The sequence below is a fragment of the Pituophis catenifer genome, unplaced genomic scaffold (genome assembly GCF_029215685.1).
Source record: "Pituophis catenifer annectens isolate HBS135680 unplaced genomic scaffold, rPitCat1.0.hap2 SCAF_2, whole genome shotgun sequence".
Taxonomy (NCBI): domain Eukaryota; kingdom Metazoa; phylum Chordata; class Lepidosauria; order Squamata; family Colubridae; genus Pituophis; species Pituophis catenifer.
Genome location: NW_027256882.1, coordinates 251197882 through 251342060, shown reverse-complemented (window position 1 = coordinate 251342060; position 144179 = coordinate 251197882). Strand labels below are relative to the sequence as shown.

Below are 144179 nucleotides of genomic sequence, written 5' to 3'. Positions count from 1 at the left end.
GGCTGAAAGCAAAATGGCCACAGTAGCAGCACTTTCCAGTTTGGCCACTTGGCAACCATTTTGTGTTTCTTAACTATATGCTAGCCTCAATGTATTCTTGTGGCACTGTGATAGAAAAATGAACTGTCATTCATCTGTGACTATTAATAACAATATTGATATATCTGGGCACATGGGTATGTGTACATATGCATTAAATACACACATATACATACATTATTTAAAATACTTTTTCTTAATGAATGCTAGATGCTTTTAAAAGTTTTGTTTTAACTTTCAATTCTAGAAGGGAGAAAAAGCAAAATATGATGTTTAAGCAATTAAGAAATGATGTTGGTTACTTTTTATTTATTTCCTAAATAGCTGCAAATTCTCCAGATTAGTTTAGTTTCATGCCCATTCTCTTCATCATATCTACCAAGGTTCTTATTTAATGTAACGTGACCCAATACAATAAGTTTGCTTAGGACTGATACATTGTCATTGTCAACCCCTATCAATGGGTTGTTCAACAAAAACATCACTATTTTTAATTTAAAGATCATGATTCATGAATGTTGTAAATTAGAAACAAAATGTATATATTTCAATTGAAGGGTTCAAATATTTTGGCAAGCAGTCATTCTAACAGAGGACTATATAAACTCCAATTAATTGCACAGATTTAATTGTCTCTCTGGGAAAAATGTTATTGAAGAATGTTAAATGGAGAGCTATAGCATGCCTAGAGGGAATTGGGTCTTGAAAGCTAAATACTACATAAAACAAGACAGGGAATGCTAGGGACTACAAGCTAGTCAGCTCACTCCAGAGAATATAGAAATAATGGTTTGGAAGAGCTGTTAATTAGTTAATGTATTGGAAATGTGAAACACATAAGAAACTAATTAAGTGGAATTGATGTACATAATCTTGGACTCTTCTGACCTTAATTTTGAATAGAACTGTTATTCTATGTCTTGAATCTTCCTCAAACAGAAGCAGATACAATTCTGTGGAGTCTAATATAGCTGAGAATCAATTCTTCTGGCTGTTCTTTCACTTTTTTGTTTTCTAACATTTTCGCTAGAACTGGTCTTTCAGCTACACTTCAATTTGTACCATCAATCTTATCAGGGAATTAGGCATATCAGGGCTACCCATCTGTACACAACAAGGTAGTTTAGATTAGAAAAAATTAAGCAGGATCTTCAGTTCCTGCCAACGTTGTGTACGTCTGGGATGATACAACAACTATTCAGTTCTTAAAGATCCCAGTGTGTACATAGAAATAAAAATAGAACACATCTTCCAAATTTCTGATGTTTTGCTTCCAAATATCTAAGTACTGTATTTCTGTGACAGTTATTCAAAAGTCAAACATAGAAAAATATTCTTAGAAATGCAGAGCTGTCTGTGTGGGAGTCTTGTTTACCTAAAATAGACATTATAAGCATGGAAACTGATGGGGGACATATACTGTGGTTCCTCACACTTATGTCCCCATGTCCATGTGATCAAAATGTGGGTACTTGGCAACCAGCATGTATTTATGGCAGTTGCAATATCCCAGGGTCATGTGATTTCCATTTGTGACCTTTTTTAACAACCTCAAGAGTCACTTAACAACTGTAGTACTTTGCTTAACAACCACATTGAAAAAAAGGTGATAAAATTGGGCATGACTCACTTAACAATTGCTTTGCTTAGAAATGAAAATTCTGGTACCAATTGAAAAAACAAGTCAAGAACTACCTGTGCTTATAAACAGAACATGTATTTCTTTTGGTATGAGTCCACTTCAGATCTTCAAAGTCTCCATATTTCTATGAGGAAAACATAGAGAAAAATGTAACTGTCCCAAACATTTTTTTTTTAGAATTGGACTGCTAACTTCTTCTATTAAAATATTGCAACTACAAACTACAATAACCCACAGCCAAGTCTTGCAATTGTACCCTGTAAGATTTGAGCAGGACTGTTCAAATGTTCTTATCACTTGCACTTGTGGCCTTGGTTGATGGCCAGGCTATCCTGGATTTTCTGGGATATGACTGTCATATCCTGAGGCACCAAATCACAGTACAACAGTGTGCTTGGGAATCACAGCCAATATTTTATTGAAAATTGCTGGTTTTTTGGTCAGAATTTATTTGTTTATCTCATCTACTAAATTACGATATGGATGTTATTAATGAACATTTGAAAAAGAATGTAACCAGCTAAATGATATCCATAAATATTCCACAAGTATGGGATTACAAAAGAGAGAGCTATCTGAACATCTGGTTTACATAGGAGTAATGAAGCTTTCAACTGTCCAATTTTATTTATTTTGACAAATTCTTTAGATCCGTGGTACTAGATTTCTAGACATCTGAAGACATAATTCTACCTTATGATAGTGGAATGTTAACTTGCCTGTTCTTGAGTTCTAGCCAACCAATTCATCAATGCCTTTTAAAATGGGGATAACAAGGTTCTTTTAATAGTCCCAAGGTTGTCTACTGAAAAAGACGTATAAGCCCAACTGAGAGAAAATGGAGAGCAGTATGTGAAATGAAATATAGCTACTCTGTCAGGTTTCATCGTGTACTAACCTTTAAAACTCAAACCAAGCAACAGCATATAAAATGCTATGCAGAAATGGCAGAGAGAGAAAAAAATCTCTGTCCCATATTACCATAATTACAGTCTTTCTTCATGAATCTCTGTATGTGTTTATGAAAATGTGTCATTAGTGCGCCTCAAATTCACAGGATCATCTTTTAAGTAAAAACCAGAAGCCAGAAGACTAGGCCAGTTTGTAAAGCTCATTACGTCTTCTGAAACCAAGCTTCTCCACAGTTCCAACTCTGAAGAACAAACCTAATAAAAGAGAACAAGCTTTCCTCTTTTATTTTGTTGAAAATAACTGTCTTTTATTTCTATTAGTTTCCTGCCTTCATAAATCCATTTCAGAGCAGCCAGCAACAATGTTAAAACAGTCTACAATAACACAAAGAAGCCAACAGGAATATCAAGAGCAGAGAGAGAAAAAGGGTGTTTGTGGAAAAGGATACATATGAAAAAAAAATCAAGATGGCAAACATTACTATACAAATAAAGATTAATGTGCTTCAATCACATGATTGTATGCATCTTGATTTTTTTTTAACTACCTGCCTTTCCCTTTCCCTAAATTAACTATTCAAGCTGTTAGGCATTCAGATGTGGCCAGTAAAAGAAAGAAATCTTTGCGAGATGATTAAGTGTTATTGAAATCACCATCAAATGGAGGAAAGGGTTCCATTTTCAGAATGTTACAGTAGAAAATATATTCTTTTATGCCAGAAATTTACTTAAATTTAATACTGTATGTAGATTTACATACATCTCTAATGGCGGAAGAGGGCAAAAAGATAGGATTGCTACATGTGTATATTTAAGAGCAGGGGCATGTTGGTCCTGAAATAATGATTTCTGTAGACCTTTGATAGTTAAGAGAATGTTATGATATGAGTAAGTTTTTGATTGATAAGCCCTTCAAGCAGTGGTGGGATTCAGCCAGTTCGCACCACTTTGGGAGAACCGGTTGTTAACTTTCTGAGCAGTTTGGTGAATGGTTGTTGGAAGAAATCATTAGGGCGGTTATTAAATTATTTGAATCCCACCGCTGCCTTCTAGCCAAAACTGCCCTATTCAGCTCACTACTTATCTGAAATGCAGATAAGAGCCTTGGTAGTACAGCGGTCTAAGGCACCCTGTTATTAAGCTGGTTATTAAGACCAGCTGCCTTCAATTACTGCAGGTTCAAATCTCGCCAAGGCTCAAGGTTGACTCAGCCTTCCATCCTTTCTAAGGTAGGTAAATTGAGGACCCAGTTGTGGGGGCAATAAGCTGACTTTGTATAAATATACAAAAGAATGAAGGCTATTGCTTAGCACATTGTATGCCACCCTGAGTCTCCGGAGAAGGGCGGCATATAAATCAAATTAAATAATAATAATAATAATTAATGTTAAATTATTGCTGGGAGTTTCTTTTAGATTCAAAGCTTTAAAAAAAACAAGTATATTGTCCCACAAGTTAGCCCTCATGAAAAGGCAAATTCTCCTCTCTCAGAGTGGTCCATTACCCTTCACCCCAAATGGGAGAAAACAGGTCAGAGATGACTTATGATGACTTTTTTCACACTGAAAAAAGCAAATCTTATCTGGGTTTGGAAGCTAATCTGGATTGAGAAAGGGGAATCTTTGGATGGGAAACTATCAAGGATTACCAAGAATATATGTTAGAAGCTGCAATTGAAACGATAATCCAGCAAGGCCATAATAGTGATTACTTTTTTATCGTTGCCAAGAAAATTACATGAATATGTTTATGAAACTTGATCTTTACACTGAAAAAGTGCACATAGAAAAAAAAATGTACAGATACTCCTTGACTTACAACCAGAGGTGAGTTTCAGCAGGTTCTGACCAGTTCTGGAAAACTGGTAGCGGAAATTTTGAGTAGTTCACAGAACCGGTAGTAAAAATTCTGACAGGCCCCGCCCCCATCTATTCTCTTCCTCCCAAGTCCCAGCTGAATGGGAGGCAATGGGGATTTTGCAGGGGAGGGAATGGAGATTTTACAGTATCCTTCCTCTGCCACGCCCACTGAGCCACGCCCACAGAATCGGTAGTAAAAAATTCTGAAACCCACCACTGCTTACAACCAGTAACTGAGCCCCCAATTTTGGTCCTAAATTATGATAGTTATAAAGCAGGACATCATCTGACTTCTTCCCATGTTGTAACAGTGGCTGTTAAGTGAAGTTGTAAAAGAAACACCATGGTTGTTAAGCGAATGTCACAGTCACTAAGCATACCCATTGTTTGCTGTGGGGCAGTTTTGGCTGGAAATAAAAGCACCAAAAATGTTGTAGGTCACAGTCACATGACCGTGGGGCACTGCACATGGACATAAATATTGCTGGGCTTCCAACCTGACCATGGTGGGTGGGTGGGTGTATAGTGGAATTTCAAATCCAGATCATAAGTCCCTTTTTCAGAGTCTGTCCAAATAAAAGTGAAGGACTATCTGTAATTTGAACTATGCAAAATCTCATCACAGCATGGAAGACATAGTGATTGGTGGGCATTGTTAAATCTGCTATCCCAGTGCTAAGTTTAAGAAGCAGGATGTAATCTTTGCATGGTCCTTCCAGCTGTGGCTGCCTTTCTAACAGATGTTTAGAGTATAAAGTAAAGCAATCTCCTTGCTTCCCACGGATCCATGAATACTAGAAACAGTGCCTGCTATTAGAAACTTAGAAGGGATTCTTTCAACGGATTCCCTAAGAAAGGAGTTGGGTTTCGTGCAGGAGTCCAATTGGAACAGCAGAGAAACAGTCCTTGCTGAACATATCTAATACATTTGTTAGCGATCCAGTCCCAGGGAAGTTCCTTGCTGCACTGTTTATCATTTTAATTCTCTAAGGGCAGTAAATATCACACAGCTAACAATGTTGGATGACATTTTGTTTTGTTTTGTTTCTTTCTTAGCAGCAGGCTAAAACTTCTGGCCAATGGTGCAAACAATTTCCTTGGCAGTCATGCCACTGTCCCGTGGCTAGGCTGCCGCTAATGGGGTGTTTCAATGATCAGGACCTCTTTGTTTCTATTGTTCTGTGATATGGGCTTTCCATTTTCATGATCTATTGTGTTTACAGAGCATGTGAAGTCTTGCTCTTTTCTTTCTGCATTTACCAAGGTATGAGAAAGGATTAGAATAGTGTGGCCACCTAGCATCATACAATGGCACTCGTCTCCCCCACTGTGTTTTCATTTAATTTACTTTTGGATAGCCCATATTATTTTAGCTCAAACAGTTTCCTTTAAAAAAAAAAAAAGTCTTGTATCTATGGAACATTCTGCCCTTTTGCACATACGTTTTGTAAGTGCTAAAGATTAATCCTGCAGCTTTGTACAATTAATATAAAGGGATCAAAAGACATAGATAGCAGTACTCTCCGAACAAGAAATAGCAATTGATATCCTGATAATTTTTCTGCATTTTGAAAATGTGTATAAATCAGTTGTGGTTCTCCATTGCGAAAAGTTGCTAGATCTGTGGTGATAAGCACTTATCACTATATGATTATGATCATTATTTGAAAATATGGTCATTTTCTTTCTATACTTTAGTAGCTGTAATTTGAACCTCTCCCTATATAAACATCTTTTAAAGTGCTTCCAGTTTAAGTAGTATAAATCTACTTATTTTAACTAATTAAATGAGTCATACGGCTTTAGTTAAATTCAAAGTAATACATTAATGTTGAATCACAGAGGTCTTTTGCCATTTGGTACTATAAAATCAGTACTTTTCTTCACTTCTGTTAGAAAGATTAAATAGGCAAATCATACTCCAGTATGACAGTATGAGAAGAAACATAAAGAAGAAGAGGGAGTCTCAGAAGAAGAAAAAGTCCAGGACAAATCAGTGGTGGGTTGCTACCAGTTTGCCTCAGATTGGGCAAACTGGTAGCGGCAGTGGTGGAAGGCTCCGCCCACCCACCCGGACACTTCTGTGCATGCGCAGGAGCGCATGCATGAGCGAACTGGTAGCAAACTAAATTGAAACCTACTACTGGGACAAATGTATGGCGATATCTCATTATGGCCCCCACAAAGGACTTTAGAATCAACCTTCAGTTACATGAAACTGTATGTGTGTAATGCATCCATATTTTATCCACTATGTCCTATGAATATTAAATATATAATGTACATTTAATTTTCATGTGCACTGCCTACTGTGTACATGTGCAGAATATAGAGTAATATAGATGGTTTACAAGAGGAGGGACTTCTCAGCCAGAAACTCTATCTTTCTGAAAGCCAGTTTATAACTTTCTCTGTTTGTTCTTTGCTGACTGGCGTAGAGGTTCCTAATTTGGAAATACTCCACAGGCAAAACAAAATGTAGTTGTTTAGTTGTTTCTTTATTTTCTTTACTTCTGAGGCTTTTCAACTCCTTCAGCTGTAGGACTCTATGGTTTTGCCCTGCTTTGCTTACTTTATTTAAGTAATATCTATCCTGAGTAAAGGGGTGCAGTGGCTTAGTGGCTAAGATGCTGAGTTTGTCCATCGAAAGGTTGGCAGTTCAACTGTTTGAATCTCTAGTGCCACATAACAGGGTGAGCTCCCGTTACTTGTCCCAGCTTCTGCCAATTGGCAGTTCGAAAGCATGTAAAATGCAAGTAGAAAAATAGGGACCACCTTTGGTAGGAATGTAACAGCATTTTGAGTGCCTTTGGCATTTAGTCATGCCAGCCACGTGACCACAGAGACGTCTTCAGACAGCACTGGTTCTTCCGCTTTGAAACGGAGATGAGCACTGCCCCCTAGAGTCAGGAATAACTAGCACATATGTGCAAGGGGAACCTTTACCTTATCCTGAGTAAGCTGTATGCCTTAGGAATATATATTTTAATTACATGAATAAATGGTATTTACTGTTTTGGATAGTTAATTTGGAGGAGGAGGAGGATGAGGAGGAGGAGGAGGAGGAGGAGGAGGAGGAGGAGGAGGAGGAGGAGGAGGAGGAGGAGGAGGAGGAGAAGGAAGGGAAACAGGGACCAATTATGAAGCAAACTGTATAATGTATGTACTTGGATCATATTTTCTGTCACTTGTCACTAACTACATATGGATATTTTCTTTAAAGTTTCAAGTAGGATAAGTGTGAAATAAATTTTCTGCATATACGATTGCTTGAGATTACTAAAATCCTCTTTGAATTGAACGTAATTCTCTGAGACATTATAATATCCAGCCATTTTTCTTGATAATAGTATCAAATAGCTTTCTCGTAGGGTTTTATTTTATTTTTAAATCCCAGTCAAGTTTAGACAACTGAAATATTCTGGCAATCTCTTATCACTTATTAGGCAGGTCTGACGTGGTTTAGTTTCTGAGATAAAGTCAACCAGGCATGAGTGGCCATTGGACAAGGTAAAAACAATTACAACAACAATAAAAATTAGGATGGCACCTGCAACTGCATCATCTTTTATACATGGATTGAGCACGACACATATAAAAAAATGTGGTGGGGCTTTGAATGTGCAGGCACAGCAGTGGTGAAATGTAAAATTTGTTACTACCAGTTCTGTGGGCATGGCTTGGTGGTGGTGGGGAGGTAATGTGACTGGGTGTGCATGGCCAATTTTTTTTTTTTACTTTTAAAAACATTTTTTCTACAACCTTAAGAGGTTGCAGAAAAAAATGCTTTTAGAAGCCTCTGATGATCAGGCAACTCATCTGGGATCGCCAGAGGCTTTTAAAGGCATTTTTTTTCCTACAACCTCTTCGGCCGAAAGCATTTTTTCGGCTGAAGAGGTTGTAGAAAAATGCTTTTAAAAGTTAAAAAAAAAAAAGCCTCTGATGATCGCTCAGCTCAGCTGGGCATGGGGGGGGGCAGGGATGTTTGCTACCAGTTCTCCGAACCCCCCGCCGCCATCGCTACTGGATTGGGCGATCCGGTCCGAAACGGGAGCATTTCACCCCTGAGTCACAGATCAAATTTGAATGCCAACCCACCTGAAGCATGCCGCTGCAGTCAGATCTATAGCCTACTGAGCCATTATTTTACTGATTGTAAATACTATCCCTGAAGAAGGCCCCAGTGATGCTGATACCCAGGAATTTTGTCCTTTGAATAAACAATATTTTTATTATTATTCCTCTTCACATTTGTACATAGCTCTTTCTTTTCTTCATTTCTCATGTGTTTTATATCCATTCCAATGGATTTCATTGGACTCTCTGAATGCAAAGATGAGAGACATTTGCCCATAGTGAAGCTTTGAAAAGCACAAATATCCTGCCAGGAAGGAAGGAAGGAAGGGAGGGAGGGAGGGAGGGAGGAAGGAAGGAAGGAAGGAAGGAAGGAAGGAAGGAAGGAAGGAAGGAAGGAAGGAAGGAGATATACAAACATGCATCCGTTTATAATTGACTATAATCATGAAATGAGATAATGCCTTGCTTACAATAATCGTAAACGATCATTTAAATTTTTTAAAGCAATTTCACAGAATATGCTGTCATCCAGAAGCAGGGCTGCTTTTCACAATGAGCACTGATAAGCCCTCCAGAAAGATCCCTGCCGTGGGTAAAAAGCAAACCAAGAGACACAGAAACTTTTTAAAAAGGTTGTTTTTCTTTGGCAATGCTGGTGTTTAGTACTAAATGTTTTATGCAGTAGTAATCAACCCTACTTCTTGCTGTGATATGGAGATGCAAAGATGTCATGGGATCAAAGTGAAAGTGTTTATGGAGTCTTCTGGCCAATTCTCGGAGAGACGCTAAGCACCTGCAACTCTCATTAAATTCAGCCTGCTCTAAAAGCATTCAGCAGGTATTCATTTTATCCTTTACGTGTGCACTTTTTTGAAAAATAATAATAATACTACCTTTGACGAGGAGAGAAAAGAACATTAGTGTCTTCCCTGACTGTCAAGAAAAACACATTTCATCCCCTGATTATTGTTATAATTGCTGATATTTAAGTACTTCAGCCACCTTAGATTCTTTCTGCAAAAACCTCATTTGATGCTTCTGAACCTCTTACTTGTCATTTAACCACTTATCCATAGAAAGAAATGACAAAGTGAGAGCTCTCAGGATCTGACTGATAAGCTATAATGCCAGGGTAAGTGTGCTTAGACACGGAGAACTTTAAAAAAAAAAGCAGCAGTGAGATAGATACACTTATTTAGAGTCTTGGCAGGCTCTTGAGATACTGGGCAATATTTTTATGGCTGGGTGCTAAACTTACCAGTATGGATGGAAGGTGTTTTGGAGGGTAGGGGTAAATGCGAAGTTGACAGCTAGGACCGTATGGTCAAAGACTCTATTAAACTACATAGTAATCCTCTCCAACCTATTTTTCATATTGACAATAAAAATGGGGGATTTGAAGATGAGGCTTCTGAACTCATGACTAATTTCATAAAGTCACTTTAGATGTTGTCTTTGTCATTTCTATCTTCTTCCTAATGTATTCGTGCAAGTGCAGGGTCCATTTTTCGTATCATTGAACACCACTTTGCATGGTCAGCTGCGTCTCCTGGGTGCAGGCCCGTGGTTTGCATATCTTTGTTGATGGTATCTTGCCATCTCTGTTTTGGATGCCTGCAAGGTCAGCGGCCATTGACTTCTAGTTGGTAGGCAGTCTTGGCAATGGCAATGATGGAAGGTGCTGCTCTCGGGCCATTCTCTCATCTTCTCTATAATTGGTGCCACACCGAAATGTTGTCGAATAATGTCATTTGTGATGTGGTCAAGAAGGGAGATGCCCAATATCCAATGGATCATTCACATTTCCATGGATGGACATGTTAAAAGTAAGTCTTTCTATATACAGTATTGTCTCACTGAATAAATAAAAAAGAGGAAAATTATATATTTTAACCTTTGTTCTTTCCACTAGAAGTGAGTGGATTGAAATTAATCTCTAAATGACCTGTAGAAGTACCCTGAAAGTCTTTGATTCTTGTTTAACACAGAGGAAAAACACAGGAATAATATTTAATGTGACTACTGCACCTTCATGTTCTGTATGAACATCAGTTATGGTCCTCAGCATGTGACCAGATCCTTATTTCAAAGTTGTCTGCCTGTAATCCAAAATTTGACTGGATGTTTAACATGGGTGCCACGCTCAACATAAAAAATCCCTAATTTTATTTTATTTTTATTGAATTTAAATATAACTAGAATTGAATAAAATGAATTAAATACAATTTATATAATTACTCTATATATCTTGGGCATAAAATGAATATTTTTCCTCTTTGGTCACATTTAAAATATTAATTAGTAGCAACTTCTGGAGCAGCCCAAGGCTTTCATATGTACTTTAGGATCAAAAGTTGCACGCTGCTCTAGTTGGTTTGCCATAGGGACCCATTAAGAAGAAATTGGCTTCAGGAAGCTGGGAGAACATTATTCTTCAAAAGAAGAGTCAGCATTCATATATGTTGCAGAAAAAGATTATATAATCAAAAGAGGAGATCTTTCTAATACGATAGAATGATGGTACTTTTCTTATATCCCCAAGTCTGTTTTTTGATCTGGAACTTCAATTTTCCCAAATTCTCTCAATAATGAAAAAAAAATCTCTCACAGTTATACGTTTCTAAGTTTGACAAATTAATAATTTTCATCATTCTAGGCTGCAATTAACTTACTGGAGTAAATTGAATTACCACAGTCCCAAAAGTGCTTTTCTAAAAGGAACCTGGACTTTTTGTTTTTTTTCTTTTGAAAATGTTTCACTTCTCATCTAAGAAGCTTCTTCAGCTAATTCTAAGTTAGAACTGAAGAAGCTTCCCTTCTCCCAGATTCAACTCCTGGTCTTCAAATAACATTTGGGAATCTGAAGTTTTTCTTCTGAACTTAATTATAACCAGTTCTATAGGTAGGCAGAGAACCCTGTAGCCTTCCAGATGGTCTTGAAGTACAATCCTCCATATTTCAGAAAAGTTGCCATTGGCAAGGACACTGGAGGGTTACACCAAGATCTGGAGGACTACAGGCTCCTTATCTCTACATTAGGCAGACAGTCTCCTCAGGCAGCAGGTATTCATGGGTCTGGAAAATAGAACAATAGGAACAGCAGATCTGGCCCGTTTTCTGCTCCACATTTAATAGAGTCTGTCATCAAGATTATACCACAGAAATTTGATGACAAACCATCAAAATTCAGTAATACAATTTTCTAGGGCTTTTCATTTTTTATCCAATAAATAGTAAAGTATTAAGCCTCCACTGAAACTAACTGTCATTTTACTGAAACCTCTTCTAGTACTGCCTCAGATTCAAAATTTGGCTATTGCAGTGAAGTCTCTGCACACGCGCACACACGCACACACGGTGATGATGATGATGATGATAGTGTTTAAAGTATGGTCCCATCATCAAACAGTTTGCCCATTGATGCTGCTGGAAAACAGAGGGTTTTTTTGTTCCAGGCAACTTGTTTCAGATTCCCTTGCCTGCTATTCTCAAGCGCAGGGTTGATGGACTAGCTGCTAAATGGAAAGGCAGGTCAGAAAACAATTTTTCTTGGGCTATTTAGGGGCTTTGCTGATTCTATAGATTCCAGTCTTTGGGGACTGAAATACATATTGTAGATAAAGATAGTGTGTATTCAGAATTTATCAACTGAGCAGTGGGGTAAAAAGCTGTTCCATTGCAAACACATATTTCTGCTTCCTATATACTTGCACTCTATTCAGTGCAAAGGAGTTATGGAGAGAAAGAATCTGAACACTGGATTTTTAAAAAGAAAATATGAGAAGAAATCTAGATAATTTCCTTGATCTTGCTGTTGAAAAAACAGATATTCACTCTTTTTCAGATGCCGCCTATTAAATATTCTATTAAGAATGCATGCAGATGTTAAAGTGATTAAAATAAATGACGTCATTTATTATGGAGAAGGAGTGTTATTAATCCCATTATTGTGAATGGGATGAAAATTACAAGTTCAAATGAGACACACACAAAAATGGAATGGTTGGAAATTTTGTAGCTGATAATGTTTTTGGCTCTGCCAACATAAACTAATCATGAGGGTGTTGCAATAAATAATAACTTTTTGCTGAGAGAAAGAAATAAAGATTACAGGCTGGCATTGCTGCATATTTAAAAAGCATTTGAAGATGGCAGTACAAAGAGTTCGCTCTTAGTTGATGAATTTTATAGAAATGTAGGATAGGGTGAAAAAGAAAATTAGGATAGTGATATCATCAGTCAAGGATATGGAAGATGCAATAAACAAACTGGCATTATGAGACCAATTGCTTAAAAGAAACAAAGTTAAGTCCTTAATGTACAGTGTGTATGCGTGTATCTATGAGAGAAGAAGAGTGAAGAAATATATTTCTATTTCCAAAGAGTCAGATATTGAGAAATGAAAGCAATAAATAAATCTCCAATAAAGGAGACATTCACCAAAGGTTGCATGAAGAGAAAGAAGAGGCTTATGGCAGTCTCAAATTCTCCATTTTATCCCATCACACTGATCAGTAAAGTCCAGAGAGATATTTTTTTTAACAAAGTTGGAAGGGACCTTGGTGGTCTTTTAGTCTAACCCCCTGCTTAGGCAGGAAACCCTACACCACTTCAGACAAATGATTATCTAATCTCTTCTTAAAAACTTCCAGTGTTGGAGCATTTACAACTTCTGGAGGCAAGTTGTTCCACTGATTAATTGTTCTAACTGTAAGGAAATTTCTCCTTAGCTCTAGGTTGCTTCTCTCCTTGATTAGTTTCCACCCATTGCTTCTTGTCCTTCCCTCAAGTGCTTTGGAGAATAGTTTGACTCCCTCTTCTTTGTGGCAACCCCTGAGATATCGGAACACTGCTATCACATCACACCTAGTGCTTCTTTTCATAAGACTAGACATATCCACTTCCAAGAGTCCCATCGAAGAGTCCCACTGAGGCAACATAAAAACCAGTGCAAACACTAAATGAGCATTCTTGGCATTTCTTACTCGCCAGGGTTGTTTAAATGACACTCAAGACACCAACTGAACATACGATATGCCGATCACCACATAAACTATCACCACATAAACTCTGATTTGAACAGAGGTATTATTATAAAATCCTACTTAACCCAAGATACAGCTGGGCCACAGCTGGGTCAGCACAGAGAGACTTTACTGACCCTGTGAACACATATTTTAATTTAATTTAATTTAATTTCCAATTTATATACCGCCCTTCTCCCTGAGGACTCAGGGCGGTGTACAGCCAAAATAAGAACATAGAATACAAATATTAAAAAATAGTTAAAAATATATATAAATTTGGCCCATAATTTAAGAAATCACAAACCGATTAAAAGAATTTAAAAAATTTCTTCTTAAGCCAGCCCAGCTTGCTGGAAAAGATGGGTTTTAAGGGCATGACGGAAGGCACTGAGGTCATGGATTCTCCTTATCTCAGGGGGCAACTGATTCCAGAGGGTAGGAGCCCCCACAGAGAAGGCCCTCCCCCTGGGGGTCACCAGCCTACATTGTTTGGCTGATGGCACCCTGAGGAGGCCCTCTCTGTGGGAGCGCACTGGTCGATGGGAGGTCGTCGGTTGCAGCAGGCAGTCTTGCAGATAGCTAGGCCCTATGCCATGGAGTGCTTTAAAGGTGATGACCAACACCTTGAAGTGCACCCGGAAGACCACTGGGAGCCATTTTATATAAGCTTGCAAAATGTGATGCCATAATACTTTTATTAGTAGGATAGGGGGTTAGTTTTTTCTGGAAAAAAATCTAAAGATTTGAAAGAAGAAGAAGCAAGAGCTACCATAAGGAGAGTGAATAAAAAGTCTGATATTAGACCATTAGTTTAGGGTGAAGGTGGGTGAAACCATAGAAAAGCAGAACCAGTGTTCATAATAAGCAAATTAAATATATATATATATATATCACAATGGCTGTCCCCTTTAGAAACTGAACATTGGCTATATGAAAATGACCTGGAAGCTATTTCTCAATAAAAAAAAAACTATAATGCTTAACTAGTTTATCAGAGTGGTGATATCTCCTTCTGTACCTCCACAACACAGACATTTCCCACTATTTTACCCACCATTTTCAAGTCCAGGACAAAAAAAATATAATTGATTTCTTTTAAAAACACATAAGACTTATATAATTCATATTTTTGGAAGCCTCCTCGGCTTTACTCCTCCATATTATTGTATCAGCAAAGTCATGTTCTTTTTTAATGAAAGGTAATTGATGAAATGTCTACCATTGTTTTGATAAAGCAGGTCAGAAATGGGAGAGAAGATACAAATCAACCTGGAGATCAAATTGTAGAGTTTCCCCCAATGCTGGGTTAATGTGCCATCCACTCGTTCTTGAGTGAGCAGACAACTAGGTTCTCCTGGCTTCATTCACTTCTTCAGCTGGGAAGATTTTGGCAGGATTTTGATTGAAAAGGTACAAGAGGTGACAGAAAGCAAAGTTTGGGAAGTGCAGATGACTTGATGTTGGGAAATAGCTAGACATCAGTAAGTCATTGAGAAATAGATGGATATTGCAAAAACGTATAGCTTGATTTAGAGAAAGCATGTGATAAAATGAATAGGTTCTATAATATATATGTAGTCTCTGCTATAACATAGATGCTGAGGGACTTTCCCTAACGAATGCAATCATTGTCTTCTTCAACTCTTACAAAATTTATTTTCATCACTTCTGCTACCAAACCTTCCACCATCAGGGGGAGATCTAAGGAAAAACTTTTCTCCTGAGATGTTCAGTAAGTTTCACTTCCAGCCTTGTAATTCACCTTGTAATTAAAATTTCAATCTCTCATATTCCCATAGGCTAAGCTGCCAGGAGCTGTGGGTGGGTTCTGGATTTCTTGGTATAAAACTTTCTGGTTTCTCTCTTCTATCTCATATTCAGGGTAGTCTTTCTGCCAGCAAGGAGTACTCTCACTCTGCTGGTTTCCAACACCATTCCTTCTTTTGCACTCTTCCCTTTCTATCTCTGCTACATGCAGAGCTGCTGGAGGTTTCTGAGCTACTTCTTTCTCTTCCTTTTCCCAAATTAGCTTCTTTCCCTTCATATTATCCTCTCTCTAATTGTCTGAACTTTAGAACTGTGGCTAATTAAGCTATAACCTGCAGGCAGGAAGAGACTACCTGCTTCTTCCATAATCTGTCCTTTTGTTTACCTCCCCACCCATCTTATATAATTCAGTGTTTTGCACCTTGCACCTTTAAACTGTGTTTATTTGTATATATTTTTGGATCTATGCAGTATGTGTCACTCCCATATACCATTACACATTATGTCCCAAGTGTGCTTTTTCAAGAGGCAACTGGGCTTTCTTGTTTTTCTTTGAGGACGTGTCACTTCTCATCCAAGAAGCTTCTTGAATGACAAGTGAAACATCTTCAAAGAAAAACTAGAAAGTCCAGTTGCCTCTTGAAAAAGCACCTTTGGGACAACCATGACCTGGATGACTGAGAATCTGCATAAACATTACACATTATGCCAAAAATGAAGCAGCTTGAGACATGTTGAAGTTCTCCATGGACTATTACAACTACTGGCTAAAATAATTTGGATTGCTGTTAGAGAACACGGAAAAATTGGAATCTTTGTTGCCATCTAGTGTTCATATGTATTTTAACAGCTCAGCTACGTACAATTATTTTTTTTCATATCAGATCTTTCAGTTTAGCTCAAATAAGATTGCCCATCAAAGAATTAGAGATTTCAATCTAATAAAGGTCAACTTTTCATCCATTTATTCTGTGAACTTCTTTTTAATCATCTTTTGCACTTTGCATTATATTACTTATTCCAAACGGTGATAGATATATTTGCTTATATACATGTGTATATATATCTGAATGGCTAAAATAGCTTAGTTTTTGCCTTTTGAAATGTTTATAATGGCATCATGTTGTATTTTACTTATTGTATGGATGCTGAAGCATTTTGATTGTTATATTTGCCATGTTGCATACTTTTTATATCTCTGAAATTAAATATTCAGATGATTTATTTATTTATTTATTTATTTATTTCATGTATTTATATGCCACCCTTCTCCAGAAGGACTCAGGGCGGTGAACACAAGTTAAAAACATGTACAACAAAATTCCATTTTAAACCAAATTAACTAATAAATAATAAATAATAAAACCCAGAATTAGAATCAGCCTATTTGCTTGAACAGCCAAGTCTTCAGGTCCTGATGGAAGGAGTGGAGATCAGGAGCTATTCAGAGCTCGGTAGGCAACTCATTCCAGAGGGTGGGAGCACCCACAGAGAACGCCCTACTCCTGGGTGCCGCCAGATGACATTGGCTCGCTGTCGGAACCCTGAGGAGAGCAGCCCTATGTGAGCAAACAGGACGATGGTAGGCAGGCAGAAGAAGGTCCTGCAAATATCACGGACCTAAGTCATGTAGGGCCTTATAGGTGAGAACCAGCACCTTGAAGCGGACCCGGAGAACCACTGGTAACCAATGCAGCTCAGGCAGGAGAGGTGTTATTTGGGAGTAACGAGGGGCTCCCGTAACAACCTGTGTGGCTGCATTCTGGATCAGCTGGAGTCTCCGGGTGCATCTCAGGGGCAGGCCCATGTAGAGGGAATTGCAGTAATCCAAGCGGGAAGTAACCAGGGCATGAGTGACAATGCGAAGGTCATCTCGGTCCAGGAAAGGGTGCAACTGGCGCACCAGGTGAACCTGTGCGAAGGCCCCCCTGGCCACGGCCGTCAGGTGGTCTTCTAGGGACAGCCGAGCATCCAGGAGGACACCCAAGTCGCGAGCCCTATTAACCGGGGCAAGTTTTTCCCCACCCATCAAAAGTGATGGAGCCTCTGAAACCCGAGATGCCGGCATCCACAGCCGCTTAGTCTTAGAGGGGTTGAGTCTGAGTCTGTTTCTACCCATCCAGGCCCGCACCACCTCCAGGCAATGGGACATCATGTCTCTGGGGTGGTCTGGAGTAGTAAAGGTTTCTTTTTTCAAGTATTATTTATACTGAAAATTGTCCATTTCACTTTAAATCAAATTTTACTGCTGAATTTTTGCCATTTCTTAATGTTAGCAACAAAAGATAATGATAATTCCATCCTTCCAGCCATCCCATAGAACAGAACAGAACAGAACAGAACAGAACAGAACAGAACAGAACAGGATTACTTTATTTGGCCAAGTGTGATTATACACACAAGGAATTTGTGTCTGGCACATAAACTGTCTATGTACATGCAAAAAACCAGAGTAATAATAATCAATAATAAATATATATATATTACTCCCATTTTATTAAAATAGTCTTGGTTCATTCTACTAGATTTACATTCTGATTCTATCAGAATATGAACTGCAAAACATCAGCTAGCCACTGGAAGTAGCATTTTATGTATCCCTCTACTGCCATTTAGTGTTAATCCAGGTTTTTACCATTCAGGTCTAACAAATCGAAAGATATTCTGAAATATATTGCATAGTAATGGATGGAATTTGCTGATAAGAATGTGGGAGACCATATTTCTATTTCCACCAGTGGCCAGAGATTTCTCATTGCCACTTTCTTACTGCCTTCTGATCTAATATTATGTTTACATCCAGAATGGATTCACACAAGAAGAGAGGCTTTTATTTCCTACAGATTATGATAGTGCAGCAAGGATGTCACTTCTCTTTTCTTGGAAGTGGCTTTAATCATCCTGTCTGTTCCTTGCTGAGCAGCTTGCATCGATTTCTTTTTGACACATCTTTTTCTACTCTTGTGTCTTTCTAGCATGCACATATTTTCTGTGCTGCTCCTGGCATGGATCTCATTCTTCATTTCTTCTCTTGCTGTGACAATCACAACAACCAAAACAACAAATAATCATCAAGGTTATCAGTAGACAACACTGCCTACAGAAGGGTTTATATGGCATTGATGAGATTAAGGTGAGAGTTTAAAAAGCGTAATTCAATCTATGAATTTGTGGGCAGATGTGATGGACACCGTGGTAGCAAAGGTAGTTTGCAAGGATAGAAAAAAGTGGAGCATTCTGTGAGTGTAAAGTAGATTTATTTAGATTTTTTTTCTTTTTCTTCCAATCTCATGATTTTATTCTTTTTAAACTTACTACTACTTACTGTTTTTCCATGCTTTGTAAGACATCATTTAACCTGGCGGGAAGAAGCACTATACACTATATGTATCAGGGGTGCTATTCAGCAGGTTCTGACAGGTTCTTGAGAACCGGTAGCAGAAATTTTGAGTAGTTCAAAGAACCGGAAGATACCACCTCTGGCTGGCCCCAGGAGTGGGTTGGGAATGGAGATTTTGCAGTATCTTCCCCTGCCACGCCCACCAAGCCATGCCCACCAAGCCATACCAAGCCACCACTACCAAATCATGCCCAGAGAACCAGTAGTAAAAAAAAATTGAATTCCACCACTGATATGTATGTTTTCATGTTACAGCTGATTCATATTGTTCTCTTAAACAGAGGACAGAGAAAAAGCCTAGATGACCTATTGATACAGCATTTTTGACACACAAACATTCCCAGGGTCAATCCTTGCCTTCTGTATTTAGAAAGATCACTAATAGAACTCATTGGGAACAGTGCATTCTGCCTGTCTCTGCTGGCTCCTTTGCCAAATGGTAATAGTTTCAAATCCCCTTGTTCTCCTTTTATCTAGCTTTCCCTAGCAGCAAAGACAAGATGTTTGTCCATAGCAGAACTAATTTCACATAATTTCCTCTGATTTGGTGATTCATAAGAGTTGCAATTCACTCATTTTTTCAGGAACTCAAGCAGATACCTGGTTCTTCCCCTTCCATTTTCTCCTGCAGTGGTGATGCTGTGAGGTCAAGATTATTGGAAAAAGGTCTTCCTTTCATGATCTCCGATGGCTGAAGGAGGATTTCAATACTTCTGTCTCCAATCCTAGCAAAATACCTTGTCTTCTCCACTGTTTTGAACTGGCACTCATTAATAAGATGTGGCTATTCTCTTAGTAACTCTTTAGTCTGCACAAATAATAGCAGCTACTACAACTCCAAATTAAATCCTCATTATTGGTTTTTGTGGCCCTTGGGGTAGAAAATTGGTAAGAGCCTTGGTAGTACAGTGGTCTAAAGCACCCTGTTATTAAGATCAGCTGCCTGCAATTACTGCAGGTTCGAATCTTGCCAGGCTCAAGGTTGACTCAGCCTTCCATCCTTTCTAAGGTAGATAAATTGAGGACCCAGTTGTGGGGGCAATAAGCTGACTTTGTATAAATATACAAAAAGGATGAAGGGTATTGCTTAACACATTGTAAGCTGACCTGAGTCTCTGGAGAAGGGTGGCATATAAATCAAATTAAAAAAAAATTTCATCTTTTTTTCACTCTTGCCATGGTCCTGGAGATGGCTTCTACTTTGAAACTGTTATTTTTTTATTGGACAAAAAATCTACCAATAATTAAAATCTTTTCCTCATCTCCTATTATAAATTTGGTCTGTTTTCTGTTTCTTTGTCAATTCTGCTATTTGCATTTTTTTAAAATAAGTACTTTAAATGTAGACATATGTTATGTTATTACTTTAGCCTTTAGATACTCCATACACACTCAGAAATGCTTTATTTTTATAAAATAAATGTACCAGTTTGGTATCTTGCAAATTTTGCCAATCTCTTATTGAACAGCCAGGCTTACCCCCCTCCCCCCCCAAAGACAATGTTCTTTTTTTTCTCCCTATCTTTCATTTATTTCTAAAATAATTATTGGTCTCTTAGATTGCTAAATCTCTGGGGGCTCCAAAATTGCTTTACTTCATTAAGTAATATATTTTATCCATGAATGAGTTTCACACAGTTTATTTTTTTATTAGTTACATACTGAATATGCTATTTTATGTAGAGGAAAAGAATGTTAGATTTGATCACTGCGGTCTGATGCTGTCTTCTTCTTGAGGTGGGAATGAAATCTTTATGGGATCAGTAAACTATGAACTATATTAAAATAACATTAGGAAGACAAAACTTTTTTTCTTGTTCTTGCTGTTAATTAAGCTCTGCATGTTTTCTTAAAAAGAGGGATACCTTGAAAGAAACATTATTGTGGGTTTTTTTTAAGAGCCCATGATTTCTGCAGTCCTAATGTGACTATTGGTGACAGAGCATTGATATGTACTTTTCTGTATTTCTGTCAGAAAAGTTAAACATGCATTATTATGATTTGCTGCTTAAAATATTCTGAAGAAAGCATTAGACACACATCAGCTACTTCTAATTACTACTTAGAAAGCTCCACTAACTCTTTTGTGTTTGTGTTTAATAAACTCTACTAATAGTTTTGTATAATCTTCAAATTCAGATAGTTCTCCCTTTTAATAAGAAAGACCCCACTGTAAATAGCTGAAATGTGTGATACAGAGGTTTAAATTTCACTTGCTTTTCTGCATTAATTTGCTTTGTAATTTGAAGATCACTTATAAGCCTAAACCTCCTCTTTTGCTAGCATAAATTCTGTTTCCTAGTGATTTTTTGTTTGTATTCATACATGTATGTGTGTATATATTCATACATGTGTGTATGTTCATACACATACACACATACATACAATATATATATATGTATGTATGTATGTATGTATGTATGTATGTATGTATGTATGTATAAATTACAGCACAATGCCAAGAATTCTGGATGTCTGCTAAATCCTTATGTTGTCCTGCTGAAGATGTATCTGCATCAGTGGTGGGATTCAGCCAGTTTGCACCACTTCGGGAGAACCGGTTGTTAACTTTCTGAGCGGTTTGGTGAAAGAAGAAATCATTAGGGCAGAGAACCGGTTGTTAAAGTACTTGAATCCCACCATTGATCTGCATGTATATATGAGTGGCACGTCTAGTTTCCTCAACTATTTTAAAGCTTTTATACTCTGTTCTGTGCATTTTTAAAAAAGTAAACTAACTGACTTGGTCATCACTGATGCTTTGTTCAGTCAGATGGGTCCATAGAACAATTTCACTATTAGAAACTTTATAGATAAAACAAGTGCTTCTAGAGAAAATCTATCCATGTGGTCACTGAGAGTCAACACCAAATTCATGACATCTAATCAATTTCTCAGATTGTAAAGGGGCCACAGTATCTAAGTAACAGAATGCCCCAAGCCTGGCTAATTAGTAGATGCAACAGATATGTCTATCAAGATCAAGTTAGGTTTAAATGCTTTGATCTATAATGCTTACTATGGTTTAGGCTTTAATTATTTGATAGAATCACTGTTCCCAGGTATATCTAAAGTCATCTCTTAAAATCCTTCTTTCAATTCTTTACTCTAAGGTTTGGAGAATGGCAACAGGTGAAAAGAAATAGTGTGGGCATTTAAATTGAACAGCTCTTTTATCTGTTTTTGACCAATTATATTACCTATTTAGATTCACTGACTGAATCCTAACAGTTTAGTGTTTTGTGGTGTTTTTAGTTTGGTATTATTTTTATAGTTTTACTGTATATTATGAATCTCTTTTCATTAGGGATTTACTGCATTTACTATACTGTAACTCCTAGAGAATTATGTGGCTAAGATTTTATATTGAAAGGTTAAAAAAATCAATCAATTATTATAAAAGTATAAATAAATGTAATATACTATAAAACAACAGAACCCAAAATTAATACATGATAACAAAGGAAAGAATGAATATACAGTGTATTGTTACTGAGTGGTTTTCAGCACATTTCCAAACTCAAAAATTAATAGTACTATCTGACAGTCTTTTATATACATATATTGTAAAGATTAAAGAGATGTTAAATTCTGATTGATAAAGATACAATCAAGTCATAGCAATGGATTAATTCAAATTAACTACAGAAGAATTGGCTATAACCATTTTTTCCAACTGCAGAGAATGTGGCATGGCCTAATCCAATCCAAAACATTTTCCAAAGATTTTTGAAATTTAAAAAAAAAAATCCAGCATAGCATAATACTTAAAAATGTGAATGAATGAAATAGGAAATAGGAGAGAAGGAATGAGAAAGAAAAAGGAAGATATCTTGTAAGGAATGGAATGAAAACTTTCTATTTCTTTAACTTATTTCTCATATATTTTTACAACTCCTGTTTTTATTCACGTCATGTTCTAAACCGCATAAAAATATCATTCAGTGCTTCAGGTTTTTTTCAAACAGCATGTGTCTACCGGTAGTTGTACATTAACTTAAACAAAAAAAAATCAGGTCTACAGTTCCATGGATTAGCTTCTTCAGGTCTTCATGCAATTCTTTTTGGCTTTGAAGCATGTACTTTTATTTAAGCTACAAGCTTTTCCCATCAGGACCAGTCCAACATGCTGTCTTAACATCTCCCATTTCACCTACATAAATTGACTGAGCTGGCAACTGAATCTTAGTACAACACTGATTTAATGCATCTTTCTTTCAATCCAAAAGCAACAGGCTAGGTTAGAAAGTTCAAAGCAGGTGGCAAAAGATATATAGCTTTTTCCCCACAAACCCACCCTCCACTTTCTGCGTTTAATAGCTATTATATAAGAAAATATGTTTGGGTCCTCATATACCTTATGTTATAGGTAAGGTTTTCTCTACCATACAACATGTAGTCTTCGAATTCATTTCTACTGTATGATTAAACAGTAGTAGTGGAGCTAGTTATGTTAATCCATTTTTGGTAAAGAAACCACATTGTAGCTAGTATGTTTGAGTGGTTTCAGTGCTTTCTGGAGCCAATGTGAAATTGAAATAAAATGAACATGGCAAAGCAAATGTATTGTAAATGCAGTCTTTCAATTGCTTACCTATCAGACTATATGTAATATTAATTGTTTTGAATATATATTAGCTTCGGTATAGCTTCTGCATGGTTATTTCAGGAAACAAATATTTTACAGACCTAATTGATAATTTGACATAGTGCCACCACATTTTCTTGATTTGATCAGTGTTCCAGATATTCTTCCGATTCTACCATTGTTCAATTAAATTTCAAGCTGTGGATTGTGGCAGTCCCACTTGTGATCAGATGAGATCATAAATATTACATCTCTTCATTTCTTATAATTTTTCAGCCTGCAGACAACAGTTTCAGGTTTGGGAGATAAAACCAAGGACTTCATACTAATTATATCTCTGCAGGTAAAATGGAATTATCTCCTGATAAGTGAGCAAATTTGGAGCAGTTCCTTTTCTAAGAATATTTGCTTGCTCAAACACATTTCTCTCTCAGTGCATATTAATTTTCCTACTATATAACTTCTTAAAGATTGAGTATGTGTGTGTATCCATTGCAAGTTCTAGTTAAACATAAGGAAATTAAGCAGTTAAATCTAAATTCAAATGTATTTGAAAATAGTTTAGTTTAGTTTAGTTTAGTTTAGTTTAGTTTAGTTTAGTTTAGTTTAGTTTAGTTTAGTTTAGTTTAGTTTAGTTTAGTTTACTTTACTTTACTTTATTTTACTTTACTTTACTTTATTCTCATTGCACCTCGTACAACAAAATTAAATGCCATCTTCAGTGTACATTATAACTATAAAAATAGAACACAAACACATATGCTTCACATTCTATACAATTGAATTTAAAATCCTAATATTGCATGAATATTGCACTATACAATAGAATTCAATATGGTTACCGTCCTGGGAGCTGTTTTTCAGCCTATTTGGCCTTGTTTTTATTATCCTGTACCGTCTACCAGATGGTAATAGTTCAAAAAAAGGGGTGTCCAGGATGAAAGCATCTTTAAGAATGTTTTGAACTTTCTTAAGGCAGTGGGAGCTATAAAGCTCTTCCAAAGAGGAGAGAGGGCAACCAATGATCCTCTGGGCAATGATGTTTGCATTTCTCGATTGCAGAAAATATGACTTCAGCAACAAATGGTCAATGCCTGGAATGCATTACCTGACTCTGTGGTTTCTTCCCCAAATCCCCAAAACTTTAACCTTAGACTGTCTACTTTGACCTCACCCCATTCCTAAGAGGTCTGTAAGGGGCGTGCATAAGCGCACCAGCGTGCCTACCATCCCTATCCCAATGTTCCCTTTTATTCGTATCCATTTCATGTATTCATAATCTTGTTTATACTTGTATCTGTTATCTAATACATGCTTGACAAATAAATAAATAAAAAATAAGGAAAAAATGTTAACTCTCTGAAGTACTGTCCTATCTGCCAGTACTGTGCAATTGGCAAACCATACACAGGTGTAGTAAGTTAAAATACTCTCTGTGGTGCAGCAGTAGAAGGTCACCAACAGTTTTTCCATTCAGTTGTTGTTTCCTGAGAAGTCTCAGTTAGTATAATCTCTGCTGGCCCCTTTGACCAGTGCTGCAATGTGAGCGCCCCAGGTCAGGTCCTCTTTTATGATAACATCCAGAAACTTAAAACTAGTCACTTGCTCCACTTGGTCTCCATTGATAACCAAGTGCTGGATGTCTGATCTATTCCTTCTATAGTCCACCATAAGCTCCTTGGTCTTATTGGTATTAAGGACCAGTAAATAACAGAATCCAAGAAGTGATATATGCCTTTTTATTACATTGCACACCTCAATACATATGTAAACCTTTTTTATTATTATTTATTACCTTTTAGCATAAAAGTGCTTAGTGAAATAAAACATTTTTTAAATTTCATTCATTCAAACTTTTACTTCAGAAATATATCATTTGATTTTAAAAGATACAGGCTCACTTTTTCATGAATAAACATGAGCATTTCACCTGGTGAGATGAAAATATTCAGATCGTGAGAGGTAACTGATGACTCATTTTATGTAGAAGCATAAAACAAAAGCTGCTGATCAAACGCCCAGGGCCAACTTTCCAGCTAAAATAATCTCATGGATGCTTAACAGTTCACATTTGGTGTCTATGCAAAGCAACTACTCTTTTTGTAATCAATTCTTTTTTTCTAAGTCTGAAGCAATCAAGACCAAGTAATCCCTGTAAACCACTTAATTTGTTCAACTAAGCCATCTGCTCATCACTTCTATGATGAAAGAAGTTTTTAAAAATCTCTAAAATAATTTAGTAAAGCTTAGTTGGCTAGAGATATAAAAAGAGGTAGTCAAGGGAATCATAGTTTCTTAGAAGTGAATTAAATTTCCAGCCCAACCTTGGGTAATAGGAAGAACCTCACAATATCTTTCCCTTCATTTTCAACATTTTGAATCAGTCCAAAGAAGGAGCAGATGTCTGGAGAAATCAGTTCAAGTACTAATATCTGTTCATGCTCTTTTCTCCTTTCCTTTTTCTCAGAACTGTTTAAATATAAACTGAAAGTGTATATTCCATTGATTTCCCTCTGTATGTGTATTTTTTTCCACATTAAAGGCATTTAACCTCAAGACGTAGAGATCCCAGAAGGAAAACTCATTGGACAAAAATGTAATTAATGAATATAGAAATCATTCTAAACACATGGAAAGGATTTTAAGACCGTGGTTGATTCTACAAGGCAACAAATTCTATTTCTTTGCACAACAAATTAAAAAAAATCAGTTGATTTAAATAATATGTAGGAGTCAAAATGGGAAGGTGTTGAAAAAGAAAATCTTGTGACAATTTCTCTTAATAGCATTTGAGCAGTGAGTCAAAACAGTCAAGATTGCTATTAGGCAAGCAAAGCCCACTCCCTTTTTGCATGCAACGCACATTAAAAAGACAGGGCTTTGTTTGCCTGATTATAGCTGCCATTTTGATGTTTTCCCCATTCCCATGGATGCCTCTGCATTTGACAGTGATATTCCAATTGAAGTAAACCAAGTTTTTTTCATCAAAGAGACCATTTCTAAGACCAACAATAGAACATGTATTGCAAATCTTTTTATAGATAAGGATAGCTAAGTGAAGATGCATTAGGTTCATGGAAAAAAGGCAGAGGAATTGTTATTTGCTGAAGAATAATGTAATTTTGAGCTTATATGTAATGGTTCATTTCAGTCAGGATACCGTAGTGACATTTATGGATTATATTAGCAGCATTATTCAATGGCAGCATCCCTAGGGAATGCCAAAATCTGCAATATGGAAGAGTTTTTAACCATATACTGTATAACTAGTTGGATTACTGCAATGTGATTTCAGTGGGGCTGTCCTTAAAGTCTCCCTGGAAGCTTCAACTGGTCAAGAATGTGAGCTGAACTGATTTCCGGTTTCTTTCTGGTGCAATTCAAGGTAATGGTCAACACTTTTACAGCTTTATATAGCACAGAGCCAAGTTATTTGCAGGAGCAGTGATGGGTTGCTCCCAGTTCGCACCGGTTTGCAAGAACTGGTAGTAAAAATTTGTAGTAGTTCACAGAACCGGTAATAACATTGGCTGGCCACGCCCCCGAACTGGTCCCCGGCCTGGTCGCTGCTCACCCTGCTTACCCTGCCCACCTCATCGGAGGCTTTTTTTTTCTTTTTAAAAGCATTTTTTCTACAACCTCTTTGGCCAAAGAGTTGTAGAGAAAAAAATGTCTTTAAAAGCCTCTGGTGATCCCAGCTGAGTTGCCTGATCGTCAGAGGCTTCTAAAAGCATTTTTTTCCTGCAACCTCTTAAAGTTGTAGAAAAAATGCTTTTAAAAGTAAAAAAAAAAAAAAAAAGTTGGCCACGCCCACCCAGTCACATTACCCCACCACCAAGCCACCCCCACAAAATAAGCCATGCCCACAGAACTGGTAGTAAAAAATTTTAGAACCCACCCCTGTGCAGGACCAGCTTTTCTTAAGAACATCTATCCATCCTACCAAATGAGGCTTGGTAGGGTGGATATGCTGCTAGGTCCTTTCCCTAAATATTGCCATCTGATGGGAGCAAGGAAGTATTCCTATTCCATGGCAGCTCCTGCCCTATGGAACACACTCTATGTCCTGAAGTTCATCAGATCTTTACTCTCCTAGCCTTCCATAAAGCTTTGAAGACCTGGCTTGTGCCACAAGTGCTGGGATAAGATTAGGTGGATGTATATCAGAAGTTTGATTTGGTGCCAGGTTTTTATGGCTTTTAATTATTTTAATGTTTTTAGTTTTATAGTAATAGGAGCATGATGCCTCACAAGGTTAGGATGCTGGGCTGACAAGCAGCAGGCTCATGTTCAAGATCTGGTTGCTGTCACGGGACAAGGTGAGCTCCCTACCCACACACTTCAGGTCCTGCAGATCCAGCAGTTTGAAAGTGGGTGACTGCGAGTAGATAGATGGGTACCACTTTGGTGGGCAATTTAACAGGTACATGAAAGGATCCTCCTATTGGGTTTCCCCTTAGCAACAGTTATGTCACCGTTCAATCTTTTCAACCTGTAAGTGCTTTGGTGCTCCTGACACGACTCTGGTAGTAGTTTTATAGTTTTAATATGGCTTTTATGCTGTGTTTCTTTTTGATGAGCCCAGAGTTGATTATGAGAGGCTCTATAAATTTTTTAAATAAAATAAAATAAAAATATATTCATACATACACACATGCCTACATAAATACATATATACAATGACCTACAGTATATACTACCCACTCCCAGGATTCAGTGTCATTTAAAAACAAGCAAAATATAATCACACACACACAAAAAAAATCTAAACTAACATGCCATGAGTAAGACATTGCCTACTCATATAATCTTTCTAAATTCATCTGCTCAGTTTTTAAATGAATTATATGTGGGCCCATTTATGCATCAATTTAAATGTGGAAATAAATTACTATGTTATTTTAAAATGTATTGAAGTGAGGTGAGGTGAGGCGAGGTTCATTTGGACACCTTTCATGGGTAAAATCACCTCTCTAGCTATATAAATCAAGCATATGAAAATAGTGCTGAACAATTAATACCTTAGCTACCAATTTTATATCAGGAAGTTCATAAAAATCAATGTGCTTCTCAAGAAGTAGAGACTAAAAGTTTATAAATAATATTAATAAAATGCAAGACATAATAATTGGCCTTATCCATCAATGAAATCATATTGAAGCTTAGCAAAATAACAGTCAGTTATGACTTTCTGAATGGGTCATCATTTAAAATATAAGGCAGTGGGTCTTAATAAATGGTAGAACCCAGAAAACACAATAGAAGCAATTTCAGTATTATTATATAAAATAAGATTTTAATATGTAATTTTATACTTTTTTTCTTTTTTTTTAAAGCTTTTCTATTATTCAAAAGTAATGTGGCCTGTTATTTTGCAGAAAGAAAAATCCATCCAACATTGAATGTTCACTACCAAAACTGATTGGTATTTATCATAAATGGATAAAAAATCAAAAGCAATTATAGGTAAATTAAGAGGGTTTTTTTTCATTACATTTTCAAATACCTTCATTTTGACAGTTAAGTAAATCTGGGAGTATTTTCAATGAGCTACCTGTAATAATTATAAAATCATCTGTCAAGTGCCTACACTGTACAGGAAATCATTAAGACATAAAGAAATTAATATTTCAGTGATTAAATAACATTTAATCAATACCATCATTTTTTAAAATCCAGATTGTACAGAAAACCAAGACCGGTGAATTACCTTGGAGTTATGACATTGATGTCTACATACCTTTAAAAGCATTTTTAATTACCGGTTCCAGAGAACCAGTGTAAAAAATGCTAAAAAAGTAAAAAAAAAAAAAAAGTTCCAACAATCGCGCATCGCTCAGCTGATCGTCGGAACTTTTTTTTACATTTTTTTCTACTGGTTCGGTGAACCAGTAACCTTTTTTACTACCAGTTCAGGCTAATCGGACCGAACCAGTAAAATTTCACCCCTGGGTCAAAGTGGCCATCTGTACCAACATTGAACAGCCCTCTCTCAACAGAGGGGAGGAATATGATACCACCTATTTCCTGCCTACAACACAGTCCTTTCAGCAGTACCAAAAAGGTTTCCCATCCATTTGCATTCTGAGTCAGATGACACTGAGAATACAGATCCCCCCCCACTCCAAGTTGCCTCAATGACTCTCAGAGAGCTAATGACCAGCCTTCAGAGTGCTAACAACTAGATGACTGCTAAGAATGTAAATCCTTCCATTCCCCACCTTTCAGCCAAAACTGAAGAAGATTCTTGGATGAAAACAGAAGTTTTCAAAGAAAAAAAAAGTTGCCTTTTGAAAAGCATTTTGGGGACATCCATGACCTGGATGATTGAGAATCTCCACAGATATTTCCTACAGTTAATTGGAGATATAACCATCATCACATACAGTATCTAGAAACAGCCATTCAGTAATGAATATCATAGTTCAATGATAGAACACATACTGTACTTTCTATGTATAAATGCCATTTATACACAGAATAATTTTTCACACAGAAGGACCAGGTAACAGATGAGAAGATAAACATCTGCAAGAACTATTTTAAAATTGTTACCAGCTAGAATAGAGAGCTTCAAGCAAAAGATGGCAGCCAGCTAAAATTAAGGAAATGTGACAAATGCTAAGTGACATTCCAAAGTTAATATTACACGTGTTATATGTTCTTTAATGTTCTGCATGTGAAATTTAGTATTTGATAATGTTATGGCTATGAAATTGAAACACAAATTGTAAACCTGCAGTTTAGAAGCATTGCAATTACAGATCAAATCCCAAACAAACCCATGAATCCCAATTCTATTATTACCCATCTCTCAATGAATCATTCTGGAAGCTACACAGAAATTAGTTAACACCATCCTATCTTTCTATTCAGCAACTTGATTTCACTGCAACTAAAATTGAATTTATTTAAAGTCAAACTCCCAATTTTGAATTTCAAGGCCCCTAGGAGAACATTTCATTGAATTCAATCAAATTCTTTCAGCTGTAAATTGGACTCATTAGATCCACATAATTGAGTTGGAAAACTCTCCAGCTCATGATTAGTGAATCACCAAAAAACCTATATGGATTTGTCTTCACAATGTTGAGTCAAATCAACTTCCAAGAAATCATATTAACAGTATCTCAGCATCCAGAAGCTTTTATAGTGGATCTTGTCTAATTAAAGCAAGAAAGTCTATGAAAGATCTGTTATTGTAACAAGCCTGATAGCTCTGTGTAAATCTTGTCTGAGCAGGGTATACTGCCCTTGGATGAACATTCTGTAATCAATAGGCTGTAGTAGTTCTTAAAATCTTAATGTACACATTTATCAAGAAAATAGTTCTATAATTAGAACAGGGTAGAATAGTTGTCTATCTTAGAAGTAACTCAAATGTTTGCCTCATTAAAAATCAAATGCAGTCATTGATTCAACAAAGCTTCACTAGGGGCTTCTGATAAATAAAATTCCATACACCTTTTACACTGATCTACTTGAAAATTTTCACATCTTCCCTGATTTCACAGATTTAACTGTAATGTCAATTCCTTGAAGCAAAAAAGATACAGTATAGCCAAATTAGCAATTTAGTCCTATGATAAAAGGAGGGAGGGAGGGAGGGAAGGAAGGAAGGAAGGAAGGAAGGAAGGAAGGCCCTCTCATACTTTGTGATATCTGATAAATATAATGCAGAATATTTTTTAAAGGTTGATTAATAAAACTGGAATCTGTGTATAGTATCCATTTGTATTCCTAATAGAGAGCACAATATTAGACTGCTTAATTTATTTAATCTAGAATCCAATACAGTTCTGGGTTTCTCTCTCTTTTCTCAGTGTTGTTGACTTGTGCAATGTAATAAAAATTCTATTTTGGAAGCATAAAGCTAATTAAGTTCATGTTTGCCTCAGAAACAGAAGAAAGGACTTCAGATCTTTGCATTCTGCTTTGGAAGGCTTTGTTTGCAAATCTATTTTCACTGGGTAATCCATCTGAAGCTTTGTGAAACTAAATAGAAAGGAAGGCAGAGCAGCAAAATGCTGTGGACATAGTATACTTAGACATCAGCAAGGCATTAGACAAAGTAGATCACAACCTACTTCTTGATAAACTCAAAAAATATGGGCCTCACCACCAGATGGATTTGTAACTGAGAAACCATACTCAACAAGTAGTCCTTAATGATCTACATCTACATGGAGAGAAGTAAGCAGTGGGGTACCATAAAGTTCCATCTTAGGCCCAGGACTCTTCAATGTCTTCATAAAGTTGAGAGAATAGAAGGAATAGATGAGAGAATAGAAGGAGAACTCATCAAATTTGCAGATGACATTAAGCTGGCAGGAATAGCCAACACCCCAGAAGACAAGCTCAGGATCCAAAAAGATCTTGACAGACTTGAACAATGGGGCCTATCCATCAACATGAAACTTAATGTGGAGAAAATCAAGGTTTTACATTTAGGCAGGAAAAGCCAAAGGTACAAGTACAGATTAGGTGAAATGTTGCTCAAAAACAATAACAGTAATTGTGTAAGGGACCTTACCACCCTAGTGGGCAATCACTTAAACACGAGCCAGCTGTGTGCAACAGCAGTCAAAAAAGCTAATGCAATCCTTGGTTGCATAAACAGAGGCATAGAATCAAGATCACGTGAAATATTAGTACCACTTTATAAATCCTTAGTAAGACCACACCTAGAATATTGCATTCAGTTTTGGTCAACACATTACAAAAAGATGTTGAGACTTTGGAAAAAGTCCAAAGAAGAACAACTAAGATGTTTAAAGGCCTAGAGACAAAAATATATGAAGAACAGTTGCAGGAATTGGGAATGGCCAGTCCAGAGAAAAGGAGGACTAGAAGTGATATGATAGAAGTATTCCAGTATTTGAGGGACTGCCACAAAGAAGAGGGGATCAGCTTATTTTTCAAAGCACCAGAAGGCAAGGCAAGAAAAAAATGGATGGAAACTACTCAAGAAGAGAAGCAACTTGGAATTAAGGACAAACTTCCTAACAGTGAAAACAATTAACCAGTGGAATAGCTTGCCTTCAGAAGTTGTAGATGCTTCAACACTGGAGGTTTTTAAGAAAAGACTGAACAGCTACCTTTCTGAAATGATATAGGGTCTCCTGCTTGAGCAGGAGGTTAGACTAGAAGGCCCCCAACATCCTTTCCAGTTCTATTATGATTAATTAATCACTGACTCAAACCTTCACATAGCGCTAGATGTTACCAAGCAATGGGGTTCTCACCATCTCTCTATTTTCCCTCACAACTACCATGTGAGAAATTATCTAAGATTGTCAATGTCTGCATGCATCTAAATGACATCAGATTTCCTCCTTCCCTCCCTCTCTCTCTCCCTCTCTCTCCTTAAAAAGAATTAGGTCAATGCAGAAGTTTCAAGCTTTAAAATTGAATTTCATATTGTTAAGCTGTAGTGTATTTCCCCAAAGAGCATTTCTGCTGTTAAAAAGGCCTTTGAACAAAAAAGCTAACATCTTCCGATTTCTGTTACTTGAGCACTCTGTTGTGTGAACTTGCTGAAATGAGCTCATCCATTTGTCCAAACTTCATAACTTTGGCATACTAGTCTACAAACAGCTGAAAAGCCATCTCCCCTGAAGTGAGTGGCATTTTAGGATCATTCCCTACCAGGCTAAAATTGCAATCAGAAGTCTTATTGTTACTTCAGCTGGCGCACACATATGTCTCCCCAAGTAGCTTGTGTCTTTTTCACAGTCCCCTATGAGGCACCTTGCAGCAGACAGTGCAATTATAGGCAAAGAGCAAGAAATGCAATCATATGTTCAAACTGATGATTAAAAAGTGGATATTGTTTCCTTACAAAAGCATCAGCTGCACAGCTTCAGACAGGATATGGCTGCTTGCCTTTGAAAAGGACTGATTCAGTTAAACACAGACATCTTTCTGGAATGCTAATTAAGGAAAGAAGCAGAACAGATTTATTGCTGATGTAATCTTACGGCCAATGATATAGATATATATGAACTATGGAACAATAACATGGAACAGCATTAGAATCAAAGCATTGTCATCTAAATACTGCTTTGCAGTGAGAATTCTATTAATACATTTTGATTTGGCAGGCCCATATTGTTCAAATGGTGAGACACAGGCATAATATAATGGTAATATAAGGGGAACAGCATTTTTTCATCTGCTGGTGAGCTTAGTGTTTGACCTAAAGCCTCTGGATCACACAAAACCCACAAAGCAGAAGCTCTCTGACTGTTGTCACCAATTTGTACATCAGCATTTTTCAAACTTGGCAACTTTAAGATGTGTGGACTTCAGTTCTGGTCCACACATCTTAACATTGCCAAGTATGGAAAACATTGTTATAGACCATAATGTAATGGAACGAGAATGTTATTTAATGCATGGCTGGAGAATAATCCTAAATGCTAATTTAAAGTTGAATGTAAAGGAAATCAAAAATTAATTTTAAAAAACCTTGAATGCTTGATTTCCAGCTCAGCCTACAAAAGTCCTATATTGGCATGATGGCTTTTCTGCAAGCTTTGCTCAGTTTTCTCGATATTGTCTGTCTGCAGGCCAATTCTGGGGAAATTCCTATATTCTGGAAGTTCTTTCTATACCCCTCAGCACCAGTACTTTCCTCTGCTTATGGCATTGCCTACAAAAGGGTTGCTTCACCCTGAAAGGAGGTATGACTTAAGGATGTTTGCAATACGGAGATGTTGCAGACTAGTTAAAAGCAGGTATAAGTGTGATGGTCAAGTACAAGAGTGCTTAAACGATCAACTTAATATAGAGGAAGTACCTCTATTATACTTGTAGTGGCATATTGCCAAGGCCTTCAAAAACACACATAATTTTTATTTGTTAAGGAAGACTGTCGAGTTCATTTGGACTGAAGGATGTATTTGAAATGAAAATGGTGTTGAAATTTAGTTCTTTATTTTGCAACACTCTTGGCTTCCTGTTTTGTAACTTTCTGGAAGGCAAAACCTCTGAGAACTGTTTTGTTTGTGGTAGGATATAAATATAAAGCAACACATGACTTTTTCCCCCAAAAAATAAAAATTCAGATGGAACTCGCTGTTTTGCTCACTTTGAGGTCCCAGAATTAAGCAATGGTCCTGTTGGGTGGGAATTTCTCTCCCAACTGATATGAAAGGGACTATACTGGAGAAAGCTGCCATACATTGCTTACCCATTAGTATTCTAGTTCAAACTCTGCTGACCTACTTAGCCCACTGGTATTTATACTTTTCTTCCGTGGTGAGGTGTTTTCAGTCTCTGTAGGGCAGCCCATTGAGACATTGAGAGAAAACCCAAATCTTTGATGAGTATACCAATGCTGCAACTACCAGTTCACTTTAGTAATGTTTCTCTCTATCTCTCTCTTGATGGCTTTTACCTTAAGAAACAGTGAGAAGAACATCAGTGGGGTCCCAACGTCACTTTTGATATACTGGAGATCAAGCCTTCAGGTATCATTTGTAACCAGATAGATGAGTAGGCATCAGCACTTTGGGTGAGCATCATAAGCTTTTGCAATCATATCTCAGAGAAGATACCTAGGAGATGGGATATGTGTCTTATTGTTTAAGCCTAACCCTGAGCGCACATGGGCTGCCTTGCTTGAGGTAACTTCTACCCTCTTCTCAGAATATGCAAACTAGGTCCATGTGCATTTTTGAAGAAGAATCGTTTTGGCCTATCATATCTATTGTATCTATAAACATATTCTGGCCTCAGCCATGCTTTATTCTGTACAGAATAGGCCATGTGTGGGCTGTTAAAAATAAATGTAAAATTGAGAGGAAGAGCAAAATATTTTCTCTTTTACAAAATATTATTTTCTAGAAGCATGGAAAAAGCATGATTTTGGAAAGAAAGGAATGTAACATATAATTTGTGTTCCATTTTGAACCTAGGCCAAAGGAGGCCTTGGCTGTAGTAATAGCTTGAGTTTTGTGTACTGAATTTTTTTAGAAGAATGTAGCAGAATCTTGGACTGTTTTCTTTCTCTTGGGCAAACTATTTGAGCTGTATTTTCAAGTAGAAGTGATTGAAATGCCCTGCTGGGGAATATATGTTCAGATTCTTGTCAGGAACAAGGAATAATACACCAAGCTGGCAACTCCTGTGAAGCAATGACAGTAACTACAAGAAAGAATCTGCTTGCTGGAATGGAAGCAAAAAAAGTCTCCCCATTTCAGTATCTCCATTATTTTTAGATGACTCTAGCTAACTATCTGAATTCCAATATGCAATCGTCAGAGTAGAATTATATACTTTGGTGCTACTGATTATATTTCATGTTCATCTAACATTCATTTATTTGATATGATTAATTTCCTTTGGCTCTTTATCTCTTCAGTTGTCCTGTTTCTTTTGGTGACTATATCTTCTCTTCATATTCCATTGATACCTGCTCATTTCAGTCATTCATCTTCTCCCTTTTTCCTTCTCAAATACCCCCTTTCTCTTCCTACGATCATCTTTCTTTTGCTCTCATCTCATTGGTGCTGATTAACTTCAAATCTATATTTCTTCTTCCTCTGATTTGTGTTTTCAGGCCCAATCTTCTTTTTTCTGCCAACTCTTATTTTTCTGCTAGCTATCCTGCCACTAATGCAGTTTGTAAAGGTAAGGGTAACTCAATTAATAATATTATCTCCCAAAAAGGAAATTGGTTGAAGTTGCTGTCCCAACATCTGTTGCTCCTCTCACAAGTAACTGTGCATTTACCATTTATTTTTATAGGGCTCAGAAAGGTACTTAGAAAAATGAGGATGGTTGATGCTTACATTAGTAGTTAGCAAGTTTTTCATTCTCCCATTTTATTTAAAAGAAACATACATACAATAAAAGTAGTAGTCTAGAGACCACTAAGGTATCTATAGACATATTAATGCCATGGGTGTTGTATTGTCTGACTCAGCCAGCAGATTGGGTAAGTTATTTTTTCCTCTGCAGACGGAAATGAATTGAACTAAACTGAATATGGCAGTTTAGCCTCTTGGACACTGCATAATAGTCAGGTCAAAAAGCTAATACGAAAAGGTATCAGAGATATGTGTGAATGGAGCAAAAAAACATTTGTTATTAGCAGTGCATTAGCGACTACATTTGTGAGCCAAGAGCCTTCAAGAGAGGAGAGAAACACAGTGCTAAAAGAATTAATGTTAAAATAATTGTAATTTTATACCTGAACAGAGAGAAACAGTCCCTACATTAGATATAGTTATCTCATTCTTAGAAAATGATGGATCGCTCTGTAATTATTCTCTCCACACTAGCCAGCTTCAAAAGTGATAATTTATTTGAAAAGCATTAGGCACAGGGAAAAAAATATCTGATTGAATCATTTATTTTAGAAGAAAAGGTGACATTAATTTTCTAATTTAGCAAAATTAAGACTTAGCTAAGGCAGCCCATCTTTTTACAGTGTTCACTCATTTGTCAGCCTAATGGATAGTTAAATATTCTTGTCTCTGTTGCTCCATAAAGTTACGGTGTAACTGTAAGCAAAGAATGTTTAAAGATTTTTTTTAAAAAGGACTTTGCTCAGAATGTTGCTCTTAATTCTTGACAATAATTGCAGATATTGCAGAAACAATCAATGTTGTTCAAGAATGATTTTTTTTTTTTTTGCTTTAGACAGACTACACTCCATTTTTTAAAAGAAATCTTGTGATATATGATCAAGTCTGGATTCACAACTCTTCTTCCATACATAATAACGTAGTTTTGGGGGTTTTAATACTGCTATCATAACACAGGAATCATTTTATTAGTGGTTTTGTGAATGCTTAGAGATTTTTGTGATTCTCATAGAATAAAACTCATTTTCAAATGGCCAAGATTCCCCTCAACAACTCATGTGCATTTGTCTGAACAGTTTTTCCAGAATTCTTTTACCAGGCAGTTCTTGGCACTTCCACGGGTTTTCAGGTTCCACAAGTCTTAAGTTGGGCTCAAGGGATCAGTTAGAAGGTTGCTATACTAGTCTCCCTGCTGCATAGTAACATCCTTGCCTGAACTTCTTGATGCCATTTATGGGCTGGCAGTGGAGTTCCTTAGACTAATAGTTTTGGAGGACTTTAATCTCCCTTTCCTGTGAATGGAGCCTGAGGTGAATAAGGATTTCATGGCTTCCATGACACTCCTGGGCCTATCCCACATCATTCAAGAGACCTCGGGGTTGTCACTGCAGGCCTGCCATATGGTATCTCTGATGCTTTGAATAAGGGGGCAACTGAACCTTTGGTTCAGGTCACATCCATATCACGCTTCTTTTGGGGGTCCCGGCACTCACCATGGTTTACAGACACTGAGGGAGATGAAGTAGGAAAAGAGATGTCTATAGCGTTGCTGCCACTCAGCAAACAAACAACTCAACCAAACACAGGTTAGAGCCACTATTAAGACCTACCTTGTGGAGGTAAGGATGACAAAGTGCCAGTACTTTTCTGCCCTTACTGCATCTGTAGACTAAGTCCTTTTCAGGTGACATGAGCCTATTTATTATTGTCTACCACCCAGAGTCTCCCTTTGTGGGAGATGGGCAGATATACAAATCTGATAAAATAAATATACATACATACATACATACATACTAAAATTAGACACTCTGCCCTTTAGACAGCAAATGTGAAGAATTTTAACAGAAATATATGAGAAAATGCAAAAAAGTGCACATAGAAGTAAGATTGGACAAGGTCCCTATATCCTGGCAACTGTATTGTGCAATGCCCTAGACTGTTTTGTCCCCAGTGTTATTTGGTATGAATTTGCTGGGCTATTTTTATCAGTTGGGGTTTGAGCTGATGTTACCGAGTTTGATCTATCACAATTGAACCAAAAGTGATTGTTCTTATTCTAAATCAATGTCTGAATGCAGTGAAATGTTGAAGACCAGGAAATTGAGACTGAATCCTGATAAAAACAAACAAAAAACTTGCAGGCATGTAGACCTTGAATACGGGCATTTAGTTTGCTTTTCTAAACTAGATTGCATTCCTTCAGAGAATTTGTTCAATTGGTGGTGTTCCTAAGGTTTTCACCAAGGGCTCACATGGCTGCAGTGTGCCAAATTATTGTTAACTTTGGTTGTATAACAACTGTAACCGTTCCTTGACAGACATAGCCAGCCAATGTTAATGCACTGCAGCGGTGGGATTCAGCCGGTTCTGTCCGGTTTGGGCAAGTAGGCCCTGCCCACCCACACATATTGCCGTCCTATTTAGCCACATTTTGGAGGCCGCATGCGCGAGCAAAGAACATGCGCCGAAGGCTTGAGTATGCGTGGAAGGTGGTGCGTGCACTCACATTTGCGAACCGGTAGGGAAGGTAAGTGAATCCCACCTCTAATGCACTGTCAAGCTCATGTTTAGACTACTATAATGAATCCCATGTGGGGTACTCCTGTGCTTGTTGTGAAAGTACAGCAGGAACAAAATACAGAAGTGAGGTGGAGTGGACAAACTCGCCTTCACTGTTATAACCAGTCTTCACCTTAGTTCTTCATCCAGGGCTTCCTTGCACACGTTTCTTTCTTTCTCTTTCTTTCTTTCTTTCTTTCTTTCTTTCTTTCTTTCTTTCTTTTTTATTTATTTATTATTTATTTATTTATTTATTTATTTATTATTTATTTAATTTCTATACCGCCCTTCTCCCGAAGGACTCAGGGTGGTGTACAGCCTAATTAAAAACACAAAGACAGACAATATTTAAAAATAATTAAAATTATTAAATAGTAGGCCCAATTTATAAAACCCTGAATTTAAAAACCCAATTTAAAACCAATTAAAATCTTTATATTGATAGCCCAGCCTGGCGGAACAACATGGTTTTGAGGGCACAGCGAAATACACGGAGATCAGAGATTTTGCGAATTTCTGGAGGGAGTTCATTCCAAAGGGCAGGGGCTCCCACAGAGAAGGCCTTTTCTCTGCACCTTTTTAACAATCTACTTTGGTCACCCTCACTCTCCACTCTTCTACCACTTCGTATTCCTCCTGTAGCTACAAGTTGTCTTACATGCATGCTGAGCATTGCACTGCAATATTTAGCATATATTTACTGAACAACCACTGTGTTTTGAAAAACACAGTATCTGCAAAATTGGAATAAAGTGTTCTAAACAAATGTTCAAAGGAGAGGCTAAATTACTTGTCAATGAATTCTCACATGTATTAAAATGTTAGTTTAATGCATTCAGTGCCTATAAAAATGAAACCTAGCAAAGGCTTTTAATCACACTGACATTTACATATGAATAAATGAACGGCATCCTATAAAATGTATCAAGACTGGATCTTGATATTGGAGATGTGCAAAATATTTCATGTATTCTGAATTAGAGAATGTTGAGTATGAATTTCACAGGATCAATTGTCTTAAAACTCTACCAAGTATTATATTTACAACATTTTTCGCTATTTCACACACAAAAAATCTACTAATGCCATCAAAGTGCCCAATTGAGCAAACAAAAGGACTGGAAAAGGAAAGAAATTGACTTTATTTTACAAGTACAAGTAACAAAGAATTGAACAGCAACTCCTATACACAAAATAATATTAAACTGCATTAAACAAGATGATCCTGACAGAATACATCTCAACAGTGCACACAAATGAGACCTGCAAGTTTAATAGCAGTAGTACTGTTTAGGAAGGCATTTTCTGCAAATATCCTTCCTCTAATATATACAGTTAAAACAATTGTGCTTTTGCCGATTTAGGACAACAGTGCTCTTTTTCATAGGATGAAATAATGACAGAGAAGAAAAAAAGGATAAAATTGCACAGTTCCAGTGTGGCATGGACCCTTTCATTCCCATTAGAGAAACAGAGGTGCCTGTTTCCCCTGTAACTTTATGGATGGCATTTGGAGCCTTGAGACTCAGTTATAATTAAAAAAATTTGGGTGATTTGTATTTTAAACTCCATTGGCTGACTTCCTTTGCACAAAACCAAAGAGGGAGTAGATGGAATTGTTCCTGTGAGAGGTTGAAAGGTATAATGAATGCTGTGTAAATCTATGAAAAGGTAATTTCCTTCAATAAAGATTCTAGTGAATCTCCTTTCCTTCAAAGTGCCAGAGTAGTTTATTTGGCAAAAATGGCAGTTCTTCCATTAAAGCAAAAGGGCTGATCAAGTCCATTAGAGCAAGTTTATTGCAATATTTTAGATGGGGATAGATATACTCACTCCCTGAGGCACTTCACATCAAGATAAGAGTGATATGCCTCAGGGAGGACAATAAACTTACGTACTGAATGCAAAAAAAAAAAAATTGTCCCTCAAACCCTGCTAGGTTTTTATTTTTCTTAATAGAGGACCATTCACTGGACTACAACCTAATCCTTGGTTTCCAACATAGTTACACAACTTTTATATTTGGTAAATTCAATGGTAATTTCAACTGGCAACAAAGTCACAGACCCAGCTTAAGAGTTGCTAACAAGAATTTGAGTGTCTATGTGTCATATCTACGAATTGAAAACTATCTGTAAAATACGATCATTTCAGTTTAAACTGCACACCTCACAAATACCTTTGGCTAGGTTACTGATTAAGACATGCTTAGAAAAAAATGAATGTGTTAATTAATTATAGTTAGGAATGAAGGAGAAATGTGTTTGACTAGAATTATATAAGCTTCTCAGTGAATACCCTTAAAGGTTAAACATAAAATTGAATATATCTGTGTTGTACCTGGTGCTTTTAGAATTTTTCAGGATAATATGCAATTGAATATCACATACAAAATAAAATTATTCAGAAACCCATATAGTACCATATGGAGAAATTATCTGCAAAAAAAGAGAGCATTTAATATACAAGGAATATATGATATGGAAAAGCATGAATTTTGGACAATATTTTATTCATTAAAAAATTCAGAAACTGATGCAAACATGCTTTGAATTTAACTTAACCAACACTGAAATATTTTCAAGTTTCTATACATTGCTATTTAAAATCAACAAATATAAAATTTTATCAAATTACTCATTTTTATTACCTTATTTTATTTCTTGCACCAGTTTCTGAATTTTCTAAAGTATGAAAATTGCTACACATTTCCTTGCAAAATTTTCTACTATATTTAGCCACAGCTTTTGTAATATATGCATTTTTGCAAATAATTCATGTATTTTCTTCTCAGTTGTACCAATATGGTGAACTTTTCCAATATAGGCATTATATAGTGTCTTATATTCCTAGCGTGTATTTTCATAACATTTTTTTCTAAGCGGCTTCATAAAAATGTATGGAAACTGTAATACACATGAATTTTAATCAGCCTGTAAGTTTGGAAAATGTTTAAATTGACCAAATTTGCAATAAATTGTGAATCAAGCTTATCCTGCCTTCTATTGCTTTTAATGCATCAATTTCAAGTAAGCATGACTTAATCTAGATTCAACTAATTGTTTTTAATTTTGTAAAACTTTTTTCTGGATATATCAGACAGACCACAAACTAAAGGAAACATTGAAAAGATCTTACCTTTTAGTTAACAGAATATAAGAGGGAGAATATTCCAAGGGAAAAAAAACAAGAACAGAAAAACCAAACTGGATCTTGATGAAATAGTTTTTATGTGGAATGGAGGAACTTTTCACATTAACATCATTTGCATAATAGTAATCATTATGCAAATAATATAAATTTTCATCATTTACATATGGTCTATGAGAAATCTCTAACTTAATGGATATTTCTTAATAACTCCCAATTCCTATTAGTCCACTTAAATGAGATTTCATTGTACATTTATCATCACTAATCTCAGAAACTATAGAATTCCTAACAGAACCCCAATTTATAAACACTGATTTATGATTTACATTCATAGAAAAAACATTCTTGAATGAACACAAATTCCCTTTCTGATTTCATAATTTAAGGTTTCTCCATAGATTTTGCATCAAGTGATCTAATTTTGCACCTGGATATCTGTTGGACATAGTGCTGGGCAATAATAATGGGAAAAATATTAGTCTATTCATCCAAAATCCTGGCAGTTAAAACATGGTATGGAAAAGAGCAAAAATGAAGAGAAACTTGAAATTATTCTTCACAAGGATCTGAAAAGATGTTACCTATTATGTCAATGCATTATTAGTATGTATGGCCAAAATTTTCTTGTATGTTTTCTGATTACCTTTTCTTCTCCTGGAGCTCTAGTCAAATTTTCTCAATTAAAAATTATTGAAATTTCAGGAGATTGTCCCATTAACAATATCATTACCCCATGAGCTTGACAGTCTTTTTTTAATTTTTTTATAACAATGGTTTTTAAGTCTTTAATTTTAGAGTCCTGTCTAAAATTTGATGTCTTTGATGTCACCATATTTTATTGTGCCTGCAGGCATGCATCTCCAATTCTAGATTTTAAGTGGTGGTTCTTCTCAAAAGTTATAATTGACAATGTAGGTCTGCATAAAGGAAAAACTTGCTGTAGGAGTTGCATTTAAACAAATAATAGAAATTTCAAAGCAATCTTCATTTCAATTCATATAAAAAGCAAAACCCAGGACAAAAACATCAGACAGATTTTCCTCAAGAGCTGCAGAATCTGACAATCAAGAAGAGGCAAGGCAGTTCTAGGAGTTGAATTTATCATATATAAAATAAGAGAGGAAGATGAGCAAGTTGACACCGTCTATAAAGAAGAGATGTCAATTTATTTGTAAATAATTTCAAACATAATAGAGGAAATGCATATAAGGCTCTGAAGGTATTGTGGTCTTAAGAAACTTTCTGATAGTTTTAATCACTTTTCATTATTTTTAACTTAGCAGGTTTATTCTGTTTTGTTCTTTTATAGTCCAAATCTAGCCATGTTTATGTATTTACTGTCTTCAATGACGCTTATTTTACACATAGGATTTTAATATCTTATAATGAAGAACAGTTGATTTTTTAAAATTGCGTAATGTAGCAATATATATTAATCTTTTTTTAATTCTAACTTTCTTCTTTTTTGATTTGGAAAAATTAAATTTCCCTGAGATGAAAAACATAAAATGGGTTTTAATCAGTATTTTTAGCCCTTTCTTTATAATATATTAAGCATATAGGACATATTGAAATAGCTTGTAAGAATAGTACAAACCAGTGATAAGTGAGTGTTAATATTCAAGATAAAGTAAGTTGATTATAAAGGCACTAGTCTTAACATCCGTAAGATGGTTGCCTGTAAATTTTAAAATGTATAGTCTATTCTGTCAAAAATTGCATTTTTTAAAAATGCATGCATCATTCTTAATAAAGTGAGTACTGCAGCCTGCAAAATATACCCTTTTACATTTTTATAAACTAAAAAGAAAAATCCTACAACAATCGATTCTTGTTGTTTAATTATTTTAATGTATTTATTTTCTCACTGTATTGCGAACAAGCGAGCTTATACTGTAAATAACCATAAATACAAATTAAACTTCTTTTGTTAGGAAGATCAATCTTATTTACTGAGTGAACAAGAGTATAATTTGCTAGCTTTAATGCCTCATCAAAATAAAAGTTTGTGCAACGTCACTTCAACAAATTTGTTTTGTTTTTGTTTTTTTTTTAGAACAAGAAAAAGAAAATAGCTACCAGTTAAAATAATACTTCAGGAATCAAATACTTTTTCGAATGAAAAAGCAGCAGCAGCTAAATTTTTAGCATTGGCATGCATACATTTCTCACAAGCCAGCTACTCAAGCTCAGTAACACAAACAACACGTTGTTGTGAATTGTTTACATTTCCCATCCACTTTATCAAGCTCAAATAACTTCATCCTTGCCTTAATCAAAAAGAAGAGAAAGAACAGCAAATTATAGGAGAGGACAAATGTCAGTGAGCTTTCCAAAGACATTATTATGAAAAACAGGATGGTGGATTAGACAGAATATTTGTATGATCCATCAAAGTTTCTCTTATGGTGTTCTGAAAAGACAGTGATGCATTGGCAGTTCATTAGTAAGTGGAAGAGATGAATAGCTGATTTTAATAAGGTAGGTTTTAAGCCAGAAATGAAGTCAAACCATAAAATAGATGGTTCAGCAGCCCTGTGACCATCTTGTATGTATGTATGTATGTATGTATGTATGTATGTATGTATGTATATGTATGCATGTATGTAGGCACAAATAGGTAGGCAGAAAGGAAAAATGTGAGAATAGAACTTAAGACCTGGAAGTGCATGATTTTTCCATTGGTGAGAAAATGACATCCACAGCCCATTCTTCCTTATATGTTCTATTTCATAAGATCCAATTAAAGTGTATTCTGTGTTTGCTTTTCAGCGGTTTTCTCCTTTTGCTCTTATTTAGAAATTGGAGATAAATGAGGAGACAAAGAAATAAGTACTCTGTTCACCCTGTAGCAATTCTGACACCAGTCATTAAATGTGCTTCAAATACTAAGGTTTGCAGCTATTCTGTGTACAACCCTGCTTGACGCTAGCGCTTCTGTTAAATCATTCTTTAGAAAACCTTTCGAAGCAAAGTGCAACAATAGAATTCTTCAAAATTGTAGTAGAAAAGGAAGCTTCTATAAAGCAGAAAGGCAAAGTAACTCAGCAGTGAGGTTTTTCATTTACTATTTATCAGATTATTATTAGGTCAAAAAAACCAGGGATATTGTCCAGCACTATAGTGAATATACTGTAAAGAAACTAGAAATAGTGGGGAAAGTTGCCAGTACAGAATCTGAAATAAATATTAATGTCCTTTTCATTATTTCTATTATCCTATTTTGATGAAAGTTATGGGCACATTCTAATTAAGAAGGAAGAAGACTCCGTTTTGCTGTTTATAAAGTATTCAATATTCAATAAAATATTCAAAAACAGACCCAAGACAAGTTAAGGAATTTGTCATTTGAACAGAATCTAACTACTAAGTTAACGGAAACAGAGATGATTGAAAACAATTTCCTCAGCAGTACAGCAACACAGTGATAGCACTAAATGTACATGTTTTTGTAAATACAAGGTAAATAAATACATCAATTACAAAAATCAGCATAATCTTTGGTACCAAATGTAAGGGCACCTGCTTGTTAATGGTATTCTTTTCATATGCCATACAAGGAAACAATCTTGCTTTAATAACTGCTCAAAATATGAAATGCTTTGAAGATGATTAATTTATGCCATAGGGCCAAACTACATGGATTTCTTCTCCATCTAACTTGTCTATTAGAGGCCATGGCAGAAGCGGTAACAGTCCAAAAAACGTCAATATTGTGGCTGCAGCCACACAATCAAAACCTTACCCTTTGTCATCGTCTCCCCATACTCCTGACCTTAACCATATGATTTATTATCATGAATGTGCTTTAAAAACATGCTTAAAATAGTTGTTTTCAAAATGATAGTTTGAAGTCAAAGCCATACGAAGCCCTGAGCCAGAACATGTTCCCTCTCGGATTTCAGGGTATAAGCCAGCCTCTGTTTGAAAATCTTTCCTTCGGTTGCTGCTGTCTGAGGCAAAAAATAATTGAGAATAGATGCATGAGCCCCGATATGAAACACGCCATCTGGATCAGGATCTTACAACTGCTTTTTCTTTAAAACAGAACAAACCAGGAAGAATGTTTTTTTATTTGAACATGTATTTATCAATCCCTCCAACAGAAGCACATTTTTTATTATTATTAAATTTTTATGCTGCACATCTCACTGATACGGCGACCCTGCGTGGCACATAAAGCAACTGGGAAATTCTAAGCCCTAATACTCAAATTGTACTTTTTAAAAAAAAATACTGCTCAAAACAGTCTCTCTGAGCGGACTTTTCCACCGTCCACTTTGTCTAAAAGGAGGATTTATAATTAAGTATCATTCTTGCCATCACATCTTCCTGTCAGTGGTTAAGGCTACCGTAGAGTACCTTCTGTGACCTGCAAAACCAGGGGAATGGCTCTGCATACCACAGCATCAACAAGCCTTCCCATGGACCCAATTTTGACTTTAATTAAGGTTAAGCTGAACAAGATGATACAATATCGATTTTGACTTTCAGTTTTTTGTTTTTTTTAAATAAGACATTCCTCTAAGACCACTTCTTGAAGTTCACTTAGAATGTTCATATTATTGTCTTTTTAAAATCCCTTACAGAGTTCCAATACCCAAACACTATGATAAATGCATGACAATCTGAAAAACAGGAAAGAAAAAGAGGAAGAGGTTATAATACAAAGTTAGGCATTCCTCCGACCAAGATGTCTTGTTTGATCTTTGAGATATGATCCACTGCTCTCCAAATTCCACCTCGACTTCACTTCGTTTCAATGCCTGGGTATTCCTTTGGACTTTGTGCGGAGGCAAATGAGCAGCGAGCAAATCATTTGCTTTTTTAACAAGAGATGAATGCATTGTTGGATCTTGTAAACACTACTGATTGTATACATTCAAGATTTGTTCTTAGGAAAAGTGGCACTTACTTGAAACATTGCACTCAAGATTTAGCACTTCAACAGGTAAAACAACAGCTGGTAATAGAGACTTGATGCACTTCCTTATGTTCTGATGGCTTGGTACAGTGCACTGGGCTATATCCACTGCTTGGATCCCACTGCTGTTCTATAAAATCTGAATTTCCTGTATTTCTCTTGATACTTGACTAGTGCATTATTGCTGTATACATTTCCCTGTGGTCAGTTTAAGTGCTCCTCTATTATGTAACATGTTCAGTGTTTTAAACTCTAATGGCATCCTATGGGGACTGGCGTTTGAAAAGTATCTGTACTTTAAGTCATCATAATAATGATATTTGACTGGTTTTCCATTTATATCCTTTGGGAAGGGCCAGAATCCATAAAGGTGAATTTCATCACAGAACCTCGTTGCGAGGGTATACATAAGGAGTCCAGTGCTGGGTCGCTTGATGTAAACTTTGTTGGTTAGCCAGTAACTGTAGAAGTTGGGAAACAAACAGAAGTACATTTGATTATTAAGAAGTTTCAGTTCAGTTTCAACAAGAACTTTATCTTAAATTATTTTCCCCTTGAAATATGCTTTTCTAAGCCTTTTATATCACAATAAACATATTAGACTGCACTTTAGTACTATTTCATAGACGCATACTTTGTGATAACGTTGAAATAGAAAACCTGCTGGTTAGTAAAAACTAATCCACACATAAGCCTGGGAGATGGCAACCAAATCACATATGAGAATTCACTAAGGTTTAATTAAGGTCACATCTCAGGGACTGGAGCATTTTCTCCCAACAGCAAGTGTTTGTATATTGAATTAATATTTAACTACAGGATTTCTAAGTATTCTCCAACCCTAATAAAGCATGAGCATCAAATATAGTTACATATTCAAAGAAGAGCAGATATAATATTAAAAATTAAATCCTGCTACTGGCTTAACTTATATGATCAACATGGTTTAATCCCCTGTTCACAAATTGTTCTCTGTACCACTCACTTTATTGCCCATAAAAAGCACTATCAGCACAAAATGCTTCCCATTACCAACAAAAAAAGTTTGAAACAGCAGCTCTGAGAAAGTCACATTGTTCAAAATTAATGGAATCATTGCTACTCAGAGTAGGCAAGACAGCTATAATATCCAGCTTTATCACTGGTCTTAATTTAATCTAAGAAACATCTCTTAAATTCCACTGCCAAGAGTATGCTAAGTAGTTAAATGCAAGCGGCATGTCTTTCAACTTCATCTATGCACCTCCATGGTCTTGCAGTTCAACAAATCATTGCTATATCTTGTGTTTTCACTGATACACACACACACACACACACACACACACACAAGTCCTAATTTTTCCGACCTCTGAAGCAGAGTCAATTTTGATTCTTATCAGGATCGAACTCCAGGCTGTGGGCAGTGTTTGCCTGCAATATTGGACTTTAAGCACTGCACCATCAGGTCTCTCTGTTTTTAATGTGGTACTGTTGTGATGATTCTTTTATTAACCATATCCTGCAGATGGCCCTGGCTGGAAGTAAACCAGATTCATACAGGATTCATAGTAACCAGAACTTTGGAGCTGGTTTCTTGTTTTGGCCCTGAACTCTTGCAACTAGAGTTCAGTCACCAGAACTGACTTAAGAGTGTTGAAATGAGACCATCAATGTCTTCCTGGAACAACCACCATCCCAATGCAGAGGTTCCCCCACCCCCACCCCAAGGAACCGTACTTAACTGCTGCCTAATTGTATTCCTATCTTGCATCAGTTCACAATGTGACACAAAATAAAAGCAGCCATGAGGATCCCAAACTGGACCAGAACTGAAGCACTGATGATAAGGAATTTAACCCTGACCCTACTGTTTTTACATACACACTTGCTCTTGTCTCTCTTGCAATCTACAATTTTGGAAAATATGTACAGCCATCACACATATTTCCTCATTTAGGTAAACAGCAGCTGGTAAAAGAATCTATATCAGTAATATGGTCAGAAAAGAGAAAGATCTATCCCTGGTTTTGGTTTTCCCCATTCCCCAGTTGCTGCAGTTGCGGTCTTTGTGACTATTTTAAAAGAAACCTAAAGATACAGAGATAGTGGGTTAGGTCTGGCTATTAAGGCACTAGACTAGAAGCAGAGAAACCTGAGTTCTAGTCTTGCTTTAGACATCCAAACCAACTGGGGTACTGCAAGCTAGTCAGTCTCTCTCTTTTTCTCTCCCTTCCCCTCCCCTTGGAAGAAGGCAGTAAGTAGTAAGTCTACTTTCAAAAATGTTGCCAAGAAAAACTACAGAGACTTATCTTTGGAGTCAGGCTGACTGAAAGCTATGGAAAACATGAGCACAGACCTCATCCCCCTTTTTATATTTGAGTCTGTCAGCTGCTGATTTTACAGTCTGAATGTAGATGGAGTAATCCATAACTCAGAAAAATGTTTTTGCTGATGCAAGGAGGCTTAAGCGTACAGAAATATATTTTGTAGGAAACCTCAAGTTGAATTAGTTAGTTTCTCAATTGCACACTCTCCTTTCCCTATTTTCCGTTAACACTTTATTCTCAATATAGCAACAATAAAAATGTATTAATTGTGAGTTAGATCCTTTAAAAAGCAACTGTTGAAGCAACAGTGACAGACGGGGATGGGTGGGAATTAGAAGACTATGTAAAGCATTTGCTAATTTTAAACTTATTTTGTTCTTTGCTAAGTGAGATAAAGTATCCTGTCTTGCAACAAACCTTTTAAGAGATATTATAGGATGACTTTTTTCCTGGTACAGTTAGAATAAATCCAAAATAACTGCATACTGCAGTTATTTGACACTTAGCAAAAAGTGTCTTAGAAAATGCACAGCAACACATACATGTATAAATTCAAGCCTGCTAATGCTCCACAAGAGAGCTGGAAACGTGTTGCTGCTGTTAGAAGCACAATATGAAATGTATAAAACTCTACATAAATAAGTGTTGTGTATCACATTTAATTCTTTTTCCAAAGATCAGTCATAAGTGCTTTCAAAAGCCAAAAATGGTTGTGTAGCTTGGGCAGAAGTCCTTCTGACTGCCATGTGTGTTTGTACGATAGAGATGCTATGATCTTTCTTTGGCTTGAAAAGGGCAGAAAACTCTTCTGTTCAAGCAAGAATTATGTTGCAAATGACAATTTGCCAATATTGGCCCCACACCAAGCTGAAAATGCACAGAACCCCCAAGCAGTAATGGAAGGTCATATTTCACACCAAAATGCAAAAAGGTCAGCCATATGTGGATTTGGGTTTCTAACTAGGCCTCAAATTCCCATGAGAAAGTATCTTTGGAAAAGGTCACTGTGGCTCTGCAGAATTTGGATTCTTTGCTGTAGCAATTGCAGTATGAAAGTCTCAGCTTGCCAGGACACAACAGAAGTCATTTTTATGGCTCAAAACCTCCTGACATTTATTTCACCAGGAAAGAATAAAATCAACAACTCTCTCTTTTGTGTTGTACCCACTATGGAACTAGACACAGCTTTCTCACACTGAGCCAAAGACACATAAAAATCCAAAATGTTAAATGCCATCTTGCATCGACAGGAAAAATAGCCTAAAATTTACTGATTGTAAGTTTGATCCAGTATCTATTTCTATATAACAAAGACTCGTCTGTGTGTCTTAACAGTGCTTGAAGATGCCTCCCTAACCATGGCTGAGGTGGCCTGATTTTGCTTTTACCTGATATGACATTGATATGAAGTGGTGCTCTCCACCTTCACCCAACAAAAGCCTTGCTCTAAGCACAACTTTGGGTGTTTCAAAAACCACTGAGGTGAAGTAGAGGATGGGGGGTCTACCTGTATCTCTAATTGGCCTCTTCCAAGCGCTGCATACACAGCCATACATTTCAGCCTGACAATTCCCTGGGGAGGATTTAACCGTCAAAGAGAAAAGGGGAGAGGATCTTTCTGAGCCTAATTATATTTTCTATTCTCATTTGTTCAGTGACTTTATGTTTGCTATTTAGAGCCTATACATAGGAAAGTAGAGTAATGCAGACCCTTTTTTACTGCAGCTTTTGATTGCCATTCTGCTCATGATAGAGTGGCAGAGAGGATGAACAAAAATGGCAGGAGTGGGGAGTCCATCTGCTGGAGCCTACAAACAGCCTACCCATCAGCTGTTTTCAGACAGGGTGAGACAGAGAGCGAAGAAAAGGGCATGAAAGAGCAAGACAAATCAAACAAGAGAGACTAAGACTAAGAAGGAGCACAAGAAACAGAATGAGAGGAAATGAAAAAGAGCACAAGAAGGATCAATTCTGGGGTGGACAGAGGTCTCCTTAATGTAATAGGACTGTGATGACGAACCTATGGCACGCATGCCAGAGATGGCACGCAAAGCCCTTTCTGCTGCCATGCATGCCGTGCAAACGCTGAAACAGAAGCTCACGAAAGAAAAAAATCTTACCATTTGCTGCATTGCCAGTGTTGGGATGCCCTGCTTAATGCTGGTCTTCAGGTCTCTGCTGCGTAGGCGCGCATGCACAAGGGCATGTCAGTGCATGCACGTCTGCATGCACGCATTTGCACATTTGCACCTTCACACGCACGTGCACCTTTCAGTTTGGGCACGCGTGTGCACGCAGTTTGGGCACTCGGTGTCTAAAAGGTTTGCCATCACTGTAATAGGGCAACTTCTTCTTCAGGGCTGGAAAACCCTTTTCCACCCTGCGAATTGGCTGCAGAGCTTGATTTTCTTGTAAAAGGAAGAAGAAAGGCAGAAAGACTTCTATTCCTGAAGATCAGGTTAGGACAGATAGCTAAATCCATGGATTACATCCTTTGTCAAAACTCACCTCTCCCTAGCCCCATTCCATGTTAAGGGCAGCAACTGATGGTTATTTTTACTATGTGTAGGAAATTCACCCATTATTTTTCTTACCTTGTCACATACCAAACATAAACACACAACTGCTCACAGGTTTCATCACTGAGACAGATTATAACACAGCTGTCAGGAGAGAGCAAATTTTGCCAGGATACTTTATGCTGGCATGTGGATTGGAAACAAGCATATTAAAGTGGCTGACTGGATGAGCCCCAAGTTTCTATCTTCAGTTAACTGGTTTAGCAGGGCTGGTGCCAACACATAAATGAGTGAACCAATGCTAATGAGCTCCATTTTCTTTGTCTGGACCACTTCCTACAATAAATAATTGCAGGAATTTTAATTTAGACTATATTCCTCCAGCTTCAGGTTTACCATATTGATACAGATTCAACAGAATTGCTTCGTCATTAAAGTTGGAGAAATATATTCTGATAGGGTCAGATAGGGTCAGACTTTCTTGTCGAAGGTCTGTTGAAGATAGGCTCTCCCAAAGCAAAAGCTGAAATGTCCTTATAACAGCTATCCAGTCATATATTTCTAAAATAAGTTTGTAGTTAGAACTAATAATATCCCTATGCATCATGGATGACTATCATTTATATGAACAGTAATATTCATATGTATTATAAATTACTAATCTCTACTATCCAGATCCCCACCACATTGTGTCAACTCTTCTAACTTTTTAGATGTGGTAAAGGAAACAAGGTAAGAAGATATCTGTTTAGCAACTATATATGATCAGTATCCCATTCCTACAGTCAATTTTTGCTGATCTGGGTACTCTAGTCCATGTACAGGTTACAAATCATGTTGACTTGTGTACCAGAACCAATATAGTAATGGTAGTTTACTAAAAGTTTATCATTCTTAATTACATTGATATGGTACCGTACCATGAAATCAATATGATCAAAATTTAATAATACAATCAGGAAAAGAATCAATTCATTTATTTGAATGTTTCTGTACCTGCACCAAGTCAACTTAGATTGAGTTAAAGTATCATCAAATAATAAACAACTAAATAATAAACGAAGACAACTTTTTTCTATGACTCTAGCCTTCCCTTGCAAATAATGAACTTAACTTAAAAACAATTAAGTCTTGTCTGCATGTTTTTAATGTATATCTTCATGTAAATCTAAGTATATCTTTATGTAAATCTATACAGTGTTGATTTAATAACGTCTTGTTTTGATTTTAGTCTGAAATAGCAATAGCACTTAGATTTATATACTGTTTCACAGTGCTTTACAGCCCTCTCTAAGCAGTTTACAGTCAGCATATTGTCCCAACAATCTGGGTCCTCATTTTACTGACTTTGGAAGGATGAATCAATCTTGAGTCGGTGAGATTTGAATTGCCAAACTGCTGGCAGCTGGCAGTCAGCAGAAGTAGCCTGCAGTACGGCATTCTAACCACTGAGCTACCATAGCTCTTAATTAAAAATCAATACAATGCAATCTATGGAAGAGTAATAAATGTAGAACCTGACAACTCATGAACAGATAAAATTAGATTTTTCCTACTTGTTATGTGTATTGGACTGTTATAATGTCATGCTGTTTTGGGGACCCCAGAGCAAACCGTTGTCCCAATTCTGAAAATAGTAGTATGATTTTCTGCCATTTTGAAGCAACTACGTGTGAAAATCCTAACATATCCCCAAAATACTTTTTGATATACTTTGAAATGAAGACAAACACTATAAGCACACCAAATAAAATGAAACTCAAGGTCTCAAGGCCACTCATCTGCACCATCAGCCTACCCACTGCTCTTTCCAGGTTTTTCTAATATATTAAGGAATATTAAGGAAGTCCCAAGCAATCTTAAGGTTGCCTATCTCCATCTCCAAAATAAAAACTGGTTCATGGTACAGAAAGAAAGCTTAAATGATACATATAATGAGCTAGCAATAATATCTACAACATTGTTTCCTGAGTTAATATTTTCCTATTTGGCTGTTATTGTGTATATCCAAATGCATGAAGAAATAATCATTTGGGTTGGCTCTTATCATATAATTCATAGATGAATAACGGAATGAATCATTTTAAAACTTTCTGAAAACTCCTGAAACTGCGATTTAACAAAACAAAGCAACTGCGATATGTAATATATGAAAGGACTTGAAAATCTATTTCAATTTCTGTAATTATTGAAAATTAGTAAATTCATTTTGCAACATTCAACCATCTCAAAACAGAATCCACAGATATCCAAATAAGGAAGTAAGCTGAGGCATTTAATCTGTGGTTTATAACATATCCTTTACAGAGGTTGGTTTCGTTCTTAATCAGCAAATAACACGTTACTCTCCAATACAGCCTGGCTTCTAGTTTTTGCTTAAAAAGAATTTTAAAACTGACCCAGAGATTTAATAAGCATCTACCATTTATTTCTAGATAATATGTCTGAACTGAACATAGCCCTGACATTTTGTTAACTGATACATCAAAATTTAATACCGGAAATTATTAGAAAAGTATCTGAATCATAGGTACTTGCATTAGAACTATTCTATGGATGAACAAATTCAAGAATTTTTGACAAAATATTTTTTCCAGGTTGTAATTTCTTTGGAATGCACAGATGCTACTTTATTTCTTTCCTTTCACATGCAAACCATGTGGATCTACATAGTTAGCAAAAATGCTGGTCAACTTCTCTTACCTCTGATTTTGACCATTCCCACTAACGCTGACAAAATCATCAATACCTTGTACTTCTTACTAAATGTGTATCAAAGTGTGTGTGTGGCAAGAGAGTTTTGTTTATGCATTTGAAACCACATGAACATCATTCAACCTGTAAAAACAGTCACTCTATCTGCACACTTGGCTGATCCAGAGCATTTTGTTGTAATTTTCAAATCAAAATGAACAGCACTGTCTATTAATAATTATTTTGAAATCTGAATTTTTCAAAGTGTCCACTTCTACTCTGGTAGTAAAACCACAATAAAACATTTGTAATTTAACAACATGCTACCCTTTGTGATAGAACAAATCAGCTGCCAAAACAGTCACTTCACTTTGATGAGGAGTTGGAAAATACAGATATGTATACAGAAGCCTATCCTGTAGCCATATTTCAAAAGATCAAGCGACTCCCTATTAAGTTTTCAGAGGCTCCTATGATTTTCATTCAGAAGAAAGGAAGATGGTACATTTTTTTAGGAAAAAAGAAATGATACATAGATCTGGTGCAAAATTTTTACAATAGAAAATCAAATACAACTGTAGGGAAATTGAAGACCTTGCTATAAATAAGTATTTATTAATCACTAAAGGATAAATTTACCTTTTGTCACTATTTGTGATAACACAATAATAGTATAATATAATCTTATATATACAATATATACACACATACATACACACACATACGTATTTTGAATCATGTAATTTATATCGGTCACTGCATATCCTCCCACTAATGACTGTATGACTGTAACCTTGTTGCTGGTATACTTAAGATTTATATTGACTGTTTCCTAATATGATTTGATTGCTTATTTGTTCCCTATGACTATCATTAAATGTTGTACCTTATGATTCTTGACGAATGTATCTTTTCTTTTATGTACTCCAAGAGTGTATGCACTAAGACAAATTCCTTGTGTGTCCAATCACACTTGGCCAATAAAGAATTCTATTCTATTCTATTCTATTCTATTCTATTCTATTCTATTCTATTCTATTCTATTCTATTCTATTCTATTCTATTCTATTCTGATTCTGATTCTGATTCTATTCAACTCACTTGCACTCAAGTCATGCACTTAACGCACAGCAATACTTTGTTCAGCAATGTTGTTGCTTTATAATTTGAATTATTTCTTGGAGTTGAAAAGCAAAAGCTTTTAACATGTATTTTTGGAACGTTTCACAGCCCTAAAGTAACTGGCCTTCTGTTGCACATGTCCACTGAATATAATTATGTATGTTTTAGCATATAAAGAACATTTTTTAGCATATAAAGAACATTTCTATACAGAAATGTTCATAAGAAATCTCCAATATTGTAGCAAGTGAACAAAAAAGCAAGTGTGTGCCTTATTTAAAGCCTTAATCTAAAACCTAATTAATGGATTCGGTACTTAGAGAAATAAACTCTTCTGAACTGAGTACAGTAAATATGCATCAATTATAAGGGTAAAAAAAGGTGAAATATGCAGTCTGAACAATTTATCATCAAGTCATATTATTAGAAGTTGAAAGCACAGATTTATCCTTAGCATAAATTTTGCAATGATCAACTCTAATGTTGTGGATAAACTGACTGTATAAGAATTTGGAGGCTGCATCTTGGAAGACAGAAATGCTTAGCCTGTCAAGAAACCATTATACAATATCACTAAAACCAGTGAAAGCACAGGTATCAACTACCTTCATCAACTGGAAATGTGTACTTCATTATTCAAAGGGATGCTAAGTTTGGGTAAACTGATACTTCTTGATGCTTTAACGGTGGCAAACCTTGACCAAACATATGCATGCCATGCCAGTCACTAGTATGGATAAATATAGGATGTGCCCTTATTGGAAACACCTGCATTGTTAACCAATTATTTTCTGGACTTCACTTAAGGAGATGGGTTTATTCTTTGAAATTCGACATTGCTTTGACCTTGATATTTGAGTGACTGCCTGTCTTATAATGAACCTATCCAGATATTAAGATCAGTAAGAAAGGCGCTCTTGCAAATGGACTTATTTTCTGAGAACCATTCATTGTATGTGGGAGAGGGATTTCTTCTACTTTCCAAGCTATGAAATGCATTCCCTTGAGAAGTGTGCTCATAACCCACTCTTTTCATTTTCAAGAAAGGAATCAAGAACTTTGCTTTAATCAGCCAGGCCTTTGCAGTTTCACTAAAATAATATTTTAATTTTTTATATGTGAGCTTAGATAGATAGATGATGGATAGCTAGATAGATTTTAATAACTCTCTCTAGGCAAAGATACTCGCTCTTGTGCTTTGTAAAGGACCCTGAACATATGAACAATAAAAGTTACACTGATGTAGTAAGATGTAGTAAGAAAATATAATTGTAGGCACAGCTTTCAAAGTAAGTCTGAAGTAACAGTTAAGTCACAATAATGGCCTATCCTGGACCACAAAGGTGATATCATGAAGATGCCCAAACATCTGCATGAAAACATATGCAAGAATTTTCAATGACTATAATTTTATTTTTTTTAATACAAACTTTTTGGCAGTTTTCTTCACTGTTCCTTTGATGCTGTCCAAGTTACCGGAGCTGCTTTTCCTTGAGGACGTGAACGAAACTTTAAAAATTCCAATGTGCAGTTTTGCAACAGATTACATAGGCTTATTGGTAGGGTAATACGATGTGTTATTTAGGGATGATTTCAGTAGGCCAGTGATGGTTAACTTTTTTGATGCTGAGTGCCCGAAGTGCACGCGCGCATGAACCCCCAAATTGCAAAACGAGTGCCCCACGCATTCACCTCACCCCCCTGCCCCGTTTTGGCTTCTGGGTTGGTGCAATTGCTTAAAGCATTGTAAGCCGCCCTGAGTCTCCGGAAAAGGGCGGCATATAAATCGAATCAATCAATCAATCAATCAATCAATCAATCAATCAATAGGTTTTCCAGGCCCAAAACAGGGCACCGAGGGGGGGCTCACGCGGCACCCCATTTTGGCTTCCAGGTTGCTGCAGGAGGTCTCCCAGGTCCAAAACAGGGTTCAGGGGTATGCATGCGCAACCCCACAAAATGCAATGCGAGCACCCCCATGCATGCACCCTGTTCCCCGCGCATGTGTGGCAGAAACCAGAAGACCAGCTGGCCGGTGGGAGGCATGCACAGTGGAGCTGGGATGGAGCGACAGCTGGCGTGCCCGCAGAGAGGGCTCTGTGTGTCACAGGTTTGCCAACACGGCACTAGGCTATATATGAATTCTTGATGTTAAAATCAGGGATGCGGTGGCTCAGTGGCTAAGATGCTGACCTTGTCGATCGAAAGGTCGGCAGTTCAGCGGTTCAAATCCGCAGTGCTGCGTAATGGGGTGAGCTCCTGTTACTTCTCCCAGCTTCTGCCAATCTAGCAGTTTGAAAGCACATTAAAAAAAAACGTAAGTAGAAAAATAAGGACCACCTTTGGTGTTTAGTCATGCCGGCCACATGACCACAGAGACGTCTTTGGACAGCACTGGCTCTTTGGCTTTGAAACAGAGTTGAGCACCTCTCCCTAGAGTTGGGAACGACTAGCACATATGTGCAAGGGGAACATATCTTTACCTTTAATGTCAAAATACTAGTATCCACCAAAGCACATTCTCAAAAGTTAATGTAAAACAAGACAAACATCTGTTTTATCAAAAGTCAAAATGCACTATAAGGAGATAGGGTCAATCAGTCAATCTCTTTTTAATGACAAGTTCTACCAGTCAATCAATACTACTTTCCTTTATTTCTTTCCCAAGCTAACCTCAGTTATACTAAGTATTTCTGTTAAACATTTAGCAAGATTCTTGTTTGTAAATCAGATAGTGGATGAAAAGGCCATTAGTATGGTCCTTAATTTTAGTATCTTTGTTGCCTACTGTATATTAAAAAAGCTAAACGAATACAGCTTTTAAGATAATGGGCGTTGGTCTTACCTGATACGCACTTTCTGTGATAGGTGGGCACGGCAGTCATGCCTGGGAGTGACAGTGCCTTGCTCCAATGAGACCGAGTCTGCTGTAAAGTTCTTAAGTCCCGCCTCTTCCTGTGTAGTCCAGTTTTGAGACGAGGTAGATCAGCAGACTGTCATGTCTGGAAAATTAGAACATACATGAGATTGCCACCCACCCCATGCCCGGGAACGACCCAACGGGGGGGGGCTGACTGCCGTGCCCACCTATCACAGAAAGGGCGTATCAGGTAAGACCAACGCTCATTCTCGTGATGGTGGGCACGCCAGTCATGCCTGGGACATACCAAAGCCAATGTCCTATAGGGTGGGATCAGGCCGGATCCGGGAAGCAGTCTCCAGATGTACTCCTTGCAACACTCTCCTTCCAAATGCCGCATCAGCCGAGGCGTAGGTATCCAACCGGTAATGCTGGATGAACAGAGTAGGAGAGGACTAGGTGGCCGCCATGCAAACTTCTTCCAGGGGGGCCCTGGTGGACCAGGCCGCTGATGTGACTGTGCTCCTTGTGGAGTGGGCCATAATATTCCAGGGAACCAGCAAGGCCTGGACTGAATATGCCATAGCTATGGTAGCTCTGATCCACCGGCCAATGGCCGAAGAAGACAGCTTGGAGCCCGTGGACGAGGGCTGTAAGGCGACAAATAGGGCTTCTGTGCGACAGAAAGAAGATGTGCGGGCAATGTAAATCTTAAGGGATCTGCGAACGTCCAGAGTGTGCCATGTCCATTCTAGTCGGTGCTGAGGAGAAGGGAGAAATTTGGAAGAACAAGTTCCTGTGATCTGTGAAAGACAGAGTTGATCTTGGGAATAAACGCCGGATCCAGACATAGGACCATCTTGTCCGCATGAAAAATACACAGATCTTGTCGGACCGACAGGGCCGCCAACCCTGAACTCTGGCGGGCTGAGGTTATGGCTATCAGGAAAGAGACCTTGAATGGAAGAAATTTGAGGTCCACCTCCCGAAGAGGTTCAAAAGGGTGTCTAGTGAGTGCTGACAATACCTTGGTAAGGTCCCAAGTAGGGAACCTGTGTATGACTGGAGGCCTGAGGTTTGTAGCTCCACGTAAAAAACTGCGAATCAAAGGATCTTTAGACAGCGAGACAGCTGACGAGTAAGACAGAATAGATGAAATAGCTGGTACCTGGCGCCGTAGAGTATTCGGAGAGAGACCTGAAGAGAAACCATCTTGTAGGAAACCAAGGATCTGAACTACCGATCCTGATGTGGGAACGATACTGCGCCGCCTACACCATTTGGAGAAAGCAGTCCAAGTGGCGTCGTAAATACGAGTGGTAGATCTGCGTCAAGAGGCTTGAATGGTTGTGATGACATCCGGTGGAACTTGAGCCTCCGTCAAGAGGAACCGCTCAATCTCCAGACGGCTAGCTGGAAGGACTGAGGATCTGGATGAACTAGCCATCCTTGTAGCAGCAACACTTGATTATTGGGAATTTTCCAGGGAGGGGCCACCGACAGGGACACTAGGTCCGCGAACCAAGGATGGTGAGGCCAATGGGGGGCCACCAGTACCAGTTCTGCCCCTCTCTGATGAGTTTCCGAACCACCTTGGCTACCAGAGGGAACGGAGGAAAGGCGTAGAGAAGGATTCCCTTTGGCCACAGGTTGCGTAAGGCGTCGACTGTTTCCGCTCCCTGAGCTGGGAAACAGAAAAAGAAACGGGGTAGTTGATGGATAACTGCTGAGGCGAACAGGTCCACCTGAGGATGGCCGAACCGTCTGGAAAGCTCCTGGAAAAGACGAGGGTGTAGGCTCCACTCTGCCAGGTCGATTGGATTGCGGCTGAGGGAGTCCGCTTGAATATTGGACACCTCCAAAATGTGTTCTGCCCGGAGAGGTATTAGGTGGGACTCGGCCCAGAGCCCCAGCCGAAGAGACTCCTGAAGGAGAGCTTGGGAACGGGTCCCTCCCTGTCTGTTTATGTGTGCTTTTGCAGTGATGTTGTCCGTGAGGACTAGGACATCCCTGCCCTGGACCTGGGCCAGGAATCCCTGAAGGAAGATCGCCCTGAGTTCTAGGAGATTTATGTTGAGGTCGCATTCCGGAGGGGTCCACCTGCCCTGAATCATGTGCATCTCCAGATGAGCTCCCCCAACCTACTAGGCTGGCATCCGTCATTATGACTAACCGTTGAGGTCCCAGGAATGAGCAGCCCTTGGAGACATTCTCTGGTGCCCACCATTTGAGAGACTCGATGGTGTTGGTGGTCAGATGTAGGAGGAAGGTTGAGGGACTGTTGAGGTTTCGCTCAACAGTTCCTCAACCTAGGGCAGAAGAAGCAGAAGAAGCCACTGCAACTTCCTGCTGTGAAGACGAGACCAGGGTACTATACCATAATAGGATACCATCTTGCCTAGCAGGCTAGAAAAGCTCAGGAGGGAAGCTGACCTGGACTGAACAAATCTACGGGTCGTATCACAGAGACTATCTTGTCGATCCTGAGATAGGAAAACTTTAGCTGACACCGTATCAATTACAGACTCTAGGTACTGAAGACGGGTAGGAGTCAAATGATGGAAAACCCATGAGTCCTTAAGATATCGAGAGATGTGGCAACGTCCCAACGAGCCTGAAGCTCAGATCGGGAAAGGATGAGTATATCATCCAAGTAAAAAAGAATCCTGATTGGAATGGAGGAAATGTGAGAAATAAGGGCCACCATAATTTTAGTAAACGCCCTAGGCGCTGAAGATAAACCAAATGGAAGAACCTTGTACTGGTAATGTTTACCATTGTAACAGAACCTGAGAAATCTACGATGGGCAGGGAGAATAGGAATGTGTAAGTAAGCTTCCATTAAATCAATAGATGACATAAAATCTCCCTAATTGCTAAAAGAATAGTGTGGAGAGATTGCATCTTGAACCGGCGGTAAATTACATAAAGATTTTAAATCTAGAATAGAATAGAATAGAATAGCCCTCCAATCCCCCGAAGGCTTCTGCAGTAGGAATAAACAGGAATAGAATCCCTGACCCCGTTGGAGAGAAGGGACGGGCTGGATGGCTTTTATCAGCAAAAGGTGTTCAATGGCCACCTTAACACAAGCACGTTTGGCTCTATCCAAGGACAAAGGACAGTACAGAAAACAATTGGGGGGGGGTTGGAGAGGAACTCAAGAGCTAGGCGGAATTGAATAGTATCTTTAACCCAAGAATCTGAAACTGTGTTATCCCATATGTCAGTGAAAAAGGATAACCTGCCCCCAATCCTAGAATCAGGAGGAGAATTAGCGGGCTCGGTGAAAAGGCCAACCTCTCGAGCCTCTGAACGGTCTCCTGGAGGAGAACCTGTACCCCTGTCTGACCTGAGAGTCCTGTTGTTGAGGTCCTCGTGGGTGAAATGACCGATGGGAACGTTGCTGGTAGAAACTGGATTAGTGGGCCCGAAAGGATCCCGAACGAAAGGAAGTCTGTGGGCGGATCTCCGACCTCCTAGAAATAGATGGTAAGATTTTACGATGGTCTTTAGTCTCAACCAGGAGGGGTTCTAGAGGAGCCCCAAACAACTTGTCACCCTGGAAAGGAGAAGAAGCTAGGCGCCATTTGGCTCTTTGATCTGCCTGCCAATTTTTGAGCCAGAGGAGACGTCTAGATGTAACTGAAGAACCGATAGCCTTAGCAGAAAATCGAGCTGCATTGAGAGTGGCATCTGCAGAGAATTCCACCGCTGCCAAAATTTTGTTTAAGTCCTGGTGAGGCCTATGATCAGTGGCTGGAATTCTCTCCTGGAGTTGTTTCAGCCATAGGATGGTAGCGCGGTTGAAGAAAGAGGCCACAGAAGAAGCTTGTACAGACCAGGAAGAAGCCTGATGTCCTTTAATGAGATTTCTCTCCGCTCTTTTGTCCTCTGGGCGCAACACCTCTTCAGCTGGGCCTGAAACTGGAGACGATGAAGACAAAGCTACTACAGGAGAATTCACAGAAGGAACCTGCAATATATTGGAAAAGTCAGTTGCCAAGTTATAGAAACGTTTGTCCAGTGAATTTGGAAGAGGACCTGTACTTGGGAAGTTCCATTGTCTTTGAACTACGTCTGAAAACAGTTTGGGAGCAGGAACAACTTCAGTTTGGACAGTGGGTTCCAGAAAAACAGATGTTGTTGGATCAGAGGACAAAGAAGAGGAACCAGAGCTGGAACTGGGAACACCCATACATGTAGTGGTTTGAATAACAAGGATCTAAACATCTGAGGTTTGAATAGGCCCACAAATGCAGGTTGGTCTGGTTCTAGGCCTTCATTCTCAGAAAGTTCTTGATCTGGAATGATCTCACCCTCAGATAGTGAATCCTGACTGTCAGATTGAGGAGAGTCATGAGCTTCATGATGAATTACAGTACCTCTGGACTCTTGATGCCTATGAGAATGGCCCTGATGACTCTGGATCTCTGAAGCCTCAGAAGGAGCCCGCTGATGAAGACCTTTAGCAATACCCTGGCGGATGGCCATAGAAATGAGGGAGGCTAGAACAGGAGAAATTTCTGGAACATGTTGGGCAGAAGAAGAATGATTACCACCCCCCCTCCAATTTCAGAACCTGACTGAACAGGAACAGTCAGAATAACGCTGGACTCTGTTGTGGACATTGGAAAAACAGTGGAAGCATCTGCCAAATTTGTATCACCTTGCAATGATCTATCTAGAGATAGAGAAGGTGTATGAGATGGCTGTGATCTAGTGGCTTGAATATCTGTGGGAGGAGCCATTACAGCTTGAACCTTTTAAAAAGCCCTTTCCATGGCTCTGTGGTGTCTTTCCTCATCTTTAGAGGATTTAGATCCTTTAGAAGCAGATGAGCGAGCTATTTTAGCAGAAGGGTGTGTGTGGGAAGAGCAACCTTCCCCTGGGTCAGGCCCATGCTGCTGCTTTCTTTTGGATGACTTGCGAGAAGCCTTAGAAAGAATAGCGTTGGCCATTTTGAATTTCCAATTTTAAATTTCCAGAGATCCTTAAAATACATAAGCCTCCCACAGCACAAATAAGAGAAACAGCCACCAAATAAGAGATCACAGGAGCCCAGATGAGAGAAAAGTCCCAAATACTTGCTGTTGTATCCCTTTTGAGAACTGAGATTGCTAGCCATCCGGCTTGGCACGACAAACACAGGCGCGGTAAGAACTTCGTGCCAATCAGTTGTAGAGCCGAAGCCCTTCAATCAGCTCACAGCCCTTCATAAATCCTCCAGACTCTCCAAAAACGGTTCCACAAGGCTCCAAATAATTATTATGGGCTCAGAAATGCCGCGGAGCAAGCTCGTGGGCGGAAAAATTCCAATGGTTCTGCCAGCCAGCAGACCGAAGCCGCTCAAGCGGCTCAGAGCGGGTTCTGGCAAAAGCCTTTCACGCTCCAGCAAGAGTCAATTAGAAAGAACAAAACTAAAAGAAAATAAAATAAAAAAGCAGAGTAAATACTCTAAATATAACAGAGAAACTACAGACATGACTATCCCAGAGAAGACCGAGTCGAAAAACTGGACTACACAGGAAGAGGCGGGACTTAAGAACTTTACAGCAGACTCGGTCTCATTGGAGCAAGGCAGTGTCACTCCCAGGCATGACTGCCGTGCTCACCGTCATGAGAATCATAAAGATTTCTGTATGACTCTCTTTGTATGACAATTTAGAAATAATTTCTTTAGTTTCTTAATTGTTACTATTTTAAAAGCTATGTTTATAGAAACTAGGATATCTTGGAATTAGTGATTTAAAATGTTTGGAGAAAGCATGGTTAGTTTACAAGAAAGTAAATTAGAGGCTAAAAATCATGTAAGTGAAGAATGTATGTGCTTGATTTAGATGTGATTTAAGATCTGATTAAACAGTGAACTTCAATATACATATAGAGGCAGTCCAATAACAAATTCTAGAATGGTTTGATAACATCAAATTAACACCGGGGCCTTGTGTTAACAAAGATTTGTTTCATACAAATGATTGTTTCAGTTCCAAGACAAGATGCTGAATATTAGATTGAAAAAATAGAATTTATTTATTGTCACTTTTTTACTTTAGAGAAAAAGCCATATAAGATAAATTATCCTCCTGCAGCTGGAAGCTGGACCTTTTTCTTACTTGCATTTAGTACTGCTACTGAAACTTGTAAGAACATTCAACTAAATCATCAACATCAATTGGACCTTAAGATGCAAGGTACCTCGGCACTTCTTTGATAAGACAGTAGAAGACTTTCATTTATCAAGAGGACTGAAATAAATGGGATACACACTAAAGGGTACTTGCATTCTTCTACATCTCATACTGTATATATTTGTTTTTAAGAGACTTCTGCTGCACTATTTCCTAAGTTAACTCCTAACATATGGAAGATTTCTGTACATAATAAACTCCCAGTATAAATAAGTAAAATTGTTAAATTCTACAGTTGTACTGAACTACTTCCAGTTGATCCATCATAATATCACCCTAGTGAACAAAGTAAGAGAAGATTTATAGATGAGACATTTTCTTGAATCCTTTTGCAAAAAGCACGAGAATGATATTAGAAAGCTAAGGTGAAGAAGGGTAACACATACTAAGAAATACTTACCATCTTTTATTTGGCAGAAGGCAATCCTAAACACTCTTTCCTCTAAGGAAACGTTATTGATTTCTGTTACTTTCATCAATGTCTTTCTAACATTAGTCATTATACTAGTATTGACTCCCATCTCAGATCTGTGTACACAATAAACAACCTTGACAAAGAAAAGTGAGCATATGGCTAAAATCATCCTGCTAGGCATAGTATGTGGACAAGGATGAAAAAACAAACAAACCCCAAGGACAGTGAAGAAGCCAATGTGACTATACAAAAAGCTCTGTAAAGATCTGAAGATTCTTGTAAAGAAAAGAAAAAACACAAAAAAGAAACAGAGAGAGGTCACAGATAAATACTTCAGAATTGTAGGGCTGAAGTACAGAAAAAATGCAAACTCAAAATAAGTTCAGTTTTGGAAAAGATTCTAGGAGTATCAAAAAATGTTTCCTCCAATATGCTCAAAATAAAGCAAAAGGCTATTCAACTAGCTAATGGACTAGCCACACCCTTTTATCTTGGCGAATGGGAGGCATGTTAGATACCTGGGAGAAAAAAATAGTATCCTATCTTCAAAAAGGAAGGAAGAAAAACTCAGCAAACTATGGACCAGCATATCTGACAGGGATATATGAAAAAATTCTAGTTCAAATTGCAAGGTTGTTGATCTGTAAGCATCTTGAAAACAAAATAGTAATTGCCGTAACTCAACATGGATTTGTCAAGAATAAAACTTGCTAGACTAATTGTATCTCAGTGTTTGATTGGGTAACTTCTTTAATAGATTGTGGAAATTCTGTTGATATCATATATACTTTAACACCAGTGAACCATTAGACAAAATAACCCTCAATATTCCGACTACAAGAAGCTACTTAAGGATGAGATGAAGGGTGTTAGGATATGGTGCTTGCCTAACAGGTTGGCCAGGCAATATATAAGTTAACATGATGAATATGTATTCTATTCTATTCTATTCTATTCTATTCTATTCTATTCTATTCTATTCTATTCTATTATTATGACTTTAAGAAGTACTGCTGAGTCATTGTAATGCTGAGTCATTGTATCCTGATTGGATAAGATCTGTAGTAACTGTATTTAAGGAGCTTGAATGTAGTCATTGTGGACATGCCATCATCGTGACCTGTTATCAGCGTGACCTTGCTACTATTTATTACCTACTGCTGTTTTGTAATTTCTACTTGATCTCTTACATGATCTAATGTGATCATGGTTTATTTATTCTGTTTTTAAGAACTATTTATATCATTCCTGTTTGATCCTTTTACTACAAACTGGTAAGAAGAATTTTGTATCTCTGGACTGATTATGACTGGCTAAGACTTGGATTGATTAAAGACTATGAGATTGTTTTTCACTACAAAGTAAAAACTTTGATAAACCAGTTTATATGTATTTTATTCATTGTTGCTCTCAGCATCGTTTCCATGTGCTCTATCCTCTGCTGGTTGTTAACACAACAATATCCTTAACAAAGGGTTTGACAATTAAATGGATTCTGGAAAATCATACATTGTCTGTATGACTTTTTATCTAATTAATGAAACAATCTTGTTCACTTAGATTCTCAATTAATCAATGGGAGCCAATAAAGCTCTGATTATATTCAATGGCAAAGATGTGCAAATATTCAGAACATCTGAGGTAGGGTGATGAAAACAACTCTTGCCAATCCCTGCAACTATATTGTTGCAAATGATTGTCTGCATCAAAAGGTTCAACACTTCCCATATCAAACCTAGCCCATTTGTACTTACCAACTCAGATGTCAATGATACACCATAATAAAGAAATTGCTATTTCCATGAGTAAAAAGTTGCTAACATCCAAGGTTTCTGATAAGCTAAACTCACTTATCCTTGCTATGCAGTTCTATTAACCGTATCTTTATTAAAGGAATGTTTTTACCATTAGAGCAATGCATTTTGTTAGAACAGCAGATGTACATTTTGTAACAAAATATACTGTAATCCTGTCAAGGATTAATTATTAACTTAAATTTATTTTCTTTAAAAGGTGAAGGTGAAACATTTATAAAGTGCTTCCTTTCGCTTACAATACCTTTTTTTTAAAAAAACTAGGGGTAATCATTAGTGGCATTGATTTAAGAGAAGGTTTTCAGAATAATTTGCCTTCAAAAACTTTTTTAGGAAAAACCCCCACCAGTTTTGCTTTAAAGTACAAATAATTCTAGCTTGGTTATCTGATGATGGTAATTAGGATCAACATTACTATCACTAAGTGATGTAATTGTAAAGCATGCCATCACATACTTTGTAGCAGGAGTCCTCAGGAAAATAACTGGTGGGAGTGACTTATGGAAGTGATTTGTGACTTCTCTGTCAGCTTGTCCATTGAATGTGCTTGTGGAAAGCTGGCAGTGAAGGTCGCAAATGGCGATCATGACTGCAGGATGTTGCAGCTGTCTTTAAGTGCATACCAGTTGCCAAGTACCCATATCACAATCACATGACTATTGTGAGGACCACAACTTTGAAAACCATTTGTATGTCCCTCTCGCTCAACACTACTATGAATGATCACTGAACAAGTGGTTGCTAACTGAGAGCTACCTGTATATCAGCTTATTTAAGCATCTGCATAACCTAAGTATTTCAACCATCCTTCTCCTGCAGAATGGGTTCTAAACAGCATATGTACTTTCCAAGGTTTTGCAGTATGGATTGTGCCCAGAATTCCAGAACAATACTCTGCATACTTTCCCTAAATTTTTTACTCTACCATTGGTAATCACACTGTTGTGATAGTCTTGTTCAGACTATGTTGAATGCAGTCAGAACTGCATTCAACAAGTTGTTACAAAGCAATTATTAGATCACCTTTCCTATAGTTGAAAAGTACATCGAAATTTATTCAACTACATTGAACCCCATTGTTCTATTTAATTCTGTATAATGAGTACTGTTTATACTTAATGATCAAGGTAAAAACCAATTTCAGGATTTTTGGGGAGGGCCCAAATTAATTCTTTAGCTTTCTATTACATCCCCCCATTCACACATGCAATTCTCTCTCTAAACTATTTTCTATTGACTAGTAGCATGTGAAGAAAGGTTCTTTTATATAAAGGACATTAAGTAATAATTGATGAATAGATTTAAAAGTGGTGCTTTCAATGCTTGTGCCATGTCCCTGAAAGAGACACATAAAATACAAATGTTCATTCATCTGCTGTGCATATTTGAGACATTCACATAAGAATATATGGTGTGTAATCATTTTATATACTGTATAATGTTATTTTGTTAAATGTTTGAACTAACTGCATTGGAAAATACTGTGCTTGAAATGCTGTCGTTATGACATTTCCAGTTGCACTTCTGCTATATGGTAGCTGTTGAATGGCAGAACGGCATTTGTGAATACATTCTCCATTAGGTCAAGTGCCAGTTCCTTCCCCTATTAGTCAAATTGAGTTAATACTTCATTGTTCCCAGTGAGAGCTTCTGTAGTTGCATAAACTGAGTTTCTTATTGCATCCTCTACAGAAGGTTTACCTCACATTTTTAAGGCTGAGGGTGATCTTCAGCATTTGAGAAGTCCCTACAAATGTGGCACTATATCATTGACCTAGTATCCCCTGAATTTTCTATTCAGACATAATACCTGAAAAAAATCTATTGTTCTGCAAATTAAATGGCACTGAGGCATCAGCTAACTAAGATCTCCTGAATAAACTGTTTGTATGAATGTACCATAAGTGAGGAATGCAGATTTAGTACACCATGAGGCAAGGGTTTTACCAGTATCTGCCACTGTTTTAAACCCACGATATGATGGCAGATACCAGAATATATTCTAATATGTATAACTAGAAACAGTTGCTACAGGTTTAAAGACCTATGTGGTTTGAAATATATTGTAGAATTAGATATATTTAATTTAAATATAAAATAGTTCTATACTGTTTCTTTGAAAAAAAAATGATACAAATAAGGATAATTTGAAGATGAATATTGCTTTTTTCCCTTTCTTTTAAAAAAAGAATCTGAAGCACAGGGCTAGTTCGAATCAAATTTTTTATTTGGTTTTCATTAAAAATGTTGGTTAAAATAGTAAAAACTAATAAAAACTAAACTTAGAGAAAGAGAAAGAGAAAGGAAAAAAGGATAAAATGAGTAGGAAAAAAAAGACAGAAAAGAATAAAGAAAAAGAAAAGAAGATAGAAAAACCAAAAAGAAAAATATATAAAAAGTGACTTCCAACCCTCATCAATTTGTTTAACTCCTGTACAAGATTAGCCGTGTAACCTCTGTATCAAATTTTGCAGCAGAGAGGGTGTTGCTGATAATCATCCAGTTTGGAATGAACAAGACAACATAACATTTCTTCCTACCCATCTTGACGATACCTATTCTAATTTGTCAGAAACTGCACTGAGTAGTCACCACAATTAAACATGTGGAAGGAGAGCTGATCAGCCTCCCAGGTATGCCTTTAACAGAGGGAAAAACGTTCAGGACTGAATTATACATTAATAGAGGGAGAAAATGTCATTCCTCATCTGACCAATAATATTGGAGGAAAGGTATAACTCCTTACTTCTTTGTTATCCTTAAGTACAGCTCTATTCTTTTCCCCAATAGTCTTTTTTTTTTTGTCCCGTTCCCGTGTTACTTCTAACTTTCTAACTTTCTTAGAAAGAAAGTTAGAAAGTTAGTTACTTCTAACTTTCCCATCTCTTTCACGGAATTTGTTTGAGGATGGCTACTTTGCAACAGGAAAACCCTAACAACACACTGTGACAGGTGAAAACCTCTATTTAACTATTCCTTCCAAAAAAAACCTGGTGCTACATTAACTATACATCAGCTAAGCATGCGGGAAGATCCTAATTATGCTTCTTTTAAAGCATCTTGAAATTACAGGCCACAGGACATAATTGTCAGGATGATAGAGCTTTGAGGTACGACTGACATCAGAATTGGTCTTTTGTTTTTATTCTTGTTTTGAGGCAACAAAAAGCTGCTGGGGGTTCACATTTGACAGGTACAATGTGATCATTAAGTTTTGTGAACAAAAAATAAGTGCCCTATTGATCAAGCAGATTATTGAAAAGTAAGCCAAAGCAATCTGCATAGCTTTGTTCTGTTGCTACTCTTCAATCAATACATATTGCTAAGCTCAGAGACTATAAATGGTTCCAAATTATGTCTGTGAAGTAGATAAATGTACCAGGAGCCTTTGGGCTGGTTTGAGCTACTAATTTAAATTACAGTGGTTGATATTAAAAGCTATAAACTATACCATGCTTCAAGGTGCCAGTGCTATAATTTACTGGGTTACACTAGAGTTTAATCGTAAAACAAATAATTTGGGGTGAAGTATTCTTTTGAAGTATGCACTGTGTGAATTGTGATGTTGAGCATTAGTACACAAACACAACCCACACTTCTCTCAAGCAAGTTGCTGAAAACACTTGGAAAAAGACCAATGTCTTGAACTGTCCTGTGCGCATACGGAATTTGCATATATAAAGGCTATCCCAATATAATATCAATGAATGTATTATGAAGATAACAAGATGGCACCTTCATTTGAGGAGGTCCATATTCAAATCTTAGATCCTCCAACATAAGGTCAGTATTGTTCTATAAAGTAACGATGAGAGCAAAAAGACATATGGACAAAATAACCCGCAGATGTATCATTTTAAGATTTAAATGCAGTGGTAAATCTTGGACTAATTGATCTCTTTGCATTTAGAAAACTAGGTTATAATTCAGAGAGTTTAGGCTGGCACTGTGTTACATGGGATTCCAACTTTTTATAGTTCAGAAGTGGAAGAAACAGTAGAGCTGTATAGTCTATTTTTTTCTAGTTGAGTAAGGTGGCGCTAATTTTATCATGCTGCATAGCTGCATTAATTTTTTTCTTTCATGACTATATGTTTAAGAAAAAAGACTGAGAAATATAGTCTTAAATAATGCACACTGCTTATTAATTGGGACTCTTGTGAACTTATCATTCATGCACAACAAATAAAATTAACATATCAATCATGTAAAACACATTGCAAATTGTTGGGTATTAACTGCTATAATTGTTAATATATGCACAATAATTCATGCAGGCATAATAATTTATCATATTATGGGATCTAGAAAACAGCATTGTAAGAGCTGAGTTTAATCCCTACTAATATGTAATCTGAAAGCATGCTATACTTACTGAATTACAAAGTACAGAAGAACAAGTGAGAGATCATAGGTAGGGTTTGCAAGAAACAACTAACAAAATGTGCATCATGATGCAACTTCTCTCTCTTACATACTTCCATGCAATGTCATGAGACAAGTACAAAAGGGCAGAGTTTAATATGTGAATTTTGTTTTGTCAATTCTGCACCACTGTTATCGGGAATTTTAGTGTTTGAAACTGACTAAATTTAGGCCTTTCCACTGTAGATTACAGAGTATAGTAATGGAAGGCCTATGAATATTTAGAATTCTGGTATACACCCAGGATGTGACATGGAAAAATAAATGTCTTCAATATAATTGTGGAGCAATGAATTTTTTTCAATATAATTGTAAAGCAGTGGTCTCACTAGTCATACTTCATAGACTGATATACTGAATTTTAATTTATCATGTCACTAAATCCTGACCTGCTTTTCTTTAATCAGTGTAATAAAACCTATCATTTCAAATATCTATTACACATGCTTAGATTTTAATCAGGTTAAATCATCAGATATAAACATATTGATTTTACTATTACATCTCCCACAAGGGCCTTCATGCATTTGCCAACATGAGACCTGCAGTACATTAAAATAGTAAGTAATCCTCTAAACAATCAAAGGAGATATTCATTCCTGTGAGAGCAAAGCATTTAAGGAGAAGAATTGGCAATGGGCAGAACAGCCTGAGTAATATTTGCAAAGCTTTGTATAAGGCTGAAATGCTTTATATCAGCAGTTTCCAAGGAAATAGCAATGCATATGTGAATGATCAGGGAACTGACTCCAACTGTTTTTACAGGGCTTCAAACATTTCATTTCAGCTGGTAGATCAAGCTGTGGAATTGTATAGGCCAGTGATGGCTAACCTTTTTGGCACCGAGTGCCGAAAGCGCGCGTGCGCATACCCATAATGCAATGCGTATGCGATCCCCCCGCACATGCGTGACCTCCGCACACCCCATCCCCACATGCAACCCCCCTGCACCCCATCCCCCCATGCATACACACACAACCCCCTGCATGTGCACCCCCCCCATGCATGCGTGCACAGACACCGGAAAACCAGCTGGCCGGCAAGAGGCATGTGCACATGCACAGCAGAGCTGAGCTGAGCTGGGGCGACGGCTCGAGTGCCCGCAGAGGGCTCTGTGTGCCACCTGTGGCACACGTGCCATAGGTTAGCCATCACCGGTAAAGGCAGTACTATAGTTTCTTCTCCAGAAGAGTACAAAAACATTTAGATACATTTATGATTCCTATTTGTGATTTTATGTTGCAGTAGTTGAGTCTCTTATTTGTCCTTATTAGTACACTTTTCAATATGCTATCGGTAGGTGCTTTCCTCTTTCTATTTTCAATTACTTTCAAACTCTACTCATCCAAAGCAACATATGTCAGTAGTTTCAGCAAAGTCACTGATAAACTGAAGCTTATCCAGAAAAACTCTTTTTTAGTACCCTAAATCTTATTTGGATACATAAGCTCATGTAAAAACTTACTTTCCACGACAGGTAGATATGTATAGAAATATGATAATGTAGTAACTGTACTCATTGTGGGAATGCAGATAATATTATGTTATTCTCTTTTCTTCCTAAGGGTCTACAAAATAAATTATGTTCTAATGCCGTGATGGCGAACCTATGGCACGCGTGCCAGAGGTGGCATGTAGAACCCTCTCTGCTGGCACATGCGCCGTCACCCCAGGTCAGATCTCTGTGGCGTTTCTTTTGTGAACTTTTGTTTCCTTGCAAACGACAAAACAGAAGCTCACAAAAGAAAAAGATCTTGCCTCTTGCCGCACTGCCGGTGTTGGGATGCCCCGCCTCCCGCCAGCCAGCTGGTCTTCAGGTCTCTGCTGTGCATGTGTGTTCACACGTGTGTGTGTGCACCTTTCAGGTCAGGCATGCATGCGCATGTGCAGTTTGGGCAGTCAGTGTCTAAAAGGTTCACCATCACTGTTCTAATGGTTAATGGTCTATGTATCTAAAGGTCCCATCTACAGTTGCAAAGTTTCATACAAGGTACATTATAGAAAACTAATCTAGATGTCACTGTAGCAAAAATAGCAGAATATTTCTTCTGACACTGACACATAAGCCTAAATTGCAAGACAATTTTGATCCACTGCTGCCATTTGAACTTTTCCAATTAGACTTGAAGCAAGAACTTCCAAATTATGTAGGTTGGCAAGATTTGAGTAGGTTGTGTGAGTTGACAAGATTTTCTACTACAAAGGCAGTAATTGTGAGCATGCATGTGCTTATTGTAAAAGTTCTGTTTAGAAAATGTAGATTCTGATATCTGAATTCATCTCAACTTGCAATTAAACATCCAGACTCCATTTTTATCTGTTATTTTCTTAGATAATTCTGTTCCCGCCCTGCCCCCCCTTTCTGGAAGATAGAAAACCTTTTTGAAATGTGCCTTATTTTGTAATTTAGAAAACAAACTTTTGACATCACTAAAAACCATAGCCAAAATGTAAATTGCAGACCTCCCTATAGGATGCCATGTATTACCACTCTTATTAATCAGCCTCAAAGCCTGATCCCCAACAAAATCAGTGGCAAAAGACTCTATACCTTCAAGAAATAAAGAGATTGAAGGTGATTTATTTAGTAACCAACATTAGTTATGTAAAGGCTGATATGAAATTTCCAAAAGGTAAGGAAAAATATGGTCCTTCCAATGATCTATCTACAATTATGGCATTGCATTTGTAATTCTATAAACTTGATATATACTGCAAATTTATCGGCAATTATTCCTTTAATTTCTAAAGATATGCAGGAGCAAACCCACATATTGCAATGCTGACATTTGTGTGTTCTCATCCCTGATGTTATCATAATTATCACAAACAGCAGAAAGAAGAAACAATAAATTAACTTCAAAATATCAAGGAATAAGCAAATTCTGATGTCAAAGCTTTAGATGCAGTTGTTTTTTTCACTATATCATGCCTATTGTCCTTTTAACTCTTATAGAATTCCTTACAAACAGAAGTATAAATGTTTAAACAAGCTCTTTTCTTCTGATTGCCTTTTAATCTTGTCTATCATCAAAAACATGCTTCTCTCCCCCCCCCACACCCCCCAAAAAAGCCATTATAAGAATCCCATTTGTTCTGTCGGTTAATCAAATTTCACATGATCATCAAGTTCTGAATTATTATGCCACACAGATACTGAATCTTACAAAACAAATCGGCCAGTTTTTCTTGAAAAAGGAGAGGCTTTGGTATACTAGCTACTTTGATAAATGATTTTCAGTATGTATTTGAATCTTAATCTGGGTTTATTTAAACCATATTGGGTTTATATCTTAGATTTGATTTTTAAGGCAAGCTCAGGTCTAAAAGTAATTTATTCATCCAAGTCAATCCACATCCCATCTTTTCACCAGTTTTTGAAGCTGTTAAATGAGGAAAGAAACATTTAAGTTTTTCTTCATTTCTGATCCATCTATTAGATCAACATTTCAATATTTGCACTGTAATCATAAAAGTACAACCTGTGCTTTTGTTAAGACTCTAAGACTACTTTAAAAATAATCCCCTGGGTTTACACTTCTACAAAGGGATTGATCTGCATGAAAAAAAGGCATGAGGAGACTGGAGGATTAAGTCAAGCTTGACTTTGTAGTTTCTCTTTTCCAATGCTGTCTAATTGCTGCTTCTGTCCCTATGTTAAAAAGTTTATATAAAGTTTAGAAAAAAATTTTTTGCAAGTAATTGTTTCCTACTGTAAAATACTTTATATATTATTTTCATACATAGGAAAATTTGTCTGCAGATTCCCATAATATAATGAGTCTTGTATAGCAATGTGTTTTTCAGAACACTGCATGATAAAATCCTGAGAGGATTTTTGCAAAACAATGTTGGTTTTGTAAGTGTATTTGAGATAAGATCATATCAATGCATGAACAGAACACATTTTTCTCCCTATACATAAAACTCTGCACCTGAATAATGTAATATTTGTGTCTCTCTGGTCTGAGAGTTTAAGTTTTATATTGTTCTGAGATCGCTCATATCCAACCTAATACAGAAAGAACGGAGGGTCACAAACTAAAGGATTTAATGCTTCTCCAAACTTATATTCCCATAGCCATCTTCTATTTTTCTCTTAAGACATAGCCCAATTTCTTTATAATTATCCATAACTTGTAAAAACATGTATTAAAATAGGATGACCCAATCCTCTCAAGCGAATAATCTGAGACACAGCTGTAAATTGAAGTCTTACAAAACAATAAAAAAAAAAATCTACCTGGAAAGAAAATAATAAAAAGTCTTCCTGACTGGTTTCAAGTAAGCCATCAGCAACATTTGATAGGAAGTTGAGTTATTCAATGCTATTGTCCTTCACAAATTATTGCTGGAAATATATACACTTAACGTAGGAGAAAACAGGATACCTTTTGTCCAATTTCAAGTCAATAAGAATGAGTAGTATCAGCATTGATGGAAAAATCAAATAAACATCCTTCTTTTTTCCTTTTTGAAAGTAGAAGCAGATGTTTAACCATTTTAGGAAGTAGACAAACGAAACTAAACCGTTTTTGTTTAATAAACAGAAATCTATATGTTAGGCTGTGGAGATTGTCCCTAACAACATCAGTACTCTTTTTGTGGCTGCCACAAAAATTGGATCCATTTTTTCCCCAAAGTTTTGAACATATAGGAAGCAAAGGGCCTGGAATTATCTACATGCCACTGAGCATGAAAGATGCAGTGAAAAACTCTTTTTTAAGGTGAAAAAAAGAACAAAAATGTCTATTCTGTATATTACAAGCCAAGCGTGGTTCACAGATATACAACAATTAAACTATCAATGGTTGGGTTAAGATTAGAACATATCTCATATAAAACATAATCAACTCAAGCTCCTGGCAAACTGTGAAATGCTATATGCAAATAATAGGCTTCGTCCACTGATACCTAATTTCAAGGAAGTATGAGTGCAATGAATTTTAGGCTAAGATATTTGTTGTCATTTCATGAACTTGAAAACCTTCCTATCAAATTTAGCACATGTCTCAAAGCTACAAAATTGGAATTACTTTGCAATTAACCTACCTAGCACTGAAATTTAGCTATAAAAAAGTAATCATTTTAATTTCACCTTTCGATTGCAGTTTTAATTCTCATAGTTAATCACGAACTGCGCAGTACACTGACTACCTCAATTATTTTTATCAATAACAGACCCAGAATTATATAATAATGGTCAGCAAAAAGCTATTAGAAACAAAATGAAAATATTATACAATTTTGCAAAGAATACTTGTAATACAGGGAGGAGGGGAATGGACGTTGCTTACCTGAACGTCCTTTCTGGGCGCGCTCTGAAGAATCCAAGAGCATGGGTGATATCCCTCAGCTTGCCTGACACTGAATGTATATAACTTTAAGTAGTCTGTTGACTCCACCCCTGGGACCTGGCTGAGGCTCAGTTTCTTTCACGAAGAAGGCCACAAACGAAGACTCAAGGCCATCTGGAACCAAGAAGCAGAAGTCATACAGGGAGGGTTGGATTCTTCAGCAGCGCGCCCAGAAAGGACGTTCAGGTAAGCAACGTCCATTCTCTGGCGCGCTGCTTGGAAGAATCCAAGAGCGTGGGATGTACCCAAGCAAGTATCAGACGGGAAGGAAGGCTGAATGCTCCCGGGTGGCTGGAGCGGAGATGACAGATTACAGTACATGCCGTCCAAAGGACGCCTCAGCGAGGCGAAGGAGTCAACATAATGGCGTACGAAGGGTGTAAGTGATGTCCAGGTCGCTGCGCAACAGATGTCCAGGATGGATGCCTGAGTGGCCCACGCAGCCGACGTCAAGGCGCTCTTCGTTGAATGTGGCAGGATGCGTCCGGGCAGAGCCCTGTTGTGAAGGGTGTAAGCCATGGAGATGCACGCTTTAAGCCAACGCCCAATTGTAGACGAGGAGACTTTGTGTCCCATCGATGCGGGTAAGAAAGAGACAAAGAGCGCTTCCAACTTTCGAAATGGTGAAGTCCTCTTAATGTAATACCGGAGTGCTCGCCGGACATCGAGGGTATGCCATTGGGCTTCTCTGTGATGGCAGGGTTGCGGACAAAAATCCATCAGGATCAGCTCCTGAGCTCGATGGTAGAGTGAATTAATTTTAAGCAAGAAGGCAGGATCCATCCGGAGCACAACTCTGTTCGTGTGAAAGATGCAGAGGTCGGGACGGACTGACAGAGCCGCAAGCTCGGAAACTCTCCTGGCCGAAGTAATCACCACGAGGAATGCGACTTTCAGGGTCAGAAAATGAAGAGAAATAGAAGACAGAGGTTCGAAGGGTGGAGGCATCAGCGCCTGGAGTACCAGCGCCAAATCCCATGTGGGATATCAGTGGACTACCGGAGGGCGAAGATTTGTGGCCCCTCGCAGGAAGGTTCGGATTCTCGGGTCCAGAGACAGTGGGCGGTCTGTTGCATCCACCAAAACCGAGTTCAAGGCAGCCATCTGTCGTCGCAGAGTATTTGGTGCGAGGCCGCTGTCCAACCCGTCCTGAAGAAATTCGAGAAGGACAGGCACAGAGGCTCCGGTTGGGTCGATGTTGTTCATGTGGCACCAGCGTCGAAAGGCTTGCTAGGTAGCCTCGTAAATTCAGGTAGTAGAAGCTCGGCGGGAGGCTTGCATGGTGGTAATAATCCGCCCTGACAGGTTGCCCCTCCTCAGGAGGGCCCTCTCAAATGCCAGACGGCCAGTTGGAGCCATCCCGGCTCCGGGTTTAGGATGGCCCCCTGGCTGAGAGAGACTCTGTCCTGGGGAATTCTCCAGGGTGAGGCCTAGACGGATAGTTTGGAGGACCCATTCGTCTGTTGTCGTGACGGACCACTGGTGGAAGAAGTGAGCGAGACGGCCGCCTGTAGGATAGGGTTCAGCGCAGTCATTTCCCTCTCCTGAAGGACCTGGAACCCGCGCCACGAAAGGGATGCTTGGTGGGTTGCTGGTGTCTGGCGTGGTCCCAAAAAGCTGGCCGGTCAGGCACGCGGTCATAGGAGAAAGATGAGGGACGGTAAGTGGAGGAAATACTGGATCCAGGATCGGCCCGAAAGGAAGAACGCTGATTGTAGGGTAGGTAGCGACGATCTGCTCTGCGATAAGAGGAAGGCATCATCTTCCTTTTGTCCTTATCCTCAATGAGAATATGATCTGGCACATCCCCAAATAGTTGTAATCCTCTATATGGTGCAGAGGCAAGTTTCCATTTGGACTTTACATCGGCCCGCCAATGTCAGAGCCACAGGAGGCGACGAAAAGTGACGACGGAGGCCAGTGAGCGCGAGGCGAATTTGGCCGCTGCGAGAACTGCATTGGCAGAATATTCTGTGGCTGCCACTAATTTATTAACGTCCTGGTGGAGACGCTGATTGTCAGGTGGGAGACGCTCTTGAAGCTGGCGAAGCCAGATCAGCGAAGCCCTGTTGAAGGATGCCGACGTGGAGGCATGGATGGCCCAGGCTGCTGTCTGGTGGGCCTTGCGGAATACTAGTTCGGCCCTTCTATCTTTGGAGTGCAATCAGTCCGCAATGTCGTTGGACAGGACCGCGGAAGACGTTAACGCAGCAATGGGAGCATCTACTGATGGAAGCACAAGCAAATCCTGAAGATTAGGCGCTGAGCAGAATAGCTTCTTATCAATGCCATTGGGCGCTGCAAGCACTCCTGGCTGGAACCAGGGCCGCTGGACGACCTCAGAGAAGAGCTGTGGGCAGGGGATGAACTCCTGGTCTGGCTGTGGTACGGCAAAAAGGGCTTCATGTGGGTTAGAGGATCCCTCGTTTTCAGGTAGAGCCTTAGAAGAGGCCAACTGTGTAGTAGCAATGGCCTTGTGGAGTAAAGCTTTGAAAAGAGAGGGCCGGAATAGGCCCGTAAATGCTGGATTCTCAGGCAACTTGTCCTCGTCATCCGAGAACTCCATATCCCCGGCCTCATCATAGTCAATTGAGAATAGTCACAGGGTCGACCTTGGGACGGTGGACAACTGGTCTAGATGCCTCAGGCTGGCAGACTTGGGAGGTCCCCTGGTGGTGAAAACCTTGAGGCGGCATGCTTTGAGGAAAACCCGCCGTCATCATCCTAGAAAGAGTACCTGTAATCATAGCCTGAATATCGTAATAGGTAGGCTGGGAGTCTTCCGGAGGACGGAGGCCTGCCGCTGTAGGGGTAAAGGTAGCCTCTGGTATGCGATGAGGTGGAGGAGGCTGAGGCAGAGAAGCGGCCCCTGAAGTTGAAGGGAGGGTGGATACGTTGGTATGCTGACTCGGAATGATCATCTGGGGTATCGGTTCGACTCTGGTCGGAGGCCCCTGAGAATTGGCCGGAAGAGGCAATGAGCTCGGCCGAGGTGGAGATGCGTGCTCTGCCGCAGAAAGGCTGACTTGTGGCGTAGGTGCTTGAGCCTTGCATTGCGCCTGTTCAAATTGACGCTCCAGGGCATCATGTCGGCGCTTTTTTTTTTTTTTATTTGATTTATATGCCGCCCTTCTCCGGAGACTCAGGGCGGCTTACAATGCGCTAAGCAATAGCCTTCATACTTTTGTATATTTATACAAAGTCAGCTTATTGCCCCCACAAACTGGGTCCTCATTTAACCTACCTTAGAAAGGATGGAAGGCTGAGTCAACCTTGAGCCTTGGAGAGATTCGAACCAGCAGTAAATTGCAGGCAGCTGTGTTAATAACAGGGTGCTTTAAACCACTGTAGTACCAAGGCTCTTAGCGGCCTTATCCTCCACCGAGGATGATTTGTGGGCCTTGGAAGTGGCCGACTTAGACGAACGTGAGGATTGTTTAGATGTCTTCTTTGGCTCCTTCCCAGAAGAGTGGTCAGAAGATTTGGTTTTAGGCGGACTATGAACCTGTCCAAGGCCGGATGAAAGATCTAAATCTCCCATATTAATTTGATTTTTTTATGGGGGGGCCCTGGAGTCTAGGACAGGCTAGGGTGAATCACAACCCCCAAATGAAAATCCCCCAACTGCTGGCTCAGTCCAAGAACAATTGGGAATGAGTGCCAGAGAAGTATTCAGAGTCCCAATGAGGTTGCAGAAGAAAAAAGGCTACTCAAGAGTAAGCGAAGGAATAGGAGATTCGCAAGGCTAGTGTGAAAGGCACAAGAGCCAGCCGGCTCCTACGTGCGTGAGAGGCTTGATAGAAAGGCCGTCACAGACCGCTCGAAAAATTTCGGTTCCGAGGCTACATACAATTAATGACGGCTGGATTCAAAATGGTGGCTGCGCGGGAAAAAACGGCCGCCGAAAGGACGCTCCCGAAAACTGTAGTCCTGAAGGCCTCTCCACGCGCTGCCACCGTCTGTAAACGTAGCCGGCAGTCAGATTGCCGGATCGCCTTCGCTCATGCAAACAACGAGCCTCTGCATGCGAGCACTCACAAGTGCTCCAAACGCCTCACGAAGATCAACCGAGTGTGCCACGGAGCAACCGGGCAGGGACTCTGAAGCCGCCCGACGTCCAGATGAAGCAGATGGTGGCAGTGGGAGAGGCAGCAAGCCGGGGAAAATGATCACGCCCGCCGGCAGTTCAATTAAGCAGGCACGCAGAGATGCCGATGGAAAGGCAGAGCTCTGCGGCGAGGCGGCGGCAGTTCAATTAAGCAGGCACGCAGAGATGCTGATGGAAAGGCAGAGCTCTGCGGTGAGGAGAATCCAAGGAGCGGTGGCGGAAGGCCTAAGCCTCAAGGCCGTTGCCGCCTCACTATCGGTGAGTGATACAACGAAGAGAAACTCACAGTACTGAAGGAGAAAGGCGTCGAAAATTTATTTTGGAGATAAGTTGTGAGGAAGGTGTGATAAAGTTCGTAACGAAGGAAGAGATTTCAAAAAACACTCGTTCACGCTGCACTGAGTGAAAGGAACTGAGCCTCAGCCAGGTCCCGGGGGCGGAGTCAACAGACTACTTAAAGTTATATACACTCAGTGTCAGGCAAGCTGAGGGATATCACCCACGCTCTTGGATTCTTCCAAGCAGCGCGCCAGAGAAAGGAAGTTAGATTCTGAAAGCTGAAAAAAAGAATTAACCTACAGCAAAGCAATGCCTCCAAAGAACTAGTAAAATTTGTCAATAAAATTATCTTACAGAATATAAATTATAAAAAGAGATTACTTCAGCATACCATTATTATCAACTATGGGCTAGTGTATTAAATCCGCCATATCCATGTGGAACTCTGAATTGTCAATGAATTCTGAGTAATGGATTTACTCATATAATTTTTAAGGTGCCCTTGCAATAATCAATTAATGCTTTTTTTTTTATTCTAAAAGGTAGACCTACTTGTCTATCTGTCTGTCTCTCAAAAGGTTTTTCTGTAGAGGTAGCTTTCCCGAGTATCAGAATTATAACATAAATTAATGATGTAAATTAAATAGAGTGACTGATAAAATTGCAGCATGCCTAATAAATAAGGATATATTTTGAAAAGAAAACAAAAGTTCAGATTTTGACACAGAGTTAGTAGGGGAACAGGCTGGCATTTAATGAGGCAAAGGCAATGGGATGGTGGAGAAATCAGTATGGCAATCATAATCACATAATCAAAGATATTCAATCTTGCCTAGATCTTTGAATCATAAGGCATGCAAAATGGAGTGGGATTACAGTCTTGCAATCGCAGCCACTATTGTGAGTTTTGTGATGCCACCTTACAACTCAGTGCTGAAGTTTTTCAAGGTTTCTTGAAACCTTGAAAACAACTCTTCCAGACATGAAAGATGGAGAAATTCTCTCTTACTTTTTCTTAAAATGGGAGGGGTTAAATCAGGGGTCCCCAACCCCAAGGTTGCAGTCCACTACCGGGCCTTGAGCTCTTTGGAACCAGACTGCAGAAGTGGGGGGAAAGTGCAGTTGTGCATCCAACTTGCACAAGTAGCAGCAAGTTCAGGTGCGCACACTCTGCTACTTGGGCAAATGGAGCAAGTGTGTAATTGGCTGCTGCTCATGCGAAAGCATCCCCTTTCCCTTTCCCAGCTGGTCCATAAAGACAGAAAGGAAACTATGGATTACAACATGTTTTGCAAAAGTCAAGGTTTCTTCTCCAGGAACACCAGAGACCTGAACTGAAAATGATTTTTTATAGGAAATATACTTAAAGGCTGTGTTGATTAAGAATCAGGGATGTACAATTTCTTTCAGATCATAGATGATTCTTGGCCCTTGAGTGGCATTTTGGAGCCACATTACTAAAGATAGATAGCTTAGTGTCAATAATGAATAAAACCAAATTTATGTTGATTAATTACAGTTAATCTGATTACTTCACCTTTGCTTAATATTTACCTTTTTTTGACTAAAATCAAAGTCTGAATATAGTTTTCAAAGAGTATGGCTGTTTGGTTTTCCTGGTTGGCCTATATCCATAGATTGAGCACTTCAGAAATAATGTTCTTTCAGTTCCTAGTATTCATATTGAATGATCAGACAATGCTCAAGCATCCAATGTCCCATTTCTTTGTCATACGCTCTGCTGTGTTCTAACAATGTGCCATTATACTGGTATTACTTTTAATTATCTCTCAGCCTTCAAGCTGATCTGATTATGAAAGGTTGACCAAAGTATGATTTTCTATGTGTATGAAAAAGCAAACATGTACCACAGTCAATTTTTAAAAACATGTCTTTCTCCTCAAATAATTGAACCCAGTAGGATCCAGTTGTTTTGAAAACAACTGCTTTTGATTGAGAGATTTCTACAACAGAAGCTTTTCAATTCATTTCAAAAAAGCCTCAAGGCAGAAGTAAATACAAAATGATCTCAAACAAGGGCTACTAAAAATAGTATTATTTTACTGCTAATATATTTAGTTTTACTCCCAGCCCCTCAAAATTAGAATACTCCCAGCTTTGACATTTTATGGTCAAATTTCATAAATTAATAACTACTAATTGTGTCTAGATGTGCCCTGATTTTTAAAGCTGCAATCCTTATTAAAATCTTACATGAAGATTGGCTAAAATATACTTTTATTTTATTTAAAACATCTACAGAGCAGCCAAGTGGCTGCTCTGTAGATGGTAAAACTATGTATGCTGGAAAGATACAAAGGGACACTTAAAGATAAATACTGTCTTTCCTCCCAAATAATTTAATAGACTCGCTTAGGCTCTTAAATATGAAACTGCACTTTTATTTGTTCCTTACAGTTGTGCATTTTATTTCAGATAGTATGCATTTGAGTTCAGATTGCTATTCAAGGAAACAATGCATTCTTATTACAAAGAATATATTACATTAAAACATATCATAAAAGCCTCTGTGACTTTGCTAACTAACATGAAACTCTAATTCTTTAAAATAAAAAAAAAATCTTGCATAAAAGAACATTCTATATAAATGACCCTACGTATTAAAAAAAATACAAAGCAGGGTACAGCCATTAAACTGACTTGGATGGAAAGTGTTTGATAAAGTTTAAGAAAACTGTCTCTCCTCACCTGTTGGATAAAACTGATTAATTTAAAGGAGATACAGTATAGTATATTGATTTTAGACTCATAGTGGTCCTAAAGAAATTATCTACACCTATTTTTTTTTTCTTTTAACAACCCTATAGTCATTCATTCAGGATGAAGTTGGGGTGCAGGGTGGAACTGACCGTTTACTGGTTGGATGCCCTTCCTGACGCCTATGTGAAGTTTACAGCAGATAACTTTTTTTCTTTGTGTCCTAGAAACAACTGCCACTACGTAGGATTGAACTCTCAACCTTCCAAGTGGGAGTGAGGGATCTTCACTACTAAGCCATCATGCTGCTCCCTGGACCTAAAAGCACCAATTACTACATCAGCAAGTTAGCACATAAGAACTGTGATTATTGTCATGCTATTTTAGGAGCACAAATTCAGTATCCTTTCAAAATTTCAGAATTTTCACATATTTAGATAGTTGGATTGGGTTATTTATGCTATTAAGTTCCACCCTCCATTCAATACTGGAATCCAAATTACAACATTCTAAGAAGTATCTACCTAACTTAAAGACATTGTTAGAAGACTCTACCACCTCCCCAGAAAAATTGATCTTACATTAAGGAAAAAAATGACTATTTAGCCCAGGGCTCTGCAACCTTAAATACTCAAAGAGCCATTTGGACCCGTTTCCCACAGAAAACACTGGGAGCCAAAAAACCTGGCTGGGCATGGCCAACTCAATGTCACTCACTTCTACCAGTCACATGCCCCCCCCGCCCCCAGCCATGCTTACCCGTCAGTCATTAGGGCAGAAAACCAGTTGTTAAAAAACACCGGGAACCGCAAAATCGTTTTGACACATCTCTCTCTCCCCTCCCTCTCTCTCTGTCTCTTTCTCTCTCCCCCTCTCTCTGTAACTCTGTCTCTGCCCTGGCTGCTTCTCCATCCTCTGCTGTCGCCCTTACCTTCTCAGGCCAGGCAAAGAGTGACTGGGAGGGGAGGGCCAGCCAATGGTGGCATCACCTGACAGGGAGCCACAGCAGAGGGCCCAAAGAGCCACATGCAGTTCCAGAGCCACAGGTTGCTGACCCCCTGATTTAGCTAAACTCCTAATGAGTAGGCCATTATCCCATGTTTCCTCATACAGAGGATGGAAAGAAACTGTTATTATTAACACAGCAGCAGCAGCAAAGAAATGATCTATCTATTCAAACAACATTGACTATTCGTCTGGGTTCATAAATTGTCTTCTCATCGTATGTGCTGTTTGTTTTTGAGTTAGCTCAATATGGCAGCTCAAGCACTGAGGTTTGTAAATGTGGCTTATGACTTAGTTGTATGGTTTTAACCAAGTCAATTATTATTTTTTCATCATGTAGTGGTTAAACAAACTAAGCTTAGTGAAATATATGAACCTAGCCTTTAACTCTTCAAAGTTTGGAGCTAATGAGGGTTGACACCTCTCCCTCTCTCCCTTTCTCTTTTATAGGCCCCATTGCAGACCAATTGTTGTCTATGGCAACTATTTCCAGGAGCTAATAAAAAGGGAGGCTTATCTAGTCATTTCCGCTCTTTCTACTTCTGCTAACCAGGATTCTTTAGGACAAGTTGCAGTATCTTTTCTTTCATTATCTTACTTTATAAAGTTTTGGAATTCCTAAACTGGTGGGTGAGGTGCAGAATAGCTTCAGCTGCTCTCAAGTCACCTAGTGTAGGCTTGATGATATATGTTGTCACAGAGTTTAAAAATAACTTTGTAGCAGCTGAGAAACTGCAATTTCAGTATTTTAATTGGGAAAGGAGAAATGAGTAGCAGCCTTGTAGAAAATTCAACCTCTTTTTTTACCCAGGAATGAGTGGTATGCAATGTGGACAGGTCTATGTTTCTCAAATGGACCATGCATTAGTTTCTAATTATTATTTGGATTGTAGGGAGGTGGAGAATTAATTTGTCTATCATCATTATTATTGGTTGCACAGTAAGCCAAATTTTTAGACTAGATTTGGCATTTTATCCAACTAGCAAGTCAGTTTTATTATTATCCCAAAATTATAGTAAATATACTTAATACTACTGTCTCCTATTTTCTGCACAAGTAACCCTTGTAAGTTGAGTTGAGTGCTGTGTGTGTGTGTGTGTGTGTGTGTGTGTGTGTGTGTGTGTGTGTGTGGTGTTGTGTGTGTGTGTGTGTGTGTTTATGCAGCAACTGTCCAGATATCCTCTCAGAAACAGTTAGTTTTTTGACAAAACAGTGAGGAAGATGCAAGGAAAGCAATATTTGGGATCTACCAGAGATTCTTTACATATTCTTCACAGACTATATACAGCTAATGCTAAGAGTAAACAGAAGAACAATTATGAGAATATGCTTACAACTTTTAAACCTATGCCACCATTCACTGCAGATTTATGGACAGTTAAAAGGTGGAAGGGTCATGAGCCAGCTTGTAAGGTCTGCTAGGAGTACCAACCAAGCTGTTGTTCAAGACCTTCATGTAAGGATCTGAAAAAGGCCAGTACAACAATTATTGCGTATCCTTTGAAAGCATTTTGTGATCTGAAAACCTGTTAAGATAGGCTTCACAAACTTAAAAATATTGCTATGCGAAGATTTTTAATAGGAGCAAATATAGGGTGGTGAAGTCCTGCATGCAGTATAAATCCAGAATTCCAATCTTTGCAAAAAAAAAAAGTTCAGAATGGTCGAAGTTCATCGATCAAGGATTTGTCTAAAGTTGGTTTCAAGGAAGACAGCAGCCTCCATCATATCTCAGATGTCTTAGTGTTTGAGCTCAAACAAAGGTTTCCATTTCAGAAGCTTTTGCTCTCCTCCACTCAAGCAGAGTTAATGGTATTTAGGTTGAATTATGGTTGCTGGGCTACTTGCAACTAACAGTCTACTTAAAATAACGAATTCTGAATAGATTAATACTTCCAAAGGACAGCTCTCAGCAATCTGGCTCTGCTCTGCGGCACTTAATTTGGAAGCAGATGCCCTCTTACAGCTTTGTTCTTTTTCCAGAGTCTGAATTTAGGACTGTGGCAGTGAAAGCAATTCTGCCAAGACCTCAAAGCAAGTGCATGGCTCCTCAGGTTTGGTTTGCCATACTTTCTATCCTTATCCAGAAAACTCTAACAGGGCCACAAATGGCTCTTTATTTGAGTTGCAGGTTGTAGCTTCATTTTTGCGTGAAGCACTAGTCTCTCACTAGTCAGCTTCATCTCTAATTCAACATACCCTTTTTGAGTTTTCTTTTATCTTGTGTGGGTGTTCTATTCAACTACTAATAAATATTTTGTCTAATGGGGAACCTCACTGTGCCTTTTTACAGCTTCCATGCTCTTTTTTTTTTTTCATTTAAAAGACAGGATCTCGGTTGGGTACATATATCTATTTATTTCTAATCCCTGTAGAGCTAGCAATGATTTTTCACTTCCTGTTGTACTCTTTCTCATGCCTCACCTAAATCTGAAGTATATCCTAATTAACCATAAATTGTTTATTAGACAATAATTTACAAGCTCTTGCTTCTTATAAACAGTAGATTTTAAAGCTTATAACAATATCATTATTTAGAAAAGGAAATTATTCCTTTGAGGTACTGCTATAAACTACACAATCATATTCAGTTTACATTGGACCTGATTCATATTAGTTAGAAAGAAGCACTGGATTTGCTCTACTTTTGTATTCTAAGGGGGACACTCAAATTAGTATCAAGCTCATATCCAGCACACAGATTTTTTTAATACCAACATTTTAATTGATAATTTATATAACTTATAATTCAGAGTCATAAATATTCACAATTCAACACAGATTCTGGGTGGAGCATGATTTAACAAAATACAGTATTTAAAAAATAAAGCCAACAAACTCAAAAATGGAACTAAAAAGGAAGAACGACGTACCATAGCCCAAATGAACACTGCAAACCAAATGAACACACTACTAATGAGCTTTAGGGGAAAACCGTAACAGGCTTTTAAGAATTGCAAGAAGGTTGGAATGGGCTGAACCTCCTGTAGGGATGCTGTTCCAAAGGCAGATGCTGAGATAGCGGAAATACAGTTCTTGGGACCCAAGAGATAACAGAGTAACCTTCTCCTTCCCAATTGGATCATAGATGTGATAGCCAGAAATACAGATAGTCCTGATTTACAACCACAAATGGGACCAGGAACTTGGTTGTAAAGCAAGAGTCACTAAATGTGATTGTGCTTACAACCTTATTTCAGCCAGTTCAGCAAAGGTTGTAAATGCTTTGGATTGCTCACCAAATTACTTTTTCATCGCTGTTGTAGCTGCAAACGGATGCTAAATGAAGCAGATGCTAAACAATGACTGCCTGTAATGGAACAGAGGCGATCTTTCAGAGGGGACTTTATAAGTGATACACAGCATATTAATTGCACCCTAAAGCTTAATGGCAATCAGCACAATTTATGTGGCAAAGACAGTTCCACATTGAGCATGCTTTGGGGGCTTTTGGACAGTAAATAAATAAAAAGTTGCAACAATCCACATCAGAGACTAATGAAATATTGAAGTGGAAAGTATAATAGAGGAATCAGCAAATGAAACATCTGTTTGATGTTTCCTCAGAAGGTGTCCATGTACTTTAGTTTGCAGAGTATAGTTTTGGACTTGAGCACAATTCCCTAGTCAAAAGATTGCCCAACTCCAGTGAAAGAATAAAGAAAAAAAAGAAGACAAGAGAATGGAATTTTTAACCCATCAGCTTTAGAAAATATCCTGTGTAGACATCCATGTTTTATCTGTCTCAATCTACCACAGTAAGTTGTGGTACAACTTATTTGAATATAATATTTTCTTTCTACACACTAAGAATGTGACAATCCAATACATCAGGAGGGAACCCATGTTAGGCAAGATTACTCTTGCTAGTCTCAAAATGGATTTTTGAAGATTACAATAGTAATTATGCAGTTCCAATATGCAGATTGCATTTTCATTTAGTGTTTTGGAGAATAAAGCTATTACATAGATCAGGGCAGTTATTTTTACTATTGATAGGTACAACTGCTTTCAGAATAATAGGCTCTATAAATTTTTACCGCTATAGAATACCCTTATTCGAAAAGTACCTTTGGGAAAAAAAATACTAACTATACTGTATGATATTCTAGTAAGCAGAAGGCCAATGAAAAGCAAAATGCAACCAAAATAATTAATCTGAAATGATTCCAGCAACAAGAAGTGCCTCATTCTCAAATGTTTCAAGGCAAAAATTGAAATGTTCAAGAGCAATGCAACGACGGACTACAACCTGGGAAAAGGTATCTCCAAAAGCAACAGATGCATCCCAAAAAGCATTTAATCTCACATAACAAATTGACTTATATGATCCTTGATGCCTTTTCCATGGCAGCTGCTGCCCTATGAATCAGTCTTCCTCCTGAAGTTAAGCAAACCTCTACCTGCCCATGCTTCCAAAAAAATACTGATGAGTCGGTTTTTCCTCCAAAAGCTGGAATAAGCTTGAGGCAACTGCATGTTCAACTTGTGCCAAGTTTTTGTTTTCAATATTTATGGTTATTGGCTTCTGGTTTGACTTCCGTCGCCACCAGACGGTCCTTTGAGACCGCCAGCCCCGTCGCTCGTAAAGAGCCGCCTTTACATCTGAAAGGCGGCTCGAAAAACTCCATTTCCATAAGGAAACATGAGATAGAGCAGGCGAGGGCAGGTAGAGCCCTCTGCGAAGTCCCCAGAGTTTTTCCTTTACTCTTTACTCTTGGGGACGAAGCAGGATGAGGCAATTGAAGATACCGAACATACTGTTGGAATTAGGATGTGATGTTACCCTAATATGGGTGATGGAGTTAACAATCCAGCTGAAAGACACTACAGAAGATATTATATGGATTACAAGCTTAAAGTCATTTGAGGATTTTATTTATATAAGGGAATACTTCTTAGGCAGAAGAATAAGGAGATCAAGAACTATTATTTATGGTAGTTCTGTAGGAAAGTGGGTGGAGATAGGTTAGCTTATTGATTGTTTAATTGAAGAAAAGGGATATTATGTTTAGATATGAATATATGTAAAAGATTTGAGTTAAGAGATATATCTATGGGGTGGAGGAAATGGGCAGACTATGAGTTGAATAAATGTTAAATTAGGATTTATTATATAGTTTTATAGTGGAAGGTTGCTTTGAAATGTCATATTAATATACAAAAAAGATTTGATTTAAGAAATATATGTATGGGGGAGGAGTAAAAGAGTAGATCATGAGTAGAAATTGTTAAATTGGGGGATATAATAATATTACTATGCTAAATTAGGAGTTATTATATAATGTTATAGTAGAATGTTATTTCGAAATGTATAGTATAAGGGGGATATAATAATATTATTAGAAAGAAAGGGTCAGCATATGGGGGATGGAGTAGGGGGATGGTAAAGTATTATATAATCTGTTATGAATTTGGGTTGTACCCTGAAGAAGCCACAGGGGGAGGGGAGGGCGAGGGGGGGTTAGAGAGAGGGGGGGGGGGAAAGGGGGGAGGAAATTTGTATTTGAAAAAACTTTTTCAATAAAAAAAAATATTTATGGTTATTGATAGTTTAAATATGGTTTTTATGTTGCTTTTACTATTGATATTGTTTTAATTCTTGTTTGGGAACTGGCCAGAGTTTGGTATAAGATGGCTGACTAGATACATGTTTTGAATAAATATAAAATTTCCTTGATGTTTGTTCAATTGTATAAATATAGAGTGTGGGTTCCTGAAGCTCTGCTTCCTCATAGTAGAAAACATACATATGGAAAACAACAGAATATGCGAGAGAGAGGCAATGTTTTCAAGTCAGAACATGCAATATTGGCGGTAGCTGTCTCTGCTACAAGTCAAATGGGGGAGGGGGAGTGGTCCAGCCATACTTGATGAAGATTCACATGCTTTTTTGTGTATAAAGCGGAGAAACAAATAAATTGGCCCCAATGTTTGCCTTTGAATGGACGAAACAGATGGGAAGTGCTTGCTCTAAAACATGTCTTTATCAGAAACATAATCCACTATGAGTTGAATGGAATTATATCAAACCTTTTAGAGCCACTCTTTCTCTCTAGCAGAAATTTTAGTTATGAGTTCCATTGTGCCAAGGACAGACCAGTCTTTTCCAGACACTTACCCTCTGACAGCATGAATAAGTCTCAGTGATGGATAGGCAGTTCGCACTTTCAATTTATTCTTAAGGATTAATGCATTAACCCACTCCACATGCTTCTCTCCGCCTTTGACCATGAAAGCAGGGATCCAAAGGACACTGTCATTCAGCATAGATAGTCTATGCACAAATTTTTCTCTGTCACTCTCATTCCGAAAGCCTCCAAATGCTCTTTGTACAACTGATGGGTTCATGGTAATAAAATCTGATTTAGTTCCCACGTCCGCAGCAAACTCCACCACAGGAGCTAGATTGCACCTGAAGAGGAAGAGATTAATGGAAAAATAACAAAACAAAACAAAAAAGTGAAACATTAACTCAGGTAAAAACATGCATGAAATAAAAGCTGAAAATGAAAAATGCAAGGCTAATTTCATATTGAGTAAAAATCCTGGGGTATCTCACAGGTTTAAATTAATCCTGTGCTGAATAAGGCACTGTCCTCGTCATCTTAAGAATTTAGGTAGAATCCAGAAGCAATCTCAATTCTGCTGATACCAACAAATACAATTTACTTAACTGTGGACTTAAATCTCACTAAATTCTACTTATTTACTGTGTAAAAGGAACATCGACCTAAAGGACATTTCTAAGTAATTCAAGTAACAAAGAAAGTTTTATTGTGCATGAGAAGTAGGCATCAAATCAAAGGTGTCTACAATCTTTTTAGCTGGCATATAGTGGTATGCCAGAAATCATATTCCAACGAGAGACAAAAATGAGATAAATTTGGATTAATGAAAACTTAATACAGTTCATGGGTTTATTTCTTTTCTGTAAACTATAATTCAGTGGAATTATAGTTGGATATGCATCAAGGGTTGCACCTAAAGTTTTGAGGCTTATAGCCTATGGGTTGTGCAGTCTTGTACAAAATGGTCCTTTTGTACCAACAATGTGCTCCTTTATAGAAAAACATATGCATGTACAATGTGCAGTTAATTTCAGGATCAATATGAACCTGAATGAGAATCCTTGAGATGAGCACTTTGTGACTGGATTTTCAGAGCCTAATGAATTCAGTTTAGATACGGAACTATGAAAAAATATAATTGCTCTCATAATTTGTCAGCATTAACTAATTAACTGATCGTGTTCCAATATCAAATGTTCCAGAAACCCTAGAATGCAATTATGTACAGGGCAGTAACAGTTTCTTTTCTTCTTTTTAATCATAATGCTGTATTTGTTACCATGAGGAAAAACATTAGTAGCCTTGCAGCAATCTGCAACAATACCATCTTCACAGTAATTTTTTTAATAAACTTTTGATCTTTAGGATGCTCTATGCAGAAGAATTTCAACACCACCACCACCACAGTTCTAGGTGGCCAAGATCTCTGCCTTAAGCTTCCTATGATACTATCTTGACTAGAAAGCTGTTATTGAGTCTGTATGGTTTGTCATCAAAGATTAATCCATTCTGGGTGGTTATTCTTTTAAAAAGGAAACAGTGTATTTTTACTATTAGATGAAATAATACATTGGAATAATACAGTGGAAAAAGGGAAATAAAACCTTTATAGGGAACTATGTAAGAAAGGTGTGAAGGTTTTTGGTAAGAGATTCTAACAAAATCTATACTTTTGAAAATTTGATAATTTGATATTTGATCATAGGTTAAAAATGCATTTCTGGAATTCTTATAGTAGGTGGCCAGCTACACCCAAAATTATTAAAAGCCATTAGAAAACTACCTAATCCAGGTATCCCCAAACCCCGGGCTGAGGCCCATTACAACGAATGGGCCGTGCAAGAGGCGAGTGAGTACAGGTGCAAAGCTCTATCTGTGCGAGGAGCTGATACTTGCACTCATGTGCAAGACTACATTTATGCAAACAGCGGGCTTACACTCAAAATTGCATTTGAGTTAGCAGCAGGCACGCGTGCCCACAGTATGCACAAATTGAGCTATGTGGGCTTGCCTGCATGTGTCTGCTGCTCACACAGAACCATCCCCCCTTCCCCTCTGCTGGTCCAAGCCAGAAAGGTTGGGGACCACTGATCTAATTATTAGGAGACTATCTAATGTTCCCTCATATTTATAAGTTCTTTGTTCATACATCTGACCGCTCTTATAAGGCGAGTTAAACAAATATTTGTGGAATATGACAATGAAGGTAACGGTTGATGGATACAGTTGATGGGGCTAGACTTCAATGTCTCTTCCAATAATTCTTCGATTTACAATCTTCTGGAACTCTTATGGTCTTTAGCCATCAAATAAAAAATAATCTTTTTTCTAAAAATTGGGCTTTTCTAAAAAAAAAAAATCACAATTATTTGACAGTAAATGATCAATCTACATGCTTTATGGAGACATTTATACTCTGACTGGGATAAGAATCTCATGCAAAACCCAACATAACCCTTTCATATAAAGAAAAACACCATGTAGATAATGCCCTTTTTACAATCTTCTCCTTTTCATATAAGGAAGAGTGCAAGACCTTTGGGGTATATGAGTGAACATGCCTTCATCAAACCCCACCAACATAATCCCAGACTAATGTAAATTTATCCTGGCTATAGATATTACACTAACATTTACTTTAGACAGGGTATTGTTATACTGTTTAAAGAGTATGACTTTAAACAAAACCTTTAAACAGAATTATACTCAACTTGACATCTAACAGAAATAAATAAGGACTCATATTTTTATAGAACCAGTTTATTTTGTGGTTAAGGCATCAGGCTAGAAAGCAGGAGATTGTGAGCATAAATCCTGCTTTAGCCATGAAAACCAGCTGGGTGACTTTGGACCAGCCACTCTCTCAGCTCTACCTACCTTCCAGGTTTGTTGTTGGAGGAAAAATAGGAGGAGGAAGGTATGTTGGATATGTTTGCCACCTTGAGTTAATTGTAAAAATAATAAAGATGTCATACAAATAAATAAATAAATACCAAAATTTAAATATTAGAAGTGTGGCAACTAATAACACAGAACAGGTACTTTTAGTGTTAAAACATTGTTTAAAATTTTACATCTGGAAAAAGTAATGCAATTTTTATTTGGAAGGCAGCTAAAATGGAATTATTCTGAAATATTTGTAATGCTCGTAGAGATGATTATATCTCTAAGGTACTTTTGTTTCTGCTGTTTTATACGCAAAATGCCAGGTGTCTTTGGATTCTGGTAGCATAGAAATAAATATCTAAAATAAGCAACCACAATTTGGCATGCACTGTGCTGAAAAGGTAGGTTACTTGCATTGTATTAAAAATTATCAGGGCAGATGGAATAGAAAAGGAAGTTGGAGAGAGAGAGAAATGTGAGGGGATAGGGAAGAGGCAGTTAACTGAATAAAAAGAGGGAAAGAAAAAAAGACAAAGCAGTATATAGAAAATAAAATAAATATTGAAGACTTTGTGAAAATGTAAATTATGACTAGGTAAATAGGCCTGTATCGCTAAAGAGAAACATTTTGGAATTGTATCTTATGCTGTTTTATATGATATATTATTGTGATATGAAGTTTTAATTGCTCATAAAAAAACTGTAAATGAGAAAAACAATACAATAACATCTCATGCCCAGGAACCAGTAAGAAAGAAGTTAACATCTGTAGAAGTATATACCGTATTTTTCAGAGTACAAGACGCGCCTTTTTCCCCCATAAAAGGGAGTAAAAATTTAGGTGTGTCTTATACACCAAATGTAGCCCTGCCCACCCACTGGCCCCCACCCTTTGGTCTCTGCCTCCCAGCAGTTACCTCCTTGTAGTAAGCAGCAAAAAGAAACAGCTCCTTTCAGCTTCAGTACAGTCTAATTAGCACAAGTTGATTGAATCAGCCTCCCGACTCTCAGCTATTTTGCGCAGGGCTCTGCTGCTTGCTGCAAGGAGATAAATTGTTGGAGCAGATTTTTTTTTCTTGTACTAATCAAGTTATGCTGAAAACAAAAATGAAAGTAAAGCAGGCTATTTGCTGCATAGAGGCAAAATTGCTGGGAGGCAGACGTAGAGGCAGATTTCCTTTTCTTGTTTTCCTTACCAAAAAAGGTGGGTGCGTTTTATAGTCCGGTGCGTTTTATACTCCGAAAAATACAGTACTTATTTTGGTGTAATGGCAGTGAGAACTGTATATGTTTGTGTGTATTTGTGTGTACACGTACATGAATTAAATGATCATATGCAATAAGTCATTGCTGAATCTTATTTACTATATAGATTTCCTCCATGATGATCTGACCCTAACCTTGCTTTTCAGAACTTCCAATAGTGCAATTTATTTATTTATTTATTTTATTTTATTTGTTTCAATTTCTATACCGCCCTTCTCCAAATAGGACTCAGGGCGGCGAACAGCCAAAGTAAAAAACAGGACATACAAAATTTAAAAACAGTTTAAAATAATTAGATATTTTGGCCATAAATTAAAACAACCCAATTTAAAATCAATTTAAAATTTAACTCAAGCCAGCCCAGCTAGTTGAAATAAATAGGTTTTCAGGGCCTGACGAAAAATCCGGAGGTCTGTTATTGTACGTATTTCTGGGGGGAGGTTGTTCCAGAGGGTGGGCGCCGCCACAGAGAAGGCTCTCCCCCGGGGGGTCGCCAGCCGACATTGTCTGGTGGACGGCACCCTGAGGAGGCCCACTCTGTGTGAGCGTACTGGCCAGTGGGAAGCTATTGGTAGCAGAAGGCGGTCTCGTAGGTACCCCGGCCCTAAGCCATGGAGCGCTTTAAAGATGGTCACCAACACCTTGAAGCGCACCCGGAAGACCACCAGGACCCAGTGCAGCTCACGCAGGAGAGGTGTCACATGGGAGCGCCTCGTCGCCCCCATAATCCCCCGCGCGGCTGCGTTCTGGACCACCTGGAGCCTCCGGGTGCACCCCAGGGGGAGCCCCATGTAGAGAGCGTTGCAGTAGTCCAGGTGGGAAGTGACGAGTGCCTGAGTGACTGTGCGTAGGGAGTCCCGATCTACGGGAATCAGGCGAACCTGATAAAAAGCCCCCCTGGCCACAGCTGTCAAATGATCTTCTAAAGACAGCTGTGCGTCCAGGAGGACGCCCAAGTTACGAGACCTCTCCGTGGGGGCGAGTGATTCGCCCCCAATAGCCAGCGATGGCGTCAGCTGGCTATATCGGGACGCCGGAAGCCACAGCCACTCGGTCTTGGAGGGGTTGAGTCGGAGCCTGTTTCTCCCCATCCAGGCCCGCAGGCCTCCAGGCACTGGGACATCACTTCAAGGGCATCGTTGGGGTGGCCTGGGGTGGAGATGTACAGCTGGGTGTCATCAGCATACTGATGGAACTCCACCCCGAAGCCACGGATGATCTCACCCAGCGGCTTTACATAAATGTTGAACAGAAGGGGCGAGAGGACCGACCCTTGTGGCACCCCACAAGCAAGGTGCCTCGGGGTCGACCGCTGCCCCGTCAACACAGATTGCGACCGGTCAGAGAGGTAGGAGGAGAACCACCACAGAACGGTGCCCCCCACCCCCACCCCCGCCAACCAGTGCAACATACCATGGTCGATGGTATCAAAAGCCGCTGAGAGGTCTAACAGGACCAGGATAGAGGAGCAACCCCTATCCCGAGCCCTCCAGAGATCATCCACCAACGCGACCAATGCTGTTTCCGTGCTGTGCCCAGGTCGGAAGCCGGACTGGAGCGTGTCTAGATAGACAGCTTCATCCAGGTACCGGGGAAGCTGTTGCGCTACCACACTCTCAACAACCTTCGCAACGAAACGAAGGTTGGAGACTGGACGATAGTTAGCCAAAACAGCCAGATCCAGAGAGGGCTTCTTGAGGAGGGGCCTCACAACCGCTTCTTTCAAAGCGGCCGGCAGGACCCCCTCACTCAAAAAAGCGTTAACAATCTTCTGGAGCCAGCCTCATGTCACCTCCCGGGAAGCCAGTACCAACCAGGAGGGACACGGGTCCTATAAACATGTAGTCACATTCAGCCGTCCCAGGACCCTGTCCATGTCCTTGGGAGCCACTGGATCGAACTCCCCCCAGATAACACTCTCAAGACCTGCCTCAGTCATCCCATCCGGACATACCCAGTCAGAGGCCAGCCCTTCCCGAATCTGAGCGATTCTGTCATACAGATACTGCACAAAATCCTCAGCTCGGCCCTGCAAGGGGTCATCCCGCGCTTCCAGGTGGAGGAGGGAGCAGGTCACCCTAATCATGTACTACTCTAACTTTCCATCCACATATTAAATATGCATAAAATATATATGTGTATAAATATACACAAACACAAAAAGATATCCTCAAACTAAATGTAGAAGAAATTATGCCACTGCTGATCAAATAAACCTAGTTTCACCAATGGCACCTTGTTAACTTTTCATTGTATACAGAATATGATACATTTCTAATGATTTACTGGGTTTCCCTTATTTTTATTATGCTTGTTCATTATTTGTTTTACAAGTGGTTTTCAGTTGTATCTGATGTTTTTAAGAATTAATCTGTCCACTGACTTTACTGGCAACCGCATTGTACTTTTTAAAACAGTAAGAGGGAAAAAAATAGAAACACCTTTGTTTTCTTCCATAATACATTTTAACACCTTAGCTTGTTTTGTTAACATAATTTAAGCAAATAGAATATAATTTTTACATTATGTTCACAGCACTCCCCCATTCAGCTGTTGAAAATTCACACTAGCGGTATTCTACTGTTTGTTCAGTTTTCACTGCTGATATTTTCTGAAAAATCACAAAACTGTACTCAATGTAATTTTTCTTGTTTAAAAACTAAAACTGCAACTAAACTAAGCAAGCTGATATAGAATAAGTGGCATATCTTTAAAAGTTGTGAAGGAGTCCATCTCTATAATTGCTACTGTTCCAAGAGGAACATTATCCTATCTTTTCTCTAGAAGCTCAAGCAACATATATGGGAACTCCCCCTTTTGCTTTATCTCAACAAAAACCATTGAGTTGGTTAGGCTAAGAAAGCATAACTACATCAATATCACTGCCTGAATTCCAGTTGAACTTAAACCAGTGCCTTCAACTTAAACCAATCACCTCAACCAGTGTTTATGAAACAATATGAGTACTACTATAAGCAGTTACATCTATGCATTTTCTAAACTGCAGAGAAAATGGTGTTTGATCCCTGACAATATCTCTCTGTGAAATGTTTTTTCATTAAATGAGTAGATGGAGCAGTGTATACTATTATATAAACTAATTTTAATATTATAAATGTATCGAGTTAATTCTACATTAATGTTGTATACATCTTTTGTTTTTGAGATTTTTTTTCATTTGAATCAGTCATATATATATATATATATATATATATATATATATATATATAGAGAGAGAGAGAGAGAGAGAGAGAGAGAGAGAGAGTTATCTAATTGTTCTTGTCTTTATTAAATGTCTAATAACACATTCATCTTCCAGTAGGAAAGGTGAAAACAAAATGATGCACTGCATGAGAAGCGTAATTCTTTCTGTAGTATCTGAAAACAAAACATTGTTTAATAACCACAAAACCTATTTTTTAAATTCAGAAATCAAGTGACTTGGGTGAAAATCCATCACTTTCAAAATGTTCCTGGAAACCACAACTATTATTTTACAGAAGTTTTGATATACTCTTTTTTACAGAATGAAGAAGTTATGGGCATCAAAACAAGATTTTGCTTTGCCCTAAGGCTATTTCTTCCTTTTTCATTCTGAACAGGTATCAGAATAAAAGGTTATAAATATAGCTGGATGATAAATATTGAAGCAGATCTTCAAAAAAAAAATTGAAATAATTTGAAAACAGCTGTTGCCCAAATAATAAATCCAACTATCCTTTGCAGTTAACCTTCTATGTCCCATAAGGACATGTAATTTGGAATAATATTGCTGGTATTTTTGTTAGTTCACTAGACTTTAAAACTGAAGAAACAAACCTCTGCCAACAGCTGAATAAAGATCAGTCAGTGCCAAGTTAACAGAATAACACAGTTGGAAGGGACTTTGAAGGTCTTCTAGTCTAAACACCCTACTCAAGCAGGAAACCCTATACCATTTCAGACAAATGGCTGTCCAATCTCTTTTTAAAAACTTCCAATGATAAACTCCCACAACTTTTGGAGACAAGCTGTTCTAGTGGTTAATTGTCTTAACTGTCAAGAAATTTATTCTTAAATCTAGGTTGATTCTATCCTTGATTAGTTTCCATCCTTTGCTTTTTGTCCTGCTTTGGAGAATAGGTTGACCCCCTTCTTCTTTGTGGCAGCCCTTCAAATATTGAGACATTTCTATGATGTCACGCCTAGTCCTTCTTTTCATTAGACTAGACATACTCAACTCCTGATACCATTCTTCATATATTTTATCTTATAGTTTCCCCCTAATCATTTTTATTGATCTTCTCTGTACTCTGTACTAGAATCTCAACATCTTTTTGATATCATGGAGACCAGAAGTGGATGCAATATTCCAAGTGTGGTCTTGCTAAGCCATTATAAAGCGGTACTAACACTTCACATGATCTTGATTAATATTAATCTATTATGAACACATGATTAATGTTAATTAAATAAATCACCTGATGAAATTCACATAACTCTAGAAAAATTAATATATTTACATTTGGATGCTTATTAATAAGGAATTAGAAAAGCATGAACTAAATGCTTTTAGTGGGGGCAATAAGCTGACTTTGTATAAATATACAAAAGTATGAAGGCTATTGCTTAACACACTGTAAGCCGCCCTGAGTCTCCGGAGAAGGGCGGCATATAAATCAAATTAAAAAAAAATGAACCAGGGTTCATGATTTATATCCAAAACTAACTTGGGCTGCCTCAAGAACATGAATTTGATTATTGAATAACCCCATTTATGGATGCTCCTTGATAGTTATACAGTATCAGTGTTGCTTTTGGCATGCTGGGAGAGATTATTTTGGACTGGAGAGATCAGAAAGGGGAAAAAAACAACAACTCACATTCTCAGTTCCTAGTTGCATGACTGATGTTTAAACATAGCGCTCAGACTCACTCCATTGTTGAAGAGACACATCTAGCAGTGGTTGAAAATGACATGAAAAAATAAGCAAAAGGAACATAGGTAAATTTGGGGGGGAAGAGAAGGCACCATGTTAAGTTTTGTATTAAAACCTTATTTTAGCCTCCTGAGAAAAACTATGTCCTGATGGTTTTTTTATATTTACAATATAGAGAGAGAGGGATAATTCAACGCAACGATGTTTATCACTTATTTAATTCTCTCATTCAAACAGTGGCATTTTCAGGACAGGAGTTTGGGGAAAAAGTCCAGTCCCATTCAACAGAATGAGAAGACCCCCAAATGTAGCTGAATTAAGCCCGCAGAAGAAATGTGGGCACGGCAAATGTCTCCAATGGGACCCTCCCTAATTTCTTGGGCTGTAAAAGTAATGAGTGAGAAATGTACTTTTCGGTTGCAAGATTCTGTTAATGTAACCTTATAATAAAGACTGAACTAGAACTTCTGAGTTTGCTTCTTGACTGGACCACCTCAGAAGGTTGACAGAAGACAGGCAGAAGAACTTTAGAATAGTCCTTCTAAACTGCACTACTTTCAACTGTGTTAGATGTTGACTTGAATGATCTCATTTGTAGGGTTAATAGTATTCTCATATGTTAGCGTCTTTTAGCTGAGAATGAGTTTTTGTAGATCTGCATGCCATTCTGAAATGATTAGATTTCTATCTAAACGACACATATCTGAAATGCTCTTTAAAACATTGATATTATTTATTCTTCCAGATCTAAACCACTTCCCAATGATACTGTTAGTATTGATTTTTAATGATTTTAAATAGATATCTCACATCATTTCAGCTCTCAGCCACGCTGAATTTCATTTCATAATGTTCGAAATGTTCTACAGCAGTGATGGCTAAACTTTTCTGGACCGAGTGCCCAAAGTGCGCGTGCACGAATGCATGCATGCACCAGAATGCCAAAAATGCAATGTGCGTGCACCTGAACATCCAAAATGCAATGTACCCGCTGGCGCACACATGCCCCCCACAAATGCCCCCGTGCATGCGTGCCATCCCCACAGCACCCTCCCCACCACACGTGCGGCAGACACCCAAAGACCAGCTGGCTGGCGGGAAGTGCGCATGCATGTGCAGCAGAGCTCAACTGGGTTGACTGCTCGCATGCCATCAGAGAGGGCACTGCATATACCTCTGGCATGCGTGCCATAGGTTCGCCATCACGGTTCCACAGTAAGGAACAATGAGATTTTGAAATCAATCAATGCTCTCTATTTTCAACTTAAATTTCCAAATGCGCATGCATCAACATAAATCTCAGAAAGGAATTCTTGAATCAAATAGTCCATCTTTGTTTTTATTCATTTCTTTATTGATTAAATTTTAATGTTTTGCTTCCTCAAACACCCTTCAAAAAAAACCCCCAACATGAACTTACTCCATGTGAGTTTTTTGAGTTCAGGATAAAAATGTAGGGAGCAAAGGCTTGTTCTGAATTCCTCTAGCAGTACACTCAAAACATTTAATTTTTTTTCTGTTGGAATAAAGATGCTTGAATAAAGTCACATTTTAATTGGTGCTGTTACATCTCAAGCTTAGAATAAAGTGTTTTCTGTACATACCTATTACTCAGACAGTAGACATGTTTACTTTTAGAGCTAATCTTGGGTTTGCAGCCAAGAAGGGTTCACAAGATGTGAAGATTATGAAATAACACTATGGTACTGGTTGGTTTGTATATACGAACAGACTGAAACTCCCCCCCCCTTTTTCCTTGACAAAAAGGAAGATTTTATATTATATATTATGTAGAAAGGATAGATCTTTCTTTCTTTCTTTCTTTCTTTCTTTCTTTCTTTCTTTCTTTCTGTCTGTCTGTCTGTCTGTCTGTCTATCTATCTATCTATCTCCATCAACTTTAGAAAAAAAGCAGGAAGGAACTAACAGACAGTGGACTGGAACATGTGTTTCCTGTGTTAAATGAACTAATTTAATTGTATTATTAATTATTAATTATTATTAATTGTGTCTGTGTATCTCATTATTTCAATATTTATCTTGGATCTAGAAAAGCAGTCCAAAAATGGTCCAGATCTGGCTTGGTACAATAGAGAACAACATTCTATGATAGAAAAAAAAATCCCTTTGGAAAAAAAAGTTGTGCAATGGCTTAGAATGCTGTATAGTATGATATATTAGCGTACCCAGTTTTAGCATTTCTGGATATGATGAACAGAATTTTCAGCAAAAGACATGTAGATTGAGGAATTCTGGGAATCTATATTTACATGTCAACAAAGTATTCAGCATGTAGAAGGCTTATATCACATATACTGACATTTCCAATTTGTTCTAGTGGTTAAGGCACCAGGCTAGAAACTAGGAGACTGTGAGATCTAGTCCTACCTTAAGAAAGAAACCTGCCTTGGTGACTTTGGGCCAGTCATTCTCACTCACTTCACAAGGGTGTTGTTGTAGAGAAAATAGAAGGAGGAAGGAGTGTTAGATATGTTTGCTGCCTTGAGTTATTTATAAAAATAATAAAGGCAGGATAAAAACATCTAAAGAGAAATAAAAATAAATAAAATCGATGATTAAAAATACATGGAATGCAGTAGATCTAAATCTTCTCGATACAACTCAACCCAACTTCACAATTCACACCAAAGAACAAATTCTTGAATTAAGTTCAAGCTATGAAATAATTCTATGAGCATTTCCTCTGCCTTCATTAATGCAAAAAGGGAAACAATATACACATAACCAGAATCTCATATATGAATGACAATGCAGCAGTCCATTCTGACTACAAGGAAAAATGAAGACATCACAAGATATTCCATGCTCAAGAGTAATTGAAAAACCTCTCTTTAAATGATAACAACAGGTGATACCATTAATAAAAAGATGAATAAATTATATTAGATAGTGATGCAATGAACAGATCATCAAGAGTACTAGAGTGTTTTATAGCTCTGTCTAGATCTATAAAAACACATGGGTATAAATATTTAGTTTCTGCATGTAACAGATACACACACACCTATATATAAACTTTGCAATGTTTTTTCACTTGAATGTGTTCCTCTTAAACTCAGAAAGCATTCTAGAAATTAGATGAATTATGTTAGCTAACTTGATTTGAATTCATTTGTACCCCAGCAACAAGTGACATGTATCTATTACTTATACTTCAGAAACATCTGCAAGACGATAAGTTATTCAGCCAAGTGTTAAGTATACATGTCTACCATCATCCTTGGTATCTTATCTCTGACTGGCATAGAGAAGAATATCTTTTGATTTAAAGAAAAAGTAACCAAAACAACAATTATTTTAAATAATGGTATAAATACAGCAAAACGAAGAAACTGTACAAGTTGTAGGTTTTTTTTAAACAGAACTTTTCACTTCCTAGAAGAAATAACAACATTCACTTTGAAAAGATAACTGCCTGAAAAAAAAATATCACAAAGGAACAAAGAACTCTTGTATCTGACAGCCACTCTGCCCCACCTCCCAAAACTTATTTCTAAAGTTTACAAGAAGTCAATGCTATGGTAATGTTAATGGAGAAGATGATATCTTTATTTATATTTGGGGAGGGGATTATAAAATTAAGTGCAAGAGTTGCACAAACTCAACACAATTATTTTACCTACTCCCTGCAAAATGCAAATAACTGCACAAATATTATTAATAAATAAGAAAATATGGTGATATAATGGAGAAGGAGAGCCTGCAAAGATTATTGAAATATGAAACTTAATATTGTTAAATTTTGACTGGATTGTTCCCATTCTATAATTTGATACCTATAGATCTAATAAACTCTTACTTAGAAAATACAGTGAGCATAAATTATATCTAATTGATTTTATTAGCTTCTGTAGTTCCCAATCTAGAGATGTGGTAGTTCTTTGTCTTTTGTCTCTAGATAATGCTGGCTCTTTGGCTTAAGAAACAGAGATGAGAATCACCCCCTAAAGTTGGTCACGACTAATGAAATAAAACCACAGGAACACCTTTAACTTTTTAAGTTCCCACATGCCTTGTATTATTTTTAATTAGATTTATTTTACCTGCATTTACCTGCATTTTTTCTTGCTGATCTTTGACAATGTATGACATTCAATTTTGAAGAAACTAATTATTAAAATGAGATAAATGAACATATTTGTGCATGTAGTTAAGACGCCTTTTCAGTGCAGTACAGCATATAAGAGTTTAGGTAGGAAATTTTAACAATTCCCTTAATGGGAATTATTTGGCTATTCCCTAGTGTATTTCTTCAAACGTAACCATAGATAATGCATGTATAGTAAATAAATATGGTAATTTTCTATTATGATGACTGTCAAGAGGGAGAAATTGAAAACATTTTCTCTTTGTGGAGCCAGTTCTATCAAAATAATTATTTTGCCTTTATAAAGAGAAAAAGCAGATCTAGAAACAGCATCACCAATCTCCAACTGTCTCCAACAGTGCAATTTCTCATTCATAATATATAGACAGCCCTGTTCCTTTCCTACTGAAACATCTTTAATTTGGGCATCATAGAGTGAAAGATATATTCCAGAAATTCTGAGCTATCATTCCAAGTTAAGCATTTCTGTTCATTGCTGTTGAAGTAATAAGCAATCTGTCAAGCAAAAGATAAAAGGCTCACCTTATAACAAACTCATGGCTGTCAATCTCTTTTCCACACCCACTATCCAGAAGGATGCCAGAATTTCCTACAACAGCACATGTCTTAAATCGACGATTCTTCATTGGAGAAACTTCAGGAAGGAGGCTATGCAAATCCCGAGAAATGTTTAGTGTACGACGTCTGTCTAGCACATAGTGGATTACATCTCCAGGCTTGAAACTGCTTTTGACGACTGAGATGTCTCTTTCGGCATCCAAGAATCGAAGAATATTCTTCCTGCATTATAAACAAGAAGGGAAATGTATTGTATCTCTTTAAGAACTTAACGAAACTGTTGTTGGATGATGCCCAGAACACAAGAAAACCCATTGCTCATGTATCACTTCTGAAAGATGTATTTCGGAAGACAATCTGTTTCTTTTGGAAAACTCACCTCCGAACTTGCATGGTCACTTCAAGATACTTCATACTTCAATTGCCTAATTCTAATGTCAGATAAAATAAAGTCTCTGCTGTACACCAGGGGAAAATAGGAAATCAACATTTAGGGCAGAGAAGGAAATAATTTAAAAAATCTAAGACTCTGATTTTCACTGATGCTCTAGTTTGAATTTTATATGATCCCCCTCCCCCTTTTTGTACAAATCCCCCATTTTGATGATCAAACAGATTCTAGTATTCCGCAAGTTACTATTCAAAGCATGGAAACATTTGTCTTTTTTTCATAAAAATATGACACCTCTTGAAACATAAGAAAAATTGTTATCTATAACTTTTTAAAATTATAACAAAATTACATTTGGAAACCTAAGATTAAAAATCACAATGTAATTTTAAAATTTCGTGTCCAGCTCCCACAAGTCAATTTTAATGTTTTTTTTAATCCACAAAAAATCAATACTTTTAGAAGAAAAACTAGTTTCAATCATATCTGTAACAAAGTAATTCTACATACAACAACATAATAAAGAACTTTCATTTAACGAATCAGTTTTAGATAACATACTAAATTATAGCTTTATATGCTTATCTTAATAAGAAGTTAGGCCAAGATGGTGAGTGAAGAACCTCTGTTTCCAATAGATGGTATTCCTCATGTTTTCAGCCGCAACTCCACATCAGTGTACATTTTTAAAAGAAAAGTCATTTCAAAGTACTTTTTCCAGGACAATTGTGAAAGATCTATTTAAAGGTTAGTTGTAGAGTCAGACTTTATCCATGAGGAAATGACATCACTTTGATTCTAGAATCCCTACCTCATATCCTGCCCAAGTCTAGATGCAAATAAACCCAAGCCGACTGTAAAAAGCAAATAATAGTCCCGAATACCTGTTCCTAACAAGAAAAAATTCTTTTCTCGTCTGCTTTGGGAATGGATTTACTGTGAGCTGCTCTTACTGCTTCATTTGAAAAGAGAAAGAGTTGCTTGGGGCACTGTGTGGCTATTTCTTGGGGGCAAGATTTGAGATACAGCAATGAGATTAGTGAATAGAAAACACCAATAATCTCTTGGAGGAGCAAAGATGCTTCGGCCAAAGTTGAGAGTTTCCTACATTCTGTGAAATATACAGGTAGTTCTTGACTTAACAACAGTTCATTTGGTGACCGTTCAAAATTACAACAGCACTGAAAAAAGTGACTTATGACCATTTTTTGCACTTCTGACCATTTCAACATCCCCATGGTCACATTGTCAAAACTCAGATGCTTGGCAACTGACTCATATTAATGTTAATGACGGTTGCAATGTCCCAGAGTCATATGATTACCTTTTGTGACCTTCTGATAAGCAAAGTCAGGGGGGAAGCCAGATTCACTTAACAACCGTGTTACTAATTTAACAACTGCATTGATTCACTTAACAACTGTGGCAAGAAAGGTCGTAAAATGGGGCAAAATTCACTTAAATGTTTCACTCAGCAACATAAATTTTGTGCTCAATTGTGTTCGTAAGTTGAGGACTGCTTGTACTGTACTGGATTTCAAGGATCATAAGGCTCTTTCTCTGCACATCTGCACACATGCACAACATCCTCTCCTTCATTTCTCCAATATAGCCTTAACTGAAGGAGTGAAAGAAACTTGCACATTACATGCAGAAATCCTTGATGCTTCATAGTGTGGAAGAAGTTCTTCAAAAACGCCACACAGAGATAACATGGCAAGAATTCATTTATAAATGTGGCTGGTGAGATCAAACCAGGCATTCTAGGCTGGGTATGGGGATGCATTTGGTTTGATTGGTAGATGAAATGCACAAGGGTGAGACAGAAAATGAGCTGTGTTTTCTTTCAAATTGAATATTGAAGTATTTATTATATATTTATTTTATTTTATTTGTATAGGTTTAAATAATCAACAATTGCATCACAATATGATTGTGCATTCTGCGTCGGCTGGATGGCTTGGGGATGGGAGGCACTGTGCTGCGGTGGTTCTCCTCCTATCGCTCCGACCGGTCGCAGTCTGTGTTGGCAGGGAGGCAGAGGTCGACCTCGAGGCGCCTCGTTTGCGGGGTGCTGCAAGGGTCAGTCCTCTCACCACTCCTGTTCAACATTTATGTGAAGCCGCTGGGTGAGATCATCCGTGGTTTTGGGGTGCATTGCCAACTGTACACATATGATACTCAGCTGTACATCTCCACCCCTGACCACCCCAATGATGCCCTCGAAGTGATGTCCCAGTGCCTTAAAGCCATGCGGGTCTGGATGGGGAGGAACAGGCTTCAACTCAACCCTTCCAAGACTGAGTGGCTGTGGATGCCGGCGTCCCGGTATAGCCAGCTGGTGCCATCGCTGGCTACTGGGGGTGAGTTACTGGCCCACACAGAGGGGGCTCACAACTTAGGTGTCCTCCTGGATTCACGGCTGTCTTTGGAAGGGCATATGACGGCCGTGGCCAGGGGGGCCTTCTATCAGTTGCCCCCCTTTCTGGATTGGGACTCCTTATGCACAGTCACCCATGCCCTCATCATGTCTTGCCTGGACTACTGTAATGCTCTCTACATGGGGCTGCCCTTGAGGTGCACCTGGAGGCTCCAACTGGTCCAGAATGCAGCTGCGCGGGTGATTATGGGAGCCACAGCGCGAGTTGCACTGGCTCCCAGTGGTCTTCTGGGTGCGCTTCAAGGTGTTGGTTCTCACCTTTAAAGCGCTCCATGGCATAGGGCCGGGATACCTGTGAGACCACCTGCTACCGATAACCTCCCACCGGCCAGTACGCTCACACAGAGAGGGCCTCCTCAGGGTGCCGTCGGCCAAGCAATGTCGGCCAGCGGCCCCCAGGGGGAGAGCCTTCTCTGTGGGGGCACCCAACCTGTGGAATGAGCTACCTCCTGGAATACGACTGATGCCGGACCTCCGCGCTTTCCGAAAGGCCCTGAAGACTTATTTATCCCAACAAGCTGGCCTAGCTTAAATGGTTTTAATGGGGTTTTTAAATTTTCGATTTTATTGATTCTGACTTTTAAATTGGGAACTTTTCGATTTTGCAGATCTGGGATTTTAAATTGCAAATGCCGATGATTTAATTTATTTTAGTTTTTTCTTAACTTTTGTACTATATGTGTTTTAAGTTTGGCTGTCCACCGCCCTGAGTCCCCCTGGGGAGAAGGGTGGTATATAAGTTGAATGAATGAATGAATGAATGAATGAATGAATGAATAAATAAATATCCAGAAAAGTACCAAAATTGATAGCTAAGCATAGATTCACACATTAATTCAAGAGGGGAAGATAGCAATTTTCTATAAGACTGTTCCAAAAGTAATTGCAGAGCAATAGTAATTTCCGGCAGGCCTGGGGCCGTTGATCTCGCTTTGCGATCTGACGAGATCCGGCCATGAATGGTGTGAATGGGTTTTAATGTCTTTAATGTTTTTAATTTTTAAGTGTTTTTATAGTGATTTTTTGAGTGTATTGTGAGCTGCCCTGGGTCTTTGGGGAGGGGCGGCATATAAATTGAATAAATAAATAAATAAATAAATAAATAAATAAATAAATAAATAAATAAATAAATAAATAAATAAATAAATAAATATTATTGTTTCACATAGATGCGGTTCCTTTCAAGTACCTTCAGCACAAGTGTGTCTCTAAAGGCAGCAGGAGATAAACTCAACTCAGAAACTTGACCTTTATGCATTTAAAATACTAAAGCCACAGGCAGTCCAACTCTTATTTCTTAAGAAAAAAACCCGCACCTCTGTATGAGAGCAATCTAAAACTATGGAAAGAGCTTTGGGTAGAAAGGATTCAAGAGATTATGACCATTGCAATATCCCCATGGTCACATTATCAAAATTCAGATGCTTGGCAATTAATTCATATTTATGATGGTCGCAGTCTCCTGGGGTCATGTGATTATCTTTTGCCGCCTTCTGACAAGCAAAGTCAATGGGGAAGCCAGATTCACTTCACAATCATGTTAACAACTGCAGTGATTCACTTAACAATTGTGGCAAGAAAAGTCATAAAACGGGGCAAAATTCACCTAACAACTGTCTCACTTAGTAACAGAAATTTTGGGCGCAATTGTGGTGATAAATTGAAGACAATCTGCCAGTTTGAATCCTAGCTCTACTCATAACTGCCTACAGAAGGAACACTAGAAACTGCCTTATGTTGGTTCATTGGTTAAACTATCCCAGTTAGTACTCTGAAAGACAGTATTCCTTCATGAATTCAGGCAGGTTGATGGTCCCCCTTCTACCATGGATCAAATATTTGTAGGCATCCCATTATAAAGCTTTTCTTTTTTTAAAAAAAAATTGCTATAACTTAGCATTGAATACAAAATTGTGTTTTCCAATATGCTCCTCAGTATATTACTGATCCATATAAGTAAATTTCTGGCGCATGCTTAGCCCAAGATGATAGATAAATATGTGCAGGAACTAACCTCTTCCAAGGACCTCTGAAGGGTAAAACAACCTGAGGAACACTTCCTTGATTACTTTTAGGTACACACACACACAAAAATGGCCTTAGATTTCCATGAGGGCAGGCCTTTCAGACAGTTATGTGCCCCAGGAGGCTGTTTAAGATGCGTTATCTCTTCAAGCACTGCAAACAACCTGCCTACCTGATAAATGTGCCATCTTATGTGCCATCTTTTAGAAAGATCTGTCTAACTTGACCGTTATTCCTTTCCTAGCCTGTAGCCTTTTAGTAATTAACCTCATACTTGGAATGAGTTTCAAAGCTATCATCTCCAATGGCTTATTGTTTATCTTATGTAAGGAATGGGCAACCTTTTAGTAGCAGGACATATTCAATAGTTTTTTCTGTTCTGGAGAAGTAAAGATTGCATCTGCAGATGTTGATGCAAGAGAGTTGGGGCAATGTCACACATGAAGATAGGAATGTTTCATGCATGTGTGTAGGTTGTGAATGGATGTTTTCCTTTAAAATTAAAAAAAAAACAACCATATGAAACCTAGTTTAGGTTTTATGGCAGCCGACCACGCTCCAATCTTATGGTGTTTCCTCTCCCGGGATTTCTCAGACAACATGGCTATCGCTCAGATTTCTGGAAGTTAAAGTATATACTCATTCTACAAAAGGTGAATTGTGAAAAAATTAGTAAAGACAATGAATAAATGACCACATGATAATGGCTAACAATTTACAGTGGGGCGTCTTTGACCTTGGCAACTTTACGATTTGTATGGATGGCTAAGGAATTCTGGGAGTTGACATTAAAATTGCCAAGATTGGAGATTCCTGACTTTGAGGACAAAAAGGAAGTAAGTCAAATTAAATGGATAATTAAAAACATTTAGTCATAATAATCTCGTGTTTCCTTCAGTTGTGCCTACCAGCTGTTAAAGAACAGCAACTGGCCCCTATATCATATTCTGCTTACAAGATTCATTTGGGGATCTGGTTGATCATAAGAGAAATAGGATATGTGACTAGACAGGTCTTTCATTTCCTCTAGCAGAGCTCTTTTCTTAGTAAATGACAATTGAAGATTTACAGACTTTAAAACAACAAATGAACTGGAAAAAAGGATAGATTTCCATACAGAGACACACATAAGAAATAATGCCATTAAAAAATCCCCTGAGTATCCATATTCAGTGCTTTAAATCAGAAGAATAATATCTTAGATTCTAACTGAAAATTATTTCAGTGAGGTATATTCGTATACACACATATACATGAAACTTAAATATTGCTAAATGTGGGAAGAAAAATATTTTCTGTGTCCTCAATATACAACTAAAACAGTTTCAAAACAAGGAAATGTGTGTTTCAGAATAATGAAGCAATGAAGCAAAATGAAAAATATTAAAACCTAAAGTGCCTAGAGCTCCTGATAAAAGATAATAAAGTAAGGCAAATGTTTCATTTCCATACAGTTTCACTGCTCTGCCATTTTTTAAATTTTTTTTATCCTTTATGATATTTTATCCTTAATGTAATTTGCATCCAAACGGTTTTAAAAGCTTTTAAGTCTAATATACCTAGGTTGGCAAAATGCAAAAACTGCATTAAAGAATAAAATAAGCAACCGATCTAACTGCACTAATAGTTGCAAAAGGACAATGCAGTGAATTATAATGAATTCTCAGTTTCTGGGAACTTAAAACAGGTAGCTGCATTATGCTGAGTCAAACAATTGTATTGGGAATGAAGATTCCTTTTTTCTGTAGTACTCCTGTGCCCATGAGTATGTGCCATTATGGGCTACATGCCTCTAGTCACTTAAGAGCAGATGAGGTTGAAATCAAAAGCAGGCAAAGCAACACCTTTTTATTTGCCTCTCTCTCCCCCCCCCTCCTCTCTGTTGAAAAAGCAGTTAGGGAAAGAACAAGCTGTTTTTGCCATCAGGTAGGCTGCTTAGAGACAGCTTTTGAAACCAAATTCAGGCTTAAAGCAACCTTCTCTAATTGGAAAGTGGTCTACAAAGTCTAATTAAAGTCCACAACGTGTGATGCCCGCAACTGAACATTACACTACTTACTTAAGCAAGTCATTATTTTCTCCAAGGATTCATGGTGGCATAGAACAGAATCCCTTGCTCAATTTTCTCCACAACAACAATGTAAGTTATGTTGGGCTGAAAGATAGTTCAAAGTCACCCTATGAGCTCTCATAGCTGAAGATGATCTTGAACCTGGACATCACAAGTCTAATATTTAGCACTCTAATCACTGGTTCTACCATATTGTTCCACCTTTTCCTTTGTATTATCGTTCAAGGTGAAAAGCATGGTTTGGTTGTTCCTTGCTATGTTACACAACTCTGCGTGGTAAGTTGAGGTAGAAGAAAGACTGACTAGTTCAAGGTGTTTTTATGAATTTCATTGCCAAGTGAAAATTTGAACTCAGACATCTAAATTCTTTTATTAAGTACATTGCACTGTGTATATTAATAATTGTGTAATTGCAACTGTATTTTTGTTAGCACCCTAGAACAGTTTTTATGGAAAAAGTGTATTAATATATTTTAGACGTTTAATAAATAGAAACCAAGTTGCCAGAGAAAGCTCTCAGCAAATATTATATCCCACACATCTAAGAATATAAATTTTCTAGAAGGCCTTTTCACTCTTTAATACTAGTTTGGCTTTATCAATCATTAACAGTAACACATTTTTGGGAATGCAGACAAATAGATACTAACCTAATTAGAAAGTCTAATTTTAGCTAGATTAGAATTATAAACTTGACAATTTACAACATACTTTGTGTCAAAACAATTGGGCAAGACATGTGTGAAAGTATTAAAAATTTATTTACAGCCTGTCTTAAAATTCTTTTCTGTGATAGAAGCATGGAGTCTACTGTACTATAAGTCTCTACAGAAAAATACAGCCTGGAAAAAAAACACTGAAAGTATTTAACTACCTTAATGAAATCAGAATACTGAACTAGGTCATGAAAAGTCAGGATTTGATTTTACCAAGAATTAGTCTATCAATCAATCAATCAGCCTCTAAGGCTACACTGATATGATGTTATGTTATGTTACTCTTTTGCAGAATGAGGTTGACTCAGTCAACCTTCCGAGGTGGGTAAAATGAGGGCCCAGATTGTTGGCGGCAATATGCTGATTCTGTAAACTGCTTAGAGAGGGCTGTAAAAGCACTATGAAGTGGTATATAAGTCTAAGTGCTATTGCTATTGCTAAGGCAGATTTTGGGAGTGGAGACTGAACAAAAAAAGAAAACAGGAGTGCCAAGAGATAGCTTAGTAGTGAACGTTAAGGTCATTTATTTTCAGTTTTATTTTCATTTTCAAAAAATGACAAAAAATTGTCATTTTTTATTTGACAAAAAATGAAAGATTATACTACTAAAAATCTGTGTTTTGCTGCTAAAATGCCCTTTGAGTCACTTGCGGCCCAGAGTTATGGATAAATTTATGACAGAGAGGTCTTAGTGTCTGCCATGGAGAGTGCAGTGTTATTTCTGGATTGCAGCAACATATAAGCACTTCTAAATACCTGTTCAAAGAAACAGTAGCAGGGAAGGCATATGACTCCATGTCTCATTTTGAATAAAACATCCAAGAAATAAAACATTAGGCCACGATTTGGACTGATCTGGCAGAACTAACCTAATGTTATATTGATAGGCATTGAACAGAAGTATTGGGTCTTTGGTTCAATGGGCATATTTGGCATACGGATACTCTTATAAAATGGTTGCCTTAGTAGCTATGGCTAGTTATAAACCACACACTTTTAAGAAGACAAAACGATGCAGTTACTCCACTCCTTTTAGTCATCAGTATGCTTTGCCTATTTTCAAAGAAAGCAGAGCACACACCTTTATATGAGCTTTCTAAAAACTGCTAATGGAACATGGATGAGTCTAGAAGCATTTCTGGAAGTATGATAGCTTCCTGTCATTATAGTTGCTAACATAGCCACCTGTTTAGACTGGATTTGCATTTTTTCCACCCACCAAGTGCTTCCCAAGGACTTGGGATAGGCAAATATTTTTGTTTCATGGTGCTAGAGGTATTGTGTCATTATTCCTATTATTATTATTTTAAAATATTTTTAAAAAATAAAATCAGGGAAGGTCTGGCAATAAGCAGGCCAAGGGAATTATCATTGGGTATAATGATATCCAGTTGAGACTCTGAGACATGGCGATTTTGAACTGCTTGCATTCAACTTTCTTCACTCAATTTATCCACTTTATCAATAAGAAAAAAAAATCATTCCTTTTAAAAAATATCCCTCAAGCTTGTTCCTTTTAAAAAGACATGACTTTGATTGACTGATTAATACATAACTTAATATGAACTTGGTTTTTTAAAAAATATTGATTTCTCACTTCAAAAATGCAAACGACGACATAGCTCAGTAGTTGTTCAGATCTCCGAGTGTCAAGAAGACAGATGGTCCAAACCAATCTTCACAAACCCAGCTTTTAAAAAAGTTCACACATTCCATAGTTGCAATTAAATTATTATGAGGAATGAACATTAAAGATTTGTGTTTATATTCTCCCAGGAGTTATTGATTTCACCAAACAAATGGCTACTGCTATAACTAACTCCTCTTTACTTTATTTATCCTATGAGGCAACTTTGTAAGGAAAAACTTTACTTTTTAGAGACTTTATTGATCATTTTCTAACAAATGAAATCACTTCATTAAATAGAACAAATCACAAACAATAAAAGTGCGAACCCGTTTCTATCTGGACCATCTCTTTAAAACTGAGGCTGACGGTTTAACTGAATTTGGGCTAATCTGTATAAACAATGGCCCTTAATATTTAACATGAGACAATATAGAGAATGGTTTACAATATTGCTACAATTGAATTACATTCCACATCATACAATCCATTGGTTAAACCACTTCTTAGCATGGAAATGTGAATCTAATATTGTTTTCTACATTAATCCTGGCCATGCCTGGAAGCTAATAAATATAAACAAAATGTGTAAAATGTATAGACTGTTACAGAGGTGAGCTTTTTTAAATGTTAAAATACTATGCTTTTTTTGTTTTGGAACTTAAGTTACATTCTTTCTCACTTCAAAAAAAAGAAAGTCTTGTTGAAATGAGAATTAGGAAAATGTCTCCATTATATAACAAACGACAAAACTATTTTCTTCAAACAAGCGGCTCCCTGAGAGGCTACAAACTCAATGCTGATTTAGGATGAGTAAGACACCATTAAATTTTTGTTATCCTGTATTCTTGCAGAATTGCAATGGCAGACAATATACAGTATGCAGCTCAGGTTTGAAGGCTTGGGTAAGCATCTATATATGCCAGTACTAACCATATTTCACTTCCCAAATTCATAGGATGGAAGATGTTACCTATGTAGGTCATGAAACAGTACAAGTGAAAAACTAAGGTCAGACAATTCCTACAACCCAGAATTCCCCAAATCCATTTCAATACCAGTTGCTGAGATAAGGTTATATAGTGTGAATTTCAGCAAAAAATTTCCTCAGGTTGCCAAAATCCACACTGAGTAGAATAGCACAATGCCACGGAAGAGACTGAGATTCCTAATGATTAGTTATGTGTTGAGGGGGGGATAGATTTGTAGCATCCACAACACACTGCAGTGATGCCAAAATAATGTGCACAATGGCATAACTACATAAATGCCTCACTTACACAAGAGACAATACATGATTGTACTATCTTGCACATTTTCCTCATTTTTCCACCTCAGCTCAGCCACTAGATGCCTGAAAAAGATGGAGACAGATGTCTATGTAAAGTCAATCAGAGACATTAAATGCCAGTATTTGCATCATTTTTACTTGATAAAACAATGGTAGGACAGTATGCTGCCTGGCATAGTCTAGCATTACTTTGTCAGGAGCCTTGGGGGTGAAGAAATTATTTGTAAAATCAAACAAAAACAGTTTTGAGAATACAAAGAGAACATATTCTGGGAGTTAGGATAAAGGCTTTGTACAGATTATTCCCAAGAGCAAAGTCAGCTCTGGACAGATTATTCCCAAGAGTAAAGACAATAACAGCCAGTGTTGGAAGGGTGCTAGACAATTTAAAAAAATTGAGACTTTGGTGAACTATTCAAGATGTCTGTCACTTCCTCTTTTTCCTCACTTCTGGGGGGAACAAAATAATTTTAAGGAGTCCTGTGTCTACTCATGTGGGTTTTTGTAACTAACACCACCATATAATCTACTATATATGCCACACTTGCTATTAACATATGAAAAATAAGTCTTGGAGCAGTTGTTTTTTACCGCTTACAAATGCTACCTATCTCACAATTGAGCCTGCAGTGCTGAAAAACCACAAAAGCTCACATGCTTTTCAACTTAGCATGAAGACTTTTTGTTGTTTCCTTTTTTCAGAACAAAAGGAAATCTCCACCTCTAGTAATCATGCCAGAGCCTTTGTGGTTATTCAATTGAAAACAAAATAGGACTCTTAACAAAATAACATCTGGTCCATGTTTTAAAAATGTGTCTTTGTGTGTGTATGTGAGAGAGAGCGAGCAGTGCAGGTTTATGTTCAATCTAATATATTGATAATGTTCCCCTGAAATTGCCATATGCCATTCCACAGACTGCTTTGAGAATTTGGTTTTAAAAAGATTAGGTTTTCATAAGAATTAACAAAAAATTAAAACAAAAAGCAACTAATTAAATATATTAGTTATACAGACATTTCTCTTTTTTTATTATTAAAAAGTTTTACAGAAAGAAAAAAAAAATTTCCCCCCAATGTTCCCTCCACCCTTTCCCTCCCCTCATCCCACCCTCCCCCCCGACTTCCCAGAGCAAAATACAAGGTATTTCAGTTAACAATCATAAGATAAATTAACCTACTATCCTCAGACTACTAACTCCCCCCACTGAAACCTTAACTCCACTATAGATAACATAATACTTCTAATACTTAGCGTTCATTCATAAGCTATTTGATATTTTCTTGTCTGATACTTATTTTGAATATAATCAATCCATCTTTTCCATTCCGATACGTATCTTTCTTGTGTATAGTCCTTCAAATATGCTGAGATTTTCGCCATTTCTGCTAAGTTTGTTACTTTCAGTATCCACTCTTCAATAGTAGGCAAAGAGTCCTTCTTCCAGTATTGCGCTACCAACAGCCTAGCTGCTGATATTAAGTTCAAAATCAATTTAGTCTCTAATACTGTACAATCCGTCGTTATACCCAGTAGAAACAATTGAGGAGTAAATTTCAATGTTCTTTTCAAAATGTTCTGCATCACCCACCAAATTTTTATCCAAAATGCCTTGATTTTCTAACAGGTCCACCATATATGATAATAGGTTGCATCATCACATTCACATCTCCAACGTTTAGCTTGCAAATTCGAGTACATACATGATAATTTTTTAGGATCTAAGTGCCATCTATAAAACATTTTATAAAAATTCTCTCTCAAATTTTGTGCTTGCGTAAATTTAACATTTCTGACCCAAATCTTTTCCCACGTTTCCATCATCATTGGTTCCTGAAAGTTTTGTGCCCATTTTATCATACAATCCTTAACCAATTCCATTTCTGAATCTATTTCCAATAAAGCATTATACAACCTTTTAATATGCATCTGACTCTGATCTCTAATCTGTTTCACCAGATTTTCCTCATTTTGCATAACACCAATTTTTTGATCTTCCCTCCATCTAGCTTGAAGCTGACCATACTGAAACCAAATATAAATTATCCCTTCTTCTTTTAATACATCTAAAGATTTCAGTTGCAGCTTACCCCTTTCCAAAAGAAGAAGCTCTTTATAAGTAATCACCTGTTTTTTTGCTCTATACTTATATTTTCTATTGCATGTCTGGGATTTGCCCATATGGGTATCTTATAATTTAGCTTATATTGATACTTTTTCCAAACCCTCAACAACGCATTTCTAAGTATATGACCCTTAAAACACGTTATCCACTTTTTTTTCATATAACAGATAAGCATGCCATCCATATAACAAATCATAACTTTCTATGTTTAACATTCTTTCTTCAGTTAAGTTAAACCAGTTGCTAATTTGTGATAAAGCAGCTGCTTCATAGTACAATCTTAAATTAGGCATTTTAAGAGCTCCTCTCTCACATATATCCTGTCTAATTTTCAGTTTCACTCTTGGTTTCTTCTCACCCCAGATGAAAGTATTAACCCCTTTCTGCCATTCCATCAAATTTCCATCTTTCTTAAGCACTGGTATCATTTGAAACAAAAATAAAAACCTAGGTAATACATTCATTTTTATTGCTGCTATCCTTCCCAGTAATGATAGTTGTAGCTTTTTCCAATTTTCCATTTCTTTCTGTACTTTTTGCTAAAGAACTTAATTGTTTTTAAACAATTTCGTGTTTGAGGCTGCAATATATACTCCTAGATACTTAACTTTTTTAACTATTTCAAACTCTCCCTAAGTCTTCTCTTTGAGATATGGACATATTTTTAATTATCATCTTTGTCTTATTTAGATTTACTTTAAATCCAGATACTTTACCATATTGACCTTTTATGTCCAACATATAGGGAGCCACTTCTATAGGTTGAGATAAAGTAACAACCAGGTCATCTGCAAACGCTCTTAATCTATAATCCTGCTGTCTAATTACAATTCCTTTTATTTTATCAGAGTCACGTAACTTATTCAACAAAACTTCTAAAGTTAAAATAAACAACAATGGCAACAAAGGACAACACTGCCTTGTACCTTTCTCAATTTTAAAAACATCTGTTAGACCTCCATTGACTATTATTTGTGCTGTTTGTTCCTGATATATTGCTCTAATTGAGTGTATAAAACAGTCCCCAAAATGCATTTTTTCTATTATCTTAAACAGAAATTGCCAATTCAATCGATCAAATGCTTTCTCTGCATCCAAAAATATGAACGCTGCAGGGACGTGGTTGTTCTTTTCCAAATATTCCAATAAATTTATAATTTGTCTAACATTATATTTCATTTGCCTCCCTTTTATAAAACCTGATTAGTCATTATGAATTGTTTGTTGCATAACTGGCATTAATCTATTCGCTAATATCTTAGCAAAAACTTTATAATCAGTGTTCAAAAGTGAAATTGGCCCAAAATTTTCAGGTTTAGTACAATTTTGATCTTCCTTCGGAATCAGTGAATCAAAAGCTGTTCTCCAAGAGGGTGGAACTCCTCCCCCAATTGAATTTTACAAAATAGAACTCTAAGCGGTTCTACCATTTCAAACTGTAAATTCTTATAATAAACAGCTGTTAATCCATCTGTTCCCGGAGCTTTCCCTGTTTTTAACTGCTTAATTGCAGCAATGATCTCCTCAGAAGTTATTGGTTGATTCAATCCTTCTCTCTGTTCTAACGTTAATTCAGGAATATTCCCTTCCTTTAAGTATCTATCTATATCTATACCTTGTACTGAATCACTAGCATATAACTTTGTATAAAATTCTAAAAAAGCCTTTTTAATCATATTCTGTTGGTAAACTTCCTTACCTCTAAATTCTGTCTTACCAATGACTCATGATTTCTGCTTTTTCCTCAACATGTAGGCCAACCACCTACCTGGTTTATTGGCATTACAAAATGTATTATGTTTAGCATATTGTAAACTGGTTGCCACCTGATCAGCCATTAACATATTAAATTGCCCTCATAATATATTTATTGTTTCTTTAACCTTCTTATCTCCTGGATTAAGTATAAGTAATTGTTCTTTCTTTTTTATTTCTTCCTCTATCTCTTTCCGCTTCTTTTGTTGTTTTAGTCTATGTTTATTATTCAAATGTATTAACGTACCCCTCATATAAGCCTTACTAGCATCCCAAACCATTTCCATAGTGGTACCCTTGTTCATATTAATAGCAAAAAATTCTTTCACTTGTTTTTTAAGCTCTTTCACATTTTCTTCATATCTAAATAAATTTTCATTTAACCTCCAAGACCTCCTTTCTCCCTTCTCCTGTTCGAATTCCGCCCAAACCGGACTATGATCAGTTAGAGTTCTTGGACATATTTTTGTCTTCTTTACCCTAGAAATAAAATCATTTGTGGTTAGTATAAAATCAATCCTGGAGAAGGATTGATGTCTATCAGAAAAAAAAGTAAAGTCTCTTTCCTCCACGTTGCGTTCTCTCCAAATATCTCTCAATTCTATATCTTCCATCATATCGAAAAAAGATTTAGGTAATTTTGCACGTATTGAAATCTTTGATAAACTTTTTTTTAATCTTTCTGCGTGTCTATTACTCCATTCCAGTCACTCATTAATATAAAAGATTTATAATCCCATTGTGTTATTTTAGTATATAAAAATTTATAAAACTTATCTTGTTGCTGATTAGGGGCATATATTCCAATTAAAAGCATTTTTCCAGTCTGTGTTAGTAATTCAATTGCAATATATATTCCTTGATCATCTGCCTCAATTAAATTAGCTGATAATCCTTTCCTTACATATATGACTAACCCATTTTTCTTCTCCGGCGCTGATGCCACAAAGTGTGTACCTAATCTTGAATTTATCAAATATTTTTGGTCTAATAATCTAATATGTGTTTCTTGCAGACAAATACCATCATTATTAAATTGTTTCAAGTAGTGAAATACTTTCTTTCTTTTTTGTGGTGAATTTAGGCCATTAACATTCCAAGATAGGAATTTAGTTGCCATCTTTAGCCTTTTGAAGCCGCATGAGCATCAGCTGAAGATCCTCCTCCACCTTACTCTTCGGCCTAGCGCCCCCCCCCCCCACTGCTTCTGTTTTCTGGACTTCTTGAGACAAATCTTGAGATTGTTGCATTTTTAATTGTTGTTCTTTATAAGTTGATCGGGTCAGTCGTTGTGCTTTCGGCTCTCCCTTCTTAGCTGGTTCCAAAGTTGGGGGTAAACCCCCAAGATCCAAATCTTCTTCCATGATAATTCCTCCAGCTGCAACTTCAGCATAAGTTTGTATCTGCTTTCCATCTTTTTCTTGTTGTATCATCTCCATTTTCTTCCTACCTCCCCCCACCCCCGGTGAGGGTGAGTATCCAGCCTTTAAAACATTGACATAAAAATCTTTTGCCTTCCAGACTGTGTTTAACCGGTATCTTTCTCCACTGTAAGTCACTATTAGACCAGTTGGAACATCCCATCTGTATGCCACTTGTTGATTTCTCAGCTCATTTACCAAAAAGCCAAAGTCTTTTCTACTTCTCAACATCTTTGGAGGGATCTCTTTCAAAACCACCACTTCTTGCCCAGCCACCTGAACCTTATTCTTGTAGGAGGCTTGTAAAATGTCATTTCTAATCCTCCTGGTTGTAAAATAAACCACCACATCTCTTGGCAGCTGTCTTTGTCTTGCCAGCCAGGAGTTAACCCTGTAGATTTTATCAATTCGGCTTGCCACATCTTCTGGTCTTTCTTTAATTATCTCTGCAATAGCATCAGCACAAATATCCTTTAAATTTTCTTTGCTGTTTCCTTTCAGGCCTCTCAATCTCAAAGCAAACTCCATGGACCTGTATTGTAACATTACCAATTCATTATCCACTTTCTCGGTTTTGGTCATGACATCTCCCAATTTGCTTTCCAAATTTAAATTGGCTTCATTAATTTCTTCCACTTTCTCATCCAGCTGGATAACAAGTTTTGATAGTCCTGATACAGTATAAACAATACCATCTCTTATTTCATCGTGCTTTATTGCAACCACTTCTTTAATTGACTTTATATCCTCCTCAACTTTCTTTAGTTTCCCTTCCACAAGTATTGTTAAATTATTCATTGCTGTGGCTTGATTATTCATAGCTTCTTTCATTGCTGTTGCTTGATTGTTCATGGCTTCTTTCATAAATTCTTTGAAGTCATTAAAAGCAGCCTCCTGACTCTGTGAATCAGCCGGAAGTTGTGCTTTCTGTGTCACCACTGACACAACTCGAGAACCTCCCCCTCCTTTAACAACTCCTGGCTTAACTTGTTTAGAAGCCATCTTTTTTTTTCTCTTTTAAAAAGATCTTTTTGTTTTTTTTTCAAAGCCTCAAAGTCCCTTGAACAACTTTAAAATACTTGTAATTTATAGTCTATAGACTATAGACTATAGACTATCAGGCAAGATAGTCTTTTCTCCACAAGCTCTCACTTCCCAGCAGCTTTAATCCACTCTCCCAGTACAAAGTTCTCAATAAGCACTTTCGTTTCTGATTTCACTTTCAAAACCATAACAAAGACGCCATCTTCAGCCTCCAGCTCAAAGAAATTCAGTTTGAAACAAAGTAATTCCGGAGCTAAGCTCTGTTACTTTTAATGCTTGTTCTGCTGTTTCCGCTCTGCCTGCGCTTGTAATCAGTCAGACTCACTTTTTGACAGCAGGATCAGTCACGGCTTCTAGCTTTGCTTCCAGAGTCGTCCCGACTTCGGAGCTTCTTGGCGGGCTGGCTGGGGAGCTCTCACCCTCCACGCCTCTGGAATTATTCCAGAGGACTTTCGGGGAGATCTACTCTCGCCCACTGGCTCTCCTCTCCTTCTTTTCCCAAAGGGGAGGTTTTTCAGCCGCCAGACAGCCGATTTGCGCTGTCAAAGCGGCTTTTACAAAGTCACGGGGCTGACGGTCTAAGGAGACCGTCCACGAAGCCTGCGGTGCCAATCGGAAGTCAGTTATACAGACATTTCAATGTTTCAATTTTATGTGATTTTTAAATGTTTCAGATGCACCTACATCGAATGATTCAATAATGTAGAAAATTAAATTTAAATTTAAAAAAATCATATAATTTAAGCATAGTAATGGAGAAATAGCCATTTACAATTTTATATATACAAATAAAGACTTCTTCCTACTTTTCCTTCTTTCACCAATTTTGGCCTGCATCCTTCCACCTGCATCCTTCCACCAACCCAAAACTCTCCAAAAGGAATCAAGTTACATTTTACTTTTGTGATTAATACCATGAAAGCAATGTGATTTCACTTCTCTGATGCCTAGAAATGGCATAATTTACCTCATCAAACCAACTTGGATGATTTCTTCTCAGGGTTTTTCCCTAGCACCCATCAAAGAATCTCCAAATTGGGTGATTCAGAGGCATGCAATGAAACAATCCAGCCTAGAAAATACTTCATATCTAAAGCAGGCTGGTGTGGAAAAGCAGTGCCTTCTCCATGATGCTCTCAAAGGCAAAACACCCTCCAGATTGTTTTGATCTTTCTCAAACACTGTGTAAGACATGCCCTCCCTCTTCCCTCATGTGCTGGTTAAAGCTGAGTAGCTTTTTCTCTGCAGAATGCCCGAAGGAGATAAGTAGTATCTCATCTGCAGTCTCACCAAAGTTTCTGGCAAGTGGCCCAAGGATGCTCTAGGCCAGAAAGCTCCAGACCTCAATAAGGGAATGCCTGCATTGTGTGCTTAACCTGCCCAGCCTGAAATCAATTTCAACAGCACTGCAGGGGAAGATTTGTCTCAGCTTTCTCCTGGAGGATTTCTCAAAAACTTTCATTGCATGAAAAAGCTGAAAGGGGCTCTGAAACAAATCAAGGTAAAGCAACATAAATACTTAATATTTTCTTTTAGAAGAAAGATATCATATTGCTTTTGAAGGAGCTACAAGGAGGTGTTTCATTCAAATCTTAATCAAAGTGAAGTAGTATCAAAGTTATACACAGCCCTACTAACTGCTGTTATTTGTTGTTGTTTTATTTCCAAGATATGGTTCAAGTATGCTGTGACTGTTTAATCCATGTTCTCAATCTCAGGGCAAGGTATTTTAATTTGGGAGGAGAAGTTCAGGCAACTACATTTGATGGCATATCCAGAGATTTCCCTATATCTTCTAGTTCTCTATCTGCACTAATTTTTTTGAAGGCTATATACAATTCACTTGCTGCTCAGGATATTCAGATCAGCAATTGATAGATCCTTTATATTAGCATTCCATAACAGTATGGAATTTATTCTGTAAGGATTGTGAATAAAGAAAACTTTAAAAACTTAAAATATCCTCTTCCTTGCTTTCACATCAGACAAGTAATTTTTAGATACCTCTAATAACATATTCTGTTCCTTTGAAGTTTAGCAGAAGATAAATGTTCACCCCAAATTATCAAATACACCATTAGTTGTGATCCTGATTATTTCCAAAAGACATTTCTCTTCCCATCTTCACAACAGTTTTGATCACATGAATACACAACCATGGAGACATTTGTGGTTTCAACTGTACCTTCCGCTTTTTACTATTTTTCTGATGGCAATTAAGAGGAAGCTTGGGGTGAGGCAGTTAACAAGACTGATATAGTAGAAAGAAGGTATATTTTCTGACTTCTGAAAGAAGTGCTTTGCAAGGACAATTCAAAGACTTATCCAAAAGGTGAATCTTCAACTGTGGCTACCAGATGCTCCTAAGAAGTTGATGTGCAGCAAATATCAATAGTATATGTCCTGCTTTAAATATAGTTAAATTCTAGCTAAAAATCCTATCTAAAAATCAATCTCAAACCATTGATTATCAGTATAATTTACTTTCATATTTCTATTTCATCACTCTGAAATATTAAATGTATGCAAACATTAGACACAACCTATATATACAAGAAGCTATTTCAGTTTAACATCTTCTAGCATTCTGGTCAAAGTTGCTTCGTGACTTTTTCCCAAGAGAGTCAAGATCTTCTGCAATTTCACAAATCCATACAGTACTGCAGACCGAGAAAAATTTATTTTCCCATGATTATTCATCTTCTAGAATTTTGTATCCAACACAGCAGACAAGGCTAAATAAAAAAGGTTTCCCAGTCTCATCAAAGCTGCAAGCTATACACATGAATGAGTATATGCTGTATTATTTAAGATACTAACCTTATTTCCAGCACCAAGGAGGAATTGATTTTCCATCTTTCTACAGAATGCTGGAACACTGAAGAGCCACTCTTCCGGCTTATTTTATCGGAGCTATTGACCATTGATCTACTTAAACTTTGCTCACCATCTCTGAAACACAATGTAAAAAAGAACAAAAGGTTGTTAGCTCAGAGATTAGGCAAAAGCCTCCTTTGGTATCATTTCACAAATACCAGCTACAAGTTTGGGTTTTTTTAGCAATAGCAATAGCACTTAGACTTATATACCGCTTTACAGCCCTCTCTAAGCGGTTTTACAGAGTCAGCATATTGCCCCCAACAATTTGGGTCCTAATTTTACCCACCTTGGAAGGATGGAAGGCTGAGTCAACCTTGAGCCTGGTGAGATTTGAACTGCCAAATTGCAGGCAGCCGGCAGTCAGCAGAAGTAGCTGTAGTACTGCACTCTAACCACCATGGTTAGAACACTACCATGGCTCATTTTAGATTCTTTTTTTCTTCCACCTTTATTACTTTATGAGATGACAAATATCTAATACAAGTAGTCCTTGACTTACAACTATAGTGACTATTCAAACCTACAACAGCACTGAAAAAAGTGACTTTTTTCACACTTACGACCATGGCAGCATCACCATATTCACATACTCAACACTTTGCAATTGGCATGTATTTTTGACAGCTCCACTGTCCTGGGTCATGTGATCGTTATCTGTAACCTTCCCAGCTAGTTTCTGACAAGCAAACTCAATGGCAGTAGCCAGATTCTCTTAACAATTGCATGATTCATTTAACAACTTCATTCATTCATTCAACAACTATGGCAAAAAAAAAAAAAAGGATGAAAAATGAAGCACAACTCAGTTAACAACTACGGCAGAATTTTGGGCTCAAATGTTGTCATTAAGTTAAAGACTACCTGTTCTTTCTCCTCCTATTTTCAGCACAACAACAAACATACTTTATTTTTATTTTACATACTGGCTTCCACTGAATGATTAGAAGCTGAAACATCCTTAAAACTGGAGGGTTTTTTTTTCCTTCTATTAACTGACTGAATCTTTGGCCATTATTTATTTGCTAGGTTCAGCTGATAATGCATTATTAACTATAATTTGAAATGTCAGCAGAATTCCATCAAAAGTAGGAACTCTCTATTTTGATTTGAGGTATAGTTACTTTCCCATAATTGTAACATGGTTGAATCAGATTAAAGTCCTTTTAATTAATTAATTCCACATCATTATTCACCTATCAGGTAAACTAGACAGGAAACGTGATTAGATGAATAAATTCTGCTTTATTGTAAGACTACGTGTTAACAGAATCTTGCAAGTCTGAAAGTATAACCTTATGACCAGCACCTTTAACTGCCTGACCAGGGTGGGTCCTTCCTAAATTTCTTTCTCTGACTGTTAAGCCACTGGGGGTTCCTTCTGCTCTTGTTTGATTGTTTGCTAGCAGCATCTTTTCCTCTCATTCTCCAAGGTCACCCACACAATCCATTACATCATCGTAACAGTCATGTTGGGAACACTGAAGTGCTTCCAGGTTGAAAGAATTGAACAGTGACATCACCATTGCCCAGGGAATGCCAGTGGGGGCTCCTTTCTTGTCCCTATTAAAATGTTCACCAAAGTGGTACCCTTTTATATACTCATGGTCATCCAGTTTCAAACTGCTAGCTAGGCAGGAGCTGGAGCATGTGATAGGAACTCACCCGTCCCACATCAACAACTGGGACTTGAACATGAACCTGCTGAACAACAACCCAGCATCCTAACCTTACGAACCACAATGCTCCCCCATCATAACAGCTATCAGGATATTAAAGGGATTCCTAAAATACACCCATATGAAAATAACTCTCATCCTTTAAATCCAAATCAAGTGGTATTTAGAAGCTAGCCTTAATATAATGTATAATTATCATGACCTGTACCCATTAAAATATTTCCCTAGCATGTATTTCTTATTAATTTCTTTTAAATCACCTAAACCATGGGCCTGTTGGTTTTAACTACTTTCAGTCTGTCAGTGAAAATTAAAACCAGATTGCTTATCAATATCATTAGTCTGTTTTTCAAGACTGTTTTTCAGACTGTTTTCATTTTTGCAATGAAGACACATGCATAGAATTAATTTTAATATTCCTCTTCTCTATTTCTAAACAAGTAGTCAGAAGCTAAATTAGAACCAGAACATGAAATGGCTCCTCACAAAGGAGGAGTATATTCTTTATACTTTGTTTGATCGAGTAAACTTGTTACAAATTTACTTGTAAACAACTAAGATGGGCCATTTCAGTGAAAATCTCTAATAATAAATCAACCCTATTATTACTCACTTGAGTGTGATATTCATCTTAGTTTAGAGAGTGAGTCTCTGTAACCAAATATAGGAGGAGAAAGCTATGTCCACTATGAAACATGACATAACCCATAAGACAACCTATTGCCTTCAGGCCTACTGGGAATGTAATTCTCTTATCAACCTGGCTCATTATGAACATCACAGAAACATCTTTTCCATTGTTTTGATTTATTACTGGAAGAAAGAGACAGGATGCTCACGTTGCTTTCTAACTAAAGCAACTACTCAAATTATAAGTATTTACCCTTAAATAGACTATTAACTTTGTTAACTAGACAAGACTGTGAGCCATTGGGTCATCCTTTGAGAGAAAGGCAGTTTGGTATGACCAGAATGAACACTAAATTGTGGGTAGCCATATTTTGTTTATATCAATGCTAAACTGTCCTGTAATGCTAAACTGTCCTGTAATTAATAAGAAAGGTATATATCATAAATCGAAAAATAAATGTAGTGGCCAATGAGCTTCAATAATAAATCAATGTTTATTTACCTAAACAGATAAGTAGAATGATCATAGGCAGGCAAAAAAGCAATGGGAACGGAAGCAACTTCTGACTTCCTGCCAGCCTCCCCATTGACTTTGCTTCTGGGAAGCTGGTGAGGACCATCAGAAATCCCAATCCCAATGTGGGAATGCCTTGTGAATAAAACTATGATAAGAACATCATAGAAATTTCAATTACATGAGAGTAATGGGTCCTGGATTTTTATGCATTTTTAAATTAGCAGATTTGATTCGAAAATGATTGTGGTATTAGCAGCATTTGGGCTAACTTGAAAGTACAAACAGTTAAGCACAATATTTTTAGTAGTATAAATATAGATTAAGTCATTATATAGGTGTTACTGCATGCAGAAGGGTTTTCATCTAAGTGAATTTGGGCAGTTAAGTTTAAAAAAAAAAATCCCAAAAGAAGGAAATCTCTAATGTGTTTATACTATTTCCAAGAGGTCAATAATGTCTTAATATAAAGTAAGAGAGAGAGAGATTTGACGGTGGTTGTTTTTTCCATCCCAGGAGCACAGTTATTTCACAATTCAGTTTTTATGCTGGTTTTATACTAACTGTTATGAGCCACCCAGAGTCTATGACTGGGGCTCTCATGAGATAAATGCATCGACTGATGCCTGAGAAAATCTAGTTAGTTGCGGGAACATAAGTTGTTTCATACAAGGTCAGACCATTTGTCCACATTGACTTGTACCATCTGAGTAGCAGCCAACAACAGCTTCAGTTAGAAATCCTTCTCACATCCCACCACGTAAGATTCTTTAAATGGAAAGAGGGCCAGCAACTGAATCTGAAGTCTCTGGCATGAAAACTATAAGCACTATATAAAATAAACGTTTTGCCCATAAACATCACACAGTAAGATGTGTTTGCTTCTATGTAGAACGTATCAACAAAGCAATGTATCAAAGACAAATCTGATGCAAGGGGTACCAAACAAATACAAGCAAGCCATTTTACAATTATTTTTTTTTTAGAAAAAGAGCAGCTTTAAGTGATTGCATGGGACAAAACTATTAGAACATTCAGAGCAAACAAGAGCCACTGCCCTACCAATTAAATTAAAGACTCAGTTCAACAGATACATCTTCAGATTAGTCTCAATCGTGATTAAAGAGGGAGGGAATTTCAGTTAAGAAACCTCTGGCTGAGAATCAGCTGTTTTGGGTTGCCTTTCCATGAACCCTATGCAAGTGCAGCATCCTCAAGAGGGCAGTTCTGCTAAATCTTTACATTCCAGGCACAGATGTAACGGAGAAAGCAGTTATTAGCTAGGAAAGCCTAAACTATACAGAGCTTCATAATATGTAGTCTAATCTTAGCTTGACAGCAAACTGGCAGCATCAGACTTACCACTGCTACAGCACAATTCACCAAAAAACTGCCGGACCCTAAAAGAATGTCGATTTCTGTCAGCTGCATATAGCAATCTCATGCCACACAACGATATTCACAAAGACTAAGTTGTGCTTCATTGCATCTTGAAGCTTGTCTAGGAGAACTCATAGGATCAATGACTGTATATCTGCTGGATGTGCATCCCATCCAATACGTATGATTGATTTACAGCTCAAAGTTGAACTTAAAAAAAAAACCAAGCAAATTTTATTTCAAACTTCATACATAGTAATTTTAAAATGGGACAAGGAATACGAATACATATGCATTTACATACCCGTGTATGGATGTACATAATAACCTTTTCAAATTTAATGTTTTAAAGAATAATGATAAAATTTCTGGTGAACAATATTCACATAAATCATAGGGGACAGATTCATGCCAAAATTAATTACACAGCAAATCTCTGCCTTCCATGTCAACGCCATATGAATCAGTCCCTTTTAAGTAATAAACACACAACTGTGTGTTTATTTTTGGGTGATGTTACCTTCATCTCCTGAAGCAGCATCATAGGCCATTTAAAAATAAAATGATCAAACTACACTATGGGATGCATAAGAATTGTACAATGATTTTTCATTTGTATTGAATTTACTGTAGCCCCTTAGGAACTTCCCAAAAATGCCATGGGTGTTTCACAGTATGCGATGCAGTGGTGGGTTTCAAAATTTTTTTACTACAGGTTCTGTAGGTGTGGCTTGGTGGGCGTGGCAGGGGAAGGTTACTGCAAAATCCCTATTTCCTCCCTTTCAGCTGGGACTTGAGAGGCAGAGAATAGATGGGGGCGGGGCCAGTCAGAATTTTTACTACCGGTTCTTCAAACTACTCAAAATTTCTGGTCAGAACCTGCTGAAACCCACCTTTGATGCGGTGATATACATACACTGTATATATAATCATATACAGCATGATATGGTGGTGTACTGCAGCACGGGAGTGAAGGCTTTGGAACTAGGATAAGTGAAAGGCAGCTTCAAGTCCACCATCAGTGATCAAACTTCGCTAAGTGACTGCTTTCTCAAGCCAATCTAGTGCAATGGGTTATTATAGTAGAAGAAGTGGCAGAACCTAGAGGCAGAATCCAAAGAGAAATCAGCTCTTATCAGGGGTGTCAAATTGGTGGCCCACAGGCCGGATGCGTCATGTGCAAGCCATGCCTACCCCAGCTCCGCGAAGGGGAAAAACGTCACAATACGTCATGTGACGATGTGATGAGAGTTGACACCTGTGCTCTACATAGACACAAATGGACTAAGTTAAACTCTTTTTGAATTTCATTGACTCTTATCCAGCGCCAAATTAGTGCTAATCATTAATTGAGTAGGTTCTCATGCAAAGGGAGTAGTAGAAGTAGTAGTAGTAGTAGTAGTAGTAGTAGTAAATCAGTTTAACTGGAACTTCGCAGGTAGTCCTTGTCCTTTCGTACCTGACAGTTATTGTGGTAAAACCTGGAAAGGAAGAGCTGAGTTTGTTGCCTTGTGTTCTTGGGAAAAGGAGAAATACAAATCAGACAAATAATTGTCCCTAAAAGTACTTATGCTTAAACCACAGGTAATCGTTGACTTACAAGTCAATTGGAACCAGAATTTTCATTCAAGCAAGATGGTTGTTAAATGAGCTCCACTCGATTTTGCAACCTTTTTTTTTACCATGGTTAAACAAATCATTGCAGTTGTTAAGTGAATCATGTGGTTATTAAGCAAATCCAGCTTCTTCTATTAACTTTGCTTATTGGAAACCAGCTGGAAGATTGTAAATACGATCATATGATCCTGGCACGCTGCAAACATTGAAAATACATGCTGGTTGCTGAGCGTCGAATAATTTTGATCATGTGACTGCGACATGTTACAATGGTCATAAGTGTGAGGAACAGTTGTAAGTAACTTTTTCAATGCTGTTATAACTTTGATCACTAAACGAATCATTCATTTAGTGATGTTGTGGCCCGTACGCAGCCTGTGCAGCTAGTAGCTGATTCAGACAGCGAGGAGGCTGGTGTGGTGCTGCGCCAGCAGCCTGTGCAGCTGGCACTCGAGTCGGACAATGAGGAGGCTGGAGAAGATGTGGTGCCAGAGGCGGGGATTCAGCCAGGGCCTTCAGAACCTCCAGAAGCTTCCTTAAGTAAAGAGGACGAAGAGGAGGAGCCTCTTCTCGATGCACGGGTGCGCAGAGCTGCCAAAAGGCAGGAGTGGCTTCTTAGGAGGAGGTCTCCTCGAGAGTAAGGCTTGGGGCTAATTGGCCACTCCCTTAGCCTATTTAAGGAGGAACGCCGACTGAAGCAATTTGCAGGGAACAACTTAGTTCCCATACCTTCGTGCCTTGCCTGGCTTATCTTATCAGCTTCCTGCAAATTGCTTCTGGGCATTCTGCCAACCATAGTAAGCTTTCAATTATTCTTTGAATTCTTGGTGGCTGTTAATGCAATTAATTAACAGCCATTGTTGTAAAAGACTGGTTTATTCAGTAAACTAAAGTTTGAATGGACTTTGTGTGTGCTGCGTTTTTTGGGGTCCATAGCTGGGGCAGAACAAGTAATTATAACAGACCTTAGCCGTCAAAATATCTTGAAAACCTAGTTAATAAAAATAATAATGATAATAATACAATGAGCCACAGTGACACAGTGGTTAGAATGCAGTACTGCAGACTACTACTGCTGATCACTGGCTGCCAGCAGTTTGACAGATCGAATCTCACCAGGCTCAAGGTTTACTCAGCCTTCCATCCTTCCAAGATCAGTAAAATGAGGACCCAGATTGTTGGGGGCTATATACTGATTCTTTACAGCCCTCTCTTAGAGAGGGATGTAAAGCACTATGAAGCGGTATATACTGTAAGTGCTATTGCTATACCACAGTCTATTTAAAAGTAGTTTAGGAAATCTGCATGTTCCTCTTCATGCTATTTCTCCAACTTCAAGCTAATGTTCTTGGTCTGTTGGACATTTCTGGTTTATTTTTATCCTGAGTTATCATTTTTTAGTATTCCTTCTTACTCTTTTATAACAATTTTTAAGGAAAATATGGTTTTTTACATATTGTCAATAAACAGCACATACCAATATTTTTCCATTTCTCATGTGTAACTTATTGGTTAAGTTTTGTTAGCTAATCATGTCATCCAAATCAGAATCAGCCATTTTGGCAGGTGCTTGAGGTTTGGACAAGGTTAGTCACAAAGCTGTGCACAATGAAGGATGTGAGAGTTAAGATGGTGTGGAGTACCTCAGTATTCTACATCTCATCAACTAAAGTTTTTTGAAGCTTATTCTGTTTTCAAAATCTGTTTTCAAAATCATTAGGATAAGCAGTTTTTAAATCTTGAAAAATGAATGAGAATTTAGAATACTTACTTTGAACTTGATTTTGCCTCTGGTCCTTAATTAAAATGTTTTTTTTAATGATTCCAAAGTTGTTTCTATGCTGAATCTATGCTGCTTTCCATTCTGTTTATATTTTTTCCTGCTTCTGTCAGCAAATCTTTACTTTAAAAAGGCCACAATTTTTCTAGTGAAATTATGATTCAATCTATTATAAAAGGGAATTTATAAACAAATTTAGCAAAAAAATCATCTGAAGAGTTCAAGAGTCTTCATATAAACTCTTACCACAAACTAGGAAAACATTATTTCTTGTGGCATTAAGTAGAACTCATACCAGTTGAGAACACATTTTCAGATAGCTTCAAATCTTCCATTTTTATAGTTCAATTCTGTAAAATTTATTCAAACATAAATGTCAGTGTGTCGTATTTCCACTGAATTCACCATAGCTAGCCTCTTTGCCCTAAACTTGATTTACAGGTTCAATAAATAACATTCTTGATATGTATCTTATGATGTGTATTACAGTCTTAATAACTGGAGCTGCCTTGACGGAGAAACGGTGCGTAGGAGAAGCGAGAGACAGTTGAATGTTTTGATTTACGGTCAAAAGATGAGTCTTTGGCAGAAAAGTCACTTTTGTTATGCTATATAGTTTTGTTTGGAAAAGGTACTACTGCCATAATTTGACCAATGATCTGACAAAGGCTAGTTTGCCTCCCCCGACAAATCCCTTTACTTTAAAAAGTTATATTAATATTATAAACTTTTAACTGACATTACAATTCAGAGAGCATCATTATGCAATCTTGTTATTGGCTTGCTCAAGCTGATTTCAAGGAATATTTGTTTTCTCTTTTTTTTAATACTCAGAAAAATCAAGTGGAACATTTCTGCCTCCATCTCAATACAATAAAATGTTATATTTTTTTCTTGTAAAGCAAGCAATATTTTTAAAATGCTTTGTGCCTCACTACTAATTATGTTAGTTTGAATATAAAGCAATGTTCGCTTTTATTGAATGCCAGCAAACACAAAGTTTTAATTTCTAATATCACTGAGACAATCTCAAAACTCAACAAGCAATTAGGCCATTATATAGGCCTCCAAGATCTGAGATCAGTGGTGGTTAGAGGGATGCTAGAGTTGGGATACATTTACTTTATTTTGATTTTGGACCTTGTTTCTTTATGGATATTAAAAATATTCCAACTTAAAATCTTTCAAATAGTTATTAAATAGACAATTACAGAGTTAACGGATATACAATAGGAGAAAAATATACAACCCTATAGATTTAGGTAAGTACATGATAATAAAGCATATTAACCTTTAGTTATAGCTATTGCTGTAGTTTTCCAACTGCCATTTTTTTTTAAAAAAATGCTAAACATTCAAGTAATATATAAGTAAAATTAAATGTAATAAAAAAACATTTAAAATGAAAATGTAAAATCAAGTATTCAGGACTTCTGTCTTTTCTTTTTCCCCTAACCACTATTACTCAGATATTTATACTTTGCTTTAAACTTTTATAGCTATGAACTTAGCATATTAAAGCCAATCAGATGGTTCGTTACCTTTTTTCTTTAGCTCTGCCCAAGTCTAAAATATCTGTAACTAAAATTCCTATCCCATCATCTCCAGCCAATATGTTAATGGCCAGTGGTAATCGAAGTTCTTCTGCAGAAACTGGAAGACACCAAGTCATTGCAGTAGATCGTTAATTTGCCAGCAAAGAAGTTTCCAAATAAATAAAATATAAAATATGTGAAACGATGGGGGAAAGATAGCTCGTTTTACTGTGACTGAAGGCACATGTGTATCAATAAAAGAGAGGCCAACTTTGGCAGTAATTCCATTGGGGGTTTCAATCATGTTTTAGACCACTTTGTGCTACAACAGATTAACCAACTCACTCGGAAAGTATCATCAATCAACTCTCAATTCTGCATGTACTGGTATACCTGTGAAAGTAGATGACTTATTAACCCTTCTCCAGAAGCACACATTCAAAGGATAACGCAAACTGTATTTTTCCTCATCTCTCTGCTAGTAAGAAAGCATTCAAGAACCCATGAATATACCGTATATTCTGGGGAGCAATTAAAAACAGACTTCAACATGTTCTAAAGTTGGTTTTTAATAGATCAGACCTGCCCCAGAAAACAATGGTTTCAACAACTTATTCTGGAAAAAAAGTGAACAGCCTACAGAACTATTTCAATGAGAGATTTTTAATATTGGGCAGGAAGACGAATAGATAAATCCATACAGAAAGTTTTAGAAACAAATTATGGTACAGAAATCAAGAGGTTGCCTGATTTATTTCAATCCCACACCTCCTTTCCTCTGGTCACTGCTCTTCTTGACCTTTTAGCTTAAACTTCAAGGGAGCCTGAATACCTGGATTATAGAAATTAATCCCCAACCAGAGCTTTTCAGAGCACTTGTCAGTTTTAACTAAGGTTCTTCTCAACCAGGTATCCCCAAATTTTTCAGTTCATCAATCCTTTTGTGAAGTTTTAGATGGCTTATTGACACCATCGATGATTTATTGACAAATAACACTACTCTAATAATACTATAAATGACAATGATAACAATAACAGATGGTCCCATCGACCCTTGGGGAATCCCTTTCAAAACAATTTTAGAATCGCAATGACTGAAGATTGACTTAAAGCAAGATGACACAGGATATCTGCCAGATGTGGGCTATTTCTGCGCCACTGGCTGCTGTACAGGTCTTTCGCTGTTTCTGCTACCAAGTGGTTTCACACAGTTGTATTTTTTCCCCACATCTGTAATTTCTGAGGACTCACTGAAAGCACTGAAACTGCCAAAATGAGTATCATGCAGTTGCATTTCCTGAGGCTGGGGTTCCTATTGGGGTGGGGGGTGGCACAACACTTAGCAAACTCCATTCTGACTTCTATGAATTGTATCCACGGTCTACTCAGATGATGTTAGCCAGATGAGAATTTGACTCCTTGGCCACGCATGATTAGCACTACTACTTCTTTGCACCCCAGAGCATGTTCATTAACTGTTTCCTCCCCTCTTCTTCACCCTGCATGCAACCACAAGATCTGCCACCTGCCAGCACAATTGATAGCTAAACATTTCATTCTAAGTATGTGAATAAACTAGCACCTTAAGGATGTGTCTAAACTCCAGCCTTCAGGAGAATGATTTGTGGTTGCTTTTAGCTCAGGCAGGGAATGCTTAGTGGGAAAAGAAAGGAATCCAGGGGGATCTACCAACCCTTTTTCCTAAGTTAGCTCCATAAATAAAGAAAACACAGCTTGTGGGCTGTTTCCTGCAGCAGGAAAATATATTAGCAATGAGAGAAGCACAATAAATGCTGCCATACTTTTTAACAAGCTTAAGGGTTGCTGTAGGCGCTTTAACCAGAATAGATGTGTTGCATTTCTCTTTCCAGAGGGTTATCCCAACAGTTTGGGAAAGCAGAGGTGTAAAGCTGTAGGAGCTGCAGCCAGTGTTTGGCAGAAGAGAGAAATCCAAGAATCGTGGCTAACAAAGAAGCTCATCTTTTGTCTCTGCTGGCACCTCAGAAACCTTATCACCGAAACCCATCCAGTGGTGCAGCACTTTTCCTGTTTGTGCAAACCTCGCAAAAGCCGGCAAGGGTTTGCAGACCACACTCACCAAAAAGGAAACGCCACCGCGACGCTTCCTTCTATTTTATTTCCTCGGGTAGAGAAGCACAAAACAACCGATCAGACTGATATTGCCAAGCTCCCCCACTCTCCGGTTGGGATGTATCGGGGCGACCGTACCCCGCCCGCGAGGTGAGAAAACCGGAGCAGAAACAAGGGTCATCGCTAGGCTAGAGGGGTGAGCTTCCCTCCCCCTCTCCCCCTTCTCGCCATGCTCTGTTCCTGCAGCTGGAAGGTTTTGCGAATGGGTTGAGATCCGCAGCTTCGCCGAGGAAAGAGACCGTTTGCAAAGAAAACGCGACCTGGGAACGGGACTGTATAAGGGCGACGTGGAAGGAGGCAAGCAGTTCTGGCTGCCACGCATCCTCAAGTCTCCCGCCTTTCTATTCGAAACGCTGCAGCCTCCGCAGGCACCCACGGGTTTCTCGAGAGGCTAGGCAGGCGGACACGCATGAAAGGTGTAGGTGCCGGTGGAGGGAGCAGGAATTGGGGCGGAGGCAGTCCAGAAAGATACACACACGCACACACACCCCTCTCCACTGCCGACAGCATCTCCTCTCTTTGCTGGGCGAGGAGGAGTTGGGAGGGGGGGAGGCAAGACTACCTACCCTACCCTAAACGGCACCGTCGTTCTGCTGCTGTACTGTTACGCGAACCACGTTGGATTTCCCAGGCACCGCCGGCTCCCCACCCCCTCGGGCACGCCTTCCCACCCGCCAACAGACATGCCTACACCAAACAAGCCAGCTTCAGATTTAAATTAGTGCTATGCCCACCAATGGCAGCGTTATATATATATATATATATATATATATAGTCGAGTTATTATTTTGGAGGATCCGAGGAGGATGCTGGGTGCTGTTACACGCAGTAGTACTAACGGCACCCAACATCCTCCTCGGATCCTCCAAAATAATAACTCGACGCGGCTGATCTCGCCCGTTTTTTCCCGTTAAGAAGCTCTCGTCAGGATTAAATGCAACGTTATACCGTAAAATTGGGAGAGGTTCCCCCCCCTCTTTTTAAGTGCGCGCTGCGAACTGCAGTCTCGGTCACAGCTACGTCGCGCTAGACGGGCTAAAGTTTTGTTTTGCTTGTAAAGTGTCAACGCAGTCGAGACGCGTGGCAATATGAATCATTTAATTGCCATCGTCTCAAGCGAAAATTAGCAGCAGGAGGTTTTGCTGCCACGAAGGACACCCAAGAAAGAAATAGGACGATGTGCCCCTCTAAATAGACGACCCGCGTCCCTAACACTCCTAGAAAACTTAAGCCTTCGGGAGACCGAGTGAGACTAAGCAGAGTTTCATCAGCAGCTGAGCGCAATCGGACTTGCTTCGGCGCTAATCCTGTTTAAATGATCCAAAGATGGGGTGTGTAACCCAGGAGAAGCGGAAAGGAAAGGGACATCGGGGTTTGGAATAAAGTCATTTTATATGAGCACTAACTTGGAAGTAATTCCCACTAAATTCCCGTCTAGGACAGGGGCGTTCCTTAATCCGCAACCATTCTCGATAAAACACAGGTGAACTTCTGCAAGGGAAGGAGGAGTGCCACTCCCCCAAACCAGCATTATAACAAAACCCGAGCCGCTTCCTCGAGCTATTCTCGCTACTTCGGAACCTACCGACGCTTCCAAATCTCTAACGCGCCCTTTTGCTTTATTCCTCTTAGCAACTGCCCAGCCGTCGAATAACTCATTCGGGCGATCCCCTTTTTTTCCTTTCAACTTCTTTCCAAAACCCCGCCGTCATTTTCGCCTTGGGGGAAATCACGTCTCTCCTAAAGCCGGCCCTAACGTTCAGTTCTTACACCAGGGCGAAATCGCAGACTGCAGATCAAAAGGAAATGGGCGGTGGGGTGTGTATATGTGGGTGTGTGGAGAGAGGTCTTCACAACATCCCCCCCAAAAGATACACACCTACTCAATACAAGTTGGCGAAGGAGAGGGGGCTGAGGGGAGCAAACACCACCGGCCCTTGCACCTTAACGCGCATCCCGGCTCTCCTCCTCCTCCCTTTTGTCAAATACGTGTGAAAGCAAACGCTTTGCATTTACCCGCTGGGTTGCGCCTCCGGGTGCCCCTCGGTTCTTGCAATCTCCTTTGTCTTGTAAAAGATCAGGAGGATACTTATCGTGCAGATAGTCCACCTCTTCCTGATGGAACGCATGTCTCCCGCAAATCGGAATTCCTTCTGTTTCCTTTGTTTGGCAGGATGCGAGAGAAAGGGGAGCAAAGGAGAATAAAACAAAGCAGCGTTCAGCCAAAGGCTGTTGTTGTTTTTTTTCTTTTTTGAAAAAAGCAAAGGGGGGAAAAAATAAAATAAAAGCCGGCTTGATGTTGTGGGAGGCGAGGCTGCCGCTGCTTTCCCTCCCTCCCACCCTCCCTCCCCCGCGGGCGAAGTCCTGCCCGAAGTCCACGCGCTCCCGAGCTCTCCCAGCAATTGCTGCTCTCCACCGAGCTCCTCTCACGCTGCCTTCTCGTTTAGGTAACAGCAGAGGCGGCAGCCGCCAGTCTCCGGGGCGTCACATAGCCCCGCCCTTTCCCTGGCGGGGAAATGATGAGCAAACCTCGGCCAATAGGTGGCCAGAGGAGGCGGGGAACGCCGCTACCCTAACTTTAAAATGCGCCTCTTGGAGAAGAGAAGCGAAGCTTGGTCGGGGTGGGTTTCGCTGCTCGGTGGGAAGAAAGCGGCGAACGGAGGCGGCGTGACAGGTTTTTTTCTTTTTTCCCCTTCCCCCTTAGGTTGCGAGGCACCACCTCAGTGTTGCTTGGGCGCACTTAGGCAGAAGTAAGTCCCCAGGAGTTCACTGACTCTCATTCCTGAGAGCCGTGAATAGGTATTTTGTTTTTGTTTTTAACGCGCTCGTTAAGATGGTCCGCCTCACCTTAACTCCGCGTTGCTTGCAGGAAGGATGTGATCAAAAGACGACCGTGCTTTTTGTTGCGAGATGATGTGCATTTGTTTTATTGCAAAAGTGATGGCGGTAAAACATAAAGAGTCTGAAACTTCTGAGTGTTCTTACCCGGGGTTAACCTAAGACAATGATTCCTTGAAGTCCATCTTGACTCAGCAACAATTACACGGTGGTGTGTTGTTGCTTTTTTCCTCTCTCTCTCTGACTGACTGCTTTTGACCCTTCAGACTAATCCCAAACCCCAAGATTTCTTGGTGGCTCCTATTCAAGTATCAGTCGGATCTGGCTTTTCTTAATTTTGGAGGTATCATGCCACTACTGAGGGGTGTCCTTTAAATCCACCATTGGGTTCTGTGAACGTATGGAAGAATGACCTTGGGAGAGACAGGGCAAAAGAGCCATAACAAAGACAATACTAGGAATAAAAAGCAGCTCAGTCGGCAGCAGGAATGTGGATGGGACAGAAGAGACTCCCCTAGAGCTATAAAGAGATGGGAGAATTGTACTTTCAGACTTGCAAGATTCTGTTAACATAACATATACAATAAAATATAATTAGCTCATCTGATCATGTTTCTTGTCTGGACTACCTTGTAAGGCTGAAGGGTTTATATCACATTCTAAACCTGGATTAACAAAGCAAAATCGCTGTGTTATAGAACTGATTATGCCAAAGAAGTGAAGCATATTATATTGTGATTGCCTTATTCATACAACAGTCACACCACATAAGGTGGTGGGTGGGATATGAAAACTTGCTGAACTACAAGCTACTCAGGTTAGCCTAGATTAGCAAGCTGTGTGAACATGATTTTCATCCTCCCTGTCCCCTTGAATTGGGGGAGCCTTGGCAAACGGGAGGGGGGGATCTCTTTTAATATTATAGAAATTAAGAATTGTAGAGTGGGTGGGAGAACAGAATACACAATGGTGGGAAGGCACTGGGCTTGGAGAACATTAGAGAATTTACTTTGTTTTAAGCTATGATGTACATATTTTAACTGGAGGATTTCTTTTTTTTAACTTAAAGTTTCTCAGCATGAGAAACTTATTCAGTTTTAATGGTTAAGGTCTGCTAGCTATATAAAGAGAATCTTAGGGTCAGACCCAGCCCTAAGAGCTAGGTAGCCCCGTCCTGGTTTAGAAAAACATGATTTATAGCCCGTGTTTAGGATCCTGCTCTGGAATTATATATATATATATATATATATATATATATATATATATATATATATATATATATATATGTACATACATACATACATACATACATACATATACACATATACATATACATATACATATATACACACACAACTATATTAACTATACCAGATGGATAATAATACCTGCATGGATTTGAATGCAGAAATGAACAGCTTTCCTAAAGCAATCTAGACTGAATTGTACAATCCTTTGAAATGCTAATACAATGTGAGATAGGGCATAAATACTCAGTGGTGTGGGCTTATACATATAAAGCAGCCAATCCTAACTACATTCTATAAATATTCTTCTACAAAATATAAGATAACAGTTTTTATTCCAGTAAAATACCTGTGTATATTTGTTACAGATTAGGAATTTTATAAATATTGGTGAATTTAATGACCAAGCAATGATTTGAAATGGCCAGAATAAATACAGAAGCAATATTATGCTCTCTTCTAGCATATGAATAATAGATTTTACTCAGAATAAAATAAAGTATAAGCAAGGCTGTGTGACTCTTGATCAAGTGATTTATCTGGATCTCAGCAAATTACCTCTGTAAAATGGGTTTTAAAGCAGGATCCAAAAGAAGTAGGCTTTATTTTTTTTAACTAAAACCACCTTGTTTGTACTTGGCTTCCAAATTTCTCCCAAATTTGAAAACTCATGAGTTAGAACCTGCTTGTGTCGTACCATATGCTGCCTCAAAGTAATATGCAACTCAAACAATATTTGACTAATACTTGACTCTTAAAGATCTTTGCTATGCATTCACCAATCTCTCAGGAGCACTTTGAAAGTAATATACAGTATTCATTTCTGGTATTCATTTCTGTTTTTTGTTCAGTATGCTGAAAACAAGGGCAAAACCCATTTGATCACTGTTCCACCTCAAGTGCCATACTATCTCTAGTGACAAATATCTTCTCTATACTTTCATTCCACATAAAAGGGAAATCAATTACAAGAAATTCTCCCTATTTGTAGATCATTTTGTATGTTTGAGGGAATGCAGGGTTTTTGGTAATAAGTTTTGGGTTCTGGGTTTTTCAATCCGTGGTTGAGTTTCTAGGTTTCTTTATTTTAAAATTTAATGAAATCTAGATATTTTTATTCAATGCATTATGTTGTACATATTAAATAGGTAAAAAATTATTTAGTTTGAGATTTATTTATTTATTTATTTATTTATTTATTTATTTAATCAAATTTCTATACCGCCCTACTCCCGAAGGACTCAGGGCGGTGAACAGCCAAGATAAAATACAGATAATACAAATATTAAAAATCCCTTAAAATTATTAAATATTTTGGCCGAAACACAGATTAAAACACCCAATTTATAAAATCACAAATTAAAAAATTTAAAAAATAATTTAAAAGAGGGGAGTTAGGCCAGGCCAGCTTGCTGAAATAGAAAAGTTTTGAGAGCACGGCGAAACGTGCGCAGGTCCGGGATCTTCCGTATCTCTGTGGGGAGCTCGTTCCAGATGGTAGGTGCCCCCACAGAGAAGGCTCTCCCCCTGGGGGCCGCCAGTCGACACTGTTTGGCCGACGGCACCCTGAGGAGCCCCTCTCTATGGGAGCGTACTGGTCGGTGAGAGGCTATTGGTAGCAGAAGGCGGTCTCGTAGATACCCCGGTCCGATGCCATGGAGCGCTCTAAAGGTGGTAACCAAAACCTTGAAGCGCACCCGGAAGACCACCGGGAGCCAGTGCAGCTCGCGCAGGAGGGGGGTCACATGGGAGCACCATGTCGCACCCATAACCACCCACGCGGCCGCATTCTGGACCAGCTGGAGCCTCCGGGTGCTCCTCAAGGGGAGCCCATGTAGAGAGCATTGCAGTAGTCCAAGCGGGAAGTAACGAGAGCATGAGTGACCGTATTTAACGAGTCCCGATCCAGAAAGGGACGCAACTGGCGAATCAGGTGGACCTGATAAAAAGTCCCCCTGGCCACGGCCGTCATGTGCTCTTCTAAAGACAGCCGTGAGTCCAGGAGGACACCCAAGTTGCGAACCCTCTCCGTGGGGGCCAATGACTCGCCCCCAATAGTCAGTGATGGCACCAACTGATTATATCGGGATGTCGGAAACCACAGCCACTCGGTCTTGGATGGGTTGAGCCTGAGTCTGTTTCTCCCCATCCAGATCTGCATGGCCTCCAGGCACCGGGACATCACTTCAAGGGCATCATTGGGGTAGTCCGGGGTGGAGATGTACAGCTGAGTATCATCAGCGTACTGATGGTACTTCATCCCGAAACCACGGATGATCTCACCCAGCGGCTTCACATAAATGTTGAACAGAAGGGGTGAGAGGACCGACCCTTGTGGCACCCCACATACAAGGGGTCTCGGGGTCGACGTCTGCCCCCCTGTCAACACAGACTGCGACCGGTCAGAGAGAAAGGAGGAGAACCACCGTAGGACGGTGCCCCACACCCCTAACTCCTCTAGCCGGTGCAGCATGATACCATGGTCGATGGTATCAAAAGCTGCTGAGAGGTCTAATAGGACCAGGATAGAGGAACAACCCCTGTCCCGAGCCCTCCAGAGATCATCAACCAACACGACCAATGCCGTTTCTGTGCTGTACCCAGGCCTGAAGCCCGACTGGAACAGATCCAGATACGACGATTCATCCAGGTACTGGGGGAGCTGTCGCGCTACCACACTCTCAACAACCTTTGTAACGAAGTGAAGGTTGGAGACTGGACGATAATTTGCCAACACTGCCGGGTCCAGGGAAGGCTTCTTGAGGAGAGGCCTCACCACCGCCTCTTTCAAGGCGGCAGGGAAGACACCCTCACTCAAGGAAGCATTTATAATCCCCTGGAGCCAGCCTCGTGTAACCTCCCAAGAGGCCAGCACCAACCAGGAGGGACACGGGTCCAGTAAACATGTGGCTGCGCTCAGTCTGCCCAGTATCCTGTCCACGTCTTCGGGCATCACAGAATCAAACTCTTCCCAGATAATACTCACAAGACCTGCCTCTGTCCTTCCCGCTGAATCTACCCAGTCAGAGTCCAGGTGTTCCCGAATCTGAGCGATTTTGTCATACAGATACTGTACAAAATCCTCGGCTCTACCCTCCAAGGGGTCCTCCCGCGCTTCCTGGTGGAGCAGGGAGCGGGTCACCCTAAACAGGGCAGCCGGGCGATTATCTGATGATGCAATAAGAGTGGCAAAATAGTTATACTTCGCCACTTTTATCACCACCAGGTATGTCTTAATATGAGACCTTACCTGTGTTCAGTCAGATTCAGAATGGCTGGCCCTCCAACCACTCTCCAGGCGTCTTTTCCGGCGCTTCATCTCCCTCAGCTCCTTGGTGAACCAAGGAACCAGGCAAAGGCACGACCCGATCCAAAGCTCCAGCGGCCGCCCTATCCCAGGCGGCCACCAGCTCCTCAGTCGAGCCGTGTGCCAGAGCCTCAGGAAATGGCCCAAGCTCCGTCTGGAACCTATCAGGATCCATCAGGCGCCTGGGGCGATTTATTGTGTGTGTTGTTATGTGGAGGTTTTTTGTGAAGAATCTGGGTTTATTTGAGCAAAAAATGTTGAGTTTTTTAGGAAATCCGCTGGTAATCTAGAAAGAGCACTGCTGAGACCCAGATTTTGGTAAATTGATGACATAAAAGTAACTGTTATACCATTGACTACTCAGAAATTCCACACAGCCATATGTTTTCAAAGAGAAAACTAGTGTACTCTACTGTCAAACATATAGCAGCCAAGCCAGAAACAAATCTAGCCTCTTGAGAAGAGATGACATCATAGGATTAAAAAGATTTAGATCAGTTTTCAAATTGTCAAGAGTCGTTATGTGGAAATAATCAAAATATCACAAAGGACAGTAGAAACTTTTGAATCCTTCCAAACTTTTTATCAGAAAGATGTTATGAAAACAGGAGGTAGAGAACAAACTAGAAAGATCTTGCAATTTTTTAATATCTTGAATCAACTTTTAACATTTACAACCTCTTTTGTACCATTTCGATTTGGTTCTAATATATTACACAATTCTGGATTTTGGATTTTTTCCCTTAAGGCACTATACCGTCTATAATAATATATGTTATTTAAAAGTTCTACGGCACATGACGGGTGGAAATGGGTCTTCAAACAAGATCATATATTTGATATTAGGAAAGCAGAATATTAAATCATAAACTAAATCAGTTATTCAAATGAGTTACTTCTATGAATGAATGTTAAATAGTTCAATTAAGGGAATGAAGATACCAATTGAGAGAAATCCTGTTTCATAGCTTTTAAAGATGACACACTCTGTTTTATGGAGTATGGCTTTGAAAGAGCAAAATGTAAATGCAGAAATAATTGTACATTAAGCTATTCAAATTACCCTGGGCAAATTAGTATGCATTTTAAGGAAAAGTGTAATATATGTATTGGAACAGCAGACTCACACAGAAGCTTTAATATTTGTGCTATGATATGAAGATACTTGTTAAACATGAATTGAGCTACAACACTGGACTAAGGTTAGAGGTCTAAATTAGAATTTAGGGTCCAATTTCTCATTTGCTCACAAAACTTACTGACAAAACAATACTATACAATATACATGTCTACCAGAAGTATATCTAAATCCAAG

At 38.2% G+C, this 144179-nt stretch overlaps 1 protein-coding gene across 1 annotated transcript; it reads right to left on the bottom strand.

Annotated features, from left to right (window-relative positions):
- Positions 1–46407: 46407 nt before the first annotated feature.
- On the bottom strand, positions 46408–137601 carry ST8SIA4 (ST8 alpha-N-acetyl-neuraminide alpha-2,8-sialyltransferase 4). The gene is made up of 5 exons (XM_070938761.1): positions 137489–137601; positions 124130–124261; positions 104369–104626; positions 90697–90990; positions 46408–47222 (listed from the first exon to the last, which is right to left on the bottom strand). The coding sequence occupies exons 1-5, from the start codon at positions 137599–137601 to the stop codon at positions 46940–46942; spliced, it is 1080 nt and encodes a 359-aa protein (XP_070794862.1). The 3' UTR covers positions 46408–46939.
- Between the last annotated feature and the right edge of the window lie 6578 nt (positions 137602–144179).

Bases quoted from the DNA above. Each gene is read 5' to 3' on its own strand.
- ST8SIA4 (XM_070938761.1), bottom strand. From the start codon at position 137,601: ATGCGTTCCATCAGGAAGAGGTGGACTATCTGCACGATAAGTATCCTC. The intron at 124,262-137,488 runs GTAAATGCAAAG...ATTGTGTTTCAG, and splicing joins CCGGAGGCGCAACCCAGCGG to AGATGGTGAGCAAAGTTTAA. The intron at 104,627-124,129 runs GTTAGTATCTTA...TTTATAATGCAG, and splicing joins TCCTTGGTGCTGGAAATAAG to GAAGAATATTCTTCGATTCT.